At 40.4% G+C, this 144,179-nt stretch overlaps 1 protein-coding gene and 2 pseudogenes across 2 annotated transcripts; 2 read left to right on the top strand and 1 right to left on the bottom strand.

Moving 5' to 3' along the window:
• Positions 1 to 59,670: 59,670 nt before the first annotated feature.
• LOC129474090 (small ribosomal subunit protein uS13-like) lies at positions 59,671 to 60,127 on the top strand (annotated as a pseudogene).
• An 11,216-nt stretch (positions 60,128 to 71,343) lies between these two features.
• Positions 71,344 to 140,614, bottom strand: GPCPD1 (glycerophosphocholine phosphodiesterase 1). 2 transcript variants are annotated; one of them, XM_055265075.2, is made up of 21 exons: positions 140,217 to 140,429; positions 139,023 to 139,625; positions 133,703 to 133,779; positions 127,702 to 127,798; positions 122,315 to 122,399; positions 114,825 to 114,900; positions 112,916 to 112,957; positions 108,477 to 108,600; positions 106,844 to 107,075; positions 103,665 to 103,827; positions 103,259 to 103,391; positions 101,573 to 101,627; positions 97,759 to 97,851; positions 95,148 to 95,225; positions 94,397 to 94,436; positions 91,075 to 91,136; positions 87,506 to 87,571; positions 85,980 to 86,116; positions 84,726 to 84,861; positions 83,991 to 84,151; positions 71,344 to 74,734 (listed from the first exon to the last, which is right to left on the bottom strand). In XM_055265075.2, the coding sequence occupies exons 3-21, from the start codon at positions 133,749 to 133,751 to the stop codon at positions 74,545 to 74,547; spliced, it is 2,019 nt and encodes a 672-aa protein (XP_055121050.1). In that variant the 5' UTR covers positions 133,752 to 133,779; positions 139,023 to 139,625; positions 140,217 to 140,429; the 3' UTR covers positions 71,344 to 74,544. The 2 variants fall into 2 exon arrangements, with proteins under 2 accessions (XP_055121050.1, XP_055121049.1); XM_055265074.2 differs by lacking the exon at positions 139,023 to 139,625 and having other exon boundaries at positions 140,217 to 140,614.
• LOC129474898 (eukaryotic translation initiation factor 4E-like) lies at positions 75,445 to 76,338 on the top strand (annotated as a pseudogene).
• Positions 140,615 to 144,179: the final 3,565 nt, after the last annotated feature.

The raw sequence follows: 144,179 nt of genomic DNA, 5'->3' as shown, positions 1-144,179 counted from the left end.
AATGCTTGTGATTTTTGAACAGTGATTTTGTATCCTGAGACTTTGCTGAAGTTGCTTATCAGCTTAAGGAGATTTTGGGCTGAGACGATGGGGTTTTCTAGATATACCATCATGTCATCTGCAAACAGACAATGTGATTTCTTCTTTTCCTAAGTGAATACCCTTTATTTCCTTCTCCTGCCTGATTGCCCTGGCCAGAACTTCCAACACTATGTCGAATAGGAGTGGTGAGCGAGAGCATCCCTGTCTTCAAAAAATCAATGAATACAGGAGCTGGATTTTTGAAAAGATCAACAAAATTGATGGACCGCTAGCAAGACTAATAAAGAAGAAAAGAGGGAAGAATCAAATAGATGCAATAAAAAATGATAAAGGGGATATCACCACTGATCCCACAGAAATGCAAACTACCATCAGAGAATACTATAAACACCTCTACGCAAATAAACTAGAAAATCTAGAAGAAACGGATAAATTCCTGGACACATATACCCTCCCAAGACTAAACCAGGAAGAAGTTGAATCTCTGAATAGATCAATAACAGGCTCTGAAATTGAAGCAATAATTAATAGCTTACCAACAAAAAAAAGTCCAGGACCTAATGGATTCACAGCAGAATTCTACCAGAGGTACATGGAGGAGGTGGTACCATTCCTTCTGAAACTATTCCTATCAATAGAAAAAGAGGGAATCCTCCCTAACTCACTTTATGAGGCCAGCATCATCCTGATACCAAAGCCTGACAGAGACACAACCAAAAAAGAGAATTTCAGACCAATATCCCTGATGAAGATTGATGCAAAAATCGTCAATAAAATACTGGCAAACTGAATCCAGCAGCACATCAAAAAGCTTATACACCATGATCAAGTGGGCTTCATCCCTGGGATGCAAGGCTGGTTCAACATACACAAATCAATAAATGTAATCCAGCATATAAACAGAACCAACGACAAAAACCATATGATTATCTCAGTAGATGCAGAAAAGGCCTTTGACAAAATTCAACAGCCCTTCATGCTAAAAACTCTCAATAAATTAGGTATTGATGGGACGTATATCAAAATAATAAGAGCTATCTATGACAAACCCACAGCCAATATCATACTGAATGGGCAAAAACTGGAAGCATTCCCTTTGAAAATCTCAGTTACCTTTTTTCTGGATATGTGTGTGAGGAAATAGTACCCACAAACTACCCTTTTAGTAAAATGCCAAATACAGTAAATATTAATACCTACAGTCCTCATGTTGTGCATCAGATCCCTCAACTTGTTAATTCTACATATCTGCAACTTTGCATCCTCTGAATTCTCTGTCTCCATTTTCTCTCCTCACCCCCAGCCCCTGGTAACCACTGTTTTATACCCTGTCTCTGTGTATTTAACTTTCTGTTGTTTTTGTTCTGAGAAGCTTTGTTGGGACTTTCAGCTAGGAAATAATATGTTCTGAGTCTTGGGTATCTCAAATGATAGCAGGTAGGAAGTTTTACTTGTCTGGAGAGCAGAGTGCCGGTGCATAATTTTATGCAGAAGAGGGAATAAAGAGAATTCTCTAATTAAAGTTTGAATCAGAAATATGGTTCATAGTTTTATGTGCAACAATCTCTAAGGCTTCTTGGAAAGGAACTAGCTGCCTGATTTTTTTTCATTTGAATCCACTAATACATGAAGAGGATGATTCTCCCATACCAATCCCAAGAATGGTATCTGTAGAATCCAAAGTTGAAATCCTATTATCCTAGAACTTTTTTCAGAAAACTTTAACATGTGTTGAAATGTCATGCTGCTCATATATTTGATAGCAATGAGGAATTTACTTATTATATACTTTAGCTTTTTAGCCCTTTCCCTGCCCACCAGAAATGTTTCTTTTGAATCTGATTTGGTCCTCAGAGTTTAAGAATGTTAAGGCATGTATAGGGGTTTCTTTTTTCTTTTTTGTCAAGCTATTGTATATTTTTACTTGACGTGTTTGAATATGTAGTTACCTGTTTGACTATTTGTTTGGACTCTCATGCCAGAAAACAAATTATAGTGAATTTTACATGTACGGAGTCTTCATTAATCTGTATAAACTGACAAGGTTAGAATATCAAAGTCAACACTGTAAGAAATAAAGGGATCTTTTATCTGCTCTATCTCCTTGCAAATAAAAGAACAATAAATTTTGTACTATTATGAAATAGATGAGCTTGAAAATTTTTCAAGTGCCTTGTATAAAATGGCACTTTGAATTCAAGGTATAAACTACAACAAAACACTTTCGAGATCTAGTTTGATTGCAGAGTGCATGCTTACTCATTTATATATTCTCTGCAATTTCTGATTCAAGATATTTCACAATTCTAAAGGAAAACCAAAATAGGATAATTACAAAACAAAAGTAATTGAGGAAGATAATTGAGCAACTTATTCTCAACAACTAGCTTTTTAACAAACAGAAAAATGCACTAAAAATACTGCCTAGTTGTTTAAAGTAGGCTGAAATCTGACTGTATGCCCTAAGTGAGTGTCCTAAAGAAAAAAATACCTTTGAGGTAGCACAGTGATTAAATTTAAAAGATTTATTGTTTAACCTCAGGAAGACTTTCAGTAACTTTTTATAAAATGTATACATTTAATGGAAGACATGCTATGCTTCTTATAAGAATTTGTTCCAAGTCACTGTGTATAATTAATGGCTTGTCTACATATTTTTTCAATAAAACTGTTCGTGCAGAATTTTAAGTAGGCACTTTCAATACCAGAATGAATGTATCTTTGTGAAGATGCCATTTATGTAGCATAACATCCAAAGCATAATGAGGAGATTTTGATACACTGCAGATTTAGAACTGAGTTGGAAAACAAAACTTCAAGATACTGTCTTGTCAGCACAAAGCAAATAAATTCAACACTGTAAGTTGAGATTTAAATTCACAAACTTATCAGCAACAAAATCAAAGTAATTTTATTATAAGTTTTTTGACACCAGATTATATGGGGTGGAGTATTTACTTTCTAATTAAGCAGTAGATACATATAAACCTGAAGTGAGAGTTTTGCCTTTTAATTGGATACTTTGTTAAGCAAAGAATGGTTGAAGCAGCAGTGGAGAATTATCTTTTTTTATCTCTTTTTGCTGTTCTTACAAGGACAGTTTCTAGAATTGTTTTCAAAACAATAGAATAGAAAATTTCACGTACTTAATTTTTGTTAATGTACTTTGCCAAAATTAGCAAACTATGAAAGGAAAGTTTGCCTTTTCAATATATATGTAAGTGGCAAGTAAAAGTTTTTCTGAAATCACATGATCTGATAGAAATAACAGGGGATGGAAAAGAGTTCTGAAGGTGTTCAGGAAATGCTAGCCCTGAGTGGATTGCTTTGGTGCACTGATTACATCGAACTGAAAATACTTGAAAAACAACAAATGCGGGACATGCTTTCTCTGCACTCCCTTTACCTTCCTAAAGAGAAACCCCCCAAAAGGAACTTTCAATACCAGAATGAATGTATCTTTGTGAAGATACCATTTATCTACCATAACATCCAAAGCATAATGAGGAGATTTTGATACACTGCAGATTTGGAACTGAATTGGAAAATAAAGCTTCAAGATACTGTCTTATCGGCACAAAGACATTCATCTCCTTCCTAGGAGTGTCATCAGCCAGGGAAAATTGACTCCTCGTATCACAGGAGAGAAGACTAAGTGTCCAAACCACACCAAGACAGACTGTCACAAACTGTCATCTATTCTGCTAAGGGTCTGGTCATCTTTCCCAAAAGTCATTTCCCCTCCCCTACGTTTCCTACATTCTCCCTCCTGCCTTCCCTATAAGCTCCTAAATCTCACTGGGGTTTTTTCTTGGTGGCGTTTGGTTTGTTTTGTTTTGTTTTGTTTTTGCATCCACTTTTCTTACCTGTGATTTCCCTATGTGTGTAATAAATGTGTACACCTTTTCTTCTTTTGACATGCCTGTTATCCATTTATTTCATACACTCAGTTCTCATACCTTCAGAGGGTAGAGGGAAAGTTCTGCCAGTCCTACAGTTCCAAAAGAAAATAGCTAGGAATTGGAAATGCAAAAGTCATATGAACTTTGAGACAAAGTTAGCTTCTTATACGATATGTTCAGAAAGAAGAGGGGTGTTGCAGACCAAGGGATATTGCCCTGGTCTTAGCTTCTAAGTTTCTCTGAGAAGAAGCAGTTACTACTACAGCAGTTAAACACCTGACTCCCAAATTATAAAAGCCTAAGTGTTGAGATTAAATCATTAGTTATCACCTGTGAATCATAAAGTCTGAACTCTTCAAATTGCAAACACACATAGAAAGGGGATTCTTATACAGGGATCCATGAGTGGAACTGCAAAGTTTTGTCAAAATCTGTATATATGTTTTCTTTTTAAGGGTCATAGATTTCAATATATGTTAAAAGATATCTGGAGCTAGTAAAGATTAATAATCATTTTCAGTTTTGTGCTGAAGCTGGCTTAGCCTGGCCTGTACCAGCTTTTGAGAGCTTATTATTAAATTTTCAAAAATGTTGTGAACTGATTATCAAATTGCTGGTAGCTTGAAATTGGCCAGGGTGGGAGTATTTAAAACATGGAAATGGGCAAATTGTACAAATCATGGCTTTTCTCCCTCCAACACACCCCCTCCCGCCCCAGCACACCACTGGTTAATCTCTGTTTTCAGGAGAGAAAAAGATGTTTCATATGAATAAAGGTAAATTATGCACTGGTTTGTTTTATACTTTTCCACCTCTTCAGCTTAATTGTGTTTTAATAATGTATAATTGAATACATTAACATTTAGATGTTAGGAAACTAATAGCAAATGTTCATTATTTCTCTTGAGTAGAGGAATACAAATTTTGCACCTGTTGTTGTATAGAATGATTTTTAAAATCTCATTCAATCCCCCAGAAATTTAAGATTTTTTTTCAAGAATTTCTATATAAAATTTTTACTTATAAGCAGATAGCTCACAAAAAGTATGGGTTTTCTTTGGATTATAAATAAACTATTCCACTCACCAAGCTGCTGAGACATTTTACTTTCTGCTATTTTGAAATGAAAACAAAACACAAGAATGTGAAGATGAAGCAAGTGAAAATTAAAAGGGTACAGACTTTAGAAGTATCATAAGCTAAAAATAATATCAAACAAATCTGTAAAGGAACTAAAAGCCCAGGCAGATATAACACAGTAAATTATGAAAAGCTAAAAAAAAAAGAGGAGGTGACAAACAATAAAGTGAAACTCTCTGATAAAGCCAAAAATATTTGAATGGCAGTCAACAAAATAGAAGAAAAAAATGACACTCATAACAAGGCAGAGCTATGGAAATGCATCCCCGGGGGCAGTACAATAGAGTTGTGAATTAGTGGAGGCAGATCACCAACACTGGGCAACTAAAGCCAGCTAACATAATTCAAAGGATTGAGAAATTCTGTAGCTGAAGATAAAAAGTCTGAAATGCATTATGGTATAGTCAAATGAGTGTCATTTCTAATATACACACTTAGTTTTCAAGAGTTGATAATATGAAGTAAAAATTTAGTATGCAAAGTTCAAATTTTCCATTTGTCGACCAATTCATTTTTATTAAATATTTTCCAGCAATTAAACTAAAGGGGTACCAGGACAGAGTAGGCATTCTGAGCTTTCACTTTACAAAAGCTACACATAAATCTAGATACATTTTAAGGGTATAAACAAAGTCAGAGGCTGTGTGACAGTTCAATAAACAATTGGAGAAAATTTTTCTTTAAGAATAGATTACATACATATTGACCTCTTTGAGATCCTTATTCTGAGATTCAGTTCAGAATCTGAGGTTTTGCTTTGTTTTGTTTTGAGACGGAGTCTCTCTTTGTCACCAGGCTGGAGTACGGTGGCACAATCCGAGCTCACTGCAACCTCCGCCTCCCAGGTCCAAGCAATTCTCCTGCCTCAGCCTCCTGAGTAGCTGGGACTACGGGCACGTGCCACCACGCCCAGCTAATTTTTGTATGTTTCTTTAGTAGAGATGGGGTTTCACCGTGTTGGCCAGGATGGTCCCGATCTGTTGACCTTGTGATTTGCCTGCCTCGGCCTCCCAAAGTGCTGGGATTACAGGCGTGAGCCACTGCGCCCAGCCCAGAATCTAGGTTTTAACCAGATTTGCCATTATAAGATGAAATGAAACCAAAACCACCAGTCAATATCTGTAGCAGTGTTATTGTTGGGGAGCGTGCATGTTTGTTTGAGCTTATCTATATATACAGAGCTGTTTAGCTTAATATTTAAATTGAAAATTTTTAGTATTTTCAGAATGTTTTAGATACTTTGATGAATAAATTTTGTGTCAAACTTAAAAAAACTTATAGGTTATATATTTCTGAACACATTGGCAGATGTAAATGACAAAGTTATATTCACACAATCATCAGTTTTTCTTGCACAGAACTGACATTTTGTCAAGAAGTTAAAATATTTGAAATGTATTTTCTATGTCCTCATCTTTCCCTTTTTGAGACTTTTTTTTTTCCCTGGGTTGGTTATAAAATGTTCCCTAACTTCAGGCATCTGATTAAGTTTTGGGTTTTCTCCCTTCCTCCCAACTCATATTGATTGGTAATGATCTGATAGAAGACAATTGCCAAAGATCAATGAAATACATTTTAAATTAAACTTCTTCAAGATAATATTCATATTAATCCTTCTTTAATTGCTGAATGAGGAATAATTGTTCATTGACACTTAAAACCCTAAAACGTAATCAGCTCACTGGTGTGGATGAATGGATATTTGTCCAGATGAGAATGCTTATGGTCTACTTCAAGTGGTTCATAGTAGTAAAAATGGCCTTTTCTTCCATCAGAAGCTTCATCCTGGATCTTTTCATCCTTGTTTTTCTACTAGCTCTCCTTCTCCAAATACACTGACTTGGAACCCCAGTTTCAGTGGTGGACTGCATGGATTTGATTCTAAGCTATGCTGTAATGAGAAAGTAGCTCTAACCCTGTAATATAGAAATCATCATCAGACAATATACAGACAGGGGCCAGTTAGTTCACGATAATAATAGGTGAAAAGGAAGAGCATGTGGATATAGACATGGGAAAGTGAGTTTAAATTGTTTCAGGAGTCTGTGGAAGTTGTCTTTGGGTGATGCAATGTTCTCAGGGAAGCACAACCAAAAAGAGAATGAGGATTTCTGGGGAAGTGTTAGGGATTAGAGACAGGATAAGATACAAAACTAAGTAAATTAGAGGGTGAATAGATTGGAACATATGTAGTATGACTGATTGATAGGCGGCACTGAGATTCTCAGTTTCAAGTGGGATATTTTTCAAATTGCTCCATATAGCTAGTTGCTCAAATATATGTGAGGATTTGGTGTAAATTTGGATCTAACCAGGGTTATTTTCCTGGTTAGATTCAGCAAAGTGAAAGAGAAACAAGGAAGTTGAAGTTTCCTGGGAATGGTTGGCCATGGAATTTAGGCAGGAGAACAGGCAATAGAGTAGACATCAAGGAGGTAAGGGTCATTGTGAATATGATAAAATAATAGTTTGGAGGTCTCAGAGAGATTGAAAAATTTTATGTCAGTATAGGAAAGGGAATGATTAAAGGAGGAGCTCAGAGAATGGGATGAATGAAATTGTGACTACAGAGAAGTTGCTATTATAAGTAATGACAATGCTTCACTCAGTCCTTCTGGAAGTGTGGTCCCTGTGCTAGCAGCATCAGCATCACCTGGGAACTTACTAGAACTGCAAATTCTCAGGTTACACCCCCAGATCTACCAAATCTGAAATTCCAATAGCAGGTCTCAGCAATCTCTTATTTTAACACAACTGTAGGCAATTTTGAGGCACACAGTAGTTAGCACAACTGGTCTAGGGTATGTCCTATTTGGTCTTCCTCCCCAGTTCACTGTACAGAGCCCCTAAAACTTGAAATTTCCTGATAGAGATGAGAGGACCATCCTTTACTAGTCATAAGTCCCTTTTAGCCATACCTGAGTTTATGGTATTGACATGACATGAGTGGTGGCTGGAGACCCGTAGAGCTTCAGGGTGGGTGCTGGACACCAGAAAGATGAAGGCCTAACTAGATGGTTGAAACTGTCGGTCCTCTTTGTGCCCCTTTCCACCATACCTGGCCCTATGTGTCTCTTCTATTTGACTGTTCCTGATTTGTATCCGACAGTAACTGTAAGCAAAGTGCTTTCTTGGGTTCTGTGAGCCGTCTTAGCAAATTATAGAACCTGGGGAAGGAATCCATGGAAGTCCTAATTTATAGCCAGTTGGTCAGGAGTATGGGAGGCCCACAACTCGTCTCTAACGGTGGGGGGGGGCAGTCTTGTGGGCCTGAACCCTGAACTTGTGGGATCTGATGCTATCTCCAGATAGACAGGCTCAGGATTGAATTGAATTGTAGGACACCAGTTGGTGTCCTGAGAGTTGAAGAATTGATTGGGGTGAGACTAAATCCACAAATTTGATCTCAGAAGTTTGAGTAGAAGCAATTCTATTGGAAAACATTGTCATTAGATCAAAAGTCTTCATAGAACCGAGAGATCAAGATGACAAAGGGTCATCTGTGATGACACATTGTTGACATAAACTAGAATTGAGACAAGAGTATGTCAAAGAGAGTTACATTGAGCCAGGGATAAAAATAGTCAATCAATTGATTGATTAGAATTTAGTAAATGCTATTTTTTAAAAAAATAATCTTTACTTAGTTAATGGAGATACTTAATTATCTCCATTTTGACTTTAAATTTGTAACTAGAAAATTGCTATTTTATCTATTTCTCATAAATGGAAATTGAAAAACAATAGCAAAATGCTTCGACAGAAAATCTGCCCTTTTTATTCCCAAGAGGAAGAATGGCCAACTACCTTAAGCACAAAGTTAGAAAAACTTTCATAATTTTTTTTTTTTTTTTTTATAGCTTTGAACAAGTTGAATTGTTAACTAGACTGCCCAGGGAATCGAGCCATCTAATCTCCTTACTATTTAGATAAGATCTTTGTTGTTGAAAATCTTAATATTTTTTAACAATCTTGTTTTCAGAGACTGATATTAATGATTTGTGAAACTCATTAAATGCAGTTGTGCATCTGATTTGAAAATCATGAGGGAGATTTTTGGTCAGATATGCATAGCAAATCTATGTCACTAGACATATATCCCTACTACCCATGTCACAACCTTTATGTCTACTCTTGAATTGAGCTTTTGCTACATGTTTTATTTTTGAGGTTTAAGAATCATTCATTTATCTGATGGAAAATTGTGTTTCTCTTCTTAGAATAGAGCCCAATTTATCTTTTCTATCTTTCATGGAGACATGAAAGGATGTGAATTTGGAATCAGACAAACCTGAGTTCCACCACGCTCTCTTCTTCTTGCAAGCCATGAAATCCACAGTGGGTTAGTGGACATTACAAAGCCTCTGGTCCCACCTTCTTAAGATGGAAAAGATAATACTAATTGAAAGAATGAATGTGATAATGAGAAGAAATGGTATCAATAAAGTTTCTGGAACACAGTAAGTTCTAACAAATGCTAGTTCTTTTCTTTCATTTTTCAAAATCTAAATAGAAGCCAGTTGGTAATTCCAAGATAGTAGTATGAAGACAAAAAGTTTGTTAATTGACCTTCAACCACTGAGACCTTACCTTATAGGAAGCAAAATGAACAAATATTTTCTCCCTTCTAAAACTGTGCACCTTCTGAGACAGAGAGACAGTGTTCCAATCAAGACAGTGACAGTATTCTGTGCACACATAGGAAGGGAAGAAGAATAAGAGTGAACCTTTAAAAAGACAATTTTAGGTTGTGTTTTATTATCAGGCACTCTATTTTTATTGCCAGTAACATCTTTTAGAACTTACGGCATACAAAATAGATCTTAAACGGACTCAGTGCTGAGAAATTTTTATAAGGGTGCTTCATTGTCTTCTGTGGTAAATCTAGGGACCAAGAAAATAGCTTTGATAATTCACTTATTACATTCTTTCCTAACTCAACTATTTACATTTTAAACTTTGTCAATATGCTATGCTTTTGCATTAATAATTCTCATGTGTCTCATTTGTGAATACATGAAAACTAGTTGTACAATAAGGAAAATGTAATTTTGAAACATCTTCAAAAACAGTTGCATAATTTAACAAATGTTTATAAATTTTCATCCTCACCCTAAAAGCATAGATATCCTAAATGTGATTGAAGGTAAAATGATTTCTTTCAAGAACTGGATTTCTCACTATGAGTTATTTTATCTCCAAACAAACTGTAGTAGTGTTATACAGTGGTTAAAAAATCACTTAAAGTGAGAATAAAGATACAGCTTACTAACTCTTCATTTTGTGGATGAGACCTGAAAAATTAGACCTTTCTTCTAGAGACAAGTTGGGGTTAGTTGTGTATATAGTGTGAATAGTGTCCATATTTTACTCTCATTATTTAAACAGAAACACGCAATTTGCACTTCAAAAACCTATTACAAATTAGCTGTGTCATTTGTAAGTGTCAAAATTACCTCATTAATGATCACATAGGCTTTTGGTTCATTGTAATGAGATGTTCCTATCAACCAAAGTTGAAAGACAAAGAGTTTGGAGTCTTTAATTCTTGGTAAAATCAGTAGTTGTATTTAGGGCTATATTTGCAAAATACTATTTCTACTCAAGCATATTTTTATTTACAAGGTACTTCACAAGTGTTGACCACAGAGATGTTTCTACCTAGCAGAAGTCATTATAGTTACATATAGCTGTCTAGGAATATCTTAAACATGGGGATTAAAATAACTTTCAAGAACAAGAAGAAATGTTATACCAGGCATTTTTGTACCTAGTGCTCTATTTCGGTGCGATATTTGTGGCAATTAAAAAACATAAATGGCTTGGATATATAGCTAAGGTATCAAAGGAAAAATATGCAAAGGCATGATTATTTTATAAATATGCCACATATGTGAATTGAGGTACAAAACCTCCAAGTTTAAAATTGTCTTTGTTTGTTTGTTTGTTTTGAGACGCAGTGTCACTGTAGCCCAGGTTGGAAGTGGCACGATCTCTGCTCACTGCCGGCTCCACCTCCCGGGTTCACCCCATTCTCCTGCCTCAGCCTCCCAAGTAGCTGGAACTACAGGCGCCGCCACCACGCCTGGCTAATTTTTTGTATTTTTAGTGGAGACGGGGTTTCACCGTGTTAGCCAGGATGGTCTCGATCTCCTGACCTCGTGATCTGCCCACCTGGGCCTCCCAAAGTGCTGGGATTACGGGCGTGAGCCACCGCGCCCACCCTAAAATTGTCTTTTTAAAAAAGAAATCAAAACAGACAAGTGGGCAATGAGTTATGGATACTATTATAGGGTACCCCGATAACCTAGTAACAAGAAGACTTTTGGTGCCGAAAATTCCAATTAACCACATGCCTCCATTAAGGCCATGGTCACTGCCAATTTTTACTGGGAAAGGCTGGAGCTAGAGTTATATGGAATTCCATATGTATCTAAACCATAGATTTATCAATTATCACTTAAACACAACTTGGAGGACACTCTCCAGAATTTTAGGGCTTGGCCTTATTCTGGAGAAACATACACTGGAATAGGCAGTTGGATTTTAAATTCAATCTTAAATCTCTTGAAAATGATGCATTTTTTTCTGAGAGATGAGAAATTGTTCAACTCTCTTGGCTTATTTTAGATTTGATATTATACAGCTCGAACACCATGGAGATTTACTAATCTAAATGAACACATACCAAATTAGTCTTTGCTCCAGTCTTAAAATCTGAGATTAATTCTGGCAGCTGAAGAAATTTTCCAGGGTTAGGAGTATGCTTCAATGCTGGTGACCAGTACTACTTTCTGGTAAACTATAGATGACATGTGCCCTTTCACTGCCTAAACTCACTTTGTAGAACACCGTTAAATGAAAATAATTACCAGCCCTTTGGGAGGCTACGACGGGCAGATCATTGGAGGTCAGGAGTTTGAGACCAGCCTGGCCAACACGATGAAACCCCATCTCTACTGAAAATACAAAAACTTATCCAGGCATGGTGGGATGCACCTGTAACCCCACCTACTTGGGAGGCTGAGGCAGGAGAATCGCCTGAACCCAGGATGTGAAGGTTGCAGTGAACAGAGATGTTGCCATTGCACTCCAGCCCTGGGCAACAGAGCAAGACTTCATCTCAAAAAAAAGGAAAAAAAAAGAGAGAGAGAAGAAAATTATCAGTGTTCAGTGACTCTTTTTCATGCTGATAAACTATTACACAGAAAAAGAAATGTATCCATTATGGACAATTAAAAGGGCTATACAACCTCTCTCATTGTATGATTCTGGTTTTCTTTCTTTTTCTTTTCTTTTTTCTTTTTTTTTTAAGACAGGATCTCACTGTGTCACCCAGGCTGGAGTGCAGTGGCACTATCTTGGCTCACTGCAACCTCAGCCTCCTGGGTTCGACCGATTCTCCTGCCTTAGCCTCCTGAGTAGCTAGGACTAAAGGCATTCACCACCACACCCAGCTAATTTGTGTATTTTTTTATTACAGATGGGGTTTTGCCATGTTGCCCAGGCTGGTCTCGAACTCCTGACCTCAAATGATCCTCCCGCCTCAGCCTCCCAAAGTGCTGGCATTACAGGCATAAGCCACCATGCTCGGCCTGATTCTGTTTTTTAACACAATTCTAATTACTTCTCTTTTAATTTTTCAAAGTCATAGGTTTTTAATCTGGGAAACCTTTGAGAAAGCATCCAGATACATTTATAAATAGAAAAATAAATTCAGATACATAGAATTAAGTTTATGATTAACTAGTGGGTGGCAACTGAAAAATTTCTAAGTTCCATAAACTGAAGTGAAAGGATCACTTTCCTGAAAATATTACAAGGCTTGATAATTACCTGGATTGTACTAAAACACACACAATCTAGTATATTCTATAGCAGCAATTCATAAAGACAGTTTCACTTACCATGTAGAATTTATACCTACACTGAATTCAAGGAATGCATTACTGGTTATTGGAGTAGGACAATAAACTCCCAGCAGAACTTATTTGCATGAATGCCTATTAAACTATTACCGATGTAGAAATTAAACAATATATTCAGCTATTCAGCCCCAGATGTGTGAGAGACAGAGAAAAACTTCAAAAGAGTTCAGCTACCAAATCCCTTCCTCAATAGCTCTTTGAGTCTCAAGACAGCTTCAACCACACACAGCCTCAGAGTCTTATGGTCCAAACAACATTCGACTGCAGCTCTAAAGTAAGCAAACATTTGAAAAGAAACAATCAAAGATCTATGCGTGTAGTTACGGTCAAGGAGGTCCACCTGCTGGTGGGTGACCATGGCAAGGATAGGGACTAAGCCAAATGACGGCTTTACCAAAACGGAAACAAGAGAAGCCATCGGTAGCAGAGTCCAGGTTATAACAGGAGCCCAGGCACTTGATGTGGGAACCCTACTTGTCTCATTCAGCAGCTAGAGCTTTAACGTCCTATGAGGCAGAGCTAATGCCCTTCATTATTATTCATATTTTGTAATTGACTGCATAGTTTAGAACTATGCCTTGAATTTAATATCTATCTGTTAAATAAGTGAATTAATAATGATGAAAATCTGTCCACAGGTTATGTGTAGTACTGAAGAGCGACTTCAGCTATTGAAGTGTCTATCAGAATTCTTACTCTCTAAAAAGCCTCTGGTTAATTACTGACATAGGTTGCTGACAATTTCACTCTCACAACGTAGGGGAAGCAGGAATATTATCTGGCCTCTTGGCTCCTCTTCCTTTGCCTTCCACAGCTCTCTCTGCTGGTTCACAGAGGCACACTTTGGTGGCTCTCAGTTCATTTTGCAATTCTGCTAGAATCTCGTTCCATCCTCAATTGTAACCAGCTTGTTCTCCACCCAACGCTTATTTATGGAGGGACAGATAGCAAGAAGAAATCGCACTCTGGAATACAAAGTGGGAAGACACACCCCTTGGCCAGAATGCCTGCCTCCTATGTTCATGATGGATATTTCTAATTGATCTCGGCACTCTTTTCCATTGAGCCCACGTCACAAATTGGCCTTGAGTTCGGGAGAGGACTCTAGAATGGGAAAGGTGTACCCAAAACTTCCCTATCAAGCCTAAAAAGCTAAACATTCAATTCAACATCCCTTGTTTCTCCAGCTCAGAGTGCCTGATGGTGTGGGAAGCCCCTACTCATAAAAATTCATAGTTGAAGATTGTTGGTAATTTTGCCCAACCTCCTTCTTTCTTTCCCTAGTTACACCTCAAGGCAACCTCCTGGCAGGCCAGCCTTAAGCCCAGCAGTCCAACCATGCATCTAAGCTGAGTTCTCATCAGAGCCAACTTCAATTATAAACAACTGAGATGATGCCAGAGGCCAGAATCCCTGAGAACCCAATTGCTGTCATCACCGTGGCTAAAACAAGGCGCTTGGCGTCTAGAAAAGCTGATCTGTAGGAAATTTCCAATAGAGTTCAATTTTTTCTAAGTTTAAAGTATACCATATCATCAAGGTCAGACACTCGAGATAAAACTAGGCTTGCATTTAAATAGAATAAAAATAGTTGAAGAATAGTAAGAGTGGTGACTACTTTTACACAGGAATGTTTTAAATAAATTGTTTTTTTCTTGTGCCTTTTAAATTTTGTGATTTGTCAATGTGATGCTGACATATTTTTAATGAAGCATGCCTTGTAAAATGACAAGTGAATGAAAAACACACAGTAATATTTACATCAACAAAACTAGAAGAAGACTGTATGTCCCAAGAGGCTCCATCATCCACCCAGTGGCCACTTGACCAAATTAAGATCCAAATACCAAAAAGAAAAGTAAATAAAATTTGTGTTGTATGCCTTACAAGACCAAACCTATAAAATGAGGGGAAACTCCACAATTACTTGTAATTTGCTCTGTGGAGTTGTAACAGATGGATTATAAAGATGATTCCATGATAAACATAGAAATGTGGTTACTACCTTCTGTGCTTTCTTGGTTCATATTTTTATTTTTTTCTTTATAAACAGATAATTCATTCTTATTTATGGCAATGCAAAATTTTCAGATGTATTGAATATGTCATAGTTTTTTTCTATTGTAGGCGTCTCTAAAAAAGGTAGAGAAAACAAACAGAGCAAAGTCTGGTGTGGAAAGGAGAGAGAAATAAAGCTTGTAAAGGAATGAAAATTAGAGCTTTTTGGAGACAAAAATCCTTAGAAGATACGAAAGCTAGTTACTGAATTAGATGAAGGTTCTTTTTCAGTTTTTCCCACTTGTTCATCTCTTAGGCACTTATTCACAGCAGAAAAGAAAGGGTTAAAAAGAAAATATCTCGGTGTGGTGAGACTGTAACTTCATGAAGGCATCACTGAAGACTCACCTTTCCCAACATCACTCAGCGTGGTATTACACATGTGTGTAATGTAAAGGAATGTGAATACGCATTCTTGGATGGGTGACCAAATCGTGATTCCAGAATATAATCAGAAGCTGATTCATTATCCTCTCGAGATTCCATAATCTTTGCATCAGGAATTAAAATTCAGAAGACGGTGAATGTATCTAATCTTTTGAAAGTTAAAAATTAACAGGAGCCTTTCATACAGATAAATTTGCTTTGCCTCATGATCGGCACTAAAGAGCATCATAGATTTAAACCATATTTACACAGTTAAAACAACACAGCCAAATATGAAATATGTTATGTAACATTGTACAAGATGCTTTCAAACATGCAAACTGACCTTTAAAACAATTTTTCATAAAATAACATTTTTAGGTAAGAGAAAAGACATGTGGTTAGGGCAAAATATTTCTGTTTAAATTACAAAATCCTGAATGATGAATCACAGGATGGAAAAAAATTATATTGTACCTGGAATTTGAAGTCTTCAAATTTATTTAGATATATTTATCTGTATGTATTAATAGAGACATATTTAACTGATTATAAGTTAGAACATTTATATTTTGAAGATGTCAATTTTTAAAAAAATTATTAATATTTACAGGATTTCTGCAGAGATTTTAATTTTAAACTCATATTTTTCACTAATGTGATGAGTATTTATGTCCTATTTCATTAAAGAGACACTTCAAGATTCTTTTAGAGTGAATTTTTAAAAATTAAGTATCACAAATACTTCTGAAGTACTACCTTAAAAAAAAAACAACACTTTCCTGGCTTTTCATATAGTTAAACATTTTCATAATGACTAAAAATATATAAATAAATTAACAACCATAATTAAATTAGAATTCTACTTTTTATATCAGATGAAATACTATATAAAATGTCCAGAAAATCTAGTGTTAATGAGGCTGTGCAGCCTGGACATTTGATGTCCCATCTATGGGAATGTGAATTAACCCAACCATTCTGAATAATTATTGGCTCCGTGTGTTAACAGGCTAGAGTCCTAAAACAAGGATCTTAATTCTAAAATAAATTCCTATTCTAAGAATATGCCAAGGATTGATAATCAGGGAAGTGTCAAAGTTATAGAGAAGAACTTTCACCCTAGCATTATATTTGTAATCATCCATATAAACCAGATAGTGTTGAATGAAACTACAGAAAACTAAAGAGCCTAGCGAATATGTTTCTCTTTGTGTACAACTGTAAATGCACACATCTATCCATGTAAAGTTTTACATCTCAGGAGGATAGGTACCAACATGTTATCATGCTGTATCTATAAGATACGAAATTTTACTTTCCTACAATTTCATACATACACACACACTCTCTCTCACACACACACGCACACACAGAGGATATATGTACACACAAATATATATATAAACATACATATTTATATAGATACACACACACATACATATACACAGATGGTCACCAACTTATAATGGTTCAATTTATGATTTTTTTAACTTTATGATGAAGCAAAAGTGATAGCTTTGAATAGAATATAACTATTCTGCTTTTCAACTCAACAAATTACATAAAATATCCAATACTTTATTATAAAGTGGGTTTTGTATTCAATGATTTTGCCCAACTGTCAGCTGATGTAAGTGTTCTGAGCACATTAAAGGTATGCCAGGCTAAGTTGTGATGTTCAGTATGTTAGGCATATTGAATACATTTTAACTACAGTATTTTAAATTTATGATCATCTTATCAAGACAACCCCATTGTACATTGAAAAGCATTTCTATTGCATTAAGCATGTTATATAATTTTTTTATTGAAATTACTGGCAACTTTTGAATAAATGAAGTAATATGCTTTGCTATTGGTTAAAATGCTTTTGGCCGGGGCAGTGGCTCACGCCTGTAATCCTAGCACTTTGGGAGGCCAAGGAGGGTGCATCACTTGAGGTCAAGAGTTTGAGACCAGCCTGGCAAACATGGTGAAACTCCATCTCTACTAAAAATACAAAAATAATCCGAGTGTGGTGGCATGTGTCAGTAATCCCAGCTACTTGGGAGGCTGAGGTGGGAGAATTGCTTGAATCAGGCAAGCAGAGGTTGCAGTGAGCCAAGATCATGCCATTGCACTCCAGCCTGGGCAACAGAGTAAGATTCTGTCAAAAAAAAAAAAGAAAGAAAAGAAAAAAAAGTTTTTAGCTTCGAGTAACAGAATAGTCAACTAATTGTAGAAAAAAACAAGGAGCAATTTTTACCAAATCACACAACAAGTAGATGGTATCAATGATTAGTTAATTCAACATGATCCGCGTCTTTGTGATTCTCTTATCTTTCTACCTGTTTTCAAGATGGCTATGGCATTCCCAGCCTTACAGCTTAATGGGACAAAATCCAATGGCAGGAAAGAATAAGTGAGGGCATTTTGGAACTTTAAGGATTGGAAAACAGGGATGCCAAATGTCCAGTAACATGGGATAACCGCTCCTAATCAAGGATTGCTATATGTCCTGAATGACTTTCTAACGTAATGAAGGTGAATAACCTGCTTCGTTTAATTACACAAACCGAAATGTAACTGCCTAAGTGCCAAGTACTTTTGCATGGTTTTAATGTGCCATGAATTTTGCAGGAATGAAACTACTATGTACATGAGAAAAGATGGTAGAATTTCTCGTTTAGATACTCATTTCAGAGTCTCAATAGGAAAAAGAGAACACACTCAAACTAAGATAATTTAACATGGGTTTATTTCCAAAGAGACTACTTATGAAAACGTCAGGGGAGAAGGGTGAAGGAATCACAGAGATCACACCCCACAATAACTCTGAGTTAGTAGCAGCGGGCAGATTTCCGGGGAGTAAACTGCCCTGATCACACAAGGAAACACTGATTTTCTTATGAAAAAGAGAAGTCAAAGAGACCCAGCAGAGAGGGAGTTTAGGCAATAATCCCCAATCCCATTTCCTCCTTCCCTTTAATCTCATGAACATGCATAGAAGGCAATGAGCAAGGGAACCTATTGAGATATTCAATATGGACCATTCCACTTGGACAAAAGCCAGTAAATAGGGGAATATAACAGGGGATAAGGATCAAGCAGAAAGTATCTATCACATTTACCAGTGCAGATCAATCATGTCAACAATAGAAACGGCAGTTTTGGCATTTGGTTATTCAATGAAACTGTATTTGTAGCTTTTTATTTACAATGTTTCAAGGTATGGGTGAAGATATGAAAATTTCATTATGTTCTATTGTATTTGATATGTAAATGTTCTGGCACAATTATATACATTTTGGATTATATATTGACAGTAAATTATTTCTCCTTTGTTAGCTGCAGCATAACATTAATATTTTCAACAACTTGAATGCATACATTGTGTTCTCACTAATAGTTTAGAATAGTAAAGGGGTCTTTGAAGAATTTCTTATGAAGTAGAGGCATTGGGTCAGACAGAGCTGAAAACCGTTGGCTTAGATTAATCACTATTTATCCTAGGGCTGAAGAGGGCCAATTGAAGACACAAATGTCCAATCCCTCTATGACCTGGGAGTTCTGTGAACCACAGAAATAGAGACTGGTTCTTAAGGAGGTAATAAGTGTGCCTTCTATGGTTCATAATTATATGCATTGTCTTAACAATCGAATACTTAAAAGTTAATGCCCTCATAATATGCAAAATTTTTAATAAGTCCCTGTGTTCAAGTAGTTGGCAATCAAATTGGTGAAGTATGGTCTTTTGAAGAGCATTAAACAGCAGAGAATGTAAGAAATTTGTCTTTATAATAGTGTGGGCCTTCTGTGTTTCCTAAGGGCACATTCATATGATCTCATAACTGAGCAGAGAGAAGCCTAAAGGATAGTTTATGGCTTCATTTGTTTGTTTTTGCCAATTAACATACATTTCTGGATTAAAAGTCAACTATCTTTTTCTTGGGAGTCGACTATAGGAGAAGATAGCAAAGAGGCAAGGAAAGTTATAGCAGCTCGACAGCGTTACCCTGGAAATATCCGTATTGTGCGCCGCTATGGCCTACCTTTATCAGTCAGATAACAATGTCCAAGAGGCAAGCTTGGCACCATTGCTCTTAGTGAATCTCTGCTGCCAGCCTTTTATCCTAATGCTCTCAAAAGACCCATTTAATGGACCTTCCTGAAACTGTGCTCTGGATCAATATGAGGCTCATTGATACGGCATTTTTGGAATTCACCATTTGCTTATTTATTAAACCTGGGATAGTTGCCCGACTTCAATCTGAAATCCTCTCCATGACTTTCAAAATTACCAACATTGGTTCCAACATCATTCCTAGAGGACATTTCAGTGGAGTATATTCATCTGACATTTGACTGTATTTATAACAGTAAGAATCTATGATGATTCCTCCCAAAATAATCCCACAATGACCCAATTTGGGTCACCTTTGAGGGTCTTATCCTTAATATCAGAGATCTGTTCTATACATTTGAGTCTTAGAAACAATTACTAGCTTCTCTCTGAATTTAACTGAAGTTCTTTACTTTTCTTCAGCCTATTACCCAAATTACATAATGTATTGAAGGCTAAAAACTGTCCAAATTTCTGACTACATTTAGTTAAAAATGGGAATATGACTTTTTCTAACTTGGCAAAGATTATGTTTTTTTCATGAAGAAATATAGGCATATTTAAACACTCAGGATCTGAGAGTTTGAAATACATGAAACTTAGCAAGTGGTCTTTAAGTAGTTTTCGTTCCTAAATTATAGTACATACCACTGAATGCTACAGAAGAAAAGACAATGATTACTCATAACCATTGCCTTCATGATATCCTTCCAAAGGAAACCAAGTGTCCCTGTGCTTGGACTCACACAGCAGGAATGTTTACCTTGCTTTGATGTCACTAACAAACACTTGGGCCTAGTCATTGAATTCTAATGCATTTAAGCCATCTTGAGGGTAGAGCCCCAGAGAAAAGTACAAATGGAAAATTCATTGATTTTTGATTTTGCTTTCCTATGGATTAAATTTAACACTTTCTTATAAATCTCTTCCTTTGCAGATCATATGTGATAAATAGTTATCCAACTTTCTAGACGTCCACCCAGAGCTACTTCCATATGAAGAGGTGGAAACGGATTCTGTGCATGACACTGGTTAGGCTCGGGCACTGTTTTTTTTAAAGGAGATTTTTTAAAATTTGTTTGTTATCCTTGTACACATAGCCATAATATTGTGTTGCTGACTGCCCTCTGGGAACGAAGTCATACCAATCACAAATACATTGCCTAAAGCGGGAGGCTTGTTACTCTGCTGTGAATTCCATCTCCTCTTATGTTTTAAAGATGCTACAAACTTGAGACATGACTATGTAGATGACATTCCCAGAAAATCCCCAAATAACAATGAGATTTCAAATACCAGGATTATGAAACAGTGAGAGATATAAAGAAATAAAGAAAAGCACAGTATATGTGTAGAAGGCATTAAAACATACATTTTATAATTATGAAAGCATATAAGGAACAAGTTTTATTCTAAATAGCAATTAAATCAGAACAACCATACAGGGAATAAACGTGAATATGAAACCATTGTACCGACAATCACAGAGCCCTTTTTCTGCTGCGTGATGGAATTTAGTGTTTACTAAGGAAGAAAAAAATGCAAGATATCTTAAATTTGGTACCTTCCAACAAATTTAAGAAATGTGTACACTCTCGAGGAGGCTTAAGAAGTCTCTGACTAAAACACTGGAAAAGAAAAGCAGTGAAAAGCAAAATAACTATTACTCAACAATAAAAACATTTATTACTATTATACTAATATAAACACACTGTTAAGCATCAACATTTCAGTTACTCACTGAGCCCAAAGTCACTTTTCATGAACCATTCACAACACTGATAACCTATTGAAAAATGATTGAAAACAAAAAAGCTCATTGCTTTCCAAGTCCTTTTAAAGCCTTCTCATGTGTCATTTCATATAATCCTTATAACGAATCTAAGAGGTATATACTGACTTTATCTCTGCACAGAAAAGAAAACTGAGTCATATTCAGAATAAGTTGCAAAGTTCCCCAGATAATCAGTGTCATAGGTGAAATCTGATGTCACAGTGTAGTCGAGTGTAATTTAGGGAAGCAGTACAAATGATGGTTGAAAGCACAGGCTCTGGGGTAAGCAGCCTGAAGTCAAAATCTAGTTCATACCCTTAGTGGCTGTGTGATCTTGGGAAATTTCCCTTAATTCTCTGTGTCTTGGTTTTATCGTTTCATCCATTTTTGCCTCTCATATAAGCTGGTGAGCATCACACTAGTTTATGCTTCTAGGACACTTAAAACTACCTGGCTCTTGATACATTTTAACCATTTTGTATCATTTTCTTCAGCTTGAGTATTTCATGGCCAGATGGAAATCAATGTCAATATGAAAAAATGTTCATAATTCAACAGGAATACAAAACTTTATAAACAACTTTGTTTTCCTGGCAAGTATATTTGGAAGCTATGTTCAATTGAGAAGGGGAAGGGAAAGCCTCTAAGGGCATCGATTAATCAATGACCGGAAGCTGATGAGACTTGTCTGGAATTTTCTGGAGACTCTGAGACTTAAAATTGTGACAAAGATAAGGAGATGAATTGAGTAGTGTGGAAGAGACATTTTCTGAAGTCAGCAGAGAAAGGACAGACAAATATGGTAAGGGGAAAATGGTATTAAGTAATAATATCTATGAAGTGCTTTCGAAAGTATGACACATGTAAATTGTGTTAAATGTAAACTATCATGATTATATCATTACTGTCTGACGGATACAACTATTCCCACTTCAGTTAGCCACATAAGATCAATTTTCCTATACCTTAGAGAATACCAGTAACCTCCAGTTCAGAGACAGCATAAATATCTATCCACAGCTGAGCAGACACATACAGCTAGCTACCAGATGAAATGGGCTTTATCTTCAAATACTATTGTTTTCCATTTTTTAGTTGTGGCAAAATACACTCAACAATTTGCATCTTAACCACTGTTAAGTATACAATTCAGTGTTATTAAATATATTCACAATGTTGTGCAAGCGTCACCACCACCCATCTCCATAATTCTTTTTGTCTTGTAAAATTGAAATCCTGTACCCATTAAACAGTGACTCCCCATTCCCCGCCCTCCCAGGGCAACTACAGCTTTACTTTCTGTCTTGATGAATCATACAATATCAAATGCAATTTTTAAGATATTTAAAATCTTTTGTCTGGAAGCAAAGTGGAAGTTAACATCAATGGCTATGCCTTCAGTGAGTTCTCAGACCACATTACAATGTAGTTACCTATTTATCTTTTATTACATTCTAGAACTATTCTTTCTTCCTGACACAAAAATATCTTCTTTGTAGATTATGGCATTTACCTCTATCTCCACACCTTTTTGCATCTCTCAGCCACAGATCATCAGCCTCTTGCTTAGTCTTCCATTTAATGACAATTTCTGTTTAGTATACAACAGCCCTTCTCACTGCAATGCAATTTCTTCACTCTGAAAAGCTCTGACTCTGGCTACTGGTCTCTGTTATGTACTCATTCCTAGAGCCATGTCTTCAAATAGTTCTCAGAACTTCTTCACATCTAAAAATCTAGGATTGTTTTATTGCTCTCTGACTATATTCTTCTGGTATTTCAAGTATCCTGTATAACGTCTTCATCTGCCCTTGCTTTTCTTCTACATCAAGATATCAAGTTCATGGACTTCCCAATTCATCATTTTAAAAATTTATTTCAAGCCTTTATGAGTCACTACAATATACATATGTTCTCAGGAATTATGGCCCTACAATTTATATGTGGGAACAGTTCCTGTGTCAGGCATTATGGACATAAGAGTAAATAAATTCTAGCCCCTGCCTACAAGCAGCTAATTCCCAGCCTAAGACAGACTGCAAGCAACTAATACGCAGAGTGGTGAGTCTAAGGAAACTGATCAGGATGTACCTAATTCAAGCTGGGAATATCAGCAGAAAAACATTTTGAAAGTCATGAGACATGAGCTGTGCCTAAAAGAATAAAAAATATAGAGAGAAATAAGAAGAAATAAATTAGGGAATGAGATGAGTACAATAGTAGAAAAAGGAAATCTCTTTAGGTCAAGGGAGCTTAGAGACGAAACAGGGTGGGAGAGTACAGAGGGAGGCTCATAACCTCAGTGTGGTTGGAGAAAACAGGCTGAAAGGAGAAACGGGAGAGAGTTACAAAGGGAATCAAATGTGTTAGTAGTGGAGGGAAAAGCAAATATTGAATACGACCCACAGATCTTGGATAACCCAGTGTTTGGTAGTAACTTACATGAAAGGTTTTGACAAAATAGCGGGATAGATGGAGAAAATAATAACTAAGTGTTATATTTCCTCAGTAGAAACAAACAAACAAAAAACGTGTAATCACAGCCTGATCTTTTAACTGGCCTCCACTTATCTTGCTGCCTGGATTGGCATACATATTCCGCTGCCTGAAAACTGCCCAACACGTTTGAAAGGTTGTTTCTCACTATTACACCCAGGCATTCCTGCTTCACCAGCTGAGTTGTAAGGGGCCTCCAGGAGGCCTAGATTGTTCTCCTTATCATATACATTATTTTCATTTATCGATTTGCCCAGAACATCTAATGAAATATTATGGACACCAATAACATGAATACAAACATAGCTATAGACACTAAAAAGTAAATTGACGTCTTTTGAAAGGCTGTCATGTCATAGATGCTAAATTTGGAATATGTGCTTCTAATAAATAAATAGCTTGCTTTAATCATTCTGGTTTATGAATATAATATAGGGGAGCAGCTTTGATTTTGCCCTTATTCTTAAAAAACAATTAGCCAGGCATGGTGGCAGCACCTGTAGTCCCAGCTACTCAGGAGACTGAGGCAGGAGAATGGTGTGAATCCGGGAGGTGGAGCTTGCAGTGAGCCAAAATCATGCCACTGCACTCCAGCCTGGGCGACAGTGTGAGACTCCATCTCAAAAAAAAAAAAAAAAAAAATGATTATACAAGGAGTAAATGATGATTTAGCATAAAACACAGTTCATAGGACTCAAACTTTGTTATTTTATGGGATTATACTAACCTGTTAATATTCAAAATTTACCATTTCAAAAGAAGAAATATTGGTCTGGGAAAATTGCCATTGCTTATACAGAAGAATGGAGGAATTTTTTTGAGCACAACAATTCTAATGATATTCCTCATCACTGGTTCCAAAACCAAGCCCAAGGAAGGCCTGCATAGGGATAACGTGTAGAACACGCAAAAGAAATACACATCACCAGCTCCTCAACCCAGAGCTCCAAGGGAATGGCCAAGGAAGCTGTATTGTCCTAAGAAATTTGAGATTGTTTTGACTTACATTAAATCCTGCTCAATCATATGTATGTACACAGACACACACACACACACACACACACACACACACAGACGGTGTCGTCAGTGAAGCTTCTAACAATGCATCTTGACTGGATAGATTCGACAATTAAAATGACTGGAAGAAAATAGGGCTTCATAAGTGGCACTTACTATTCACATAACACATTAAAAGGACATCTCCTAAATTAAATCTTGTCTATGATAAAAGGGCAGACAATCATGACCCAAGGCTAATTTATAACCGCAGAAATGTTCAAGACAGACCAATGCTTGCTATGTTTAGGAACTGACAAGAAAGTACAGGTCTTTATAATCTACCATTTTGCCTCATTTGATACCAGGTGACCTTCATAATGCAGGCAATAGAGAATTGCAAGATTTGTCGGAGATTTCAGGTCTTTGGAAAGCTATGCCCTTTCACAAGAACAGCCGTGGAAACAGGAAGAAAGTCAATTCCCACTTAAGGCAATCAGAATTTACAAATATTCCTTCATTCATTGAAATTTCAATAGGCCCTTCAATGTTATCTTTAATTAATTCTTTTGTTACAATCATGCATCACATAACATTTTGGTCAAGGATGGTGCACACATATGACAGTGGTGCAATAAAATCATAACACTGTATTTTTACTGTACCTCTTCTATGTTTAGACATGTATAGATACACTTACTGTATAGATATAAGTAAGCATATAGATATACTTACCTGTTGTGTTACAATTGCCTACAGTATTCAGTGCAGTAACATGCTGCACAGGTTTGTAGCTTAGGAGGAATAGGCTATACCATATAGCCTAGGTATGTAATCAGCTATAGCATCTAGGTTTGTGTAAGTAAACTCTGTGATGTTCATCAATAATAAAATTGTCCAGCAATGCATTTCTCAGACATACCCCTGTCATTAAGTGACACATGACTATATTAGTTAACACTGTGGCAACTTCATGGGAAATGCACTCTGCAGCTCCATCATAAATAGAAACCGTTTATGTCAAAAAACACATAAAAGCATAGTTGCAAGATTACAATTCCTTCCAGATATTTCATTTAGTATCTCCACAGATCACTAACTGCCTGAATAGCATTCTTGAATCTCCACTGCCCCACATTTGATTTCAGGTCATTCCATCAATTGTCAAAGACGCATCCAACATTAACTTTCCAATACTGGTTTGCATTGTGTCAACATTGTCATCCTGGGCCACAACAACACAAAAGGCTAACTCGGTGAGGTAACATAGACACTGATCAGTGAGATTTTGCTGACGGGTGGTACCATTTTTTACCAAGATCAAGGGTATTCATACCTTCAGGCATATAGATAACATTGAAAAGGGCAGGTTCATAGATAAAAAGGCGATGAGGAAGGGTTATTGCAGGATACATGAGCTACGGTGTCTCCTGTTTAACCTGAGTCTGAAGAGATTCAAAGTGCAGGTGCCATGCATGCCTCTTCAATAGTTCTATGTCGATTGATTTTCTGGGCTACACTTCCCAGCATTCAAATTGCTAAATGCATATAAACGACAACTGAATATTTATAACCTGGATTTGTGCTTTTGAGTGACCTTATCTACAGTTATGTGCTTCAGTGATCTAACTTGGGGTTGACTCCAAACTTTGATAAAGTAAAGACTCTGCTTATTCCTTGAGTATTGCTGCACTGACAACTGATTTAGTGAATGCCACTGTGAAAATGATAAACCTCTTGGTGAATATATTTAGACATGTCTTGTAACCTGTGCACATCTTAACCAGGGATGTTACTTGATCTTTCTATGGACAGGAGTGTGTGGAGATAGAACAACATATAGGATTCTAATTGTTGCCTGTGAGACTAATAGAAAATTCAAGCTAGTGAAGTATGTTTATGCATGGCACACTTCTCACCAGCAATTTTAGGAAGTTCTACCCACAGCCCATATGTCTTTTGATATATGGGTTACCTTGGAGAGAGAAAAAGCAACTCTGAACACAGGCACGAAATCCTTTAGAATTTTATCTAGAGTTGGACTTGTCCCAAAGCTTTTGTATAAACTTGCTTGATGAGCAACTGTTGTCCACTGGTACCTTCACTGTACAATCCACACACAACCAAACTTCACAACTGGAGTCCTAAATTTGCACTTTGTTTGGTAAAGTTGAATGAAAAATGGTCTTTTAAGCTTATGCTCTCTTATGAGAGCTGTTATTAGATTAATTTTACTCCAAGATATGCCAGTTAGGAAATAACTTCCAATATAATTTCACCAGCCCCCTGTGGGTGGACTAATTAGTCATACATCACACTTACTCTGGTGGTGAAATGCCTCAAAAGAAGGTCTGCAGAGTGTTGCTCTACCTAGAAGGACATGAATAAAGAGACATAAAAATCATTCATTAAGAAGGAAGAAGACTTTCCTTGCCTAGATTTTCACTTGTAGGATCCAATTAATTTTATCACTTAATATTTTGTCCTGGTGGGCATTCATTTTACAAATTTGTAACATCAGTAGAAATGGAAACTTTCAGAAATCAAACTGTAAATGTTCTGTAGTCGTTGACAGAAAGAGCTATTTGGAGCTGTGCTTTTGCCAACTAGACACTCTGAGAAAATCTGTGAAAGGATATTTTCAGGAAGTCATTGAACCCCCTAAAAATCAAGTTTATTGTTCTTACCATAAATATAAATAATTTATTATCAATCACTTTCAATATTCTAATAAGTAACCTTTATTGTTCATTTCATTGGCATGATCTACGTAGACACATGATTTATCTTCTTTTGCAATAAATTCAGAAAATTTGTTGCCTGGAAAAGCCATGTTTTAAAATTACCACCTGTTTGATGATTTTCTTATAAAAACATTTCCACTTAAGTACCTATCTCTATGTGTCCTTTATTTTCCCTTCCATTCTAGCTCTACCCCTTGTCTCCTTTGTGTGTCTCAGGATAAGTGCCCTATAACATTATGTATTTCTGGAAACCCTTCGACACAAAGTTATTACATGTAAAAAAAAAAAGTATGTTTTAGCAAACTCTTTGTTCACAGATTATCTTTGCCTACTTGCCTATTAGACAATTTTTGTAGGCTCCATATGCTATTAATTTATATTCACTTTTAGAAGAATTTTCATCAAAACAAAAGTCTTAGGTAAATTGATTATCTGCTATTTGTACTTCTGTGTATATATATACACAGAGCCACATACATATATGTAACTCCAGAGGCCTGCCTGGAATAACTGTCCTGAACAAGAGCAAGAAAAAGCTGGTCAAATTTCAAACAACAAGTTGAACTGGGGAGCTCACATCTTTGCATAAAATAGACACTAGCGGCCTTTAAAAATTAAACATTTCTACTGTTTTAAAAAATTATAGCCATCATAGTATGAGGAAAAAATGTAATAATCCTTTTTAATTCTTGCCATTTTATTAACCACAGAGTCCTTATGCCCTAACTTCATTGGTATCCCTTTGAGATTAAACAGAACACTTAATTTAAAATTCTGATAAATAAATAATTGCACCATTTACTTGAGGCACTCTTTCACCTTTCAAGAACTATTTTGAGAATTCATTAGCTAAATATTGCTATAATGCAGGCTAGTAATAAATGGAAATAATGAGTTCATTGTAAAGTTTAAACTCATGATGGTATGATCTGGAATTTTTGTTAGCCTAGAATACATAATTAGCTCTAGAGGTGAAATGAAAGACAAAATCACTTCACATATTAGTAAAAAACAAATAATGTAACTTTATAAGCTACTGTTATCCTTTTGCTCTTGAGAACCAATGACATCTCTAATTAGAGAACATTATGGAAAGGTTAAAGATGAGAATACGTGCAGTCTGTCTACAGGAAACCTCAACTGCTCAGGTTAATGAAATGTCTGCAGAAGTCATATTAATTAGCAGGTTCACAGGAAACTAACATTTATTGTATAAATTCCATGGTAAAATGTATTAGGGCTCCAGGCACACAACTGTGCGCCATCTACGTGACCACACAGTGCCTACTTCTTTCCGTCTTTATTCATTTCTCTCCTGATGGTCTGTATGTTATTGTTACATAGTTCTAAAAATCTTCCAAGAGGCAGAAATTTCATTTAATGATATAGCTTTAAAAATAAAGAAAGACAGTAGAAACTTTCTATTTTTTTGTAAAGCAGAATTGTTGAATTTTCAAAGTTTCATTTATGTAATGTCACAAGGTGACAAACGTATTTCTTTAATTCCCTCTTGTTGTTATTTTTGTGTAACATCAACCAAAGCCATTTCTCTCATTTGACGGTGAAAACTGCTCATCAAAATCCAGTTTAAGCTGAGAAACAAAGAACTAAATTTTGCATGAGAGATTATACACTGCATAATTATAAAACAGGACCAGAAACAATGGTGGATTGGCAATTTTAAAAAAGGTGAACGCAGGTTATCATCAAATCATTTGTTACCAACACACCAATTCCACCTCTAGGCCAGAAAATTAGCCACTTCCCACAGGAAAACAAGAATTGAAGACAAAGTTCACCAGTGAAAGTTGGTTATTTTTTTTTCCATCCTTGCATCAACTAAAATGATATCTATAGTTCCTCTTAACACTTTTCTTACTTTCAAATATGTGGGCATGCTTAATTAGCTGAGGCCATGTTTCATACGCACATCTGGCTACAAGGGAAACTGGGAATTTGAGCCCCAATCCTAATGTTTGTAGAGTATTTAGAAATTTGAGAATTCCCTCCAAATACAGAGTTTTTTAAAACACTGTTAGACAAAAAGTTTGAATTACAAAATGTGGTAGTAGCTCATGTCTAACTCAAATGCAGGGAAAAAAAACCATAAACTCTAAAAAAAAATAAATACACCTTTGATGGTAATAAGAAACAGAAAATAGGCAGAAATAGTAGAATATTTGACCACTGATGAAGTTTTTAACCATTGAATAAAGAAAAATTGCAATGATTTAAATTTGCATCAATGCAGCTTCACACCTGATGACACTCCCTGGTCTGTGCAAAATTGCATGTCTACGAGTAAAGCAGTGAGTTTTACTAGCTTGAGGAATAAGAGCACAGAGTTCCAGGCTGACAGAAAAGAACTGGGAAATTTGAGTGACATGGGAGGAAATCTCACGCAAGTGAAAGTCACAGAGGAGAATGTCACAGAGTAAAAATCTAAAATCAGCACTTAAACTTCATTCAGATATATGACGGCTGCTACATTTCACATTGATAAAAAGAGACTCCATAGAATCCATCAGAAAACAACAGCTAAATTGCTAGTACAGAGCAGATATTTCAACCATTGCATATAGCTCAGGAGTAAAAGTTTGGTGTTTGACTACACAAAGAAGACTAATATTAGAAAAGAGTCGCTCTTCAAAGGAAAATAAAAGAACCTATCTCTACAAAATATCATCCACATAATCTAACATATAATTTAACCTGTCTAGACATAGAACCAGGAAAATATGACACATAAGAAAAAAAGTAAACAATGGATTAAGACATTGAAATGGCCCACACGCTGGGATTAGAAGATAAGAAATTTAAAATAAGCTATTGTAAGCATATTCAAGGATTTAAGGAATAGACGGTCATAAGAGTGAATATATGGAGAATCTCAACAGAGCAGTAAAAACGATAAAGAAATAATGGGACAAATTTTAGAACTGAGGGACAGAATATCTTATATAAAAATGACATTGTATGCACATACCAGTAAATTAAAGATGGCAGAAAAAACTATCAGTGCACTTAAAAACAGATCAAGAACAATTTCCCAATACAGTTAAGAATACAGAGGAAGGAAAATAATAAAAATAGGGCCAGTCTAGAACTAATATAATTGGAGTCCTAGAAAGAGTAGAGCAGGAGAAAATGAGACAGAAAAAGCTATTTGAAAAAGTAAAGACCAAAAGTTTTCCTAATTGTCAGCATATATCAACTTACAGGTTTAAGAAACTCAAAGAACAGAATAAAAATAAAGAACCAGATGCAGACATACCATAGTCAAACCACTGGGCAAAAAAAGAGTAAATCTTGAAAGTAGCTACAGGGAGGGAGAAAAATAATGTACATACATGGAAACAAATAGACAGATGACCTGTCATCAGAAATGACAGTTTAAAAAGCAATGAAACCACATCTTCAAAATAAAAAAAAAACCTGTCAACTCCAAATTCTATAACTAGAAAAAGTAATTCTTGAGAAAATAAAGATTTATTCAGATAAAAGAAAGCTTCGAACATTTGTCATTAGCAGACCTAAATACAAGAAATGCAAACGGAAATTTTTCAGGCTAAAGAAAGATAACAACAGATGGAAATTCTGAACTACAGGAAGCAAGGAGAACCTCTAGGAATGGCAAGTGCATCAACATGAAAAACTGAGGCTTTTTTCTTTTAGTTTTATAACAAACAACTGATGGTTTAAATAAAAAATTAAGTGTACTGTTGATAATGTATGTAAACTATTCTAAATTAATAGCTCTGACAGGAGACTAAACGCAACAATTTTGCTGCAACATTTCTTTATGTTACATGAAAACGTTGACTGTTAACAGTAAGTGGACTGCGATAAGCCCAGGGTGCTGATTATAATCCCTAGAGAACCACCACATCATATGAAGACATTCTTCTAAAATGCCAATAAAGGAATTAAAATGGAACGCCGAATACTGTTCAGTTAATATAAAAAGGCATGAAAGAAAGAACAGACGAGCAAAAAATGATGGAACAAATAGAACATAAGAGCAAAAGAGGCCGGGCACGGTGGCTCAGGCCTGTAATCCCAGCACTTTGGGAGGCCGAGGCGGGCCGATCACGAGGTCAGGAGATCGAGACCATCCTGGATAACACGGTGAAACCCCGTCTCCACTAAAAATGCAAAAATTAGACGGGCGTGGTGGCGGGCGCCTGTAGTCCAAGCTTCTCGGAGAGGCTAAGGCAGGAGAATGGCATGAACCCGGAAGGCGGAGTCTGCAGTGAGCCAAGATCGCGCCCCTGCACTCCAGCCTGGGCGACAGAGCGAGACTCCGTCTAAAAAAAAACAAAAAACAAAAAAAAAAGAAAAATAGAAGGCTTAAATCCAACCTTATCAATAATTATTTCAAATGTAATTTGAATACTCCAAATAAAACACAGATTGTCCATCGGTATATTCTGTTGTATGAATATACCACATTATTCATCTGCCAATAGACATTAATAAAAGTACCTATAAGAGATGCATGCCAAATATTATGGTATAGATAAGCTGAGAGTAAAATAATTTCCAAGTATACCATGGAAACAACAAGCACAAGAAATCTTATATGGCTATATTAATAGAAGAAAAAGTAGACCTCCAAACAAGCAATATTACAACAGAAAGCTATTTCATAATGATCAAATGTCAAGTACTTATGAAGACATAATGCTGTATTGCTAACTGATAGAATAACTAAAGAAAGTTAAGATAAAATAATTTTGACAACAGCTTGACCTAATCAATATTGACCAAGACGATAGAATATATGTTCTATTATGCTACATCTGAAACATTTATCAATAGACTATACACCACAAAATATCCCTCAAGAAGTTTCAAAACACTGTAATCATAGAAAGTATGCTTTCTGACCATAATGAAAATGAGTTAAAATGGGTAAAAACAAGCTACCCAGGAAAGTCTACACTACTGGAAGATTTAAATACACCTTAAAATGCCCTTTAGCTCAAGGAAGAAATCATAAGTAACACCTTAAAATACATTGAACTGAATACAAATAAAAATATACTATATCAAAATATGTGGGATAAAGCAGACCCAGAGTAAAGTTTTTGTATAAATGCTTATTCTAAAAAAGAGAAGTTCAAAACAAGTGAACTAATTTTCTACCTTAAAAAGAAAATCTAAAACGAGAGCAAATTAAGTCCAAAACAAGTAGAAGAAAGGAAATAAAACACAAATTAGAAATCAATGAGACAGAAAACAGACACAGGAGAAAATTAATATGGCCAAAAGTTAGTTCTGTGAGAAAGAAAGAAAACGCAAATTATAAATATCAGGGATTAATGAGATTGTACAGTTGTAGACACAAGAGACATTAACAAGATAATGGAATATTGTGAAACATTTTATACCAATTTTCATTACTTGGATGAAAGGGTGAATTCCTTGGAAAAAAAAACTTATAAAAAAATTCACAAGATTAAATGGAACATATGAATTGACATTTATTAAAGTAATTAATTGTCAAATACTTGCACATAAAAACATAAAACTAAAGAAAATAAAAAAATAAGCAAACTCCAGAGCCAAAGAGTTTTGCTGGTGAATTCTTTCAAACATTTAAAAAAAATAAAATGTTTAAATTATTTCAGAAATAAAGAAGGAGGAAATTCCAAACTTGTTTTATGAGTCAGAATTCTGATACCAAAACTACAAAACCCAGGAATGCAAAACTGATTTCAGCTTAAAGAGTTATCACCATTATAATCTGTGATTCTAATGAATTTGGCTATCTTAGATACTTTATATAAGTGGAATCACACAGTTTGTCCTTCTGTGACTGATTTCCTTTACTTAGCATTAATGTCCTCTAGGTTCATCCATGTTGCATATTGCAGGGCTTTCTGTTTTTAAAGCTGAATAATATTCCGTTGCATGAATATACCACATTTTCTTTATCTATTCATCTGCCAATAGACATTTACCTTATTCCCACATTTTGATTTGTGTAAATAATGCTGCAATGAGCCTGAGAATCAGAGAATCATCCCAATTTCAATCCTTTCAGATAAATAACCTGAAGTGAGATTGCCAGATCATATAGTAGTTCTACTTTCTTAATTTTTTTGAGGAGCCGCCGTACTGCTTTCCACAGAGGCTGCACAGTTTTACATTCCCAGGAACACTGTACAAGTGTTCCAATTTCTCCCCATTCTTAACACTCATTATCTTTTTCTTTCAATAAGACCATTCTAACAGGCTTGAGGCAATATCTCTGTGGTTTTGATTTGCATTTCCCTGATGATTAGTGATGCTGAGCATTTTTTTCATGTACCTGTTGGTCATTTGGACATTTCATTTGGAGAAATATCTATTGCTGATTAAAAAAAGAAAAAACTCTCAGCAAGCTAGAAAAAGAAATTTTCTCGAAGTGATGGAAAGCATCCACAACAAAACGTATAAACAATATTATATTTAATGGTGAAAGCGTAAATGTTTAAACCACATAGATTAGGACAAGAAAAGGATGTGTGTGTTCATCACCTCTATTCAACATTGTACTGGTGATTCCAGATTTTGAGTATAAATATTTAGGGGTGGCCTGTGGAGCCAAGATGGCCGAATAGGAACAGCTCCGGTCTCCAGCTCCCAGCCCCAGCGACACAGAAGACGGGTGATTTCTGCATTTCTGCTGCAGGTACCGGTTTCATCTCACTAGGGAGTGCCTAACAGTGGGTTCAGGACAGTCGGTGAAGCGCACTGTGCGCGAGCCCAAGCCGGGCGAGGCATTGCCTCACTCGGGAAGCACAAGGGGTCAGGGAGTTCCCTTTCCTAGTCAAAGAAAGGGGAAACAGACGGCACCTGGAATATCGGGTCACTCCCATCCTAATACTGCGCTTTTCCAGCGGGCCTGGAAAACGGCACACTAGGAGATTGTGTCCCGCACCTGGCTCAGAGGGTCCTACGCCCACGGAGTCTGGCTGATTGCTAGCACAGCAGTCTGAGATCAAGCTGCAAGGTAGCAGCGAGGCTGGGGGAGGGGCGCCCGCCATTGCCCAGGCTTGCTTAGGTAAACAAAGCAGCCAGGAAGCTTGAACTGGGTGGAGACCACCACAGCTCAAGGAGGCCTGCCTGCCTCTGTAGGCTCCACCTCTGGGGGCAGGGCACAGACAAACAAAAACCCAGCAAGAACCTCCACAGACTTAAATGTCCCTGTCTGACTGACAGCTTTGAAGAGAGTAGTGGTTCTCCCAGCACGCAGCTGGAGATCTGAGAACGGACAGACTGCCTCCTAAAGTGGGTCCCTCACCCCTGAGCAGCCTAACTGGGAGGCACCCCCCAGTAGGGACAGACTGACATCTCATTCAATTGGGTACTCCTCTGAGACAAAACTTTCAGAGGAACTATCAGACAGCTGAATTTGTGGTCTCACGAAAATCCGCTGTTCTGCAGCCACCGCTGCTGACACCCAGCCAAACAGGGTCTGGAGTGGACCTCTAGTAAACTCCAACAGACCTGCAGCTGAGGGTCCTGTCTGGTAGAAGGAAAACTAACAAACAGAAAGGACATCCACACCAAAAATCCATCTGTACATCACCATCATCAAAGACAAAAAGTAGATAAAACCACAAAGATGGGGAAAAAACAGACGAAAAAACTGGAAACTCTAAAAAACAGAGCACCTCTCCTCCTCCAAAGGAACGCAGTTCCTCACCAGCAACGGAACAAAGCTGGATGGAGGATGACTTTGACGAGTTGAGAGAAGAAGGCTTCAGACGATCAAACTACTCTGAGCTACGAGAGGAAATTCAAAACAATAGCAAAGAAGTTAAAAACTTTGAAAAAAAATTAGAAGAATGGATAACTAGAATAACCAATGGAGAGAAGGGCTTCAAGGAGCTGATGGAGCTGAAAGCCAAGTTTCGAGAACTACGCGAAGATTGCAGAAGCCTCAGTAGCAGATGCGATCAACTGGAAGAAAGGGTATCGCTGATGGAAGATGAAATGAATGAAATGAAGAGAGAAGGGAAGTTTAGAGAAAAAAGAATAAAAAGAAATGAACAAAGCCTCCAAGAAATTTGGGACTATGTGAAAAGACCAAACCTACGTCTGATTGGTGTACCTGAAAATGATGGGGAGAATGGAACCAAGTTGGAAAACACTCTGCAAGATATTATCCAGGAGAACTTCCCCAATCTAGCAAGGCAGGCCAGCATTCAGATTCAGGAAATACAGAGAACGCCACAAAGATACTCCTCGAGAAGGGCAACTCCAAGACACATAATTGTCAGATTCACCAAAGTTGAAATGAAGGAAAAAATGTTAAGGGCAGCCAGAGAGAAAGGTCGGGTTACCCACAAAGGGAAGCCCATCAGACTAACAGCTGATCTCTCAGCAGAAACTCTACAAGCCAGAAGAGAGTGGGGGCCGATATTCAACATTCTTAAAGAAAAGAATTTTCAACCCAGAATTTCCTATCCCGCCAAACTAAGCTTCATAAGTGAAGGAGAAATAAAATACTTTACAGACAAGCAAACGCTGAGTGATTTTGTCACCACCAGGCCTGCCCTAAAAGAGCTCCTGAAGGAAGCACTAAACATGGAAAGGAACAACTGGTACCAGCCCCTGCAAAAACATGCCAAATTGTAAAGACCATCGAGGCTAGGAAGAAACTATAGCAACTAACGAGCAAAATAACCAACTAACATCATAATGACAGGATCAGATTCACACATAACAATATTCACGTTAAATGTAAATGGGCTAAATGCTCCAATCAAAAGACACAGACTGGCAAACTGGATAAGGAGTCAGGACCCATCAGTGTGCTGTATTCAGGAAACCCATCTCACGTGCAGAGACACACCTAGACTCAAAATAAAGGGATGGAGGAAGATCTATCAAGCAACTGGAAAACAAAAAAAGGCAGGGGTTGCAATCCTAGTCTCTGATAAAATAGACTTTAAACCAACAAAGATCAAAAGAGACAAAGAAGGCCATTACATAATGGTAAAGGGATCAATTCAACAAGAAGAGCTAACTATACTAAATATATATGCACCCAACACAGGAGCACCCAGATTCATAAAGCAAGTCCTCAGTGACCTATAAAGGGACTTAGACTCCCACACAATAATAATGGGAGATTTTAACACCCCACTGTCAGCATTAGACAGATCAACGAGACAGAAAGTTAACAAGGATATCCAGGAATTGAACTCAGCTCTACATAAAGTGGACCTAATAGACATCTACAGAACTCTCCACCCCAAGTCAACAGAATATACATTTTTTTCGGCACCACACCACACCTATTCCAAAATTGACCACATAGTTGGAAGTAAAGCTCTCCTCAGCAAATGTAAAAGAACAGAAATTATAACAAACTGTCTCTCAGACCACAGTGCAATCAAACTAGACCTCAGGATTAAGAAACTCACTCAAAACTGCTCAACTACATGGAAACTGAACAACCTGCTCCTGAATGACTATTGGGTACATAATGAAATGAAGGCAGAAATAAAGATGTTCCTTGAAACCAACGAGAACAAAGACACAACATACCAGAATCTCTGGGACACGTTCAATGCAGTGTGTAGAGGGAAATTTATAGCACTAAATGCCCACAAGAGAAAGCAGGAAAGATCCAAAATTGACACCCTAACATCACAATTAAAAGAACTAGAAAAGCAAGAGCAAACACATTCAAAAGCTAGCAGAAGGCTAGAAATAACTAAAATCAGAGCAGAACTGAAGGAAATAGAGACACAAAAAACCCTTCAAAAAATTAATGAATCCAGGAGCTGGTTTTTTGAAAAGATCAACAAAATTGATGGACCGCTAGCAAGACTAATAAAGAAGAAAAGAGAGAAGAATCAAATAGATGCAATAAAAAACGAAAAAGGGGATATCACCACCGATCCCACAGAAATACAATCTACCATCAGAGAATACTACAAACACCTCTATGCAAATAAACTAGAAAATCTAGAAGAAATGGATAAATTCCTCGACAAATACACCATCCCAAGACTAAACCAGGAAGAAGTTGAATCTCTGAATAGATTAATAACAGGTTCTGAAATTGTGGCAATAATCAATAGCTTACCAACCAAAAAGAGTCCAGGACCTGATGGATTCACAGCTGAATTCTACCAGAGGTACAAGGAGGAACTGGTACCATTCCTTCTGAAACTATTCCAATCGATAGAAAAAGAGGGAATCCTCCCTAACACATTTTATGAAGCCAGCATCATCCTGATACCAAAACCTGGCAGAGACATAACCAAAAAAGAGAATTTCAGACCAATATCCTTGATGAACATTGATGCAAAAATCCTCAATAAAATACTGGCAAACCGAATCCAGCAGCATATCAAAAAGCTTATCCACCATGATCAAGTGGGCTTCATTCCTGGGATGCAAGGCTGGTTCAACATACGCAAATCAATAAATGTAATCCAGCATATAAACAGAACCAAAGACAAAAACCACATGATTATCTCAATAGATGCAGAAAAGGCCTTTGACAAAATTCAACAACCCTTCATGCTAAAAACTCTCAATAAATTAGGTATTGATGGGACGTATCTCAAAATAATAAGAGCTATCTACGACAAACCCACAGCCAATATCATACTGAATGGGCAAAAACTGGAAGCATTCCCTCTGAAAACTGGCACAAGACAGGGATGCCCTCTCTCACCGCTCCTATTCAACATAGTGCTGGAAGTTCTGGCCAGAGCAATCAGGCAGGAGAAGGAAATAAAGGGTATTCAATTAGGAAAAGAGGAAGTCAAATTGTCCCTGTTTGCAGATGACATGATTGTATATCTAGAAAACCCCATTGTCTCAGCCCAAAATCTCCTTAAGCTGATTAGCAACTTCAGCAAAGTCTCAGGATACAAAATTAATGTACAAAAATCACAAGCATTCTTGTACACCAATAACAGACAAACAGAGAGCCAAATCATGAGTGAACTCCCATTCACAATTGCTTCAAAGAGAATAAAATACCTAGGAATCCAACTTACAAGGGATGTGAAGGACCTCTTCAAGGAGAACTACAAACCACTGCTCAATGAAATAAAAGAGGATACAAACAAATGGAAGAACATTCCATGCTCATGGGTTGGAAGAATCAATATCGTGAAAATGGCCATACTGCCCAAGGTAATTTATAGATTCAATGCCATCCCCATCAAGCTACCAATGACTTTCTTCACAGAATTGGAAAAAACTACTTTAAAGTTCATATGGAACCAAAAAAGAGCCCGCATCGCCAAGTCAATCCTAAGCCAAAAGAACAAAGCTGGAGGCATCACGCTACCTGACTTTAAACTATACTACAAGGCTACAGTAACCAAAACAGCATGGTACTGGTACCACAACAGAGACATAGATCAATGGAACAGAACAGAGCCCTCAGAAATGATGCCGCATAGCTACAACTATCTGATCTTTGACAAACCTGACAAAAACAAGAAATGGGGAAAGGATTCCCTATTTAATAAATGGTGCTGGGAAAACTGGCTAGCCATATGTAGAAAGCTGCAACTGGATCCCTTCCTTACACCTTATACAAAAATTAATTCAAGATGGATTAAAGACTTATATGTTAGACCTAAAACCATTAAAATCCTACAAGAAAACCTAGGCAATACCATTCAGGACATAGGCGTGGGCAAGGACTTCATGTCTAAAACACCAAAAGCAATGGCAACAAAAGCCAAAATCGACAAATGGGATCTCATTAAACTAAAGAGCTTCTGCACAGCAAAAGAAACTACCATCAGGTGAACAGGCAACCTACAGAATGGGAGAAAATTTTTGCAACCTACTCATCTGACAAAGGGCTAATATCCAGAATCTACAATGAACTCAAACAAATTTACAAGAAAAAAACAACCCCATCAAAAAGTGGGCAGAGGACATGAACAGACACTTCTCAAAAGAAGACATTTATGCAGCCAAAAAACACATGAAGAAATGCTCATCATCACTGGCCATCAGAGAAACGCAAATCAAAACCACAGTGAGATACCATCTCACACCAGTTAGAATGGCCATCATTAAAAAATCAGGAAACAACAGGTGCTGGAGAGGATGTGGAGAAATAGGAACACTTTTACACTGTTGGTGGGACTGTAAACTAGTTCAACCATTGTGGAAGTCAGTGTGGCGATTCCTCAGGGATCTCGAACTAGAAATACCATTTGACCCAGCCATCCCATTACTGGGTATATACCCAAAGGACTATAAATCATGCTGCTATAAAGACACATGCACACGTATGTTTATTGCGGCACTATTCACAATAGCAAAGAGTTGGAACCAACCCAAATGTCCAACAACGATAGACTGGATTAAGAAAATGTGGCACATATACACCATGGAATATTATGCAGCCATAAAAAATGATGAGTTCGTGTCCTTTGTAGGGACATGGATGAAACTGGAAAACATCATTCTCAGTAAACTATCCCAAGGACAAAAAACCAAACACCGCATGTTCTCACTCATAGGTGGGAATTGAACAATGAGAACTCATGGACACAGGAAGGGGAACATCACACTCCGGGGACTGTTGTGGGGTGGGGGGAGGGGGGAGGGACAGCATTAGGAGATACACCTAATGCTAAATGACGAGTTAATGGGTGCAGGAAATCAACATGGCACATGGATACATAACAAACCTGCACATTGTGCACATGTACCCTAAAACCCTAAAGTATAAAAAAAAAAAAAACACACTGCCTTTTTAAAATGATTTTTAAAAGGCAATGCCTTTTCACAAAAAACAATGAAGCAACAACAAAAATTGAACTGATGTCTCTAGAGGAATAGAAATACTTGTCTAATAGGTCACTTTTTATCAGAATTCAACCCTATTTCTTTTCTTCTTTTAAACATTTACATAATGCCCTATTTGTAGTTCTAACTATTGTCACCATAATTTAATAACCCATTCATGCAAATTGTTAGAACATGTCAAAATTCACCATTTCAATGAAATGAAATTTCCTATTAAACTTTATCTGCTTATTTAGATAACCAATTTACCAGATGCCTATTGTTCACATTTTTATATAGTCTTCAGTAGTTTTATCACTATCTGTAAAAGTGATATAACTTACGTAATGAAATGTGATATAAGTCCATAATCCTTCATCTGTGATTCTCAATTCAAAAAGCCCTAAACAGCAGAAGATTTTCATAATGTGTGACAACAAAACATGACCTAGTGTGAGGCTATGATAGCCTTTCATCAGCCTATTTCATATGAATACATTTTACTGCAGAAATATTCAATTGCTTGGAGATGGGGGTACTGCTGAGGGTGTTATGTAACATATACGCATCTTCCTAAATCTACTAGATCATAAGCACCCCACTCTAAGTTGGACACCTAATTAATGGTTAAAACGATTCCTGCCTTCAATGAATTCGCACTGAAGAAAAAGATAAATATACATTTGAGAAGATTCCACAACAAAACTGTATATGTTCAAGCCACAAAAAGCACTGATTTATCACTTCTGGAACTCTCATTCCTAAAAGACATCTGGATTTTAAAACAGCTCTGATTGGTCTGTCACAGCTGAAGGTAAACACCATCAGCATCGTCAAGTGAATTGAGACAATGCCCATGTGGGAATGTGCTCCTCCGAGGCAGATCGACACAGAGCCCATCAGTGTAAGTACACAAAAGCAAGAAGGTACAGTGGGAGCTCAGTGTCAGGAGGGCTGGGGGTGTGAAAATGGAAAAGGTCAAAGAATAAACCAATTCTGCAGAGTCAGGGAGTGAAGGCTGTGCACTAAGAGCAGAATGAGTACACACCCTTTCTTCAGAGGCTCTTTTCCTGAAAAGCTAAAATTGTGAGGATCCATAGTAAGCGTGGTCACTATTTTTCTATATCCACTCCCTACAACTGCCAGCCACAGAATGGGAACCTCTGAAGACTCTCCAGAAAGACCAAAACTTGGGAGAAACCAGATTTTTCAGCACAGGAGTTGGCACGGCAGAGCTGTCTGCCAAAAATCTGTTCTCTCCCCACCAACCCATCCATCACTGTAATAGATCTGTGGCCAGGCACAAGACCACCCAGCTAGACCCCATTTCCCAGCCTCTACTGTGTTTATGAGGTGGTCAAGTTACTAAGCTCTCTCTGGTGGCAGATAATACACTTTCAGGTGTTATGGCACTTTGGGGAGGTAAGATTTTCAAGTGTTAAGATTTAGACACACCCTCCTCAATATCTTCCCAATTGGAAAGCACAGGGGCCTATCACCCAGCCTCAACCAGGCACGTAAGGATGATACCCTAAAGGATCCCAGATCATTTCCAGGAAACACTCATGAGTCCCAGAATGTCAGTGTGGAGAACTACCCTGCTGTCCTGAACCACTGACCTCAGAACTACCACCTGAAGGAGGAACAAACTTCAATGATTTAAAACTGGGTTTTTATTTACTTTATTACTTTATACTGGGGTTCTTTGATACAGTGACTTACTCTTCATCTAACAATGCTGGCGAGGAAACTATACCATGTACTAGCCATCCTACTCTGCCTGACCAATTTTAAAAGCCCTATCTACAGGGCAAATTCCATCATGGGAAAACCTAAACAAAATTGCTGTTTCTTGCACTCATCTGCATTCTGTGGCCACAGCCTCAAAGAAACAGAAATTCACGCATTCAGCAAACTTTTTTGAGCCCCTACTACTATATAAAAGGTATCATGCCGTACACTAGGGGCATAAAAGTCAGTGGGGTGGCGGGCGGGAAGCCAATGAAATCCTCCCTAGGTCAGGTCCTTTGTACTGCATGCTTTTTTACCCAGAACTTAAGCTCTAGGTCTTTTCTGCCGTCTCCGGTACTATGCAGTACCTTTTGCGTAACAGGTGTTTAATAAATATTTGTAAATGAATGAATTAAAAAAATAATAATAATAAATAAATAAATAAATATTTAGGGGACAACTGTTGTCACTGAAGCCCAAATCTTGGTCATCCTCAGAAAAAAAAAAAAAAGTTGATTAGGTTGTATATAATCTAATTCTACTTGCTTTGGGCTTAATTTTAGAGAAATTCAATTAAGTTGCTTAATTTAAGCAAAAGTTGCTTAAATTAAGCAACTTAGTTGAATTTCTCTAAAATTACAGCTTGTATCAACTCTAGAATTTATTGGGCACCTCCTAGGACATAAACACTGGAATTTGGTGAGAGACATCAGGTAGGAAACAGCCTGGCTCTGACATAAATTCAACACACAGAGGGGGACACATGTTATGAGACTGACCTGCCTTCTCCATCTCATAAAAGGGGTTCTTGTTGCTGGTAACACAGATTAAACTATTTCAATTACATTCAAGATAAAAGGATGAGCAATTGTATGTAAGATGAAAAAATCACCCCTCAGGAAGACAAAAGTCTCACAAAAGGATAATTAAACAAGCCAACACTTTGAAATTTAGGCAGAGATCGCGCTTTCTGGTGAACTAAAGTAGCAAGAACAAAGTAGAGGCTCCAATTCTAGGAAAAAGGGGCCCTAATAAGGTTTACGATCCAGAAACTCAAGAAATCCAGACAGAAGGATGCAGTCTCTGCATTCAAGGCAGTAGCAATACCTGGATTACTAAGCCAATCCCCAAAGCAGGAACTCATAAACACAAATTGGATTGAGGAAGAAGCTTGCCCACCAGAAGATTTAGGTTATTACAAGGTAGAATGTGATAGAGAAAACGAGCATGGGACTGGAAACAAAAGGAGGAAGCCCCATGATTCCACCTAGAATATAACTGTCAGAGATGGTGCAGAAACAAGACTGAAGAGAGAACTCCTTAAACCCCACGTGCCTTACGTCAGGACTGATCCTGGACACAGGCTGGACAGCATAGCCTGCAAGTGCTGAGGGAGGAGGCGTGGGCTCAGCTGTGAGAAGGAGAAGGACATACAGCTGAAAAGCAGATACGGGTCTTGAAATCGCGCAGAGGGTTTGGGCCTTTGTTGCTCTCTGCCAGCAGCTGCCAGTAGTTCTCACACTTTGGCTGGCATCAAAATCACCTGGGGCAGTAGTGGGGAGGGGGAGAGTGTTGTAAAACCACAAGTGACCAGGCAGAAAACACCTGTATGTTTTCCAATTCAGTAAGTACAGAAATCTTAATCGGAACAAGGTGGAGGTCAGACATTGATAGTGCTGTGGACTGCTCCAGGGACATAAGCATGATCTTTAGAGAACTGGCTCTAACCAGTTGAGGGCAACCACGGGACAGAGAGAGGTCCAGACCAACCGTACACAGAGACATCATGCAATTACACTTTAGCAACCTCTCCAAATAACATGTCTCTTAGTGAAACTTGGGAGGTTGAAAATTAAAAACATAAAATCCAGTGACATTTATGTATCCTAGGCACTTACATTTGTCTGGTTCTTCCACCTTGCCTTTGCTTGGTTAGAATTTTGGGTAGATAAGAGGTGGACTTACATGTGCTAGTGTGAGAACTTTGATACACTCATTTAGACATTGACCTACTATCTTGATGTTTGAAAGCTACAACCCAAAGAAATTTCTTTTTACATAAAACAAATTCAGCCCTTGCCTTCCTTATAGATTACATCTTCCACTAGCAGTAATAAAAAAGTAACAATATGCATAAGTCAAAGTATCTTCTTAGATCCTCTGTAGTGTTTTATTATTTAGTTGTGTGAATTAAAGTAACTCTCAAAATTTCAAGGATGCCTGAGAAGCAATTCATTATCAAAGGCTGCCCTCTTCTGACAATGTGTTGTATGTTTTACTGTAAAAGTAATCTTATTTCACCTTATAACCTCTACAATCCAATTCATAACAGCATAAAAAGGAAATAAAACCTTACATAATTTTGAATTTTAGAAAGTACCTTGTTTATATGGCTCCTTAGATAATGAATAGTCAATTTGGTAAATATTCCAGTGAGTTGAAGGCTTGAATCCATCTCACTTAACTAGCTTGATGGATGTATTTCTAAACCTATACAACCCACTCCTCTGCTTCTAAAAAATTAAAGTTAGCTGTAGATTGAGATGTCAGTGACACAGTTTATAGAACATAACTTAGATTGTCATCTACATTACTGTAACTACAAATACCACCCTCAGATTGAAGAATCAGTTTTATCAGTAAACATCTCTAATTGAACTACAAATGCTGTATGTCTTCTGGCTTTTACAAGCTCTTGGTCTAACGCAGGGGTTATATGATGTAAAAATTACAAAACAAGGCCACGCACGGTGGCTCACGCCTGTAATCCCAGCACCTTGGGAGGCCGAGGCGGGTGGATCACAAGGTCAGGAGATCGAGACCATCCTGACTAACACGGTGGAACCCATCTCTACTAAAAATACAAAAATTAGCTGGGTGTGGTGGCGGCGCCTGAAGTCCCAGCTACTCAGAAGGCTGAGGCAGGAGAATCGCTTGAACCCAAGACACGGAGGTTGCAGTGAGCTGAGACTGCACCACTGCACTGCAGCCTGGTGGCAGAACAAGATTCCATCTCAAAAATGAATAAATAAATAAATAAATAAATAAATAAATAAATAAATATAAAATAACAGTGACTATAATGTTTTGTGATGTTAAACTTTGAGAGCTTTTTTTCCTTTCTTTGCCCAAGTCCCTTTCCCAGTTCCAGGAGCAGTCATTCTAAGCTCATTGACGTAAAGGAATAGAAAGAAAAGGTTTGGTGGAAAAAATAATAACCTGCTATCATTTCTGTCTTTTGTTTTTTAAAAGCTTGAGCATTTGGGAGAATTTGGAAAGACTGTGGAGTAAGTGCAAAGAAGGAATTCGCTAACAAAAATTATATAGGGTAAAATGAGTTTTTTCCAGGTTAGAAAATACTCACTCGCTACACTCCTACCTTCCTTTCCCATAGTTAAGAAGAGGAAAAAGCAAAGGCCTCTTGGTAGCAGTGGTGACTTAGGCAGTTTCTTAGAAATATTCTAGAAGGCATAGTCATCTTTTAAAAAAATAGCTACAAGGATATGTCTAAGCAGAAGGGACCATGGGCCAAATTACGAGTAGATTTTTGCATTCCAGATATGGTAAAGAAGAAGCAGGAAGCCGGTGGTCCTAAACAGGCCACACAGAAATGGACAAGGAATAGGCCAGCAGCAGCTTGTGGGGACAAGATGTCAAGCCCCAAATGTTAAACCCACCATCCATCCTCCAAATTCTGGCTCTGTTTAACAAGGCTGTGGTCTGGCACTAGGTGCCACCTCAGTGACTAAAGCATAATTCCCTGTCTCCTGGGAGTGTTGACAGCTGACTCCTGGCAACAACACTCACAGCACAGTAAAGTTCCTTCATCCAAGTTCATGTCCCTTCTCAAGGCATCCCACATCCGAGAACTGCTTGGTACAGAAATATAATGGCCTGGCTTGCTTGCTCCAATTTGAGGTCATTAGGTAAACTCACCAAGATCCCTGTAGAGTGGGCTGCGGCCATGATAGTGATTGCATTCCAGCCAGCTTCCTGCTCTGCCCAATCCTATTGCTTTCACTCTTCGCAGGTGTTGGGAATATCCATTTCAACTTCCTTGCATGCAAATCTCCAACTCCGAGTCAGTTTCCTAGGACACCTGACTGGTGACATCTCTATCACTATCACAGTACTTAGAGGGGAGCATCTTAAAATGATTTAAGGCTAACTGCCCTAAGAGCACAGACAGATGGTGGCTTAAAATAGAATTTAAGTGGGTTTTTAAAAAACATGAAAAAAGTTGACATTGCACGCTCATATGAGCTTATGGATCAAACCACGCATATGATTTCTAAGATCTCTTGTGCAGTATATATTTGCACTGTTTATAAATGACATCCCCTTGAATTGAATTCAGTGCAATTCAAAACAGTAATTTGTGGGAAAAATTAGGTATGCAGATAGCCTAGACTCTACAGAGGCACACATCATTTGGAGAATAATAGTGAACTGGCTGTTCTATGAGGGAAGAAAACAGTGAATATAGACTACTAGTGAACAAAGATATTTTCCCATATATATTCAAATTAAGGTGAATTTCTTTACAGAATTATGCCTTAGAAAAAGTATTTCCCTATATATGAATCCTCACAAGTTTTCCCACGATGAGTACTTTTGTGATTATTTTGAATAACGAAGTAATATTTAAGGAAACTCTCTTGCCCCGAATGTACTTTATGTCAATTGATGACGCATATAGAGATCATCAGAGTGAAGCTACAAGAAAAGGAGGAACATTACTTAGCAAAGACTTAGAGAATTAGTCCTAATAGTGTGAAATCAGAATTTCAAGTGAGGGAATAAATGCAGCTTTTAATGATTACTTAAATGAAGTTTAATTGTAGCAGGATCTACAAGAAATTGGCAACCTTTGGCTCCGGTAACAGAAACTCAGGATATACGCCTTTCAGGGCTTTTGGATTCTGCATCATATTGAGAGAGATTCCTTTAAACAAGCAATAGGAAACTTCCTGTGACTACATAATAAATTCAAAAAGTTCTGTAACTCAGACAATGTAGATAGAAGTGAGGACTTTGGCCTAGACAGCCCTGTTCACTCTAAAGATGGATTAAACAATGAAAAAGATATTGATATCAAAAATTCTATCGGGAATTTGATTAAAGCATTTCATTAAATGTGATAATTTCTTAGTATATTATCTCACATATGCAACTTTCATGTGTAACAAATTAAATACAAGTAAACATTTGACTATATTATCTGCAGCATAATTTACATATCAATTTACATATTCAGTTTTGCTCAGGTGAAAACTTGGATCTTCTCAAGAAGAAAATTTGTGAAATCTTTAATTCCTCATCCCCAGAAATGTAAATAAGTCAATATAAATACTGTAAGTCAATGATTTTTTTCCTAGGAAGACAGTAAAAATTTTACAAAAATGCTTTAGACCCCTTCTCATTGTAAACGTAAAAAACAGAGAAAGGCTCTCTGATGGAAAAAGACAGACCTTAGGGAGGAGGACATTGCAATGGGAACATGCCTGACAAAAGAAACTATGTAGATTCAAATGGTGAAGGAAGACAAGGTCTTTAAAAGAAAAACGATCAACCTGGAAGCATGGGGGAGTAGAAACAAATAAAGGAAAAATGAAGAGGCTTATGTAATTGTTTCGATATAGTTATCTTCAACTATAAAGATCAACAAGGTCGATGTCAGTTGAAGGTTGGGCAGGTGGTTGCTGGATAGATGTCCTCACGGAAGTGTATTTTGTGTAAGGTTGCTATGGCCTTTGTGCAAGGTTGTGGTTTTTGTGGTATTTTGTGATAGTTTGTTATCAGGCCTAGAAGCATGAGAACCCTCTCTTCAAGGCCTTCTCTGAATCTATTTGTCCAGGATTTTCTTTTCCTTTTAAACATTAGTGACAGTTTTGATTCTGATAACTTTTATATCATGATCCCTAATTTCAAAAAAAAATTAAACATGTAATTTGTTAGTGATGTATTTGATAGGCTTGGATTTGTGAGTCACCTCTACTATCTATAGTGGTAGATATATCTGAGCCTGCTTACATCGGACTTCCATCAGATTTTCTCTTCAGTGGAATTGGAAGAGGGGGTTTTGGAGAAGGGGATGAAGGAATTGTGCTGCATCAGGGGTCCCCATCTAACACCACAGGGACTTTTCCTGTGCTCTCGCCAGGCCGTTGTATTAGGCTGATGCAAAAGCAATTTTGGTTTCGTCATTGGAAGTAATGAGACCATCTGACTTACAATGTCTGTGCCATGACCAGCTTCTAATAGCCTCCGAGGACCCCTCTGCCCTGACACATACTGTCCTGGAACCACGTCTGCTTTGTAACTCCTGAGGTAGCTGCCACCATGACTAATGCCTTCTCATCTTTACTCTACATGCAGGTAACAATTATAATTACATCTCTGTGTATTCACAGAACAATTAGTACATCTAGGACTTCTACAAAATTTCCCTAGCTGATTTTGGTGTTCTGGTGTCCTGGCAGCTCTAGCCATGAAGGGATGATGCTTTACGAGCATTTCTGTTGAGTTTTTTGCTTTTCCTCAGAAACTGATTCCAATTTTCCCACATATGTTTGACAATTTGTTTGAACTCATTTATTCTAAACCCATTATATTTTGTCTATTATTTCACAGAGAGGGGGGCAAGGGATAAAAGATTACAAATAGGGTGCATACAGCAGGAGGTGTACAGCCACCCTGGGATATGATTCCAAACATCCACGGAGAGGACAGGCTGCTATTACTCCCAATATCGCAGGGGGTGTACATCCATTCTGTGACATTGTTCTTAATATTCCAAGGCAGAGAGGTTGATATTACTCCCAATATCAGAGAAAGTGTACAAACCCGTGTGATATTGTTCCTACTATCCAGAAGAAGACAAGATGATATTACCCCCCATATCGCAGGAGGTGTACACCCACTCTGTGATATTTTTCGTAATATGCAGGGCGGGAGAGGCAGGGGGGCGAGGCGCCCCCCACGAGGCGGGGACTGAGAGCCAGCACCTCTGCCGCCCTGGCTCTTAGGACCCGCGGTGGACTCACAGCCTGTTTACCATATTGTGAGTAATATCATCTCCCCCTCTGGAAACTGTCAACTATTGCACAGACGGGTGTACACCGGCTTTGTACAGAGGACGTACACCCGTCTGTATTAGAGTAATATCATCCTCTTCCTCCCTGAAGATTAAGAACAGTATCACAAGGGTGTTTCTACTCCCTGTGATAATGGGTGTCACGTCCTCCTCTCCCACGTTGCAATTAGAACGCTAACCTTAACCCTAACCCTTAACCCCAACCCCAACACCAACCCTTAACCCTAACCCTAACCCCTAACCATAACCCCAAACCCAACCCCAAACCTAACCCTAACCCTAACCGCAACCCCAACCCCAAACCTAACCCTACCCTAACCCTAACCCTGCTACCTAAACTTAACCCTAGTCCGTAACCCTAACCCTAACCTCTAACACTAACACCAACCCCTAACCCATAACCCTAACCACTAACCATAAGCCTAACCGAACCCTAACTCTAACCCTAACCCCTAACCCCAACCCCAACACCTACCCCGAACCCCAAAGCCTAACCCTAACCCCTAAACCTAACCCCTAGCCCTAACCCTAAGCCCTAACCCTAACGCTAAACCCTAACCCCTAACACCTAACCATAACCCTAACGCTAACCCAACCCTAACCCCTAACTCTAACCCCTAACCCTAACCCCAACCATAACCCTAACACCAACCCCAACCCCAACCCCAAGCCCAACCCGAACCCCAACCCCAACCCAACCCTAACCCTACCCTAACCCTAACCCTAACCTAACCCTAACCCTAACCACTAACCCCTACCCTAACCCCTAACCCTAACCCTAACCCCAACCCCTAACCCTAACCCCTAACCCTAACCCCTAACCCTAACCCTGACCCAAACCCTAACCCCTAACCCTAACCCCTAACCCAAACCCCAACCCCAACGCTAACCCCTAAGCCCAACCACAACGCCAACCCCAACGTCAACCCTAACCCCTAACCCAACCCTCTAACCCTCTAACCCTAACCCTCTAACCCTCTAACCCTAACCCTAACCCAAACCCCTAACCCTAACCCCTAACCCCTAACCCTAGCCCTAGCCCTAGCCCTAGCCCTAGCCCTAACCCTAACCCTAACCCTAGCCCTAGCCCTAACCCTAGCCCTAACCCCAGCCCTAAACCCAACCCGAAACCCAACCCCAACCTGAACCCCAACCCTAACCCTTAACCCTAACCGTAAACCCCTAACCCTAACCCTACCCTAACCCTATCCTAACCCTACCCTAACCCTAACCCCCAACCCTAACCCCAACCCCAACCCCAACTCTAACCCTAACCCCTGAACCCAAACCCGAACCCGAACCCTAACCCGAAACCAAACCGTAACCCCTAACCCGAACCCGAACCCGAACTCTAACAGTAACCCCCAAACCCTAACACTAACTCTAACCCTACCCTAACCCTAAACCTACCCTAACCCTAACCCTAACCTACCCCTAACCCTAACCACTAACCCCCACCCCACCCCCACCCCTACCCTCACCCTAACCACTAACCCTAACCCTAAAAACAACCCCAACCCTAACCCCTAACCCCTACTCATACCAACCTCTAACCCTAACCCTAACCCCAACCCCTAATCCTAACCCTAACCCCTAACCCTAACCCCTAACCCTAACCCCTAGCCCTAGCCCTAACCCTTAACCCTAACCCTAACCCCTAACCCTAACCCCTAACCCTAACCCCAACCCCAACCCTAACCCTAAAACCCTAACCCTAACCCCCTAACCCTAACACCCTAACCCCAACCCTACCCCCAACCCCAACCCCTAACCCCAACCCCAACCCTACCCCCTAACCCCTAACCCGAACCCGAACCCTAACCCTAACCCAACCCCAACCCCAACCCGAACCCTAACCCTAACCCAACCCCAACCCCAACCCCTAACCCTAACCCCAACCCCAACCCTAACCCCAACCCTAACATTACAAGCATTACAGGTGCTTGTTACATGTGTAATGTGGGTGTCATATTTTGGGTGTGCTGTCTGTATTAGGAGTGCTGCATTTGTGTTTCGAGGCTGCACTGTGGACCTGGCACTGCAGTCCCTTGCCTTCGCTTGGGAAAACCTCCTTGGCCAGGATTCAGAGGGGCTTTTGGTTTCTGAACTTGATTATTCAGGGCTGCAAACGGGAAGGATTTTACTCACCGTCGATGCAGCCTCGAATTGTCCCAAAGCGAGGCAACGCCCTGAACGTCTGTGCTGAGGAGAATGGTGCTCTGCCTTTGCGGTGTACCCCGGGTCTGTGCTGACGAGAACGCAGCTCCACCCTCGTGGTGCTCCTGGCCCGCCCGCCCGGGTCTGTACTGAGAAGAACGCTGCTTCGCCTTCGCAGTACCCCCAGAGTCTCCGCAGAAGAGAACGCAGCTCCGCCCTCGCGATGCCCTCCGGGTCTGTGTTGCGGAGAACGCAGCTCCTCCCTCGCAAAGGCACCGCGCCCGCGCAGGCGCAGAGAGGCGCGGCGCGCCGGCCCTCCGCCAGGGGCGCGGCGCAGGCGCAGAGACGCACGGGGCGCGGCCCCGGTGGGGAGCCGCGGCGCAAGGCAGAGACGCTCAAGGGCGGGTCCCCGGCGGGGCGGGTGCGGTGCAGGCGCAGACATGCACGCCGCCAGGCCGGGGGGTTGAGCGGCCCGGTGCAGGCGCCCGGGTGCACATTCGCACGCCGCCAGGCGGGGGGCGGGGGTGGACGCGGTGCAGGCACAGAGACGCACGTCACCGGGGGCGCTGCGCAGAGACGGGTGGAACCTCAGTAATCTGAAAAGCCGGGCACTACAGGACCTGCTTGCTCACGTTGCTGTGCCACTGCGCCTCCTGCTGGCCCCTAGGGAAACTGCAGCGCCCTCTTGCTTACAGTGGTGGCCAGCGCCCCCTGCTGGCGCCGGGGCACGCAGGGCCCTCTTGCTCACAGTATAGTGGCGGCACGCCGCCTGCTGGCAGCTAGGGACGTTGCAGGGCCCTCTTGCTCACAGTGTAGTGGCAGCGTGCTTGCCTGCTGGCAGCTGTGGACACTACCGGGTCCTCTTGCTCCAAGTGTAGTGGCAGCTGGCTCCCCTGCTGGGCCCTCTTGCTTGCAGTGCAGTGGGGGCACGCCCTCTTCTGGCCTTTGGGGACACTACAGGATCCTCTTGCTCCCAGTGTAGTGGCAGCACGCCCCCTGCTGGCAACCAGGGCACTGCAGGGTCCTCTTGTTCATGTTGTGCCCGTGCGCCACCTGCTGGCAGCTAAGGACACTGCAGGGCCATCTTGCTCACAGTGTAGTCGTCGTATACCCCTGCTGGCAGCTGGGGACACTGCCAGGCCGTCCTGCTGGCAGTGTGGTGGCAGCATGCCACCTGCAGGCAGATGGGGACTATGCAGGGCCCTCTTGCTCCCGGTATGACGGCTGGGGTCCGCTACTAGCCACCTCCTGCACCACTTAAAGTCGGAACGCCAGTTATTAAGCCCCATCAGTTCTGTAAATTCAAACTGAAATGGAGCTATTACTGGGGAGAGCTGATGTCCCAGTTCTTGTCTAACGTGGAAGAAAGATTTTCACCAAGAGGCAGTACAAAGATGGCAGGTAACTTCATTGAAAAGAAATACAGTGTGAAGAGCTTATTGTAGAAAAATATGGAGGAATGGGCTGATTGTGCATGAAAACAGCCTAAGAGTCCAGTGCAGGGAATGTTATTTTGGATTTCTTCACATTCCTGCCTCTGTCGCAAGTCGCCGCCTGTTTTCTTTGTCTGGTTTTCCTGCTACTGCCTTAGGTCCCCGACTTGCCCCACTTAGGCTTGTGGGACTTCCTCACTGTTGGTGCAGGTACATGTGTGGTGATCAATCCGAATCTACTCTGCCACCAGCCTCCCTCCTGCCATCCCAGGCAGGCTGACAGCAGTGACGTTTGTACCTGCTGTGCCTGCCTATCTCTTTTGAATGTCCATCTCTGCCCTAATCTGTACTTATGGTTCCAGTTTTCTCTTAAGAATGTTCCCTTTGGCCTTCTTATGAGCATGTAGCTAGCAATATTCTGACATTTTTATTGCAGAGTGAATGATGATTGGGGCATGTTAGGAGGGGTTCAAGGGTGTTTCTTTCTGCATAGGTACCTCTTCTCCCTCCTACCCACAATTGACAAATACCCATCCACTCCAGCACTAGAGATGCTACTAATGTGTGAATTTTTGGTGGTCCCTTCTGGTGAGCCTTCCCAGACTTTCCCTTTTCCAGGAGCTCCCTCTCCTGTTCATGTCTAGTTATCTGTCTACTCTAACAGAGCCCACTATCCTGTGTCTTTCCCCAAAATAGTGAGGGAATGATTAGTTGGAAACCCTAAGAAATGATATGCATGTAGATTAAAACTTTACAACTTACACAAATAAACACTCAAAATCATCCTTACACTAAAAATGCAAAACTATACAATTTCTAGAAGAAACTACAAGAAACGCCATGTGCCTTTCGGTTTGGTAATGAATTTTAACAAATGACACCAAAGGTTGATATACACATAAGAAATCACAATGTGGATTTCTTAATATTTAAAGTTTATACTCTGGAAGAGACCTTGTTAAGAGAACAAAAAGACAAGCCATATATTGAAGAAAATATTTGCAAAATACAGATCTGAGAATTTGTATTCAAAATATATTAAAAAATTGTTAAAACTAAACAATAAGTTAAACAGCCCAATTAAAAATGCACACAGATCTGAACAGACACCTCACCAAGTAAGATCTACAGATGGCGAGTAAACATACAAAAAGATACTCAACATGCTAGAGAACTGAAAACCACAATGAGATAGCACAGCTGGTCTATATCTCTTAGAACTGCTAAACTCTTTAAAAAATGACAAATTCCTGGAGGAAAAACAGAACTCTTTTCATTGCCGGTGGAACACAGTGTATAAGACCAAAATATGCCACCCCAAAATATAATGTCTCTACTAAAAACACAAAAATTAGCCAGATGTGGTGGTGCACGCCTATAATCCCAGCTACTCCAGAGGCTGAGGCCCAAGAATAACTTGAACCCTGGAGGCCGAGGTTGCAACAAGCCAAGATCCCACCACTGCACTCCAGCCTGAGTGACACAGTGAGACTCCATTTCAAAAAATAAGAAATAAAAGCCCAGGTGCAGAAAAAGGCTGGGCACAGTAGCTCATGCCTGTAATCCTAGCACTTTGGGAGGCCAAGGTAGGCGGATCACCTGAGGTCAAGAATTTGAGATCAGCCCGGCCAAAATGGTGAAACCCTGTCTCTACTAAAAATACAAAAATTTGCCAGGCATAGTGGTGTGTGCCTGTAGTCCCAGCTACTTGAGACGCTGCGGCACAAGAATTGCTTGAACTTGGGAGGAGGAGGTTGCAGTGAGCTGAGCCGAGATCGTGCCACTGCTCTCCAGCCTGGGTGACAGAGCAAGACTCCATCTCAAAAAAAAAAACAAACTAAACTAACCATGCAGCCGAGCACAGTGGCTCATGCCTGTAATCCCAGCACTTTCGGAGGCCAAGGTGGGAGTATTGTTTCAGCACAGGAGTTTGAGACCAGCCTGGGTAACATTGGGAGACCCCCTATCTCTACAAAAACTGTTAAAAATAAGCCAGGTGTGGTGGCCTCCCAGCTACTCTGGAGGCTGAGGTGGGAGGGTCACTTGAACCCAGGAATTAGAGACAACCGTGACCTATGATCATGCCACTGCACTCCAGCCTGGGCAACAAAGCAAGAACCCATCTGAGAAAAAAAAAAAAAAAAAAAAAAGGCTGGGCACGGTGGTTCACACCTACAATCCCAGCACTTTGGGAGGCCAAGGCGGGCGGATCACGAAGTCAGGAGATTGAGACCATCCTGGCTAAGACAGTGAAACCCCATCTCTACTAAAAATACAAAAAATTAGCCGGGTGTGGTGGTGGGTGCCTGTAGTCCCAGCTACTCGGGAGGCTGAGGCAAGAGAATGGTGTGAACCCGGGAGGCAGAGCTTGCAGTGAGCCAAGATCATGCCACTGCACTCCAGCCTGGGTGACAGAGCGAGACTCCATATCCAAAAAAAAAAAAAAAAAAAAAAAAAGCTAAACATGCAACTACCATATGACCTAGTACTTACTGTTCTCGGAATTAGCCAACAGAAATGAGAACTTAGTTCACACGAAAGCCTGTACACAAGTGTGTATAGCCGATTTATGCATAATAGTCCCAAACTGGGACACAACCCCAATGCCCTTCAGTGGGTGAATGTCCAGAGCATCCTGGGGACTGACGCTGCCACACTTACTTGGAATGTGTGTAGCTTTCCAGAGAATGAGTTTAGGTGTGTGTTGAGGGGCTGGGAGCGAGCAGTGCTGGCACACCAGCAGAACTGAGGAGTTCAGTCTAGAGTTGGGTACATCTTGAGCTGAATCTCTAAGGCCTTCAGTCTTCCAGATCTGCTTCCCTCGGAAGCACTTAGGAGACAGGGCCCCCTGCAACAGGACAGCCCCCTGGGCCTGGGAAGGGGCATGTGTTTCCTCCTTAGGCATGGATGTGCCTTGTCCTCGCTTCTCCTACACTTAGAGTTACCTGTGAATAATTTGATGGGTGAAATAACCCATTGTCTGGAACACCATTTTTGGTGTGGATTTATGGGTGCCTATGTACCATGTGTATGTATGTAACATGTGACATGTAACCCTGCTCAAAAAGGTTAGAACTCACCCAGTCAGCTAGCGACTCCAGAATAATCAGACACGTTCCCCCAAGGTACCACAAGATGGCAGCACATACACACAGCATTTCAAGCTCCTGCACACTGAGATGACAATTAATCTGCTAATAATGCCCCTGCCGTCCTGGAAATCCCCACACTTAAAAGGTTATGATGCCTGTTTCTATGATAACGTGTTGCAAACACACGCAGCATTTCTGAGGTAGATGAAGAGATTCAAAGGGTAACAGGAGATTATGTAGTTCAGAATTCACCTTTTTTAAAAAAATTATTTATTTATTTATTTTTAATAGAGACAGGGTCTCACCATGTTGCCCAGGCTAGTCTTGAATTCCTGGGCTTAAGCGATCCTCCCACCTCGGCCTCCCAAAGGGCCGGGATTACAGACGTGAGCCACTGAGTGTGGCCAGAATTCTTCACCTTTTGGTAAAGAGTGTGTATGTTGCACCTGAAGCCAGAAGTCAAAGATACTCGATGAAAGGATTTGTTCAGCACAGATGACCGACGGGTTCACGGCTTGCATGTGTTATAATTGCTGCTGTTGATTTCCTGAAAATTTAGACGACGTTGGGCACGTTATCGATGCCTTACATGCATGGTCGCATTAAACTTTACTGCAGCCATCTGTCATAGTGATCATTATCCTCATTTTACAGATGGGGAAAGAAAAGGTTAGACCTTCAGGAACCTTGGTAATGGCACGCACAGCGAGTAGGGGCAGAGGGAACCTGCTTCCCGGGTGGCCCACGCTTCCCTGGCACGCAAGGCTCCCTCTAGGTGGCGCGCGTGTCTCAGCTTTTACTGCGGAAGTCTCGGTTCTATGATTATGTATCTCCTCAATCCTACACCAGTTGAGACTGACCCTTAGCTTGGAATTAGTAAGAACAGTAATTAGCAATTTATTATCAGTAAAAAGTTCATAAGATGACCGGCCACAGTCTCTTTGCTGCACGTTTCTCATCTCGACAGGACAGCCACAGGGAACCCCGGTCCTCCCACCACCCCAGGCTCAGCAGTTCATGCTTAGCCACCCAGCTCAGGCACAGATGCGACATTCAGCTTAGCAACATTCAGCTTAGGATCGGGTAAACAGGCAGAGCTCGCTCTCTCTCTCTCTTTTTTTTTTTTTTTTTTTTTTTTTTGAGACAGAGTCTCTCTCTTATTGCCCAGGCTGGAGTGTAATGGTGCGATCTCGGCTCACCACAACCTCTACCTCCCGCGTTCAAGCGATTCTCCTGTCTCAGCCTCCCGAGTAGCTGAGATTACAGTTACGCACCACCACGCCTGGCTAATTTTGTATTTTTAGTAGAGATGGGGTTTCTCCATGGTCAGGCTGGTCTCGAACTCCAGACCTCAGGTGGTACGCCAGCCTCGGCCTCCCAAAGTGCTGGGATTACAAGCATGAGCCACTGTTTCTGGCCTTTTTTTCTTTCTTTCTTTCTTTCTTTTCTTAATGTGGAAATTCCAAATCCTATCAGAGCATATTTGGCGTGTGATTTTTTTTTTTTTTTTTTTTTTTTTGAGACAGGGTCTCATTCTGTCGCCCAGGCTGGAGTGCAGTGGCGCAATCATGGATCACTGGAGCGTCAAACTCTTGGGATCAAGCGATCCTTCCACCTCAGCCTCCTGAGTACCTAAGGCTATAGGCAAGCACCACCACACCCCACTCGTTTTTATTTTTTTATTTTTTTATTTTTATTTTTTTTGTAGAGACGGAGTCTCGCTTTGTTGCCCTGACTGGTCTTGAACTTCTGGCCTCAGGTGACCCTCTGGGCCTCCCAAAGCACTGGTTTTACAAGCATGAGCCACCATGCCAGGACTAATATCTCTAATTTTTTTTAATTGTTTTTAAAATAATGAGACCGAGTTTCACCATGTTGCTCAGACTGTTCTCAAACTCCCAGGCTCAAATGATCCATCCACCTTGGCCTCCCAAAGTGCTAGGGTTACAGGTGTGAGCCACTGTGTCCAGCCAGCATCTCTAATTTTTGACAAGCAGACTTTTGGTACGCGATTTACCTAAGTTGTGTAAAGTTATATTCAACGTTATCTCTCTTTTACAAATCAAGAAAACAGGGTATCATTAACTTTCCTAAGTGATATATTTAGGAGAAAAATGAATTTAGCAAAGCGGAGGTCTTTTGTGTCCTTTTACAGATAGTAAAATGGCATCTAGGAGAATGGGAGGTTGAAGGGAACTGTCATAGATTTGGGGCCAACTGAGGCACGACCATGAGGGACCTTAGGCGCTGCTTGCTTTCCCCAGCCAGGTTCAGCTGTGTGGGTGCAGATTCAGACTTGGAGGTGAAATGAAAATAATAAGAGGGATGTGATGGAGCAAGGCAGGGCAAGGGCCTTGAGCACACACAAGGAAGAGATTCCAGCAGCTGACAGTCTCATTACAGCTGGCAGGGCAGTCAGTGAGAGCATGAGATGAGGTGGATCATGGGCAGAGAAGCTGGGATGGATGCACTGGTGGCCTCAGCGCAGGAAAGGTGCCAGAGGGAGTGAACAGTGGAGGGGAATGGGACGCATGCCATTTCCGTTATGGAAAGGGTGTCGCTATTTGACAGGACAGCTCTGGGATATGACCACGGGAGTGAAAGGCTGGGGAGATGACAGGATCACTGGGAGGAAACTGAGAGGCCAATATTTTGGAAATATTATTTACAAAGCTACTGATATAACCAAGGACAGGAAAGTGTTAGAGAAAGTGGCAATGATTCAGAAAGTGAAATCTCCAAGGAAGAATGTTTGTACCCAGGCTTTGGTAGATGAAGGTAACCACAGGGTGTGGGAGAAACAGTTTGTCATGAGAAGGAGGGAGAATGTTCCAGGAAAGCAGCAATGACTGGTAGAAAAGACACTCACCCCACCCACCCCACCCTCAAGCTCACAGATATTCAAAAAGCACAGGGAAGAAAACATTCCCATTTTGAGAGAGCCGTAGGGGAAAGTGTGGTTTCACACAGAGCTGCAAAGTCCAGTGTGGCAGCCACCAACCACATGTGGCTACCGAGCACTTGAAATGTGGCTCCTGTGATGAGGGACTGAATTTTTAATTGAATTTAATTCCAATTAACTAAAAAGTGAGACAGTAGAAAATATTTTTCTGTTAATCACAGCTTTATTGGTTTGGTAGGACTTCATTTCACTTTAACCATGAAGCCAAACTGGCCAGGTGCAGTGGCTCACGCCTGTAATCCCAACACTTTGGGAAGCCAAGGCAGGAGGATCACTTGAGGCCACGAGTTCAAGACCAGCCTGGGCAACATAGCAAGACCCCATATCTTAAAAAAAAAAAAATAGGCCCAGTACGGTGGCTCACACTTGTAATGCCAGCACTTTGGGAGGCCAAGTCAGGCAGATCAGAGTGCAAGACCAGCCTGGCCAACATGGTGAAACCCCATCTCTACTAAAAATACAAAAATTAGCCAGGCACAGTGGCATGTGCCTGTAATCCCAACTACCCAGGAGGCGGAGGTTGTGGTGAGCCAGGATGGCGCCACTGCACTCTAGCCTGGGCTACAGAGTGAGACCCCATCTCAAAAATAAATAAACTAATAATAATAATAAATAATTAGTTGGGCATGGTGGCATGCTTCTGTAGTCCCAGCTACTCAGGAGACTGACGCAGAAGGATCCCTTGAGCCCTGTAGATCGAGGCTACAGTGAGCTATGACCATGCTACTGCACTCTTGCCTTGGTGACAGAGCAGACGCTATCTCTAAAAAAAAAAAAAAAAAAAAAAAAAAAAAAAAAAAAAAAAAAAAAAGAAGGAGTCATTCCCATTCTGTCTTCCACCAGAGACCTACACACCACCACTTGTGCTGCCACCATGTCTCTAGTGATCTCTGAGAAGTCCCAGCATATTTTGTGAGTACTCAACACCAACATTGATGGGTGTCGGAAAATAGCTTTTGCCACCATTGCCATCAAGGGTGTGTGTTGAAGATCTGCTCCTGTGGTGTTGAGGAAAGCTGACATTGACCTCACTGAGAGGCCAGGAGAACTCACTGAGGATAAGGTGGATGTGTGATCACCACTATGCTGAATCCATGCCAGCCCAAGATCCCAGACTGGTTCTCAAACAGACAGAAAGATGTAAAGGATGGAAAATATAGCCAGGACCTGGCCAATGGTCTGATAACAACCTCTGTGAGAACCTGGAGCAACTGAAGAAGATTTGAGCCTATACAGGGCTATGCCACTTCTGGGGCCTTCATGTCCCAGGCCAGCACAGCAAGACCACTGGCCGCTGTGGCCATACCATGGGTGTATCTAAGAAGAAATAAGTTTGGCCGGGCGCGGTGGCTCACGCCTGTAATCCCAGCACTTTGGGAGGTCGAGGCGGGCGGATCACGAGGTCAGGAGATCAAGACCATCCTGGCTAACACGGTGAAACCCCGTCTCTACTAAAAATACAAAAAATTAGCTGGGCGTGGTGGTGGCGCCTGTAGTCCCAGCTACTCGGGAGGCTGAGGCAGGAGAATGGCGTGAACCCTTGAGGCGGAGCTTGCAGTGAGCCGAGATGGCGCCCCTGCACTCCAGCCTGGACAACAGAGCAAGACTCCGTCTCAAAAAAGAAACAAAACAAGTTTGTAGGCCTTGTTTGTTAATAGTTTATATACCTAAACAAAATAAAATAAAAATTAAAAAATTTAAAAAAAGTCAAACTATCATGTGCTCTACACATAAAATACACACCAGATTTTAAAGACAGTATGGAAGAAAAAAGATGTAAAATATCTTTTAACATTTCTATATTTTTTGCATGTTGCAGTGTTTTGGGTTATATAAAATATGTTTTTTGTGTTGGATTTATTGGGCTACATAAAATATATAGTTGAAATTAATTTCACCTGATTCTTTTTACTTATTTTAATAGGGCTACTAGAAAATTTAGCTGGGTGAGGTGGTTCACACCTGTAATCCCAACACTTTGGGAAGCCAAGGTGAGTGGATCGTTTGAGCTCAGGAATTCAAGAGTACCGTGGGCAACATGGCGAGACCTTATTTCTACAAAAAAATACAAAATTAGCTGGGCGTGGTGGCAAGTACCTGTAGTCCCAGCTACTCAGGAGGCTGAAGTGGGAGAATCACCTGAGCCTGGGAAGTTGAGGCTACAGTGAGCTGTGATCGTGTCACTGCCACAAAACAAACAAAAAGAAAATTTAGAATACATCTAGGGTTACAGTATACTTCTATTGGGCAGTGCTGGCCTAGAGAAAGAAGATGAAGGGAATGTGTAGAGAGAAGAGGTGGATGAGGACATTTAGCTGATAATTCACCGAGCAGCACAGAGGGTAGCCTGCACGGGATGGTGAGAGCTGGAAGAAGGGCTCAGAGAGGAAGAAGCACAAATGTATGGGACAAGTGTCTCAGGGCTGAGGGATCTCAGCCTGGGATTTTCGTGGTGCCTGGAATAAGCAGAGATCAGAGTCATAAAGAGGTTAAATCCTGATTTTCTCAGCGGTGACCAAGTTGTGACCAGAAGCAGGGAGGAGGTCCAGTTCTAGCCAGAGGTTCCAATTTATGCTAGAGAAAAGAAATATTTTGAAGGAAGCACCCTACAGGATTTGCTAATGAATCGGAGGTTGGGAATTAAAGTAAAAGAATCAAGGGTGGGCCGGGAGCAGTGGCTCATGCCTGTAATCCCAGCACTTTGGGATGCCGAGGCAGGCAGATCACTTGAGGTCAGGAGTTCGAGGCCAGCCTGGCCAACATGACGAAACCCTGTCTTTACTAAATATACACAAATTAGCCAGGCATGGTGGCACTCGCCTGTAATCCCAGCTACTCGGGAGGCTGAGGCAGGAGAATCGCTGGAATCCAGGAGGCGGAGGTTGCAGTGAGCCAAGATCGTGCCACTGCACTCCAGACTGGGTGACAGAGCGAGACTCTGTCTCAAAAAAAAAAAAAAAAAAAAAAAGAAGCAAAAATGACTAAAGATTTGACCTGAGCAACTGGAAGGATGGAGCACCTGTTATGCGGAAGGCTGCAAGTAGAATGTTTGAGAAAAAGGGGTTGCCCATGAGTTCATACTGGGATATGTTAAGTTTGAGAGACCTGCTAGACCACCTGCTAGATTCAGAGTAGGCAGTTGTCTAATAGGGGTCTGCAGCTCACAGGAGAGATGAGGCTGCAGGTATAAATCTGAGGGTCTATACCACATAGATGGTATTTAAAGCTATGCAACTTGACTTCTGAAATTAAAAGAATTATAGATGAATCCACAGTCATCTCCCTGTCGCTTGCTGAACAACAAAGGTATAACTAACACCCAATTCATTCTTAAGGGTGCATTTTTTTGCAGATGTGTATTCCTATAGATATTTGGCTCAATCTAATATTACAGTCCATGTGTATGCCCTAGATAAATACCAGCTGACAGAGTATAAGAATTCAGAAGCCAGACTGGGGTTTCTACATTTCATAATGTAGAAATCCTACAGCAGCTGCTCATCAAGAGCTTTCTACCCTCTGCTCACAAGTTGCTCTTGCCTCATTGCAGACATTTCCCTACATACCTAGAATTTTGTTTACCATGAACAGAATGTTGGGTAAGAGTCTTTTGAGCTGAGACAGTTACACCCCTGCAGCTGGGGTAAGCTGTTCCTTCTGCATTAGGCCAAAGGGTGAGCAAGCAATTCTCCCACCTAGACCCACAGCATAGAGAACCCTGTACAGAAATTACCCAACAACGCACACTGAAAAAATAAAAAAGGTGGTGGGGGGAAATTGCATCAAATGAATCCTTCTTCCCCTTTGTAGTTCCTTGGTTAGCTAAGAAAACACAAATAAACTCTTCATTATCACCGTTTAACCCTGGACTTGTTCTGCTTTCCACTTCCCTCAGGAAGCCCACACCTCCTGATACAACCCATACCATGGTTGCCTTCCCCTCCTGGATGTCACAGAGGAGGCATTTAAAAATGGCTCCCAGCCGGCATGGTGGCTCATGCTTAGCACATTAGGAGGCCGAGACGGGAAGATTGCTTGAAGTCAGTAGTTCAAGACAAACCTAGGCAACATATGGAGACCCTGTCCCTATTTTTTTAATGTTAAAAAAAATTAATTCAATTAAATAAAAATGGTTCCCAAGTCAAAGAGAATAAAGAACCACAGAACCACAGAAGTTAGGTGTTAGATGGTCATCACTGAATTACTGATTTTACTGATAAGGAAATTGAAACCCAGAGAATTGAACTAACTTGCTCAAGCTCAAAACTGGTTAGGAGCAGATTCAGAACCAGTGTCCTGGAGCTCCCCTACTTTTTTTTTTTTTGTTTTTTTTTGTTTTTTTGCTTTCTCTTTTAACTTTTTGTTATGGAAAATTTCAAACACATGCAAAGGTAGGCAGAATATATACTCATCACTCAGCTACAATTATAACAATTACCAAAAAGTTGCCAGAATCCTTTTATCTATCCTCTCTTTTTTGTACCGGATTGTTTTAAAGCAAATCCAAGATACTTGAACTTCTATTAAATGGGATGGAAACAAATAAAAGACAAAACACTTTTTAAAATCCAAGATAGTATATCATTTCTCTTGTAAATACTTTAGCATGCTTCTCTGATAAGAATATTTTAAAAAGAAAAACACAAGCCATCAAACACTCAATAAAGCTAACACCCAATAAAGCTAACAACAATCCCTTTAATATCACCTACTATCTGTCCATATTTTTTTTTGTTTTGAGACGGAGTCTCGCTCTGTCGCTGTGGCTGCAGTGCCACGGTGCGATCTCGGCTCACTGCAACCTCTGCCTCCCGGGTTCAAGCGATTCTCCTGCCTCAGCCTCCCAAGTAGCTGGGACTACAGGCGCACACCACCATGCCCGGCTAATTTTTTGTATTTTTAGTAGAGATGGGGTTTCACCGTGTTAGCCAGGATGCATATTTATTTATCTGATTATCTCAGGAGTATCTTTTTACAATTGGTTTGTTTGAATCAGGATTGGAAAGGTCCATACATTGCATTTGGTTGTTATATCTCTTAAGTCTCTTTTTTTCCATAGCAATCTTACATCTCTTTTTGTTTTAATGCCATTGGTTTTTTGGAGAGGATGAATCACTTTCTAGAATGTTCTGTGTTCTGAGTTTGGCTTTTTGCTCCCTATGGTGTCATCTGCATCCTATAGTACTCTGTCCCCTGTATTTCCTGTACATTGGAAAGTCAGGTCTAAAGACTTGTTCAGATTCAGCTTTTTAGGGAAGAAGAACTGATAAAAGATATTGTGCTTTTGCTATGGCTACCCATCTGGATGGCTCATTGCTATGTTTGGTGATGCCAGGGCCAAATGCTCAGCAGGTTCAGGTGTTGTGAGCCTGATCTCTTCACCATAAAGTTCCCTGTAAACTTTTCACATTGTGGTTCTAGCATCTCCTGATGATCATTATTTACATTCATTGTTTCATTCATGCCTGCAAGATGATTTTTAAAAAAATTCTATCATTCCTTTTGCTTCTATTATAGAATTCTTCTATAAGGGAAAACTTTTCCTTATCACCGACTTGGTGTTTTTGAAATACAGCTGATGCGGGGCACAGTGGCTCATGCCTGTAATCCCAGTACTTTGGGAGGTCAAGGTGGGTGGATTGCTTTGAGTCCAGGAGTTCGAGATCAGCCTGGGCAACATGTCAAAACCCCATCTCTACAAAAAAATACAAAAGGTAGCCAGGCCTGGTGGTGCATGCCTGTAATCCCAGTTAGTCAGGAGGCTGTGGTGGGAGGATCAACTGAGCCTGTGAAGTCGAGGCTGCAGTGAGCCATGATTGCACCACTGCACTCCAGGTTGGTCAACAGAATGAGCCCCTGAAGAAAGGAAAGAAAGGGAAGAAAGATGAAAGAAAGGAAGGGAAGGGAGAAGGAAGGAAGGAAGGAAAGAAGGGAAGGAAGGGAGACAGAGACAGGAAAGAAGCAAGGGAATTAATACAGAAAGGCAGGATAAATACTTGATTCTGTCCCTTTATTTCTCAATTGTCAAACAACTGACCTATTCCCTGGAAAATTCTAGTGGTGACAAATGCAGGGGTCTTGCTGTTGTTTCATTTTGTAATTTTGTCATTATGATATGTTTCAGTCTACTGTAAACATCTGTTTTGGTGCTAAAACTTGTCCCATCGTAGGTGAGTCGGTTCGGGGTTCCTTTGACTTCATCCTATTAGTGTTTGATACCTTCCTTGCTTTCGACATGATAAGCGGTCCAGTGCTCACCTCATTCGTGCCCTGCCCTAGACCTGTGAAAATCTACTTTCCAGCTGGTCCAGAGTGACTCATGTGCCATTCCACAGCCTCCCTGTTCCTTGGACTTATTTGGGTCACCGTCGCTGGCAAAGAGCGGTGGTCATTAGAAGTTGATTTTATTAGGCTGTGCACAGTGGCTCACACCTGTAATCCCAGCACTTTGGGAGGCTGAGGCAGGTGGATCACGAGGTCAGGAGTTCGAGATCAGCCTGACCAACATGATGAAACCCTGTCTCTACCAAAAAATACAAAAATTAGCCGGGCATGGTGGCATGCGTCTATAATCCCAGCTACTCGGGAGGCTGAGGCAGGAGAACTGCTTGAACTCCAGAGGCGGAGGTTGCAGTGAGCCGAGATCGCGCCATTGCACTCCAACCTGGGCAACAAGAGCAAGAGCAAGACTCCATTTGAAAAAAAAAAAAAACAACTTGGTTTCATTGGCCAAGCATGGTGGCTCACGCCTGTAATCCCAGCACTTTGGGAGGCTGAGGCAGGAGGATGGCTTGAGCCCCCGGCATCAAGGCTGCAGTGAACCATGATCATGCCACTGCAGTCCAGCCTGGGTGACAGAGTGAGATCCTGTCTCAGAGAGAGAGAGAGAGAGAGAGAGAGATTGAGAGACTGACGCTCAAACAGATAGATTCACACAGATGGAGGCAGGATTCCAATGTATTGCATGTTGCAGCTGTTGAGCTTCATGAGGGGGTAACCACGTGCTCACCACTGAGCCTCCAGTGCCTAGCCATGACTTGGTGAAATTCTGTCTAGTAGGTATCTCTGCGTTATATAAAATCATGAGCAATTCCTGTACCCCAAATAGTGCCCCACAGGGAAACTGGGAACTCAACAATACAAGCTGCAGCACTTCCCTGCCCATACTTGACCTAGTCCAGTACAGGATTCACTGCCAGAGTCACAGCAAAGGAGTCACAGCTTCTGCATTTTTGGCATCAGTAGTCACTGGCTTCCTTATTTCCTAATGTTTCCCAAACTTAAAAATAATTAGTTACAAGAGGTATAAACATTTTGGGGACTCCTCTTTGAGCCAGTCATCTCACTAAGACTTGCTAGTGGAGTTGTTGGTCCAGACTCCACACACTTTGGTGACAACCATGAAATGCTTTCAGAGGGGAAGGTGGGTGGCACGCACCTGTAGTCCCAGCTACTTGCGGGGCTGAGGTGGGAGGACTGCCCAACACATGGACATTGGGGAATCTTCCAGGACACACCCACCAATTCCCAGAAGGGACCAGCTGGGAATTTATGCATCTCTGGGATATTTCCTAAGACAACAGAGGCTGAGGCAAGGTGCACAAATTCTGTTTCTCTGGCAGAGCCCTCCACGTGAAACTGCCTTTGCCAAATTACACAGTCAGATAAATCTGACATAGCTCACTTCATCTTTCCTCTAACCTCCAAGCTGTTCTTGGTCATTTCTGGACGTAAGCGAAACTAACTTTGGGAGACGTTTAGTTTATAGTTTAACCTTAGCCTACCATAGCCCTTCCCAAAACTAAATCACCTTTGTAAAACCAATGAAAGGCCGCAAGATTAGGAGAATGAGAAGGGCCTGAATTCTGCTAAGATGTAGGCATAAAGGATAAACAGCCATTGTTCCGGAGGTCACGAGATTTGCAACTTCCCCAATTTCTCTTGTAGATAACATCACTATTGTAGAACCTAAGGTTGGTCTTTTGAGGTGTCTTTTCAGACTTCCACACTACTGACAATTGGCTAACTCCACCCAGCCTCATGACTCATGACTAACCAGTCCTCTGGGACCCCCACCCAGAGGCAAACCATTTTCCATGCCCCTGTGATGGCATCTCCAGCCAATCAGTAGCATTCCCTAGTCCCCTGCCCACCAAACTATCCTTGAAAACCCCTAAACTCAAAGCCTTCACAGGGATCAGTTTGAATAATAACTCCATCTCCTGTGTGGTGGTGGGTCTTGCATCAATTAAACTCTTCACTGCAACGCCGTGGTCTCAGTGAATTGATTTTGTCTGTGCAGGGGGGAGGACAAGCCCATTAGGCAATTACAAAAGCATGCTGGGAGCCTGGGCACCTCTGCCTCCGCTATGCGCATGGCCACTTCCTTCTAACACCAAGCCTGGGATATCCTCATCACATGCATTCCCCAAACCTTGACCCTTTCCTCACAGAACAACCAACCTTGCTGAAAGTCAATGGAGACAGACTGTCATTTCTATCTCAACTAGAGACACTTGTTGACACAAGAAATTATGCTTCTAAAGATCACTTATAGAGTTGGTTTCTAGAAACTTGGAGACCACTTACCCATTGGGTATGTCTGTTGTTGTTGTTGTTTGTTGTTGTCTCACTCTATTGCCTAGGCTGGAGTGCAGTGGCATGACCTTGGCTCACTACTACCTCTGCCTCCCAGGTTCAAGAGATTCTCCTGCCTTAGCCTCTCGAGTAGCTGGGATTACAGGCAAGTGCCACCACCCCTGGCTAATTTTGTATTTTAGTAGAGATGTTGACCAGGCTGGTCTCAAACTCCTGACCTCAAGTCATCCGCCCACCTTGGCCTCCCAAAGTGCTGGGATTACAGGTGTGGGCCACCAGGCCTGGGCTTCATCATGATTTTAATTTGCATTTCGTTAATGGCTAATGATGTTGAATATCTTATCATGTGTTTATTGATATTCTTATATCATCTTTAATATGATATATCCTCATATCTTTTGCTCATTTTTAAACTGAATTTTCATTTTTTTTTCTTGCTTTTTGTTTTATGACAAGGTCTTGCTCTGTCACCCAGGCTGAAGGGCAGTGGCACAATCGCAGCTCACTACAGCCTTGAACTCCTGGGCTCAAGTGATCCTCCCACTCAGCAGTAGTTGGAACTACAGGCATCACTGCACCTGGCTATTAATGTTGAATTTTCAGAGTTCGTTGTCAGAGATTTGTTTTGCAAATATTATCTCTCACTTTGTAAACTTTTTATTTTATTTTATTTTTGAGACAGGGTGTTGCTCTGTTGCCCAGACTGGAGTGCATGGGCACAATCTCGGCTTATTGTAGCCTCAACCTCCAGGGCTGAAGTGATCCTCCCACCTCAGCCTCCTGAGTAGATGGGACTACAGGCGTGTGCCATCACACCTAGCTAATTTTTGTATTTTTTGTACAGATGAGGTTTCACCCCATTGCGCAGGCTGGTCTTGAACTCCTGGACTCAAGCAATCTGCACACCTCAGCCTCCCAAAGTGCTGGGATTACAGGCGTGAGCTACTATGCCTAGCCCTTCTTGTCCTTTTAACAGGTCTTTCACGGAGCAACAGTTTTACATTTTTACAAAGTCCAATTTATTGATTTTTGAATTTTATGAATAGTACTTTTGGTGTCATGTCTCAGAGTTCTTTACCAAGCCTTAGGTCCTGAAGATACTCTCTTTATCTTCTTTTTTTCTGGAGACAGGGTCTTGCTCTATTACCCAGGCTGGAATGCAGTGGCACAATCATGGCTCACTGCAGCCTTAACCACCTGGGTTCAAGCAATCCTTCTGCCTCAGCCTCCAGAGTAGATGGGACCATAGGTGCACGCCATCTTGCTGGGCTAATACTTTAAATTTTTGTAGCGATGAGATCTTGCTGTGTTGCTCAGACTGGTCTTCATCTCAAAGTTCTGGGATTACAAGTGTGAACCACCACACCCAGCCTGTTATCTGCTAAAAGACTTGGGGTTTTATATTTTAATCTATGATCTGAGTTACTTCTTGTATAGGTGTAAAATTTAGGCCAACATTCATTCTCGTGGCATTGGATGTCCCATTGCTCCAGCATTTTTTTTTTTTTTTTTTTTTTTTTTTGAGACAGGGTCTCAGTCTGTTGCCCAGGCTGGAGTGCAATGGCACAATCTTGGCTCACTGCAACCTCCGCCTCCTAGGTTCAAGTGATTCTCATGCCTCAACCTCCTGAGTAGCTGGAATTACAGATGCATGCCACCACTAACTTTTGTATTTTTAGTATAGATAGCATTTTGCCATGTTGGCCAGGCTGGTCTTGAACCCCTGACCTCAAGTGATCCACTCACCTCGGCCTCCCAAAATGCTGGGATTACAGGCGTGAGCCACCACGCCTGGCCGCTCCAGCATCATTTCTTGAAAAGACCATCCTTCTTTCAATCCTTCACTGAATTGCCTTTGCATGTCTGTCAAAAAGCATTTGGCTGTGCTTATGTGGATTTTTCTATTTTGGGCCACTGATCTATGTATCTATCCTTCCACCAGTACCAAAGTTTTGATTCCTATAGTTTTATAAGTTTTAAAATCAGGTAGAGTGATTCCTCCCACTTGCTTCTTGTTCAAAATTGTTTTTAGCTGTTCTAGTTCCTTTGCCTCTCCAAATAAATTTTAGTTTTTTTCACCCAGGCTGGAGTGCAGTGACATGATCTCGGCTCACTGCAACCTCCAACTTCCAGGTTCAAGTGATTCTTCTGCCTCCACCTCTCGAGTAGCTGGGATTACAGGCGCCTGCCATGCCCGGCTAATTTTGTATTTTTAGTAGAGATGGGGTTTCACCGTGTTGGCCAGGCTGGTCTCGAACTCCTGACCTCCGGTGATCTGCCTGCCTCAGCTTCCCAAAGTGCTAGGATTACAGGCATGAGCCACTGCACTCGGCCCCTGCTATGTTCTTAATATAGCAAATTAGTCCAACACTGATCAGACTCTCAAGCGTATTCTTCTGGCATTTGATAAAGTATCAAGTTATTTAAAAATATTTAAAATATTTAAAAGTTATTTAAAAATATTGAGCAACTACCCTAACACACATAACATAAAGCTATACTAATCGCATGGATGACTCCCAGGCACCACACACTGAGACAGAACTTGGGAGGAGGTGGGATGGGAGCAGGTTTGGTAGAAGGAAGGAGGAAGCAAGAGCTTTGTTCAGGTACGTTAAGTGTGAGATGCTTATTAGACCTTCAAGTGGAGATGGGGACACAGCTGGATGTATGAATCCAGAACTTATTTGAGAGATCTGGTCTGCAGAGAGACATATTTAAAACTGTGGGATGCCACCGAACTTTTGCTGAGCTTTTATTGCTTTCTTCCTGTTAAATTAAGTAGCTTGGCTTTGCAAGTAAGCTTCAGAAGTTCACCCATCCTATCCACATTTCTATTTTCATATTTAGGTAAATTTAGTAGAGGACTAGATAAATTATAATATTCCTCTTATTCCTACACTAATATTACTTTCCTCATTACTTTAAAACACTTGCCTTTCATGTCATTTCCCTTCTTAAAAATCATTAACTTTTATCTCCTATACGATGCTAAGCTTCTCTTTGGCATTCATAATATATTCTCCATTGTCAAAATGGCTCCTTCATTCCCCCTGAACACACCATGAATATGACCCTGGCCTCTGACTTTATGCAGACTGCGACCCAAGCTGGTTTCACAACTCCCTTGACCTGCACCTGTATCTGTGAGAGCCTGAGAGCTCTATGAAGTCTCCAACTGTTCCAGCCCATCATCTCCCCTCCTCATCTCCACACACATTTGCATGGTAGTCTTCCTCATATGGTCTCTTGCATTTTAAAAACCTCAAACCTACTTCTCAAATTGTACAAGCCCACTAAGAGGTCATATTGGAATGAGTTTCCAATCATGAATGCCAAAATCATGCAGTATTTCTAATACAGATACTTTGCTTTCTACCCCAAAAATACATGATCCAAAACTAAAATGCAAAGGAATAAATCAATTGTATCCGAATCTCAATTAACGGGACTCCATTATCAACCTAGAGTACCAAGCCAGTAATAATGTGAAAGGCAGAATTTAGTCAGAGGCATAGAGAGCGAGCCGAAGCAGAAAGGGCAATGAGTGTCTGCCAGGACTAATGAGGTGACTTGCCCCAGGCCACACAATTCCTATCCAAGGCAGCGCCCTTTTCACTACCAGTCCACCAACTGCGGGATTTAGGTATGCTGTCCCAGGAAGAGGCAACCAGGCCTGGGGGAAAAACTGTACCTTCTTCTTCCACTTACATGGAATAACTATCCCTGTTATTTCTCCTCAGTCTGCATGGAGCAAAAACTTGGTTTTAGCATAATCCATCAAATACATGACTCCAAGCAACCAGACAGAGAACTCCATGGGTAAACATACAAACACATGCAAACACACATGCACATGTGAGCGCACACATACTCCAGACATTATGGCCACGCATGCCATACAAAACTGTATGTTTATCGTGAAACAATCTGAGTTAGGAAACTAGGATTGTTGCCACCACCATTTATTTATCTAGTTCATAACTAAGGATAGAACACTACAGCAGTGCTAGAGATGCAAAGACGTCCCTGCCCTTAAGGGGCTTACAATCTTACTGGAGAATATAACAGGCACATAAGAAGCTGGACTACAAGGAAGCAAGAGCTAACAAATGCCAGACTTCGGAAGGCAGCATAGTTTGAGAACATGGGATTCAGAGTCACAAAACCCACATCCTAGTCCCAACCCAGTATATCAGTTAACCTCTCTGGGTTTTTTCCCAGCTACAACATTAAATAGTAAGACTGAGAGGCTGTCTGCATGTTTCCATCATGATTCAGATCAAAAGCTGAGATGAGCTTTATGGAGGAGGTGGCACCTGAGCGGGACACTGAAGGAAGGCAAAGGAGGTCTTTCAGACAAGGAAAGCAGTACTGAGGTAGCTGTAGGCTTGGAGTTTGGAGGGAAGACGATAGACAAGTGTCACAAGGAGCAACGGCAGAGAGGTGGGTGGGTGGCAGGAAGTACCACCACACTTCCCACACAGGGGTGAGCGGTGTGCCTCACATTTACATCTGATCATTTACAGTACATAATTCCAGAGAGTAGAAAATACCAGAGGATAATGGTGGCATTTTATCAAACATTTCACTTGATTTCCATAAAGTATAAAATAATTTAACATTATACCTCTACATTTCAAAATTCACATCAATAAACCATCCTAATTGTCAAGATGTGAACCAAAGTTTACATTCTTAGTAAACATAACTAAATCTCTTAATTCAAAAGGACATTTGATACAAATTATATTACTCCAATAATTCCAACATTCATTTTCCACCATGTTCCAAGCACTGTGAAAATAAAAATGACTATGACGAGGTCCCTGCCCTTCAAGAGCCCACAGCCTGGCAGATGAGACAAAGATCAACTCTGCCTACCTAGAATTACTGTGATGCACAGCCTGATCAAGGTACAACCCAAGGAGCACAAAGATGGATTCATCCTTTCTGGAGTTTCCACAAGGGCTCAGGAGAGAGGTCTTGGGTACAAGAAGAAATGAGTTTGGCAGAGAGAAAGTGACTATGGGAGAGGGCTCCCAGGCAGGGGACACACGGGCACAGACAGGAAGTCCAGGGCCAATGACAGGGACAGTGTGGCTGAAGCAGGGTGTAAAAGGCAACAGTTACTGATATGAAGGCCCAGACTTCGCCCTGTGAAAATACGGAGCCACTGCTTGTCATGTTGTAATCACCTACCAACACCGGTTCACAAGGTCAGGAAGAGATAGGACAGCAAGTGAGCAGAAGGTTCTGTCTGTACTGTAGGCAGTGACTGTCTGCTCTCCCCAGCAACTCAACTGCTCAGAAGCCACACTCCCCATGACCTTCTTCCTTCATCCTTTCTTCTGTCTCCTTTTTCTCTTTATGATCTGCTTCCCCTCTGTCCTCGAGTCTTCAAAATGGAGCCAGCATTGGGAAGGCATAGGAGAGGAGCAAAGGAGCAGGACTAGAAACAAACACATATGACTAATTGAGTTACTATAAAGAAATGGCAACCATATTGGACAAAGGTCTGCAGATGAAGGAAACTAATTCTTTTTCAGGAGTTTTCCAAAAGTGCCCAATTCACACCAAAATGTTGGAAAATCTCACACAATGTGGGAAAAGTATACAGAACCCTTGCAGAAGACTCCATTTCCTAAACTATTTCCCATTACTATGAAAGTTACAAATGCAATACCATAAGATTTCAGAGCCTATCTTCACACAAATAAGATCTGACCAAAACTGCATTGTTCAGCTTAAAAAATAATACACAATGTATAATTTCAAGTCTTAGGTTCTCAGCTACTACCAAAATATGTCAATATATGAATAAACTGCCTCGTGAAAAACATGCAGTAAAAGGTAGATGCAAATAAGCCATCCCTTTAGGGTAGACACTATATTAAAATTTCTTGTCACATTATAAAACCATTCTACAAAAGTAACACCTTCTTGAAATTTCATTTTGTAATGAAGAAAATAAATCTGTATCATTTTATTTAACATTCTTTAAGTTACAGTTAACACAATCTGCTTCTAATCCAAGAAATCCTAGTATAATCTGAAACACATGCATATACATTTAGTAAGACCTACATTTCTAAATAAATTACATGCATGATATACGATAAAGAAAACTAATATGAGAATTCAGGACACTTATTTTTCTGCATGGAAATTTAACTACTGTACAACACACATACAAAACAAACTCACAAAGCAACAGTGTGTAATAAGTAGTGAGAGACACACAAAATAAGCATATTTAAAACGCCTACAAACAGCCTTTTTTTTTAGGCAACAAAATGCGTCCAGTCCTTGCCATCTCCTCACACTCACCTAGCACCACAGACGCAAGGACCTAACGGTAAACATGTACAATATCTCATGCTTCACACCTACAGCATGCACTGAATTGAATTTATACGTTGTGATCTATTCTACTACGTATGCAATACATACTTTTTCTTACTAATATTTTATACATTAAATTACCCTGCAGCATTTTGAAATTTTAACATTGATGTAAAACAACTTTTGAAAGATTTATGAAACAAGATTCAAGGTTCACCTTCAGGCTGGTTTGGTTAAGTGGAAAAATGGCAGCAGCCTCAAGGTTCATACTGAATGAAAATGGTGTTGTGTGCATGTCAACCCATGTAAAAAATACCTATATATAAGATGGCACAAATATTTGTGCAGTTGGAATCACCAGTGCAAATGCATGCATTTGAGGTACTTCTTTTTTCCATGGTCAGGTATAATTATGCATAGTCATTTTCCTTACGTGCTAAAGATTTCAGACCTGATCAAATGAAAAGCTGTAAGTGTAAATATGAGCTATTTATATAGTTAATTTCAAAGTGCTATGCTTTTAATGAATATTTGTTTAACATTATAGATTTATATATTCAGTTTAAAATATTTATATTACCAACCAATAAATTTTCTCACTATAAAGAGACTGACTGGCAATTATACCTGGCCAAGTAATTTAAATAGCATACTTGCAAGAACTGTAGTGAAAGAGTTAAATACTTCATTATTGCTTCATTGAACTGAGAAGCCCAAAAGGCATAGGTCAACGATGCTCAGTGACGAAAAATGAATACCCAGAACAGCGGCGCATGCCCCCAAAATGACCTCTGCGCAATAAAAACTAAGCATTCTCTACGTTATCAATGCCATTGGCATCCACATGGATATCAGGCTCCCCGCACAAAGATGAGGGAACAAAGCGGCTAACAGTGGGACACAAACAGCTCTTAAGTTCTGGCAATTCTTGCTTCAGGCGTTCCAATTGCTCCACTTGGAATATATTTGGTTGTTCAGGCATCCAATCATATATCCTATGATGAAACAAATACAAAATACATAAAATACTGTAATTTTATGGTTTACCTAAGACCTGCCTGATTCAACCTTTTCATAAGAATTCATTTACAGAATGCCTGGAACATCCACATCAGAGTTTTTGTTTTGTTTTAAAGATGAAAGTATCCATTCTATTTTTTAAAATTTCTCTTCTTCCCAGTCTTTCCAATAATCCAGAAGAGCAGCACTGCCCTTTTGTATCTCTGATACAATGGAGCTCAACATAAAGCAACTGAATCAGAAAATGAAGTGTCTAAGTTTACTTGTGATCTAGCTTAAAGTATTTGCCCTCCAACTCGCCTTTTTTTTTTTTTTTTTTAACAAATGGAAATCTATAAAAAACTGACTGCTCTGACTTCAAAGTCACTAAAGATCAAGATAAGAAGACTGCTCACCAGCATGGGAACTACTCTAAAGCTGCTCAATAACATCAGACGCATCCAGAGTGGAGAACTCTGAAAGAGCCTCTGGTGACTTGACACTGGCACTGCCCATCAGCAGAGAAAGGATGGCCTCCTGTGCCTGAATGTGACAGCCAGGCAACTATGTAAGGCAGTATCAGAGAATCTTTATGACATCACAGTAGGAAAGAATTTTTTCAACACAATAAAAAATATGGTGACTAATAAATATCTGACTGTATTAAAACAAAGAATTTCTACTAATTAAAGACATATCTAAGAGAATGAAAAATGACCTCTGGGTCAAGGTATCAAGACAGAACTTTAACTTAACTTTAACTTCATTCTCTCCCTATATTCCATTAAAAATAAAACAGAGATTCTTTTTAATAAAATCCATTAGTATGAGAAAAACCCAAGAGACAAAGCTACAACATTTTGAAAGCTGGAAAACAGATGGATAAATAAGAACTAAAAGTTTGTCAGTGAGAGAACTGAAAAGGCTGTCTCACAGGCCAGTGGTAGGAAACACGAAGAGCAGAGTTAAAAGCAGGAGCAGATCGATCTGAGACGGTGACCGTCAAACCAGAAACCACCTAATCCCCCTAAGGAAGGGAAGAAAACAGAATCTAATCAGGAGGTTGCTAACCCAGAACACTACATTAAACATCCTCTACAGAACAGATGGGCACTCTGGTTTTTTTAAAAAAGATAAAAGCAAAACTTGGCAAGCGAACCTGCCACTGATCTCTAAGTTTGATCCTGTTGACTTTTGGGCTCTGTACAACCATATCCAGTTGTCTAGTAATTTAATGCCTGGCTGTGACTACTCACTTTTTAAGGATGGTATTGAGCCCATGTGGGAAGATGAGAAAAACAAATGGGGAGGATGATGGCTAATTTACACTGAACAAACAGCAGACATGAAGGGACCTCAATCACTTTTGGCTAGAGACTCTACCGTGTGCCTTATTGGAGAATCTTTTGATGACTACAGTGATGATGTATGTGGAGCTGTTGTTAATGTTAGAGCTAAAGGTGTTAAGACAGCAGTATGAACTACTGAATGTGAAAACAGAGACGCTGTTACACATATAGGGAGGGTATACGAGGAAAGGTTAGGACTTCCTCCCAAACAAAAAGACTTCTATAAAGAAAAAAAAAATCCAGAAAATTGAAAGGGACAAGAATCAAAAGAAATATTTTTGAAAAAGTTTTCCCGTGTTTAACAACATGTATTGACAGACTAAAGGGGTTACCAAGTGTCCAGCAAAGTGGGCAAAGCCAGACTCACAAGAAAACACATCTCTATAGAATTTCCAAACACTGGTAATAAAGGGAAGACCCTCAAAGTTTCTAAACAGGAAACACAGATTACATGTGAGAACATAATCAAGATGGCTTCACACTCAACGGCAACACTGGAATGGTAAAGATGATGGAGAATGTTTCTAAAATTCTAACGTATTTCTAACAGAGTTCTATACACAGCCATGACATTTCTGGACATATAAGACCTCAAAAACATTTCCTCCTGTGTTCACCTTTCTTAAGAGGATGCTGAAAGATGTGTCCCGTAAAACTCATTGAACCAAGAGAGAAACAGATATGAGCTACAGGAAACAGGAGCTCTAACACAGAGAATGGCAGGACACAGGATGACAGCGGTGCACAATCAACCAATCAGTACTGGAGCAGCCCAGTGGAGAGGCAGATGTGTTGAGGGCTATTACTCCGAGAGAGACACTGTCACTCTAGCAGCTATGTTAACCTAAGAACAGAGTGCCCTCATGAGCCTGAAGTGGCATATTACTTAAATATGGTCTAACCATGTGCTGATTAAGTTTCCACATTACCTGCAGGATTATGATGTTTTGGCCTACTCCTGAGAATTGGTAACAGGCTACAGTGAGTGTAGAACCAGGAAATACAGGATAGCCCACTCCTGCTATACTTCCAATGCCTGACCCACAGGCAGATGTCCTGAGCTAGAGACCCAGCGGGACACACAATCAGTTCAGAAAGTTAAGACTAGCATTTAAGCGCACACACGCAAAGAAGTACACGTATGAACAGGAAGTATCTAAAAGACACTTTGAATTGTTTCAGGTGCATATTTGTAAATATACCTTATCTGTGTACTGGGTTGCCACATAAAATAGGTTGGGTGCAAAAACGTTTGAAAGTCACTGTACTATCAATAATGTTCACAGCAACACTATAAAATAGCAATTACTTGGCAGCAACCTAAATGTTCCTAAATAGCAGTCTAAGCTGTGGTAAAGACAACAATGGAATATTAATACGACCACGAAAAGGAGGAAGGTATAGCTACATGCAACAATATAGGTTAATTTTAAGAACATAATTACAAGTTTTACAAAGTATAATTAAAGCTTGAAACTATACAAAACTACAGCCGGCACAGGAGAATCACTTGAACCCAGGAGCTGGAGGCTAAGGCAGGAGAATCACTTGAACCCAGGAGCTGGAGGCTAAGGCAGGAGAATCACTTGAACCCAGGAGCTGGAGGCTAAGGCAGGAGAATCACTTGAACCCAGGCTGCAGTGAGCCGAGATAGTGCCACTGCACTCCAGCCTGGGTGACAAAGACTCCATCTCAAAAAATAAAAAGAACAGCCTCTTACTCATCATCCTAAGTGCAAATTTCCCAAACAAAATACCAGAAAATGATATGTAGCAGCTGAGTGTTTGATAATTGAAAACACACACTCACACATTCTCACCATACCTCTCTCCAATCCAAAATGCCTCAAAGGCTCCAAGTCACTAATCATTCAAAACCTTCTATATGATGTCTAAATTTGATAATGGAAAAAATAGCATAAGCAGATTATTTAGAAATAGAGGTAACTGCCAGAAGAGCCAGATAATAAAGATTTGAGGGGACAGGGTCTCGGCCAGAGACAAATGGAAGAAAAAGGTAGAAGAAATTATTCGTTTTTTATTATAAGATTTTTCAAACTATTTGAATTTTAAAACTATATACACATACTTTTTTGAATAAAATTTAAAAAAAAAAAACACTTTTTGAGGGTAAAAACCAACTCAACACAACCCACCTTTCCCCTCCTCAGACCCTGTTAGGAATCTAGTGCCTGTCCACCTCTCTGCAACCCTCAACAGAGTCATGCCCTGATTTACGCTCTTGCCTCTGCCTAGAACACAAATCTTGCCAAAGTAAACACAACCTCTCCCCAAATTCCAACTCAATTCTTCCTCTTTAAAGCTCCAAGCCAGGAAGAACTTTCTTAAGCACCTGTTATATCATGTATCTTCCTGTTCTCCATTAAATGTCAACATTTGATTTCAACCAAGTAAAGCCCTTGAGATGAAGGATCTGCATCAAATTTGTATACTCTACAAAACCATAAATGATATAATCTCATAATACACTTCCTTGTTGGAAAATATTTGTAATCATTCCTTGTAATAAAAATACACACATAACCATATACATTCAAAAATTTGCTAAAGCCAGTACTTGTTTCAAATTATTAATTTAAAATTTTAATTAAATTAGTTGGAAACGCTGAAGAGCGCTATGCATCATGCATGCTATTTCATGCAAAATTAACCAAATAGTTTAAAAGGCAGGTAGGTAGGATTTACTTGGACTACAATTTTAAAACCAAACTAATTGAGACAAAATACTGGAAGGAAAACAAGCTTTATTCAGAAAGTAATATAACTTTATGGGAAGAATAGTAATATGAACCAAATCCAAGGAATGTATTGTTTAAAGCAGGCCTAGTGACATTTTATCACTTACTTTTTGTGTAACACTTCTCAAGCACAGGCAATCTTTGTTTTACTGCACGTCATCTTGTTTTTTTAAAATTCTTATAATTTAATTTTATTTTATATGAGATGGGTCTCCTCCCAAAGTGCTGGGATTACAGGCATGAACCACCATGCCCCACCTGTGCTTTTCAGATACTGTGTTTCTTACAAATTGAAGCTTTGTGACCACCCTGCACCCAGCAAGTCTGTTGGTGCCATTTTCCCAACAGCATGTGCTCACTTCATGTCTGTGTCACATTTTGATAATTCCCACAATATTTCAAAGTTCTTCATTATGATTCTGATATGATCTGTGATTAGTAATCTTTGATGTCACTATTGTAATTGTTTTGAGGTGCCACGAATCATACCCATAAATCAGTGTGTTCTGACTGCTCCACTGACCAGCCTCTCCACTATCTTTCTGCCTCTCTTCTGCCCTCCCTATTCCCAGAGACACATCCATATTGAAATCAGGCCAATTAATCTTACAATGGCCCCTAAGAGTTCAGGTGAAAGAAAGAATCTTAAATCTCTCAATTTAAATCAAAAACTAGAAATAATTAAAATTAGTGAGGAAGGTATGTTAAAAACTAAGATAGGCTGAAAGCTGGGCTTCTTGCACCAAACTGTTAACCAAGTTACGAATGCAAAGGAAAAGTCTTTGAAGGAAATTGAAAGTGCTACTACGGTGAACACAACAATGAAAAGAAAGCAAAGCAGCCTTATTGCTGATAAAGAGAAACTTTTAATGGCCTGGATAGAAGATCAAACCAGCCAAAACATTTCCTTAAGCCAAAACCTAATTCAAAGGGCTTAACTCTCTTCAGTTCTATCAAGGCTGAAAGAGGTAAAGAAGCTGCAGAAGAAAAGTTGGAACCCAACAGAGGTTGGTTCATGAAGTTTAAGGAAAAAGAAGCTGTTCCACAACGTAAAAGTGCAAAGTGAAGTATCAAGTGCTGATGGAGAAGCTGCAGTAAGGTATCCAGAAGGTCTTGCTAAGATCACTTAACAAAGTGGCTACAATGAACAACAGATTTTCTTTTCTTTTTTTTTTTTTTTAAGACAGAGTCTCACTCTGTTGCCCAGGCTGCAGTGCAGTGGTGTGATCTCGGCTCACTGCAAGCTCCACCTCCTGGGTTCAGGCCATTCTCCTGTCTCAGCCTCCCGAGTAGCTGGGACTACAGGCGCCTGCCACCACGCCCGGCTAATTTTTTTTTTTTTTTTTTTTTTTTTTTTTGTATTTTTAGTAGAGACGGGGTTTCACTGTATTAGCCAGGATGGTCTCGATCTCCTGACCTCGTGATCTGCCCACCTCGGCCTCCCAAAGTGCTGGGATTACAGGCATAAGCCACCACCCCCTGCCGAAAAACAGATTTTCGTAGACAAAACAGCCTTCTATTGGAAGATGCCATCTAGACCTTTCATAACTTGAGAGATGTCAATGCCTGGCTTCAAAGCTTCAAAAAACAGGCTGCTTCTCTTGTTAGGAGTTAATACAACTGATGATGAGTTTAAGTTGAAGCCAATACTCATTTAACACTCTGAAAATTGTAGGGCCCTTCAGAATTACGCTAAATCTACTCTGTGCTCCAGAAATGCAACGAAGTCTGGATGACAACACATCTGTACACAGCATGGTTTACTGAATATTTTAAGGCCACAGTTGAGACCTGCAGCTCAGGAAGAAAACAGACACTTTTCAAAATATTACTGATCGTTGACAATGCACTCGGTCACCCAAGAGCTCTAACAGAGATTGCTGCTTTCATACCTGTTAACACAAAATCCATTCTGCAGCCCATGGATCAAGGAGTCACTTTGACTTTCAAGTCTTATTACCTTAGAAATACGTTTCAAAGACTGCAGCTGCCACAGACAGTGATTCCTCTGAAGGATCTTGGCAAGGTAAACTGAAAACTTTTTATCATTCCAGATACCATTAAGAACATTTCTGACTCATGGGACAAGATGAAAATAACATTAACAGGCATTTGGAAGAAGTTGACATCAATCCTCATAGATGCAAGAGGGGTTCAAGACTTCGGTGGAAGAAGTCACTGCAGATGTGGTGGAAACAGAAAGAGACCTAGAAATAGAAGTGGAACCTAAAGATGTGACTGAATTGCTGCAATCTCATGATAAAACTTTAACAGATGAGGAGTTGCTTCTTATGGATGAGGAAAGAAAATGGTTTTTTGAGATAAATCCACCCAACAAAGATGCTCTGAACATTGTTTAAATGACAACAAGAGATTCAGAATATTACATAAACTTAATTAATAAAGCAGCAGCAGGGTTTGAGAAGATGGACTCCAACTTAAAGATGTACTACTGTGGGGCGGGGAGTGGTGGCTACCTGTAATCTCAGCACTTTGGGAGGTAAAGACAGGCAGATCACCTGAGGTCAGCAATTCGAGAACAGCCTGGCCAATATGGTGAAACCCTGTCTCTACCAAAAATACAGAAATTAGCTGGATGTGGTTGTGCGTGCCTGTAGTCCCAGCTACTCGGGAGGCTGAGGCAGGAGAACACTTGAACCTGGGAGGCAGAGGTTGCAGTGAGCCGAGATTGTGCCATTGCACTGCAGCCTGGGCGACAGAGCAAGACTCAATCTCAAAAAAAAATAATAAAATAAAAATAAAGATATTTTGGCAGGGCGCAGTGGCTCACACCTGTAATCGCAGCACTTTGGGAGGCCGAGGTGGGTGGATCACTTGGGGTCGAGAGTTCAAGAACCTGGCCAACATGGCGAAACCTCTTCTCTAGTAAAAATACAAAAATTAGCCGGGCATGGTGGCAGGTGCGCGCCTGTAATCCCAGCTACTCAGGAGGCTGAGGCAGAAGAATCGCTTGAACCCAGGAGATGGAGGTTGCAGTGAGCCAAAATCATGCCACTGCACTCCAGCCGGGGTGATAAGAGTGAGACTCTGTCTCAAAAAAGCAAAAACAAATAAAAAAGATGTTTTGCTGTGGGTGAAAAATGCTCTTAAACACCATCACATGCAACAGACAAATATTGTGTAAAAGCAAGAGTCCACTGGTGCAGCAGACTTCATTTGTGTCTTATTTTAAGAAACTGCCACCTCAGCCTTCAGCAACCACCACCCTAATCAGTCAGCAGCCGCCAACATCAAGGCAAGACCCTCCAGCAGCAAAATGACTATGATTTGCTAAAGGCAAATTGTCAGCATTTCTTAGTAACAGCGTATTTTACAATTAAGATACATACTGTGTTTTCTCAGACACAACACTACTGTACACTTGGTAAGCTACAGTGTAGTATAAACATAACTTTTTTTTTAGACAGAGTCTCACTCTGTCACCCAGGCTGGAGTGCAGTAGTGCGATCTCGGCTTACTGCAACCTCCGCCTCCCGGGTTCAAGCGATTCTCCTGCCTCAGCCCCGAGTAGCTGAGATTACAGGCGCGCACCACCACACCCGGCTAATTTTTGTATTTTTAGTAGAGACAGGGTTTCACCATGTTGGTCAGGCTGGTCTCGAACTCCTGACCTCATGATCTGCCCGCCTCAGCCTCCCAAGGTGATGGGATTACAGGTGTGAGCCACTGCGCCCAGCCTAAACATAACATTTATATGCACTCAGAAACCAAAAGATTTGGGACTTGCTTTGCTGTGGTGGTCTGGATCCCAGCCTTCACTATTGCTGAGGTACACCTGTATGAGCAAGTCTGCTAATGCCTCAGCAGAGTAAATGACATCCCTTCTAACCCCAAATGTGTTTATACTAAAGAAATCTTTTTGTCTCTCAGATTAGTGGCTGCCAAAGAAGCTGATGGAAAAAAAAAGATTTGTTCAATAAATTATTTGAATCCCTACTGGGTGCCCCACATTGTTCTAACCTCAATAGCAATGAACAAATCAGGCAAACAGCCTTGCCCTCCTCATGGAGCCTATATTCTCATTTGCATGTGTGCATTAGTGCCAAGGAGGATGGAGGAAAGGGGCTACGGAGAAAAACAAGTAAAATATAACACAGAATATGTGATGTGTCAGATGATGATACATGATATGGAGACAAGTCGGGAAGTGCACTGTGAATAGAGGTTGTTATTTGAAATTGGCTGTTCAAGAAAGTCCTCACTGAGGTGACATTTAAATTGTTACAGAAGTCTTTCTCCAGAGAATGGGAAACAGCAGATGGGGGAGTTCTGTGGAAGGTCAGAGAGGGAAAAAGGGTTGGAAGGTGGTGGGGTGGCAGACTGGCTCATACAGGGCCCTCAGACTTCAGCTTTTCCTTTAGGTGACACAGAAAACCGTGGGAGAGTTTTAAGTAGCAACATGATCAGACATACGCCTTAAAAGCTTCCCTCTGGCTGCCATACTAAGAATAAACAGCCTGACCGTTAAGGGTAGAGGCAGTCACCAGGGGACAGGCTACCTCAACAATCCACATCAAAGATGAGCTGCTTTAGTTGAGTGACAACAGTTAACTTGGTGAGTAGACTGATTCAGGATATATTTTGAAGACAGAACAAAAAGATTTTCTATCTGACTGGATTTGGGGTATGAGATAAAGAACAGAGTCATGGAAGACTAAGAATATGGTCTGAATTGTCACTTAAATCACTGAAATCAGGAAGACTGTAAGAGGAACAGGCGTCAGTGCCTGGAAATAAAAGTCTACAGAGGTCTAGGGAAGGGTCTGAGTTGGAGATACGTAAGTGTGAGAACACAGAAAGTTATGAAAAGCCACAGAATTGGACAAGAGCAATGAAACAGTCAGTATAGACAGAGAAGAGGTCTAAGGGCTGGCAGTCACCCTCACCCCCAGGATGATTTAGTATATATATCTGAGTTAGGGCCCAGTCATTTGAATCCTTAACAAGCTTCCCAAGTGATTCTGCTATCCTTCCAACTTTGAAAAGACTCATAGGCAAATGTTAAGATAACTTCAGGCTGAACTACAGAATTTTAACTTAACTAAGTTTAATTTTATTTATAGTTTCATAAGATGAAATCCATACTTCTAAATTCCATGAAAATTTTTCAAGAAAAACAAATACCTATCATAAATTAGACCATTAACTCCAAGTTCCTTCAATTTCCTTCTGTTTTCAGGATCATTGGTATCATCACCCCAGCAGAATATGACTAGTCCCTTAGCTTTTGCCTCTTGAATATAGGATGGGTTTCTGAGCAAGTCTTCAGTATGTACATTTATCCCCTAGAAGAAGAAAAATTAGTTGTGCATGAAAAAGAAACATTAACTGCAAAGCTAAATGCTCACACTCTAAATCAGTGCTCTCCAAAGTACAGTAGGCAGGAAAAGACAATGTTAAATTTTTTTCTTCCAATTACTTTATGGTATTCTTTTTAACGGACACTTCATACATAAATATATTCATAATATATTACTATATACATAATTTATAAACATACATATTGAATGTGCAGTAAAAAAATGTACTAATGGAATGCTCTATCAAAACAAGCTTACATTCATCTGTAAAATGGGAATAATATTTTTAAAAGGCATACAGTCTAAACATTTTTAGATTATTCATAAAATCTATTCAGAAAGTTAAATTAAAAAATTTAACGTATGCCTATAACAAATTTTGTACTTAATTTAATTGTTTTTCATCCTGAGATCTAATATCCTCGCTTTTAAGCAGAGCCACTTGTTTGCTACAGTTTAGTCAAAACGTTAGCATTAGATGTGTAAAGTAACATGAAATCTTTACTACTCTAAAATAGAAAACAAAAAATTAAAAGGTAAACATTCAAACATAACTTACCAGTAGATTTTCAAACTGTGCAAAGCTCATTGCAATGGGGGTTGTCCGAGATCTGAGGTCCATGAGTTCGGGATAAATCTCAGATTTTCCTTGAGTTAAAAATAGTATGGGATATTTGTTCTGCTTTTGCCGAACCCTGAAAAGAAACAATTTAAAAAATACCTTTCAATGGGGGCTAACTGTAATATTCCTTTTTGAAATTTTAGAAAACACTGAAAGTATAAAGAAAACAAACGAGGCCGGGCATGGTGGCTCACACTTGTAATCCCAACACTTTGGGAGGCCAAGGCAGGCAGAGCACTTGCGGTCATGAGTTCAAGACCAGCCTGCACAACATGGCGAAACCCCGTCTCTACTAAAAATACAAAAATTAGCCAAGTATCATGCACAGGCCTGTAATCCCAGCTACTGAGGAGGCCAGGGCACAAGATCACTTGAACCCTGAAGGCAGAGGTTGCAGTGAGCCGAGATCACACCACTGCACTCCAGCCTGGGCAACAGAACAAGACTCTGCCTCAAATAAATAAATAGATTTTAAAAAAAAAGAAAGAAAACAAAGAAAAATATTCCCATTTCTCAGATAAAACCACCATTAACATGTGTTGCCTTTCAGGCCAGGTACAGTGCAGTGGCTCATGCCTGTAATCCAAACACTTTGGAAAGCCAAGGCAGGAAGGTCACTTGAGCCTAAGAGTTTGACACCAGCCTGTGAAACAGGAAGAGACCCCATTTCTACAAAAAAATACAAAATTAGCCAGTCTTAATGGCATGCACATGCAGTCCCAGCTACTCAAGAGGCCAAGGCAGGAAAACTGCCTGTGCCCAAGAGGTCAGGGCTGCAGTGTCATCTTCGCACCACTGCAGCCTGGGTGACAGAGTGAGATCCTGTCTCAAAAACAATTTTTTTTAAATAAAAGATAAATACAAATTTAAAATTTTTCTATACAAGAGCTAAAATATTCTCAGGTATCAGCAGTGATATATCCCTAGGGAGCTTACAGTATGGAAAGGAGTATATGACCTGACTGTAAAATAAAGGGTGTGAGGCTCTAGGACCTAGTAGGTGTGGACTTCACAGGAGTAGTAGGCACCCTAGCAAGTAGTGAAGAAAGGGCATGAGGACACACACGACCTGACATGATTTCAGGGGACAGATCACGGGGGAAAGCTGGACAACTACCCCACCTCCAGACCGGTGCCTTAAGTCCTAGACACATTCTAAGAGTATAGGAAAAAACACGGAGTATTACTCACATTGTGCAAATATCTGCATCAAATGAAGAAAACACTATTCTCCTCTTCCCAGAATTTTCTAAAACAGTTTTTAAAATTATATCCAAAAACAGATTCATGTCAAAATATGTTGATAAGTTACCATCCCACATTCCATCCTATGTGAAAGAGAAAGCAAAATAAAAGTCACTGCACATCCTAAAATCAGTGCTGGAAACTGTTTTTATTCTGGCAAGCTGCGATGAAAAAACCCCTGACAGCATCTAGTCCAACTATTATTTTATAGATGATGTAACCTGAAAAGATTAAGTGATCTGCCCAAGATCACAAAGCTATTTAGTGATGACACAGGTCATAATTCAGATATAGAGACTCTCATACAAAAAGCAAGTAACGATTAACTATATCATCAATACACTTTTGCATTAATAAAGTTAAAATAAAAGCTAAAACTCTAGAATTTTGCAGTCTGCTATCACTATTTGCATAAATTATAAGACACATCATCTGCTAACAAATTAATAAAATGTCCCTATTAATTATTAATTAACAGTTTAAAAGTCTCATTCTTTGGGTCTTGGGCATATCAAGTAACCAAAAATTAATTAAAATAATTCAATAAATATAGCCAAGACACCAAGCCAGCTCTATTGACATTCAAATGTTAAACGTTTTTAAGTATTAGTCACTGAAATAATTCTAGAAGCTCAGAAAACTAAAAATCACATTATTAGGGAAACCTTAGTTGAGAATTCACTACATTAACAAGGACCAGCTTGTCACAAACAGCATAATTTGAGGGCAATTACAGATTATTCTGACCGAAACAAATTCAAGGGTATTGCTCAACGCCCAATCATGACATCTGAATTAACTACTTTCAACACCCCACACTCTACTACCCCAAGCCCCTTGCAATGCATCCCATCAATCTGCACATATTCTCTCTGATATATTCAATAGTTAGCTAATTGTTTTCCACAACTGAAATGTAAGTCCCAGGAAGACAAGGCCTTATTCTCTTTTGTGGACTACTTGTCCCGAGCACTTGGAAAACGCCTGGTCCATAGCAGCTTTTCAAAAAATATTTGTTGAACAAAAAAATGACTAAATTTGTAAGTGATTTAAAACAACTGCAGAAATTTTTTTTCCTGAGTAATTATTACTAGCTACTGTTAACAACAGAAAGCTGCTTAGAAAATTATTTAAAACATATTCTTATATGGGAAATAAGTAAGTAAAAACTAAATCCAAGAGAAGTGACTGTCCACTTTATAAGTATCTCCCCAAAACCATCATATTGTTCACACAAGACACATGTAAATTGAAATTTCTACAATATTCATCATTAACTTGAAATACTCACATACTAGCATGAATGCAAGTTATGTTTTATTTAAAGGGTCCAATAAGCATTGTGCTTGATGGAGGAAGCCACAGTGAGATTTCAATTTAGCTTATTCCATTAAAATACAAAGATAAGAATGAAAGAATTTTTTAGAAAGGGCATAGAGAGTACAGAATGTGCTGCATAGAGAATTACTTACCCTTTGTTGGCAGATCCATTTTATTTCAATGTTAAACCCTACATCTTCTGGCAAAGACTCTAAAACCTATGGTTTTGTTTGTTGGTGGTAAATTTTGTTTTTGATGAGATGGATAGCAGAATAAGAAAACAAAAAACAGAATTATTACTAAAAATAATAAGAATTTATCATTAGTAGCAATAAAATGCTTTGTGCATAATGCACAAACATATTTTGTCATACTCAAAGTGACAACCTGGTAGATGATTATGTTAAATAAGGTCAAAAGAAATTAAGCAGCAAAAGCAGGAGTCTCAGGCACCGTCTGTGATAACTGACCAACACAAAGATGGTCCTTAACCTCAAATCCTTTTCGCCATTACTAGTAAACATCCAAAGTGAACTCTAACACAATAGGCAACATCATGAATTCAAGACATTTGTCATGTATTCTACATTGCGTTTGGGGATGTCAATCTACTTGCCTCAAATCTATGAAAAACCATGATTTTTAGATTGTTTTGAAGGTGATGATGCTAAACAAATACCAGAACTTCCTGAAAGATGTATCCCCAAATGAAAAGATTATGCTGCAGCTCATAAATCACAAAAGTTATAATTTATATAAATGACAAATGCTATCAGTGTATCTAAACTAAATTATCTAGACACTTTGCCATCAGATTATTTTGGCAGTTGTAACTAGAAAATGACATTGAAAATATGAAACTTGGTTAGTAACCTCCAAAGAACGGACTTGTTCAGTCTTAAACAAACATGAAGCCCAGACATGTACATAAATATGCTCAGGGCAAAATGAATTTAATAGAGATTATGTTTTATTATTATTATTTTTGAGGCATAGTCTCACTCTGTAACCCAGGCTGGAGCACAGTGGCACAATCTCGGTTCACTGCAACCTCCACTTCCGGGGTTCAAGCAATTCTCCTGCCTCAGGGCCCGAGTAGCTGGGATTACAGGTGCCTGCCACCACACCTGGCTAATTTTTTGTATTTTAGTAGAGATGGGTTTCACCACGTTGACTAGGCCGGTCTGAAACTCCTGACCTCAGGAAATCCACCTGCCTTGGCCTCCTGAAGTGCTGGGATTACAGGCGTGAGCCACTGTGCCTGGCATATTATTTTAGATACTTCAAAATTTTAGGTGTCAAAGAACATGTGTAGCATATATGGTACTGAATTTTTTAACAGCAAATAAATGCATACAAACAGAATAATACAGTGGTAAGAACATAGCCCAGGAGTCTGGCGACCTGGCGTCTAGCTCTGGGTCTACTCTTAACCAGCTGCATGTAAGTACAGCATCTAAAACAGTTTGTATTCAATTTTGTGTGGGACTTTTTTTATTTTCTCCTATATCTAAAGACTTATTTAACACATCTGTCATATTTTTGCTGGACTAATGCAAAATGAGAAAGACTAGGACAATATATTAGTGTTGAGATTGCTAAAAGCCGAATTTGCCAGAAAAGTGTCTATATAATGAGATTTATATTTGGTATTATTTGGGCATTAAAATTTCTTTTTTTTTTTTTTTTTTTGAGACGGAATCTCGCTCTGTCATCCAGGCTGGAGTGCAGTGGCGCGATCTCGGATCACTGCAAGCTCCGCCTCCCGAGTTCACGCCATTCTCCTGCCTCAGCCTCCCGAGTAGCTGGGACTACGGGCACCCGCCACCACGCCTGGCTAATGTTTTGTATTTTTAGTAGAGACGGGGTTTCACATGTTAGCCAGGATGATCTCGATCCCCTGACCTCGTGATCCACCTGCCTTGGCCTCCCAAAGTGCTAGGATTACAAGCGTAAGCCACCACACCTGGCCAAAATTTCTTTGTGATTGAATTATAATGGCAAAGTGAGTAAATGCATTTGTGTGCGTGTTTTAACTTATTTGACTAAAAGGTTGTCAAACCTGTATTAAAATTTAAAATTTTTGTCCTGGGAATCATGAGATTTCTAAACAACAAATGATTTTAGAAAATTGAATTAGAAGAAATTATCTTATTTAGATGGGCTTCATAAGTACCTTAAAAGTTATACAAATTATATTTTATTTATTTATTTATTTTTGAGACAGGATCTCTCTCTGTTGCCCAGGCTGGAGTGCAGTGGCACAATCACAGCTCACTGCAGCCTCAACCTCCTGGGCTTAAACCGTCTGCCTGCCCTGGCCTCCCAAAGTGCTGGGATTACAGGAATGAGCCACCATGACTGGCCAAAAATGATGTTTTAAATGCACTAGGATAATGTTCATTGTAGGGGCTCTCTTTTATCACCCTTTTTGCAGATGCTAATACTTAATTACAGAATAATCAATACTTAATTTACCTTTAACCACTGAAATTTTAATGATTTAGATTGTTTTATGAACCCCTAAAGAAATACATACCTAAATATTTTAACAAAATCTTCATTACGGTCACTTCTTTCCTTTCTAAATCATATATATATTTACATACACGTTTTAGCAAGTAGCTAATATACTAGATAAAACCCATTAAGCTAATAAGCTCCACTCCCCAAATAAGAATTTCCACATAATAGTAAACTAAAATTACCTATTTTTGCCTAAGAAATCTACTATACCTGACATGAACAGAAAAAGACAATGAGAAAGACCAGAATTTAGAAACTGGAGTTGGCAGAACAAAAGCAGAGTCAGCATCTCCTCGGCATCTGTCTGGGCTTTCCTGATGCTGTCAAGGGTGTTCCTGTATTAAATTGTATCCAGTTTTTAAGTCTTCATGCTTAGTTTTTGTGTGAAGATCTATTTTTTCAGAGTGAATTTCTGAAATTTCAATATCATCTTAAGTAAGAGGGGCACTTATTTTCTTTGGTTGAACTCACTTTCCTCTCAAAACTAAGGAACAGTTTAAAATATTGTTTAAAAAAAAAAAAAACTGCCTCTCCCATCATCACTTTTCTCTCACTCCTATACCTGTGCCCTCTCCTTCCCATTTATAAACAGAAATACATGGATTTGCTACTCTTACCAAATTAACATACTGAGATGGGAATTTTTATTTATTTGAGTAGAAGTTACTCTTGGGGAAAGAAAAAAAGTTGCACAAGCATACCACACAAGAATGTATCTTGTTGGCTGGGTGTGTTGGCTCATGCCTGTATTCTCAACCCTTGGGGAGGCTGAGGCTGGGGGACAGCAGAAGTCCAGGGGCTTGAATTCCCTTCAGACCAGCCTGGGCAACAAGGTGAGACCATCTCTACAAAAAAAAATTAAAAAATTAGCCAGGCATGGTGGTGCACACCTGCAGTCCCAGCTACTTGAGAGACTGAGTGAGGTGGGAGGATCGCCTGAGCCAAGGAAGTTGAGCCTGCAGTGAGCCCTGATCACGCCACTGCACTCAGCCTGGATGACAAAGTGAGATTGTCACACACACACACACACACACACACACACAGTATCTTCTCTAAAAGGCACCAATGATGACAAATTCATATTAACATTATCTTTAACATAGCCTTTTTAGGATCATTTTAAGAAACAAAAGTAAATTATTCATACATAATAAAGTTAATGATAGCCTTGCCTTGGTTTTCCTCAATAACTTACCATCTTAAGAGAAGGAAATGGCTGATTTTCTGAAAAGGAATTTTCCTCCTGGACCACAGATTCTGAAATTTTAAAATACAAAATCTCAGTAAATAAAATACCACTAAGAGCTTTCTTAAATCCTTAGTGCCAAAAAAACAGGGAAAGAAAGAGAGTGTGTGTGGGAGCAAACGCAAGAGCATAAGTAACTCTGAGATCCGTTTTTTAATTTTTTATAGAGGTAGGGTCTCACTCTGTCATCTAGGCTGGAACACAGTGGCATTATCATCGCTCAATGTAGCCTCAAACTCAAGCAGGGTCAAGTATTGATCCTCCAGCCTCAGACTCCCGAGTAGCTATGCCCACAGACATGCACTACCACATCCAGCTCATTTTTAAAATTTTTTTGTAGAAATGAGGTCTACGTTGCTCAGGCTGATCTTGAACTCCTGGCCTCAAGCAATTCTCCCAACTAGGCCTCTAAAACTGCTGGGATTACAGGAGTGAGCCACCATGCCCAGCCCCTATATGCAGTATTTTTAAAGGCTCTTGTATGTATTAAACATCAAAAACCCATTTTCTAAATAAGCAACCTTCATGAAAACCAGTTTGCAACGATTAATAGACACCAGTCAGTAGACCCAAGAGTGATTACTTTCTTATAAAATTTGTACTAAAGTACTACTCTTTAAAAAGTAGTCACAAGCTGTGATTTTGCTATTTCTCCAGAGAATTAAGAGTTGTGTGATTTTGCTAAGACTACTATTTGAAATACTCAGAACAGCTCAGAAATTACAAATTAAGAGAATATATAGCTACTATTGTGCTTTTGTTATCATTATCAATTAATCAATATAGACTAAAAAAAGAATTATTTTCCAAAAGTGGAAAAAATTAAAATATCAAGTTTTTCTTAAAAACACACACAAAAAACCTGTATTACAAATTCAAAGATAAAATCATGTAAAATTTTCCAGTGGAATAAACTAAAGGTAAAATTCATTTTATTACTAAGACTCATAAAATATCTATAAGCCTATATAGTTATGTTTATGCTCTGGGTGGGGATAATCTTTGGTCTTAAGCACTTCACAATCTTTATAAAGATATTAAAACTGTATGGTTATCATAATTACAGATAAACACCTATATCTATAGTACACCTACTATATATACAGCACCATCAGTCTCTGGGAATATAAAAACATTTTCCTACCCCTGAGGGGCTAACATTCTAGTTGAAAAGGCAGGACATAGTTGAAAATAAAGGATTTAAAATGAATACAATAAGCCTCATATGAATGGCATAGCCATTAATTTCTACGGGAGTAGAAAAGTGAACCTTCCTTCCTTCCTTTCTTTTTCTTTCTTTTTCTTTCTTTCTTTCTTTCTTTCTTCTTTTCCCTCTCTGGCCCAGGCTGCAATCTACTCGGCTTGCTGCTGCCCGCGCCGCGGACTGCCTGGGTCTGCCGGCGCGCGCCACCGCTGCCTGCCTTTTCTCCGTTCGCTGCAGGCACGCGTTCGCCATCTTGGCCACGCCGGTCGCCAGCTCCTCACGCCGAGTGCTCTGCCCGCCTCAGCCTCCCGAGGTACTGGGACTACAGACGGAGTCTCGCTCACCCAGTGCCCGGTGTTGCCCAGGCTGGAGTGCGGTGGCGTGGTCTGGCCTCGCGGCAGCCTCCGCCCCACAACCGCCTGCCTTGGCCTACCAGGGTGCTGGGATTGCAGCCCCTGCCCGGCCGCCGCCCCATCTGGGAGGTGGGGAGCGCCTCTGCCCGGCCGCCCCGTCTGGGAAGTGAGGAGCGCCTCTGCCCGGCCACCACCGTCTGGGAAGTGAGGAGCGCCTCTGCCCGGCCTCCCCGTCCGGGAAGAAGTGAGGAGCGCCTCTGCCCGGCCACCACCGTCTGGGAAGTGAGGAGCGCCTCTGCCCGGCCGCCCCGTCCGGGAAGAAGTGAGGAGCGCCTCTGCCCGGCCGCCCCGTCCGGGAAGAAGTGAGGAGCGCCTCTGCCCGGCCGCCCCGTCTGGGAAGTGAGGAGCGCCTCTGCCCGGCCACCACCGTCTGGGAAATGAGGAGCGCCTCTGCCCGGCCGCCCCGTCCGGGAAGAAGTGAGGAGCGCCTCTGCCCGGCCGCCCCGTCCGGGAAGAAGTGAGGAGCGCCTCTGCCCGGCCGCCCCGTCCGGGAAGAAGTGAGGAGCGCCTCTGCCCGGCCGCCCCGTCCGGGAAGAAGTGAGGAGCGCCTCTGCCCGGCCACCCATCGTCTGGGAGGTGAGGAGCGCCTCTGCCCGGCCACCCATCGTCTGGGAAGTGAGGAGCGTCTCTGCCCGGCCGCCCCGTCCGGGAAGAAGTGAGGAGCGCCTCTGCCCGGCCACCCATCGTCTGGGAAGTGAGGAGCGTCTCTGCCCGGCCACCCATCGTCTGGGAGGTGAGGAGCGCCTCTGCCCGGCCACCCATCGTCTGGGAAGTGAGGAGCGCCTCTGCCCGGCCACCTATCGTCTGGGAAGAAGTGAGGAGCGTCTCTGCCTGGCCGCCCCGTCTGGGAAGTGAGGAGCTCCTCTGCCCGGCCGCCCTGTGTCTGGGTAGAAGTGAGGAGCTCCTCTGCCCGGCCGCTCCGTCTGGGAGGTCTACCACGGAGGCCAGAAGCAATGTGGGGGCTGGACGTGGTGGCTCACGCCTGTGGTCCCGGCACTCTGGGGGGCGAGGCGGGTTGATCACTTCGGGCTAGGAGTTCGAGACCAGTCTGGCCAACTTGGCGAAACATGAAGAATACAACAGACAAACCAACCAACCAACTCAGTGACAACAAAACAGGTCTACCCTGGAGTCATACTCTAATTTTTTCTATTTTCTTCCCTTTCTGATCCTTTATCCCACTTTCTTTTTCTTCCTCTTCCTTCTCCCTCTTCTTTGTCAAATAGAGGATTGAGTTATTATCACTGATCCATAAAAAAAAAAAAAAAAAAAGTGAAGTGAAATTATAAAGGGATGTGGTAGGCAGGACAAAGCTTGCCCACGGTCATAACAGGTAAATGAAGAGCTGGTTCAGATTGATCCTGTAGCCAGATCCTATAGTTGATTTACTTTCCACTTTGTAATGGTTAAGAATCTTGGAAAGATTGATAGGTATTAACACTTTGATCATCAAGCTAAGAAAAGCAATGCAATGGTTACTATACACATATATTTAGTAGAAAACAAATGCAAATTAATTTCTGAACTAGAAAATTACATTTAGAAGGCCCAGTATTATACTCATAAAAATGACCAAGTATGTGCTAAAATGATTTTAAAAATCCTACTAATGCTAACTACAAAAGGAAAACAGTGTTTCCATATTGGTACATACCTTTCCGATCCTTAGATTTCAGTGCAGTCACATGAGTGAGCTAGAAAGCAAACAAACAAAATGAAATCAGAAAGGAGGCCTTAGCTTATGAAGAGATGGTTAACAGAACTATATCTTGAAAAACTAGCAAGATAAAAAAGCCTATAAAATGTAGAACTATCAGTTTAATAAGAATAAGCACTAGCCACTATATATATTTTATATGTGCATACACATATTTAAGATAATGATCAAATACTCAATTAGGGAAGAATATAGAAATTCTTCACTAGATAACTGTTAATAGAGAATCATGCACTTATTTAGGTTCCTAATAGAGATAGGAAGAGGTACCATGTAAAATTACATGATACAAAATATTCAAAGGTATTGGAAATTAACATATATTTACCAACTATTGCATAAAAGGCCTATTGTAAAATAATGACCATTATATGAAGAAGGGCTACTGCAGAGCAGAAGCAACCTAAAGATTAAGAATGAGAAGGGCTAGCCACCATGGCCTACAAAAACTCATGGTCTAGTTCGTTCATAAATACAAAAACCAGTGGGGTCCATGGAAATGGTTGGAGAAGACAGCTGGATCAATACAGAACCCTTCTCCCAAACAGAACAGAATTCCAAAGCACACACTCTACACATTAAATGTTAACAGTCATCCCCATGTGCAAAGAGAACATAACCATATAACAAGCAAGTACAACAGTCCTAAAGCTAAGGGATAATTTACATTTTGTGTTATTATTACTACCTTTAACAACTGGAGTTGGTCAAATGTTAATTCTTTTACTGGAATTTCAAATAATTCAACTGGATCAGCATCAAATTTCTAAAAAAAAAAAAAAAAAAAAGAAAGAAAAAGAAAGAAATAAAGAAATAAAGAAAATTAAAAGTGAGCCCTAAATTATTACTGAATGCTTACAGTAGACAGGCCTAGCAACTCTATTTACTCAACAACGAGAATAACTGTTAGTAGCCATACTGAGCCCATGCAGGACAGTCCTTCTAACCTAACACCACCTCCCAGCCCTTATATTCTCGCTTTCGTTTTTATTGCAGTGTAGAATACCTGGAAGGAAAATGCAGCTGGGAGAAAGGTATAGCGCTGAAGACAACTAAGGATAGAACCAGAAATCAGTCATCTCCCCTACTTCCTGTTATGCTGTCTATACATTTTCTTTGATACTTATCCATAGTACATGACTAGAAATCAATATGAAAGTACTATATAAAATTTATTTCTGTAAGTTTCTAATCTTTTCAAAGACTTCTAAACATTTGATTAAAAACAGCAGACACACCAAATGTCATGAAAAAATTGTCTGATTAGCTATAAACCATAATACTTAAGCACTCTGAGCTATCATGTTTCCCCCACAAGAAAATCTGCTGTATTAGGTTTTAATGTCTATCAAATGATCAGTGTCACTCTGTTGAAGGCACTTCTACAGTAAATGAGTCACCAATAAATCATCTGTCCAACAAATATACTAAAATCCATCACATATATATTCATTCATGTACCTTGGTATGAACCTGTACATGCATAAAGTTTTTCTGGAATATACAAGAAACTATTAAGAGTAAGACAGAACAAGGAAAAACAGGAAAGATTTATTTCTCATTTCATAATCTTCTGAAATACTTATATTTTTTCTAATGAACATGAATTGTTTTTATAAGAAAAACACCAGCTTAAACATCAAAATTCAATATAAAAGTTCATTGCTTTCATTTCTCAATTAACTCATTCAAGTTCAACTTCAGATCAATATATAGCCTAGTGAAAATGAGGCATTAGTAATATTTGAACTCTCATTGATTTTCCTAAGTAAATTGTAGCTCGGCTGGGTGCAGTGGCTCACGTCTGTAATCCCGGCACTTTGGGAGGCTGGGGTGGGCGGATCACCTGAGGTCAAGAGTTTGAGACCAGCCTGGCCAACATGGTGAAGCCCCATCTCTACTAAAAAATACAAAAATTAGCTGGGCGTGGTCCAGCTGCTTAGGAGTCTGCAGTCCTAGATAGGAGGCTGAGGCAAGAGAATTGCTTAAACCCAGGAGGTGGAGGTTGAGCCAAGATCAGGCCACTGCACTCCAGCCTAGGCAGCAGAGCGACACTCGGTCTCAAATAAATAAATAAATAAATTGCAGCTAGATCAATGAATCGCAATCTTGGCTAATAAGAGCATTTATCACTTCACTCTTTCTCATTTATCTTTTCATTATGTTCTTCCATGGCTAAAACAACCTGTTCCATGTGTTTGGTCACTCTACTCATGTAATCTGAATAGATGCACCTCCTTCCTTTCGTCCCTTCCTCCCCTCCCCTCCCCTCCCCTTCCCTTCCTTTCTTCCTTCCTTCTCCTAATACCATTTCACAGAAACAAAAGGGTCCTTTCCTATACATCATATATACATCATAATAATCCAACCCCTAGGAACTCTGATTAAAATTCACCAGCAGGTGGTGCCAGGGTCCTTGTCACACTCTTTAATACAACAGACAGTATCTGGTACAGACAGTGATGTTAGCCAACTAGACTAACTTTAAATCAACTCGGTTGGAAATTAATACCCAACACAGTTTTAGAGTCTAAGTCCCCGAGAAATCACTTGGTTACATAGTATACTGATGTTTAGGGACTATATCATTATCATGATTATGTTCACACAAAAACAATTACAGTTTTTTTAAAGCTATATAAGTTTTTAAATCTCATTCTGGATCCCGCCCATTATGCCCTCTTCTCCATTCTTCTGGTCCCTACTCCAATTCAGGCTTACCTTTCCTGTAGCCCACATTGCTGCTCGCCCTGCCTGCAGTCTCTGTCCTCTGAAATTCCTATTTCATCAGCTACCAAAACATTAGTCTTGAACATTTCCCTTTTCAGCTAAAAAGTATTTCCTACCCCCCTAGCTCTTGAGTCTAAACCTCTTCACTGAGTCCCTCCACCATCTAACTCCAAACCTCTTTTTGAATTTTTCACTGTGGCTCACTAGCCTTATTAATTGAAGAAGCTTGAAGCAGAAACAGCTGGAATCCTAGAAAACAAACACTGTGATATCTTCCTCTCTTGCCTCAATATAGTAGCACAGACAGACCGCTACAGAAACCACCTGGAATGTCCCTTTTCTGTAACATAATAAAGTATATTCAGCAATAGAGCCCTAGTAGTCAGTATTCCCATCTCATCACTGCCTCAATATTGCAAAAGCCTGAGAGGGAAGGACTGGCAGTAATTCACCAAGAAAATGAATTAACCAATTCTATTTAATAAGCAATTAAAAATATAAAAAAACTTCCTAGTTTTTAAACCTTTTACTTAACATTAAGAGTTTGAAATGAAGAAATTTCAACGTACCTTCTTCATAGTCAAACAACAGGTAAGATCATGATATACCACGGGCACAAAGTCCTTTGAAAGGTGTACATCAAATTCTACAAAGGCTGCACCCTGACAGAAGGAAGCAAGTATTTGAAAAACATTGCCTGGTACACAGTACATCTCAAACTGCAAGAACATAAGAAATTTTTGTTCACTATAAAATTACGGACCTGTACAAACTTTTTCTAAAATGTATTCTCTTAAACAATGGCTTTTCTCTTTTGCAAAAGCACAGCTGCTTTTTCCTGGCAAAAAAAAAAAAAAAAAAGACAGAATCACTTCAAAACACCCAGAGGCACCGCAGTGGCAGTAAGACAGCCTTCGGGGCTGTCACTTCTGCAACTGCTATTGGCAGAAAAGGAACCTAACAAGAGCCCTGAGCTCAGGGATCCCTCACATTGCTGCCCACTGCCCCTGCAAACCTTAGCTGCACAGCTAACATGAAAGATTTGGTGAGGGAAGGAATAAGCTGCAAAGCGCCTTAGCTCAGCTCCTTAGGGCACCTGAGCAGTCCACTGTACAGCCTTTCTCAGCAAAATGTCAGTACTGAATGAAAGAGGAAGCCATAACTGCTGATGAACAGACAGAGAAAACACAAACAGGAAAAAGATGATGCTCATGTCCGGTTTCCTAACGAAAGCCAAACAAATGAGGAAGACGTGAATTATAGTTAAAGCCAAATTTCTAAAAAGCAGACCCATACAGAAGGAGCAGGACTGAAATTAATTTAAAGAAAAAAAAAAAAAGAAAAAGGCAGATCCACTCACCCCATGAATTAATTCAGTTAAAGTCTGTATGTCATAAACTGACATGCAAATATGTACCTTTTCTGAAAGAAGGCCAGCTGAGATGGAAGCAAGGTTTGAAAATTCTGTAACACTACTTTACTGAAAAGATGGGTGCATTTCTATCCCTTACACTGGCTCTAAGTTGTCAAGGGGTAGAACTCAACTTGGGAATACACATGGATCACAGACTAGAGTCAAAGGAGTTCGAGTCTGGCGAGGAAGCCTACTTCCTTGCAGACTTCTGAAGCGGGAAACTTAGCACCTCTTATTTTAAACAAGACAATACCAAAACCCTTTCTACCAAAGAGGACAAACCCTACCATTCCCAAGTAGTTCTAACTATTAAACATTTTAAGTTGTAGCTTTCTAATTTGTTTGGTTTTAGACAACCATAATCCTTATAGAAAATAATTTTAGTAGAAGGCAAAACTTAATCCCAAAATTCATTGTGAGGTTTAAGTAATAAGCCAATAACAGACCGAAACATCTTCATAGATATGTATTTAACATTATAATAAGCCAATAATAATTAAAATAACACATCTGAAAATGTGATCCCTGTGAGTTATAAAGGATTTCATTAGAATATGGAAGAAAAAGGCTTAATTAAATCCTCTCTCAAAAAGCACATATCTAAAAATTATTGGAGGAGTGCAGTGGCTCACGCCTATAATGCCAGCACTTTGGGAGGCTGAGGCAGTCAGATCACCTGAGGTCAGAAGTTCAAGACCAGCCTGGCCAACATGGTGAAACCACATCTCTACTAAAATTACAAAAATTAGCTGGGCATGGTGGCACACGCCTGTAATCTCAGCTACTCGGGAGGCTGAAACAGAAGAATTGCTTGAACCTAGGAGGTGGAGGTTGCAGTGAGCCGAAATCACACCACTGCACTCCAGCCTGAGTGACAGAACAAAACTCCATCTCAAAAAAAAAAAAAAAAAATTAACAGGGTCATCACACCGGCATGATGGCTCATGCCTGTAATCCTAGCACTTAGGGAGGCCAAGTGAGGGCATCGCTTGAGCCCACAAGTTCGAAACCAGTCTGAGCAACATAGTGAGATCCTGTCTCTACAAAAAATACAACAATTAGCCAGGTGTGATGACACATGCCTGTGGTCCCAGCTACTTGAGAGGCGAAAGCAGGAGGATCACTTGAGCCCACGAGGTTGAGGCTACAGTGAGCTATGATCCTGCCACTGCACTCCAGTCTGGGTGACCAAGCCATCACGTTTATAGCTAATGAAATGATGTTTAGACTAGCTATGACAGTAAAACTGGCTCCAAATTAATTATAAACTATAGCCCAGTAATAGTAATATCATATTTTCAAAAGAAAGATAAAACAATCTACTAATATTTTAAACATTAAAATTATAATCAATTCAAGATGTCATGAATTTTAAAATGCATTATTTTATACACCACTAAGAGGGGGAAATATGCTGCCGATTAAATTATGACTCAAAGCTAAGTTGTAAACCCACTCCAATTTCCGAGAGGTTAAAATATTTTAAAAGTACACCTTAGAATAGATGTTAGTTCATATAAGTCATAAAGCTAAACACTGACTAACCAAGTTTACTTCCCGAACTATTTTTTACAAGGCAAAGTTGAGGGCATATGGAGTACATTGTGGAAAAAGTGGAAATTAAAAAATGAGACGTTCCTCCATTTTTCCCCTAGTTTCACTTTGGAATGTGAGGCGGTCCAGACAAGTACAGAGGAATAGGGGAGAAAAATCTCAGGTTATTGATTAAAAATGTCCAAATTGCAGTTGCTGAAAATACTAACAGCTAAAAAACAGACTCTAATCCTTTATAACTGGATTTTTAAAAAAAGGAATTAAGGAAGACAGTCGTTGGTATGCAGGGGTGGAAACTGATTTTTTTTTTTTTTAAAGAGATAGAGTCTCGTTCTGTCACCCAGGCTGGAGTGCACTGGACATATCATAGCTCACTGTAGCCTCAAACTCCTGGGCTCCAGCAAAGCTCCTGCCTCAGACTCCCAAGCAGGTGGGACTACAGGTACGAGCCACCACACTCAGCTGATACACTTCTTTCAAGTGTTACATAAAATCACCATCAAATCTTTCCTTCTTTTTTTTCTTTTTTGAGACTGAGTCTCACTCTGTCATCCAGGCTGGAAAACGGTGGCATGATCTCAGCTCACAGCAACCTCCACCTCCCAGATTCAAGCAATTCTCCGGCCTCAGTATCCCAAGTAGCTGGGATTACAGGCGCGGGCCACCACGCCAGGTTAATTTTTGTATTTTTAGTACAGGCTGGGTTTCACCATGTTGGCCAGGCTGGTCTTGAACTTCCAACCTCAGGTGACCTGCCCATCTCGGCCTTCCAAAGTGCTGGGATTACAGGCGTGAGCCACCACACCCATCCCATCAAATCTTTCTAAAGGCATTTTTTTCCAAAGTGAGTATCTGAATAAGCACATTATTCAGGTAGTGAAAACCAATGCTTAGTGGGAACTTTTTTTTGTCTCAATTACTCAAAATTTATTATCTCAAAAAAGGATGCTGGTTCGGCACAGTGGCTGATGCCTATAATCCCAGTACTTAGGAAGGCTGAGGCGGGAGGATCGCTTGAGCCCAGGAGTTTGAAACCAGCCTTGGCAACATAGTGAGACCCTGAATCTACAAAAGAAAAAAAAAATTTAAAAATTAGCCAGGCATGGTGGCACATGCCTCTAGTCCCACTACTATGGGGGCTGAGGTTGGAGGACTGCCTGAGCCCAGGAGGTTGAGGCTGCAGTAAGCCATGTTCGCACCACTGCATTCCAGGCCCAGGTGACAGAACAAGACCCTGTCTCAAAAAAAAGAAAAGATGCTTATAGTTCTATTGTCTTCATCCCAATCTTCACCATGGATCTGAATATAAATGCCAAGAGATATTCCCCTTTCTAACTATTAATAAAAACTGGAGGACACTCCCTGATCCATATTTCTCTACCTCAGCAGTCTAAAGTTGTTTAAAGGTTACTTACATGACTAGCAGCATTTCTTAAAGAAGCAATAGTATTTTCTTGAACTTTAGCCAGCCTGAAAAGAAGAAATACAGTTACCATAGACTATAGAGAAGATAAAGAAACAAATGTAATAAACAAGCAAAGTGTACTTTCAACAATGGGAAATAGTACTTATTCTGTATTTTGAGGCCAATTTTGACATCCCCAAAATATGACTATGGCTGTCACTAGGAATTTATTCCTTAAATGCAAGCTCTAACAATGATAGATATTTACAAGCTGAATACTGACATAGCCAACACAACATACACTTACCCTGTACTATGGACTTTTTTCTTGGAGACATGCAAAGTGATCAATAAAAACAATCCTTTTCAATGGCAGAAGAAACAGACACGTAGAAACCTGCTCCTTGCAATACAGCCTCCAAAGGACTTAATACTGACAGACAGTGGGGGAATGAGAAACAACTGACACACATATAGGATAGAAGTATGGAAACTCTATTAGTAAGAACAGAAAGGTGGAAAATGTACTGTTTAAGATGGGGCCTGAGAGGTTAGGTGCGGTGGCTCACGCCTGTAACCCCAGCACTTTGGGAGGCTGAGGCAGGCAGATCACTTGAGCTCAGGAGTTCAAGACTGGCCTGGGCAACAAGGTGAGATCTGGTCTCTACAGAAAAATGCCAAAAAAATAGCTGGGCGTGGTACCACGTGCCTGTGGTTCCAGACACTGGGGAGACTGAGGTGGGACAATGGCTTGAGCTCCGGAAATTGAGGCTGCAGTGAGCCAAGAATGTGCCACTGCACTCCAGCCTGAACGACAGAGACTCTGTCTCAAAAACAAACAAATAAAAAAGGCAGAGGCGGGTGAGGGTGCTTCTTCCTTAAATAGTTTTTTTTTTTATAGACCTTAAAATTAAAAGAAGGGGAAGACAACTATTCCAGGCTATAATCTAATGTCTGTTGAGAAGAGAGAGCATCTTTCGGTTGAGGTCTAAGTTAACTAATATTCCTTGAGTTTAGTCACACTTTTCTTTTTTTTTTTTTTTGAGACGGAGTCTCGCTCTGTCGCCCAGGCTGGAGTGCAGTGGCGCAATCTCGGCTCACTGCAAGCTCTGCCTCCCGGGTTCACGCCATTCTCCTGCCTCAGCCTCTCCGAGTAGCTGGGACTACAGGCGCCCGCCACCACGCCCGGCTAATTTTTTTTGTATTTTTAGTAGAGACGGGGTTTCACTATGGTCTCGATCTCCTGACCTCGTGATCCGCCCTCCTCGGCCTCCCAAAGTGCTGGGATTACAAGCGTGAGCCACTGCGCCCGGCCCTAGTCACACTTTTCTAGACTTGGGATAATGTTGTCCAAACCCTTCCATTTTATAGATGCGCAAACTCAGACTCAGAGAGGGCAACACGTCAAAAGTAAGGACCATGACACAGACACACACACCGATGCTATCAAAGCTTTCTGCATCAAGCTTTCATTCCTGCCTTTCTACTTTTAATGTCTTCCTCCTTATCAATTCAGTAGATATATTAAAAAACTGACCAGAATCTTAAGGTTGGTCTCTAACCCCAATTACCAAATTACATTAAATTCCCTTGGTAAGTAATAAAAACATCATTTGACCTTTGCTGAGAAAACCAGTGTAACTCTACCAAACATGAGCTACACCAAATGCTAATCCTACTCAAATATTCAACTTACTGGGCAGTTGTTGTAGAGTTTCCTGCACCTCGATGGCCAACATCCAATGGTATTCTTGGCTTCCAATACTTGGAAAATGAAGATTTCATGTCACAACTGTATCCTGGTAATGGCTTAATAATTATATAGTCAACTTTCATAGGAAAAAAGAGGGAGGAACAAAAATAAAAATGATTAAAAGGTCCATTATGAGCTGAATTATATTTAAATACCACTCAAGTCAGCTTTATCAGTTTCTATCGAACAGAAAAAAAAAAATCAAGATTCAAAACGTAACAGACATGCTCCTTAAATTGATACTAGAGCAAGTTATTAATTTCATCTTTATCATTATCAAATACTTAATTTGAAACTAATTAAAATTCTAACTTAACCTTGGGTTATTTGGCAGTGTCTTCAACCTTACCTCTCACTTTGCCTATTGTTTTCCTGGAATTTCTGCTCATGATGGGAAGAGTAAGAATTCCAGCACTCTTTCCACTCTCAGCAATGGTGGATGATAAGAGACAAGCTGTACCCACATGTCCAGGAAGGGCATCACCCTGAACTATGTGCTCACTGAGATCTTCCTGAAAAAATGAGATTTAAAATAATCTTAATTTTTAAACTTCTATATTACATACATACATATATATATACACACACACACACATATGTATCTCCTATATATGAAATGTGTATATATATATATATTTTTTTTTTTTTTCATAAAAACTTCAGTATTTTCGGCCGGGGTCAGTGGCTCACGTCTGTAATCCCAGCACTTTGGGATGCCGACGCAGGCGTATCACAAGGTCAGGAGTTTGAGACTAGCCTGGCTAACCTAATGAAACCCCGTTTCTACTAAAAATACAAAAAATTAGCCGGGGATGGTGGTGCATGCCAGTAGTCCCAGCTACTCGGGAGGCTGATGCAGGAGAAATGCTTGAACCCGGGAGGCGGAGGTTGTGGTGAGCCGAGATCGTACCACTGCACTCCAGCCTGGACAACAGAGCAAGACTCCATCTCAAAAAAAAAAAAAAATTCAATATTTTCAATTTAAAGATCAAAAACCTCACTTAAAGTCAACTGAGAATCTCTGGGGTAGAACTGATAAGAAAGAGATACAATCAAATTTATATTCAAGTGACTTGATGGCTTCTCTATGATTAAATACATTTTCTTTGTACATTTTAAAATATATATATTTTTTGAGACAGAGTCTCATTCAGTTTAAATTTAAAGCACTGCTCGAAAATTTCTAATCACTTTTATGTTGTTGTAAGACTAAGATATATTTGTAGTGAATTATTATTATTATTATTTTTTGAGATAGCGTTTCACTCTTGTTGCCCAGGCTGGAATGCAATGGCATGATCTCTGCTCACCGCAACCTCCGCCTCTCAAGTTCAAGCAATTCTCGTGCCTCAGCCTCTCAAGTAGCTGAGATTACAGGCATGCACCACCACGCCCAGCTAATTTTGTATTTTTAATAGAGACGGGGTTTCTCCATATTGGTCAGTCTGGTCTCGAACTCCTGACCTTAGGTGATCCACCCGCCTCAGCCTCCCAAAGTGCTGGGATTACAGGCGTGAGCCACCGTGCCTGGCCCTATTTGTAGTGAATTTTTAACATATTCTCTAAAAATGTGTCTACACAAGTGTCACAAGGGATAGCAACTCTCTAGGAAACCAAATACTATACTCACTTTGAGATTACACTGGATATTTTATCAGCCTAGTCTATGAATAAAACACTATTACAAAAAATGCTAAACAAAGTAAAGGGAAGGTAGGACATTCAAGATATAATTTATTAAAACATAGGTTTATTAAAAGGAAGCAACAAGAAAATGTTCAGGCCAGGAGCAGAGGCTCACACCTGCAATCCCAGCACTTTGAGGGGCCGAGGCAGGAGGATGGCTTGAGCCCAGGAGTTCAAGACCAGCCTGGGCAACAAAGACCCCATCTCAACAAAAAAAAAAAAAAAAAAAAGTTTTTGTTTTTGTTTTTTTTCTGAGACGGAGTCTTGCTCTGTCGCTCAGGCTGGAGTGCAGTGGTGTGATCTTGGCTCATTGCAACCTCCGGCCTCCTGGGTTCAAGCAATTCTCCTGCCTCAGCCTCTCAAGTAGCTGGGATTATAGTCATGCGCCAACACGCCTGGCTAATTTTTGTATTCTTACTCTTGACCTCGTGATCTGCCTGCCTTAGCCTCCCAAAGTACTGGGATTATAAGCATGAGCCACCACACCTGGCCAAAAAAGTTTTTTTTTAATTAGCTGGGTGTGGTGGTACACACCTGTAGTCCCAGCTACTTGACAGGCTGAGGCAGAAGGATCACTTGCGCCCAGGAGACTGAGGCTGCAGTGAGCCATGATCATGTCACTATACTCCAGCCTGCGCAACAGAGCAAGACCCCCTCTCCAGAAAAAAAAAAAAAGAAAAAGGAAAAGAAAAAAGGAAAGAAAAAGAAAGAGGCCGGGCATGGTGGCTCACGCCTGTAATCCCAGCACTCTGGGAGGCCGAGGCAGGCGGATCACGAGGTCAGGAGATCGAGACCATCCTGGCTAACACGGTGAAACCCCATCTCTACTAAAAGTACAAAAAATTAGCCGAGCGAGGTGGCAGGCGCCTGTAGTCCCAGCTACTTTGGAGGCTGAGGCAAGAGAATGGCGTGAACCCCAGGGGGCGGAGCCTGCAGTGAGCTGAGATCACGCCACTGCACTCCAGCCTGTGCAACCCCGAGACTCCGTCTCAAAAAGTAAAAGAAAGAAAGAAGTCATCAAAAATTCATACTTTTATAATACAGTCCCACAGATCTTACTGCTTAAGATTAGATTTTTTAAAATCCATCCTGAATTCTGTTCTCAAGAAACTGGCTGGGGGCTACTGGTGTTCAAGACATATTCCCTACCCTCCAAGATTTAAACTCTAATCTAGTATAAATGGGTGTGGAGGTGGAGCTGGAGGTTAAGGAAACCACTACATATCACTACCGAGCCAGGCCCACAGCAGTAAGGACCTTAGGGGATGTACCAGGTATTATGTGTTGGGGAAATATGAACAGCCAGTGATCTACAAGCACTAGTATCACACGTAGCTCCAGAAAGTTAGCAGCACAGACTGTCAATAACGTGGCACAAGCTTTACAATTTCATTACATATTTACAATATCAAGTTGCAAGTCAGTCCCATCAACAAATCCTAATAAAGTACCTCAATAAATGACAGGCTTCCATCATAGTGAGAACTCAATCACGCTTGTTACAGCGGGATGCCCGCCAAGAGGTACAAAGCCTGCCCTGGTCTCTATTGGCCACTGAAGGTTCCTTTGGATACAATTCATTTACATTTAGATTATTTAGCAGACAGGCATCAAAGACATCTGGTCTTGATTTGAAACATCAATACTGCTGTTCTCTTAATTATATTCTTAATAGTACTTGAAGATGACAACTCTAAGTTTTTTAAGCTTAACTGTACAGAGGAGCACACCTCCAAAAAGTTAGCTTTACACAAATTAGACTAAAATAAAAATCAAAACCAACGTTAAAATAAGCTTGTCCCTGCATTCTTTCTCAATCCCCTCACTGCAGTAACTACTCACTTCAAAAAAATCAAAGATTAGTTCCAGGTTATCTGGTTCCATCGTCTGTATGCTGTACTCTGTCCAACGATCAGGCTGTAAGCCATAACCACACTCCGGCTGTGAATGCCTGCACTTGAACTCATTGTCACTTATTAAGGATATCTCCAAGCTATTGGACATTTTGTGGAGTACAGTGGGAGATACCCTATCATCATCATCTTCCTCCAGGCCTTCTAGGGTCAGCTTCACCCTACGTAATAAAAAAAAAAATAATGAGATGCAAGAAGTGGCAGAAAAGAAAAACTCATACAAATGTTGCCTAAATTCTACATTTTAAAGTGCCCCCAAATATGCTAAATCTTCAAATAACAAAAATAATGTAGTATGCAAAGATTACACATACTACAGGTTAAGGAATTAGGTGTGTTTTATAAAATACTGATGTTATTATCTACAAATATTTTTGCAAAGTATTAAAATGGGATAAATGACCATTATGCCTACTAAGGTTGTTGATTCTTTCATTAAAAATAAATAAATAAATAAATCTAGAGCTGGGCCGGTGGCTCACGCCTGTAATCCCAGAATTTTGGGAAGCTGAGGCGGGAGGATTGCTTGAGCTCAGAAGTCTGAGACCAGTCTAGGCAACATGGTGAAACCCCATCTGCAAAAAATATAAAAATTATCCAGGCATGTGTCATGTGCCTGTAGTCCCAGCTACTCGGGAGGCTGAGGTGAGAGGATCACTTGAGCCTGAGAGGTGGAGGTTGCAGTGAGCCGAGACTGCACCACTGTACTCCAACCTGGGTGACACGGCCAGACCCTCTCTCAAAAGAAAGAATATATATATCATTAAACACATACAATATTCAAAAATTTTCTGTGTGGAAAATTTTTCATTTTCAAGACACAATAAAATTTAGAACACTGAAGAGTATTTCCAAAAAATATTTTCTCTTTATGGCATTCTTATGTAGCAGACAATCATTTCCATTATATCAATTTTTTCTTTATTTTTGGAGACAGAGTCTCGCTCTGCCTGGAATGCAGTGGTGCGATCTCGGCTCACTGCAACTTCCGCCTCCCGGGTTCAAGCGATTGTCCTGCCTCAGCCTCCCAAGCAGCTGGGATTACAGGTGCCGAACAGCATGCCCAGCTAATTTTTGTATTTTTAGTAGAGACGTGGTTTCACCATGTTGGCCAGTCTGGTCTTGAACTCCCGACCTCAGGTGATCTGCCCACCTCGGCCTCCCAAAGTGCTGGGGTTACAGTTGTGAGCCACCGTCCATTGGCCTCGCAAAGTGCTGGGATTACAGGCGTGAGCCACCACACCCGACACATTATATCAATTTTAAAACAAACTATTGCTACACTACGAAAATTTAAATAGAAACTATAAAAATACATAAGCTTAGAAAACCACTTATCTATATAAACAAATGTTTTCTGGTTCTACATGTAGAGATTAAGACTAACTGCAACTGTAGCAATCTGAGCAGGGATAAGAAGTTCACTATTACAAAGCCCTGTAGTTACTAGAATATGTAACATTATCCCAAACTGTACACTTAAAGGCTAAAACCAATTGAGTCTGAAATCTACAGCACTAGTGAAAACAAATGGCCTAAGTAACACATAAACATGGTCATACCTAAATCTAGATTTTTTTAATTTTTTCTTGGTTATTGAGACAGGAGGTTTTTCAGAATAATGCAAACGTAATCTTATTTCAGTCTGACATGTCAGCCATCCAGAATCCAGAGTTTCAACACCATCTGACAGAATAAATATGAAGAACAGTAATTATTATACATGTTTTTTTAAACAACATCATAAGTACCTATATGGATTGATAATTCTAGTTCACATTCACTTTCTTTTTTTTTTAACCTCCAAAGGAAATACATTTTTTAATGAGATCTAATCCATGATTTGTTTCCTAGACCCCTGCCTAAACCGTTGTTCATATGCAACCCAAGGGTGCCAAAGGTAAAAATCTGAAGGAAAAGAATCCTTTCCGCAAGTAAGTATTTTTAGAATAACAATAAAAATAGAATTAACTTTTTTCCTTTCTAAATATGAAAATAGGCCAGGCATGGTGGCTCACGCCTGTAATCCCAGCACTTTGGGAGGCCGAGGCAGGCGGATTACAAAGTCAGGAGATTGAGACCATCCTGGCTAACACGGTGAAACCCCGTTTCTACTAAAAGTACAAAAAAATTAGCCAGGCATGGTGGCAGGTGCCTGTAGTCCCAGCTGCTCAGGAGGCTGAGCCAGGAGAATGGCACGAACCCAGAAGGCAGAGCTTGCAGTAAGCCAAGATCGCGCCACTGCACTCCAGCCTGGGCGGCAGAATGAGACTCCATCTCAGAAAAAAGAAAAGAAAAAGAAAATAATCCCAAAATAATGAATCATTGTGAACAGGCAGATTTAGAATACATATTCCAAAGGCCTTCAGAAAAGATCCTGGTTCTATCAATACCATCTTTGAAAAAAATCTAAAAGGAATCGATTCCTTTTTTTTTTTTTTTTGAGATAGAGTCTTGCTCTGTTGCCCAGGCTAGAGTGCAGTGGCATGATCTCAACTCACTGCAGACTCCACCTCCCAGGTTCAAGTGATTCTCATGCCTCAGCCTCCCAAGTAGCTGGGATTATAGGCGCCCACCATGCCCAGCTGACTTGTATTTTTAGCAGAGACAGGGTGTCACCATGCTGGCCAAGCTGGTCTCAAACTCCTGAACTCCTGATGTCAAGTGATCTGCCTTCCTCAGGCCTCCCAAAGTGCTGGTATTACAGGCATGAGCCACCTCACCCTGCCCACATTCACACTGTAATAATGCATTGAGGTTATATAACACTGGTACTCTTCTCCCCAAAGCAAATATACAGGTAATCTTAAATTCTTCATTAAAATATAACTTTTATATGAAGTAGGGGGAAAAATTAAATGAATATTAATAATTAGCTATGCTGTCACAACACAAATAAATTAAAATATTCATATTCATATTGAATCCATGACTAAAATAATACAAATCTATTTCAGAAAGAGCACACGCTCCAAGATAGCATCTAACCTAGCAATTGTTCTACTAGGGATCACTGTTACACTTCCAAAGCGTCACTTTAGATACTCAGCTGCAACTAGTTATGCCACTAGTGCTGGGGGTCTGAGATATCAGAAGGTAAGAACAGAACTGTGAGTCAATTCCATATTCTCAAATTTATATATTCTGCCATAAATAAACTGCATGATCGTGACAACACTGTTGGCATTAACTTGAAGCTACTCACCTACTTAACATAGGTAATAAAATGTTCATAAATACCAGAGAAGCTGTCAACTGTTTTGGATCTAAGCTTTTTCATCAACAGGGTTAAAATAAATAAATACCAAGAAACTTCTCTCCTTAGAAATTCTCTCCTAACTTAAGAATGCTTAGTAATTGTGGGACTTTAACCTTTTTTTTTTTTTTTTTTTTTTTACAGAAAAGACAAAGTGAGACCATGCATTACAGCTCAAGCAAAACTACTCCATAAAGCACTCCAAAACATGTAGTGTAAATATTACTTATGAAGTACTAAAGACTCTAAAACAACATAAAGCTATTCAAGTACTGTACACTGTTTTCTGATGTAATATAAACAATCCCAAACAAAATCAAGGAAAAGATGTCAAATTCCTATGTAAATACTGCCAGAGCATGTTCATTTCTACCACACAGAAACATACACACCTAATAAAAACCACAACCAAAACATTCCGGCCTGTTCTTTCCTATGCTTAGCAGGAAAGCAAACTGGCTATCAGCAATTTATCTCTGATTCAGAATCAGTACAAACACAATTCCGCCCACCCTCTTTCCACTTTTTGACTCCTACAGTACAGCATCCAAAATGAGGATGCAGGCCGGGCACGGTGGCTTACGCCTGTAATCCCAACACTTTGGGAGGCCAAGGCAGGCAGATCACTTGAGGTCAGGAGTTTGAGACCAGCCTGACCAACATAGCAAGACTAAAAATACAAAAATTAGCCAGGTGTGGTGGCACTCACCTGTAGTCCCAGCTACTCAGCAGGCTGAGGCAGGAGAATTGCTTGAACCCAGCAGGTGGAGGCTGCAGCGAGCGGAGATTGCGCCACTGCATTCCAACCTGGGTGACAGAGCAAGACTCCATCTCAAAAAAAAAAAAAAAAAAAAGAGAGAGAGAATGCAGTTTAGTATAATAGCCCTGATACACTGTAAGAATTCCAGCCAGGTGCGGTGGCTCACACCTGTAATCCCAGCACTTTGGGAGGACGAGGCAGGAGGATCACCTGAGGTCAGGAGTTCAAGACCAGCCTGACCAACATGGAGAAACCCCGTCTCTACTAAAAATACAAAATTAGCTGGGCGTGGTGGTGCATGCCTGTAATCCAAGCCATTCAGGAGGCTGAGGCAGAAGAATCACTTCAACATGGGAGGCGGAGAGTGTGGTGAGCCAAGATTGTGCCATTGCACTCCAGCCTGGGCAACAGGTGCGAAAACTCCATCTCAAAAAAAAAAAAAAAAAAAAAGAATTCCAGTCACCCAGCTGGGCATGGTGGCTCATGCCTGTAATCCTAGCACTTTGGGAGGCTGAGGTGGGTGGATCACTTGAGGTCAGGAGTTTGAGACCAGTCTGGCCAACATGGCAAAACCTCATCTATACTAAAAAAAATGCAAAAATTAGCTGGGCATGGTGGCAGGCGCCTATAATCCCAGCTACTCAGGAGCCTGAGGCAGGAGTATCACTTGAACCTCGGGGTCGGAGGTTGCAGTGAGATGAGATTGCACCACTGCACTCCAGTCTGGGCGGGCCGGGGTAAGAATTCCAGTCACTGAAGAAAATTAGAATTCTCAGGATATAGTATTTACTAAAACAGAAAGTACACAAATAACATTTTCAACATATTCAGAAGTTAAAGCATTTTCTACTCTATCTCAAATTAACTTTTAAACATTCGGCCAGAATTACTAGAACACTTTGGTTAGTCTGAATTTTACTGTATATGCAGACATACAAACACACAAAATACACAAACTTAGCCTAAGTGTAACATTTCACACTTTAGATATTTAGAAACATTAATGTAATTTCAAACATAAAAGAGGTAAAAGGCTATATTAGCAGTTCAGTATACTACGCACTTTTAATTATATTAATATCATATACCTGAAATTGCTAGTCAAATAAAAACCAAAAGGATAACATTTTAAAGTGCAAGAATTATATTAGAGCCGGGCACGGTGGCTCACGCTTGTAATCCCAGCACTTCGGGAGGCCGAGGCGGACGGATCACGAGGTCACGAGATCGGGACCACGATGAAACCCCGTCTCTACTAAAAATACAAAAAAATTAGCCGGGCGTGGTGGCGGGCGCCTGTAGTCCCAGCTACTTGGAGAGGCTGAGGCAGGAGAATGGCGTGAACCCGGGAGGCGGAGCTTGCAGTGAGCCGAGATTGCGCCACTGCACTCCAGCCTGGGCGATAGAGCGAGACTCCGTCTCAAAAAAACAAAACAAAAAAAATTATATTAGAAACTAATTATTTAACAGTAGGGATTTGTTTTTTGGATCCAGCCTCTATTTTCAAAATCATACTACAGTCATGCATTGCTTAACAATGAAGATAAGTTCTGAGAAATGCGTCATTAGACGATTTCATTGCTGTTTATGTAAGTACAGGGAATGTACTTACACAAACCTAGATGGTGTAGCCTATTGCTCCTAGATTCCAGCACTGTATAGCATACTGAATACTACAGGCAACTATATAACACAATGGTAAGCATTTGTGTATCTAAACACATCTACACATAGAAAACATAATGTGCTGTATTATAATGTGTCATACGTTACGACAGCCGTGATGTCACTTGGCGACAGGAATTTTTCAGCTTCATTATAATCGTATGAGACCGCTGCTGCATGTGTGGTCTGTCTTTGACCAAAATATCGTTATGCAGCACATGACTGTATGTTCTATTTTCCTGTGCTATATAATTCCAATGAAATGTAAAGTAACATCTCAATCATTTCAGTAAACATTTAAGTAAGTCAGCCTCACTTACTGTGGATTCCAAATTGTCCATCGTCAATAATAATTTCGCTTTCTAGAATTTAAGGAAAATAGAAAATTTAGTTAAAACTCTTGATGCATACCCAATGAACAACTGAGAAATTACCCACCTTAAATATCATTTATAATATTAAATCTACAGCTTAAAAGCAGCCCAAGGTGAATAAGCATATTTATTGTAGCCCACAATAAAGAATTCCCTTTAAAGGAGGCTAGCAAACAGTAATAGTTCTTACATACTTCGTTGATTGTCCATTATGTTAAAAGGAACAAAAAGAAAACTCTTCAGAAAGGTGCTCTAGAGGCACTGGGATTAACTTCTACACTAACCAATGTATAAGACTCACAGGTTGCTGGACAATGACAACTCCTTCTTGATTTTCAAACCAAAGGTCTTGGCACAATTAAAATGCTTATTCTTATGTAGTGCATATTCTGAACTTGTCTCAAATATAATTCTCCTCATATCCCAACTATTCACTACTGCCAGTTAAAAGCTTTACAAACAGCATGAACTTACCTGTATGTACAGAGCTGTGAGGAACTACCAAAAGAATAAATGCTAGCACATCCCCTTCTCCTAACAGAAATTTCAACTCAATGAGAAAAGCTGTAAAACCCCACCCTTTGAGTAAAATACAATTTATCTTCCTTGCCTACTTCCCTTCCCAGTTTAAACATTAGTCTGAAATACTTGCAAAATGGATGTGACAGTTCCTAATAAAGATTCTCTGGTAAGTTTCACACAGCTTTTAAGTTCAAAAGTTATATTTCTCAAAAGTATACATTCCTTTCTAAAAGACACAAAATCATCCCAGTTCTCATAATAAAATATATTTAACTGCAAGATGCTTTAAAATACAATTTTTTAAAACATTCATACCTAGTAAGTTCCAACCTCAGTATGGGAATATTATAATTTTAAGTATACTCTCATAAAAATCCTGAATACGCTATCAAAAATGTATTAAAACATACAAAAAGAAAATCCAATAAAGAGGATGGAATGAGATACTGTTTAAACAAGATGTGTCCTTACTCCAGGATAAAGCAGAAACTCCCACTGCTTTCTAATTTAAACCAGAAAACTGGCATCCAGTTATCTTTCAATTTTAACTTTACCTAGAAACTAAAAGATACATTTCTCAGCACTGAGTCAATTTATAGATGAATACATGTGGGTAATTTAACGTATGTGAAATGAACTTCAAATTCGATTTTCAATATGGACAAAGAAGTTCAAAAATACTTGTATGAAGAGAAATGCCATATTTAAGCATAAGAAAAGTGAATGTGTTTAAAAGAAAACAACTTTAAAAAAAAAGAAAGAAAGAAAAAAAAAAACAGAAAACAACTTTCTGAGTAGCAATTCTAGCATAGCCAGCAGGGAATTTAAGAAATTTGAATTCATTCATACAAGTTTATTCAAGTATTTACCAGTTTCTTTAAAAAAAAAAAAAGAAGAAAAAAATAGAATAACTTACTCTATTAATATTCAAAGTTAAAAATTTAAGAATCTTTGTTTTGGATTAATTTTTTCTTCAAATGTTTGCTAAGCCTGAGCAAGTAAACAAATAGAGCCATGGATGCTCAGTCAAGAAGAATGGTATCTTATAAACTTCCTAACCATTCCAAACAAAAGTAAATATTTCATAATAAACTAATCTAACCCAAGAAATCAAAAATATCTAGGTAAATATTTCTAATAAAGTTTATTTTAAAAGGCAATTAAAAACTGTTCAGTTTTGAAAGATCCATGAAATGCTCAGTGAAATTTGTAGCACTGACAATGCATTGACCTTAACTTTAGAATAAAAATTTATTAAATCCCACTAAGCCATTGTGCAGCATATTAGTAACTTTATGCATATGCCTCAAACAGATGCAGTTAATGCCCATACCTAAAGGGGTTATTGATCGTGGTTGTAGATGAGTCTCCCACTTGTGAACTATCACTTGACATGGACCACCGATAGTCTGCAATTTAAAAGTTAAACGTCTGCAATAATTTCTTATATCTTATTTTCTACCCATGACTCCATTAGATGTTTGTGGCCTAAATCTTATACTAAATATGAGACCAAAAGATTCATCTTATTATCAATATTATATGCCAAAAGCCCGGAATGTACCAGATCACAAAACAAGATGAAATGCTGGAAGAAAATCAGAGTGAGGCAGTAAACAAAGAAAAATGAGATGAACTGGCACACAGAACTGTCTCAAACCCATTCCTAAATCTGCCTACAATACTCAATTGTTTCAAAGAAATTTTCACTTTTAACTGATATTAATTCTTAAGATAAATATCAAATATGCTTTCTTTGGTATGTCAGCCATCAATGAGGTATTGCTAGATAAAGTATGTACCTCCTGCTCTATGCATTTAGAAAAAGCCTAAACAAGTCTACAATAGTAAAAATAGTAGGAACAAGTACTCAAAAGCAATTAACACAAGCTACTCAAGGAACTAAGAAGCATAATAAAGTTATTTATTACATTTATTTAAGAATACTAAGTGAAAAACAGGAAGATTTCTCATATCATAGGAACCAGTGTTTCTAAAGAACACAGGAAATTCTAGAAGGGACATGTGGCCAGGTAAACTTGAAGAGCAAGTGTGATAAAAGAGGAACTAGGCCAGGCGCGGTGGCTCATGCTTGTAATCCCAGCACTTTGGGAGGCCGAGGCGGGCGGATCACGAGGTCAGGAGATCGAGACCACGGTGAAACCCCGTCTCTACTAAAAATACAAAAAAATTAGCCGGGCGTGGTGGCGGGCGCCTGTAGTCCCAGCTACTCGGAGAGGCTGAGGCAGGAGAATGGCGTGAACCCGGGAGGCGGGGCTTGCAGTGACCCGAGATCGTGCCACTGCACTCCAGCCTGGGCGACAGAGCTAGACTCCGTCTCAAAAAAAAAAAAAAAAAAAAGAGGAACTAATATCCAGTTTCATTCTTATGCCTTAGTTTAAAATCTCATACAGTGTGACAATTCCTCACACTGTTTTCCACTATCAAGTTCCCCTACTAAAAAAGAACATAAAGCTATGTGTTGATAACATATGCGGTAGTGAATAACCATGAAAGATTCCCTGAGTATACCTAAAAAACTAAAATTTAAGTGTTCTAATTTTCCTTTAATTTTTAAAAAGAAACTCACTAGTTATAATTATATGCTGAAATAAAACCCTTAAATACACATTTTGGAAGCACATTTTCAAACTATAATCTTACAAGGTATTTTATTTGTTACATAAATTTAATTAAATACAGAGAAGCAAAAAGAAAATACAAAACTCACCCATATCATACCATTTAGGGATAATCACCATCAAGATTTTCACATATAATCTTTGAGCCCTTTTCTAGGCATTATATTACACATACTCTTTTTTTTTTTTTTGAGACAGGAGTCTCACTCTATCACCCAGGCTGGAGTGCAATGGCACGATCTCGGCTCACTGCACCCTTGCCTCCTGGTTTCAAGCGATTCTCCTGCCTCGGCATCCTGAGTAGCTGGGATTAAAGGCACGTGCCACCACGCCCAGCTAATTTTTGTATTTTTAGTAGAGATGCGGCTTCACCATGTTGGCCAGGCTGGTCTCGAACTCCTAACCTCGTGATCCACCCACCTCAGCCTCCCAGTGTGCTGGGATTACAGGTGTGAGCCACTGTGCCCAGCCTATACGTACTCTTAAAAAGCCTAGACATAAAAGCTTCTCTATTATCTTTAGAAGGCATTAATAATGGATTAAAATATTCTCCTATACTTTCTATAGGATTTTAATACTGATTAAATTTGATAATGTGCCAAACAATAACAAATATGTAACAACTTAGGCACATTATTAAGTATTAAATGCAATAAATAATCCTGTCACTTAAAATAACCAGGCTAAATTCTTTTCTGAAATCCTCAAACTTCTGAAGTTTAAAAACTAAAATAGCACTATATATTTCTTCAAATCATTAATCCTGGGATACTAAATAAAATTCTCTTTTTCTCTAGCTAAACACTTCCCTGCTATAATAGTTCACCTTAATTGGTAGACTGGGTAGATTTTTTAAAAATGTAATGTGAAATTGCTCTTTTAAAAATATAGTGACTTTCATACCCACTATACTAAAAAGAAAATCAAATTAATTCTAGATGATGTTTACTATAACATTTTTCCTGAAATATTTTTTAAATGTGTTTTTTAAATATCAAACTTTCTAAACCTCAAAAGTTGCAAATATAGGACAGGCATGGTGGCTCATGCCTGTAATCCCAGCACTTTGGGTGGCCAAGGCAGGTGGATCACTTGAGGTCAGCAGTTTGAGACAAGCCTGGCCAACATGGTGAAACTCCATCTCTACTAAAAATACAAAAATTAGCTAGGTGTGGTGGCACACATCTGTAGTCCCAGCTACGTATGAGGCTGAGGTACGAGAATTGCTTGACCCTGCGAGGCAGAGGTTGCAGTGAGCCAAGATCACACCACTGCACTTCGGCATGGGCAACAGAGTGAGACTCCTTCTCAAAAAAAGTTGCAAATACATACATAAAAATAGAAACAGCCTGGACACAGTGGCTCATGCCTGTAATCCCAGCACTTTGGGAGGCCGAGGCAGGCAGATCACTTGAGGTCAGGAGTTCGAGACCAACCTGGCCAACATGGTGAAACCCCATCTCTACCAAAAATACAAAAATTAGCCAGACATGGTGGTGTGTGCCTGTAATCCTAGGTACTTGGGAGGCCAAGGCAGGAGAATCCCATGAATCTGGGAGGCGGAGGCTGCAGTGAGCTGAGATCGCGCCACTGCACTCCAGCCTGGGCGATAGAGCGAGACTATGTCTCAAAAAAGAAAAAAAAAAAAAAAAAAGGGTGCTATGAATATAATATTAAATGTCAAAAAGAGATAAAGTCGGCATAGCAGAGAGTTTGTTTTGTTTTAATTCAGATGTCAGGGGAACTTTATAGACTGTTGATAGCAGTATCTTTACTTAATCAGGTAAGAATAGTCCTTTGGATTAAATGTGATAAGGAACATATTTCAGTAGCAATTTTAACAACTCCAGTCTCATCTACCCACTACCCCACTGCATAAAACTACCTAGACTTGAATAGAATTGCATATTTGAGGAACAGTCCAAAAGGCCAGGTAAACAGATGACAGAATTATGTCTATCATCATTCAGACTACAAATGTACATTGGTTGGTAAACTGTTATAATATAGAAAAAAATGAACCTAGTTTTAAAATACACTGAATTTCCAAAATTGTTAAGCCTACTTTATTAAACTTTAGAAGGCAATCTTAAATTTTCAGCTTTACTTCTATAAAAAAAAAAAAATTAACAGGCCGGGCGTGGCGGCTCACACCTGTAATCCCAGCACTTTGGGAGGTCAAAGCGGGTGGACTACCTGAGGTCGGGAGTTAGAGAACAGCCTGACCAACATAGAGAAACCTCGTCTCTACTAAAAATACAAAAATTAGCAGGGCATAGTGGTGCATGCCTGTAATCCCAGCTACTCAGAAGGCTGAGCCAGGAGACTCACTTGAACCCGGGAGGCGGAGGTTGCAATGAGCCATTACACTCCAGCCTGGGCAACAAGAGCGAAACTCCATCTCAAAAAAATAAGTAAAAACTAACAACTGAGCATTGGGAAATTCAAAATCTCAGTGATAACTCCAAAACATGCAATCCTTTCATTTATTTATTTTTTAATCCTGGTCTCCTTGTACATGCAATACTTTCTAATATATTATCTGTAATAGCTTATTCTTTAAGATCTATGAAAAGGAAACAGTTCTGAAAGAAAACATTCTGGAAAAGCCCGCCAAAATTTTAAGCTTTTTGGAGTTAACATGGGAGATAGATCTTTGGAGAAAAAAGTAATGATGTCAATCTAAGACAATATTCCATTAACAGTACTGGTAGAGTTATTTCACAATTTAGCATACATAATGTCACACGACTGTAGAAATGTTTCCGAACATGCATATTAACAAAAACATTTTTAAAAATTTCTTCCCACAAGAATAAGTCTTAATGATTGTTTACTTAAACAGTTACTGACATCACTCAGTTATACCAAGCACTGAGAGAAGTAAATAAGACTATCCAATATGTAGATTGGAAGTTTGTTTTTTAACAAATCACCAAGCAAAATTATTAGCTAGCCATGTAATATCACCGCTTGCATATCACAAATTTTTAAAACTTTTACTGATTGTTTTCCTTCCACGATTTTGAAAACAAACTGAATGTAAAAGGGGGTCTGAGGAATCAAGGCCACGTGCGGTGGCTCCTGCCTATAATCCCAGCACTCTGGGAGGCTGAGGCGGGTGGATCACCTGAGGTCAGGAGTTTGAGATCAGCCTGGCTAACACGGCGAAACCCTGTCTCTACTAAAACAATACAAAAATTAGCCAGGCATGGTGGTTGCATGCCTGTAATCTCAGCTACTTGGAGGCTGAGGCAGAAGAATCACTTGAACCCAGGAGGCAGAGGTTGCAGTGAGCCGAGATCGCGCTACTGCACTCCAGCCTGGGCGACAGAACGAGACTCTGTCTCAAAAAAAAAAAAAAAAAAAAAAAAAAAATCTCTATTTTTAGAACAACCAGTAAAAGAAACAGTCACCTGGGCATGAGTAAAGCAAAGGAAGCCAGGCCAACAGACTCTCTGAGAGTGTTCAAATCTCAAGTTAACACCTGACAGTATTTACTATTCAGAAGGATTTTAGATACTAATAAACTATTGTACAAAATGACAAACTAGACTATTCTGAAAATAAACAATTATCTATCGCAGGTGACTGATTGTCTTGTTAAAGGACTTAAAACTCAAGGGAGATCAAGGTCAAAATAAGACAGTTTGTAATGAATCTAATTATGAGTGAATTTAGCAGCTATGAAAGTTAGAAACATAGATATGTGCTGAAAAATAAAGATGTATTTCTAAAAACTGAAGGAAAAATTTCAAAGGATACAATGAAAAACTGGCTAACACTTCACTATGAGGAAACATCCCTAATTCTACCCACAAGCAAAGAGGGGTGGATACAGAAAAAAAAAATGTTGAAATTACATGTTAATTCAGAAAGTATCTTTGGTGAGGATGTGACATCAGTGGAAGATTCATACCAATGTTTTCATTCCAGGAATACTCACTACTTTTGTGTGCTATGTTCAAATAAGATATTTTGTTTTGTCATCTGTGAAATTATTTTAAAATGTAACACATTAACACCTTATCCTAATTCACAAAGAGAACATGTCGTTGTGAAAAACTGAGAAGAACAATTTCAGGACTCTTCTAAGCTAAAAGGAATATGCCAAAAAAAAGCAATGCATGGGAGAAAAATATGAATGGTAAAATTTCACTTACTCAATAAAATTTTGCAATGAAAGGATCTAAAAACCTATAGTTCAAACCTTTTGTTTTATAGATGAGGAGGCTAAAGCCTAAAGGTCAACTGGCTTGTCCATAATCGCAAAACTTTTAGCTTTGGTTCCAAAACTGCCTGGGTAGATTACCTCCTAAAACTTTCAACACAGTAAAATTAACCTTTCTCCCATTTCAGCTTTTTAATGCTTTCATTATTTGTTTTCCTATCATTCTTTATATTCGTAACATTATGTATTCCAATAATTTACATCATTTCACAATTTAAGATGCCTTGCACATTGCTTCTATTATTTGACAATGTACAACTAGACAAAGTCTCATAATACTTCTATTAAAAATGTTTTATTTAAAAAGCGCCACCAACTTTTTTAAAGTGTCACATTAAGCTGGCATGTGGAGAAAAAAACTGTAGCCATATGCATGGGATTTTATGTAGCTACGTACTCAATTCCATGAAAAACATACTTACCGTGGCAGCCCCTGCATCACACGGTACATGTGTACACGATACAGAGTACCTACTTAAAGAAACACACTCACCAACACATACTGTCAACTTTTGCAAGTATTACAAGGGGAAAAACTTGTTTTTACTGTTAAGCAGACTTCTTGCCAATTTTTTCAAAAGGTATTTTGGACTGATCTGCTGCTTTTGGTAACATTTTCAATGAAGAGGATAAATACTTAGGTTGGCTTAATTTGACCTGTGTTGACAATAGTCTTACTTTAGAAAACTATGCCCAAAGAACTCATTATCATCTTTCTCATCCAAACTCCCCTAAGTAAAATTTAGTTGGTTTCACATATTACAAAGCTAAATTTCACATACCAGGATCCTCAGGTAAGCTTGCCGTATCTATGACCTATGTATCTACACACAATTGCTTAAGTTATACTAAAGAACTTTACCATGATGCATAATCCCATGCCAAGTAAGTTATACTAAAGAACTTTACCATGACGCATAATCCCATGCCAAATAAATGAGATGCCCTTTTCTTAAGTTAAAGTGAAACTATTGTCAAGAAAAGCCAACACAATGATCAACCACAATGTAATTTAAGTTCAATTACTGGGTATTCACAAAATATTCTTGGAATAAGAAACGTAATAGGTGCAAAAGACAGCTAAAGTGGGTTTGTCATTTTTTTTTCTCTTTTCTTTGTATAATGGTGGCTAAGAGCACGAGGTAACAGTGGCTGCTTGCATTTTTCACATGTAACAAAAACACTTAATGACTCCCAAAGGAAATACATTTTTTAACAAGCTAATCCATGATTTGTTTCCTAGACCCCTGCCTAAACCCTTGTTCATATGCAGCCCAAGGGTGTCAAATGTAAAAATCTGAAGGAAAAGAATCCTTTCAGTAAATGAGTATCTTTAGAATAAAAGGAAAATGATTAGCTTTTTTTTCTTTTCTGAATATGAAAACAATCCCAAAATAATGAATTGTGAACAGGCAGATTTAGAATAGCTATGCCAAAGGCCTCCAGAAAAGATAGGGGGGTCTATCAATAACATCTTTGAAAAAATCTAAAAGGAATCAATTAAATTTTGATCAGAGTTAACACAGCCACCAAGAGATGGCTGCTGTGAAATAATTTTTTAATTACTCACTTAAAACAGGCTATATACTTCTCTAAATGTATTTACATCACATAAGGATTAAAAAACAAAACCAAAAGTAACACCTCTGCAAGTGGTTCCTAACTAGTTTACAAAAGTTACCGAAAATGCACACTTACAGAAAACACATTAAAACCAATTTCATAAGAATATTGCAGAACATACTTACTATGTCTTTTTAAAATTCCATGGCAGACATCATCTGCCTCTGAAGTGGCTACTTCCTTGGTTTTGGTAAATTTTATTAATCAAGAGTTCTATTCCTTATTTGACCAAAGCAAATGCATTTTACTTTGAACGTGTTCAAACTTAAGTGAGTTGCTTTTGAAGGAAGTGCTAAAGAAATTGGAAACTAGATAAAGAAAACATACCTTTGGTTCTAAAAAGTACCCTTTGAAGTAGCGATACTGAACTGATACTCCTCTACTGAGTACAATGGTTGCTTTCCACAACATACTGTGAAGAAAGAAAATTAAAAGCAGCAGCATCAATATCAAACTACAGTGCATAAAGACTTAATTCACAAAACCCCTCAAATAAAATGTATGATCAATATTACTTATTTATTCCTACACAAAATTTTACAGGCCTACTCTGTAGCAGGCAACGGGAACACAGGGGTATATATTGCAGAAAGAGCCTCGTCTTCAAAGAGCTTCCTTTGCTGTATGGGTAGACAGAAAAATAACCAAAGAAGATAGATACAAGGAAGTTCTGGAGGAGGCTTTTAAAAGGGAGGAAGGACTGTCTGAGCTGAGGTCTAAATGATGAGAAGGAACCAGCCATATAGAGCCAGGATAAGTTTCCAAACAGAAAATTCAAGTCGTACAAAAGTGGAAGCCAGAGTCAGAATCTTCTCTGACTTCCCACTTAGCGAGGGATGTTACATGGCTGATAAGAGACTTTGGGTCATAGCTTTTGTGTCACAAATGAGAGATAAACATGAGTTACACTCCTGTTCTTGACTATCCCTTATTCTAAGCTGTCCTACCCAGTCTCTGGCTATTCCTTAGACAAGCAGTCAGAACCTGTATCTTGTTTCAGGCCAATGTCTTTCTCTGAACTATGTTATTCTAACAGAAACTAAAGATTTGACTCAACAGCTGCCTTAAGGTCAAGAATTCACTACAATTCATTACTGTAACTGAGTTTTAGCTTCAAATAATAAACTAGTGCTATCCAAAGCATGGTCCCAGACCATCATTAGTAGCTGGGAGCTTCTTAGAAATGCAAATTCTCAGGCCCCACTCAGACTTATTGAATTAGGAACTCTGGGGGTGGGGGCCCACTAACCTGTATTTTAACAAGCCTCCAGGTAACTTTTTTTTTTTGAGACGGAGTCTCGCTCTGTCATCCAGGCTGGAGTGCAGTGGCGCGATCTTGGCTCACTGCAAGCTCCGCCTCCTGGGTTCATGCTATTCTCCTACCTCAGCCTCCCCAGTAGCTGGGACTACAGGCACCCGCCACCACACCTGGCTAACTTTGTTTTTTTATTTTTAGTAGAGACGGGTTTCACCGCATTAGCCAGGATGGTTTCGATCTCCTGACCTCATGATCCACCTGCCTCAGCCTCCCAAAGTGCTGGGATTACAGGCATGAGCCACCGGGCCTGGCCACCTCCAGGTAACTTTTATCAACACCTTGAGAACCCCTGTCATAGACCATTAACCAAACGTTAATACAGCATGAGTAGTTTAGCCCTACCTGGCTCTGCTAAGACAGGTTTTAGGGCATTGTCCTCACTCTGATACAAGTTTACCTCCTAAAATAAATACAGATGTAGCTCATTGTATTGCACTTTATTATACATCACAGATACTGTGTTTTTTACAAATTGAAGGTCTGTGGCAAACCTGAGTCGAACAAGTCTATCAGTGCCATTTTCCCAACAACATGTGCTTACTTCGTGTCTATGTCACAGTTTGGCAAATCTCATAATGTTTCAAACTTTTTTGTTATTAGTATATCTGTTATGGTAATTGCATGCTACAGAAAAATATTTCATGAAAGGAACAGTTAATCAATGTAGTAAACTTCACTGTCTTATTTTAAGAAATTGACACTGTCCTTCAACCTTCAGCAACCACGACTCTGATCAGTTAGCAGCCATCAACATTGAGACAAAACTCTCCACCAGCAAAAAGATTGCAATTCACTAAAGGCTCAAATGATCATATCATTTCTTAGCAATAAAGTGTTTTTTAATTAAGGTATGTACATTTTTAAAAATCACTGCTTTAAACCAACATGGAACATGTATATATATGTAACAAACCTGCACGTTCTGCACATGTACCCTAGAACTTAAAGTATAATAATAAAAAATAAATAAATAATAAATAAATACAAATCACTGCTTTAAAGCAAGAATAGCAAATGCTGGCAGGCGTGGTGGCTCATGCCTGTAATCCCAACACTTTGGGAGGCTGAGATGGGCAGATCACGAGGTCAGAAGTTCAAAACCAGCCTGACCAACATTATGAAACCACATCTCTACTAAAAATATAAAAATTAGCCAGGCGAGGTGGCACGTGCCTGTAATCCCAGCTACTCAGGAGGCTGAGGCAGAAGAATTGCTTGAACCCGGGAGGCTGAGGTTGCAGTGAGCCCAGATCGCGCCACTGTACTCCAGCCTGGGCAACAGAGTGAGACTCCATCTCAAAACAAAAACAAAAACAAAAAAAAGAATAGCAAATGCTTGACACATGTTCCCCAATTTTCCCCAATAAGCCTCAGAATCCTTTTCAACAGAGGTTTCTAGGTGAACTCTTCCAATTAAGAATAGAAAGTTGCCATTTCTGCTAATCCAAAAAGAAAAAAAAGGGGGGGGGCAAATTCCCAGTACTACCTCATCTACAAAACAGCCAGTTGGAGCATGTGAAACTAGCCCCAGATGTGCAGAGTAGAATTACTAATAAGCTTTGAAAAATGTGCTGCAGCCTCTCTCTCAGCCATTATTTCTCAATCTCCAGGAGCAGAATCTAGGTATGTGTAATTTTTTTCAAGTCCTCCCAAGTGAGTCTAATGCGATCCCTGGTAAAGAACCACTAAATGAAAACAAGAGATTTTTTTTTTTTTTTGTAGAGATGGGTTTTCACTATGTAACCCAGTGAGTCTTTTCACTTCACTTGTCTAAGCAAATGTGGCAAATTTAAGAATGAACCAGAACCCAGGCATAGTGGCTTATACCCAGCATGCTGGGAGGCCGAGGCGGGAGGGCAGCTTGAGCCCAGGAGTTCACCAACAGCCTGGGTCTCAACACAGTGAAACCTCATCTCTATAAAAAAATTTTAATTAGCGGGGCATGATGGTGTACACCTCGCTACTCGAGAGGCTGAGGCAGGAAGATCACTGGAGCCCAGGAGTTTGAGGTTAGAGTGAACTGAAATCGCGTCATTGCACTCCAGCCTGTGTGACAGAATGAGACCCTTTCTAAAAAAATTCAAAAAAAGAATCAGAACTATTTGGTGAATTAACGACAAAATAATCTGATGAAATTAAATCAAAACCAGGAAAGACGGGTAGTCGTACGGCGGTTTAGTGCAGCTGCCTAATTCTGAATTGCCCATATATCCTTTCCCAAAATACCATAAAATCTACAAGGAGGGCAAATGAAACCACAAGTGACCCACATCTTCAGCAGTATTAGGAAAACAATACCATGACCTTCAAGTTATCTCTAAGTAGAAAAAAATTCCAGGAGAGCTCTAGCTGCCATGAGCCTGTGGGTAGAGAGAGCTGGTAAGAGAAAGCTTAAGACGCTCCCTGAAAGAGAGGGGCACAGCAGACTTAGAGGTAGAGCACATTAGATTCCAAAGAAACAGAATTCTAAAACTCACGAATATTGTCTAAAGGCACACGGATTCCTGTGTCATGTACTCCCTTCTCCCTGTGAAACACTGTTTATCTGCACCTGTGAATCAGTTCTATTTCATCGCACACGCACAACATATGAACAACTGGTCCTCCTAAAATTGTTAAGTGTCTTATCCTGTTCACATCTTTTTGACCAAGTTGGCTGAAACTGACTTAGGACAGGCAGGGGTGTGTTTTAGAGACAAGTTCAGAAAGATAAGAGGTTTTACTTCAGACCAGAGTGGCTGATCTGAAAATCGAAGAAAAAATAGCCACTTGAAGGAAATACTAGTCTGTGAAAGACTAGTAAAGAATATATACTATTAAAATAATACTATTTACCAACAGAACTCTTATAAGGAGAGTTGAGAATTGGCTGAGAAAATGTGTCATACTAGTGACAAACTAGTGACAAAAAGGCAGTTCTGTGTTTTTGAATTTCCTTCCCCTGGCTTACATTACTGTTACTGTTTGACTGTCCTTTGCTTTCCCACCAGTGCTCCTCAAACTGTTTGCTGTGATGACCAGCAGTTTTTGTTTGCTTTACTCAACCTGTCTGGTGACCAATATTCTGATCTACATACCCAGTTCAATGAGATGTGTCCACAGTGACATGCATGGAGTCAAACTGCTATACACATTTCTAAATGCTTGCTCTCAATTTTTGTATTTCTCACATCATGGATTTTTTTTTAAAGTCTTTTGGACTGGTACTGGTGCAGAGGCCACATTTTAAGTCATGCTGCTCTACAGGAAAATAGAGCCTTAGCAATCACCTAATCTGGCACTGGATATACTTGTATGCTATTTAGGAAAACCTGTAACACTTCCAACTATCCACAGTGGGGTAAGTGCCACCTCTGCTGACATCCACTCATCTATGCTAACCCCTTTATTGTGTAGATGAGTTAACTAAGGCCTACAGACATCAGCCGCCCGAGCTCATACTTAACTGCAGAAGAGTGGCTGACATCCAGATTTACCTTTCTCTATCCACTGGGCCCATACTAAGTTTACTGATGGATTCAATGCCACTAGTGAATACATTTCTTTATATTAGCTAAGATATCTAAGTATGTGTTCCACTCTCTGCTCCTTTTAACACCACACACTTCAAGGAAATACTTTTATAGGCAAATACAAAAATTAGATCTCTTATCAAGAATATGTACTGACAATTAAAAAAAGAAATCAGAAAAAATGAAAAAGAAGAAAAGAATATATACTGACCAGACAAACGTTAATGCCTTAAAATGTTTCTTTAAATAAGAAAGCAAGGTGGGAGGATCTCAAGTCCAGGAATTTGAGATCAGCCTGGGCAACATAGCCAGACACCACCTTTGTGCCGAAAAAAAACCCAAACAAACAAACAAACAAAAATTAATGTCATCTCCACACCAAAAACAAAAAACAAAAAAACAACCACAATTAACTAGGCATGGTGATGGGTGCCTATAGTCACAGCTACTCAGGAGGCTGAGGCGCAAGGATAGCTTCAGCCCAGGAGTTCAAGGCTGCTTTGAGCTGGGATCACACCACTGTACTCCAGCCTGGGTAACAGAGTGAGACCCTGGCTAACTAATTATGGTGGTAAGTACCTAAAGAACCAGTCAATAATTAAAAGTATATTCAATAGCCCTATATTCAATTATCCTGAGCTGTAAAAATAAAAAATACATTGAAAAAAAAAAGAAAGTGGTTAAGAGGCGGGGATTAACGGTAACAGAGGAACCTGTTTTTCCCACACAAATTTTTTAAAATTATTTCACTCATAAAACTATGCAACGTGATAACGTTGATAAAAATTATAACTGTAAGAAAAAATACCAAGATACCTTAAAAGCCCCTAACATCATAAGGTTAATGTCACAGTTATTCTGTAACCTCACATTTCCATACTCACCTTTCACCTGTGTCATTCTCTGGAAGAAGAGCCACAGCATTTTGAGGATTCCATTTTCCCAAAGCATCACAGCTTCCACATATTGCAAAAACTTCTCCTACAGAAACAGAACAATCAGTCATAGAGAAACAGAACAATCAGTCACAGTGGGATAAGTAGGGAAGTTTGCATTAGTTCAACCAGATATGCTGCCTCCTTTAGCAGAGATGAAAGAGCCTCACCAGATATAGGTTTGGGCCCAGTTACCTACCACTCACTAACATCTGCCTATTAACTCGACTCACCTTTCTAGAACCAAAGCCAGAGAAAAGGGGGAAGGCATACGGATGAAGTTTTCTTCATCTGTTCAACTACTCATTGAGCCAGTAACAAGCACCCAAGAATACAAATGGGATAAAACCACAGTCTCTGCTTTCAAGACAGCTTCCAATTTTAACAGGCAAACACTAAATGCCTATCAGTACTCTAAAGGGTAATTAATCAATATTTTCTAGAAAGTCAAACAGTAGCTATTAATAAATTTCGCATCAAGAACATTATTAAGGCCAGGCATGGTGGCTCACACCTGTAATCCCAGCACTCTGGGAAGCTGAGGTGGGCGTGTGGGGGCAGGTGCCTGTAATCCCAGCTACTCAGGAGGCTGAGGCAGGAGAATTCACTTGAACCCAGGAGGCAGAGGTTGCAGTGAGCCGAAATCACACCACTACACTCCAGCCTGGGCAACAGAGCAAGACTCTATCTCAAAAACAACAAAAACAAAACTATCAATGAGACAGCAGAAATGTAATTAAAAACCCATGAAAACAAAGACTTCTATAGTTGGAAAATCTAGTACTTCTTGTTTTTTGGAGACGGAGTTTTGCTCTGTTGCCCAGGCTGGAATGCAGTGGCATGATCTGGGCTCACTGCAACCTCCACCTCCCGGGTTCAAGCAATTCTCCTGCCTCAGCCTCCCTAGTAGCTGGGATTACAAGTGCGCACCATCACGACCGGCTAATTTTTGTATTTTTAATAAAGATGGGGTCACCATGTTGGCTAGGTTGGTCTTGAACGCCTGACCTCAGGTGATCTGCCTGCTTGGCCTCCCAAAGTGCTGGGATTACAGGCATGAGCCACCGTGCCCAGCCAAAATCTAGTACTTCTTAACTAAGGTAATGACTATCATTTCTTTTGAACACTTATCAATAGACTTTAAAAGCCAACATACAGCTACCACCTCTTCTTGCTACCACCTCTTCTTGCTAAATTTTATATATTTAGCAGAACACACTTGGATAAAAGTACATAGAAGTCTCTGACTTAAATATCAACACATTCTGAATACAATTAAAATTCATAAAGGAAAAGATAATGAACTGAGTCCAACTGCCAATTTGGCTCAAGACAGACTCCTCCACATTCTGAGAACAGCTGGGATTCCAAGCTTGAGGCACTGCTCTAGTAAGATTAGAATTGTACTCAGCTTTAGCCACCTGCATGAGCATTTTATTAGCTTGGACTGTCTAAAAATTAACTAAAATTCCAAGTGTGACAGTCATTCAGATTTCAGGGCTCTAAATACATGTGAGCCGGGCACAGCGGCCCATGCCTGTAATCCCAGCACTGTGGGAGGCCAAGGCAGGGAGATCACTTGAGGCCAGGAGTTCCAGAACAGATTGGCCAACATAGCAAAACCCTGTCTCTACTAAAAATACAAAAAGGCCAGGTGTGATTGGCTCATGCCTGTAATCCCAGCACTTTGGGGGACTGAGGTGGGCGGATCACTTGAGGTCAGGAGTTCAAGACCAGCCTGGCCAACATGGTGAAACCTCGTCTCTACTGAAAATAAAAAATTAGCTGGGTGCAGGCCGGGTGCGGTGGCTCATGCCTATAATCCCAGCACTTTGGGAGGCCAAGGCGGGCAGATCACTAGGTCAGGAGTTCAAGACCAGCCTGGCCAACATTGTGAAACCCCATCTCCACTAAAAATACAAAAATTAGCTGGGCATGGTAGCAGGCACCTGTAATCCTAGCTACTCAGGAGGCTGAGGCAGGAGAATCAATTGAACCCAGGAGGCTGAGGCTGCAGTGAGCCAAGATCACACCAGTGCACTCCAGCCTGGGCGACAGAGCGAGACTCTTGAAAACAAAAAAAAATTAGCCGGGTACAGTGGCGAGCACCTGTAATCGCAGCTACTCACGAGGATGAGGCAGGAGAATCGCTTGAACCTGGCAGGTGGAGGGTGCAGTGAGCCAAGATCATGCCACTGCACTTCAGCCTGGGTGACAGGGCAAGACTCTGTCTCGAAAAAATATTTTTGTAAATAAATAGATAAAAACACAAAGTTAGCTGAGCATGGAGGCGCAAGCCTGTAATTCCAGCTACTCGGGAGGCTGAGGAATGAGAATCACTTGAACCTGGGGGAGGTAGAGGTTGCAGTGAGCCAAGATAGCACCACCGCGCTCCAGCCTGGGCAACATAGTGAGACCCTGACCCTGTCTGTACAAAAAAAAATTTTTTTAAGAATAATTTTAAAATTAGCCAGGCATTGTGTTGTGCACCTACAGTCCCAGCTCCTCATGAGGCTGAGTCAGGAGGATCACCAGAGTCCAGGAGTTTGAGGAGCTATGACTCCACCACTGCACTCCAACCTGGGCAATAGAGGGAGACCCTGTTATCTTTTTTTTTTTTTTTGAGATGGAGTCTCGCTCCATCGCCCAGGCTGGAGTACAGTGACGCAATCTCAGCTCCCTGCAACTTCCACCTCCAGGGTTCAAGCAATTCTCCTGTCTCAGCCTCCCGAGTAGCTGGGACTACAGGCATGCGCCATCATGCCTGGCTAATTTTTGTATTTTTAGTAGAGACGGAGTTTCACCTTGTTGGTCCGGTTGGTCTCAAACTCCTGACCTCAGGTGATCCACCCACCTGGGCCTCCCAAAGTGCTGGGATTATAGGCATGAGCCACCACGCCCGGCCAACCCTGTCTCTTAACAAAAAAAAGAAAAACAAAAAAAAACTTCTTCATGGACTCGTTATTTCTCATCCCCCACATAAAACAGCAGGCTACTTTTTGCTATGAAAAGAACAAACTCCAATTGGAAAAAGTAAAATGGGGAATCAATGGTTCACTTTCCTCTTATAGGTGCTCCTGCATTTTACCAATTCCCCCTGCAATGTTACTTTCTCTTTCTGCTGATACCAGGGGAATATGGCTGCTGAAAATGAGGAAATTTTTCACTAAAACAAACAGACCTTTCTTTAATTGCCTCTCATTTATAAAAGATTATGAAGACTTGGCTGGGTGCGGTGGCTCACGCCTATAATCCCAGCACTTTGGGAGGCCGAGGCGGGTGGATCACAAGGTCAGGAGATCGAGACCATCCTGGCTAACACAGTGAAACCCCGTCTCTACTAAAAATACAAAAAATTAGCCAGGTGTAGTGGCGGGCACCTGTAGTCCCAGCTACTTGGGAGGCTGAGGCAGGAAAATGGCATGAACCCGGGAGGCGGAGCTTGCAGCAAGCCTAGATCGTGCCACTGCACTCCAGCCTGGGCAACAGAGCAAGACTCCGTCTCAAAAAAAAAAAGATTATGAAGACTTGAATGCTCACTAAAGGAATCTGCAAACAGCCCCTCCGCATACTCTGTTTCCTCTCCCGGTTGTACTTGCTTCCCCCAAGGTCAGCCGTCTCTGCACTACCATTCTCGCTACATTTAGCAGAGGATCCTTCCTCCTGTGCAGTGCGGAAATCAAGGTGATGGGGGAATTGAGGTGGGGTCTTCCCCAATATCCCCTTGCTGTCCCTCAGCCTCCTCTTTGGCACATACAGAGTCATCTATATCCACATCCACCATTATCTCCTTCCCTCTAATCCCTGACAATAAGCATCCCCCTGACCCCAATCTAGCTGACTGACACTTCTGTGGCCAGTTCTGCGGTCAGTCCATTTGCCTGACATGGCCAGCTCCTTCTAGCTTTAACTGCCTGCCTACAACTCCCCAGAAGGAGAAAATTCCATCTTCTCTCCACGGAAGTGGCCACACACTAAACCAGAGGTGAGTACTTGGCTCAAGGGAGCTAACCCATCAGCTGACTAGCAATCTTCAATCTGCTGAATTCTGCCCAGGGGTAGAACTATACCAGATCATCTTGGCTAAGAATTTGAACTTAGACTCACACACACTCTGCCAATTGCTGTGATGAATGCTAGAATAAAGAAGCTAGATGTAGTGTGAGTCATTCACTCATTCTTTGAATATAGATATACTATGCCCCTGCTCCGATCCAGGCACTCTGCTAGGTGCAGGAATTCAGCATAAAAAAGACAAGGTCACATTTTGACCAGGCATGGTCTGTAATCTCACACCTGTAATCTCAGCACTTTGGAGGACCAAGGTAGGCTGATGACCTGACGTCAGGAGTTTGAGACTGGCCTGGCCAACATGGCAAAACCCCATCTCTACAAAAAATACAAAAATTAGCCAGGTGTGGTGTCAGGCGTCTGTAATCCCAGCTACTCAGGAGCCCAAAACAGGAGAATTGCTTGAACTCGAGGAGCAGAGGTTGCAGTGAGCCAAGATCACGTCATTGCACTCCAGCCTGGGCAACAGAATGAGACTCCACCTCAAAAAAAAAAAAAAAAAAAAAGGGCTGGGCACGGTGGCTCCTACCTGTAATCCAGCACTTTGGGAGGCCAAGAGGCAGGTGGATCATGAGGTCAGAAGTTCGAGACCAAACTGGACAAGATAGTGAAACCCTGTCTCTCCTAAAAATACAAAAATTAGCCAGGCACAGTGACGGACACCTGTAATCCCAGCTACTGGGGAGGCTGAGGCAGGAGAATTGCTTAAACCCAGGAGGCGGAAGTTGCAGTGAGTCAGGATCGCGCCACTGCACTCTAGCCTGGGCGACAGAGCAAGACTCCGTCTCAAAAAAAAAAAAAAAAAAGTAACGTTTTCAACAGAGTTTACAATCTGTCACTCAAATAATTCTATAAAATCTCCAAGAGGTGCTATAAAATAGAGCCAGAACCTAGTGGAATCTGGAGGCTGGCAGTGGAGACAGGGGAGAGAACAGAAGGAACAGGGGGAGTATGAGAGTGGGCAAAGATCTAGGCAGAGGAAACAGCATTGAGAAAGTCCTAAAAGAGGAAGAAAGGAGGAAGGAATGCAGCACATTTAAGGAACTGAAAGGCCAGTATAGCCAGAGTGCATAAAACCGAGAAGTACCTCAGTTTTATGAGAGCCCAGGTGTGATACGGCTTTGACATGCTATCTTACACTAAAATTATGTCACAGCACTTTAACGGACAGCAAAAAATACAATGAAGCTAAAAACATATTCACACATAGGAACAAGGTTATCCCAGCCAATTGTTTCACCAACTTATTCTTTCTTTTTTTTCTTTTTTTTTTTTTTTTTTGAGACAGAGTCTGGCTCTGTCACCCAGGGTGGAGTGCAATGGCACGATCTCAGGTCACTGCAACCTCCACCTCCTGGGTTCAAGCAATTCTCCTGCTTCAGCCTCCCAAGTAGCTGGGATTACAGGCACATGCCACCACATCTGGATAATTTTTGTATTTTTAGTAGAGATGGGGTTTTACCATGTTGGCCAGGCTGGTCTTGAGCTCCTGACCTCAAGTGATCTACCCGCCTCAGCCTCCCAAAGTGCTGAGATTACACGCATGAGCCACTGTGCCCGGCCTACCAACTTCTTGCACTAGCAAAGTTTCCTTCATTTTCATACTGCCTAGAAACCACAGCCCAACCATCTCTGCCCTGTGCAAAATTAGGTATAAATTCATAGCTTTCTTGGGAAAACATGAGAACAAGACAGTGTTTGAGGAGGTTTTTGGTGTGTTTACTATGCTCCAAGCACACTTCTGCTATCAGGCAAGACCTATAGATATTTTCATCTAAAAAATCAGGCCCACTCTAATAGCAACTCCATATTTAAGGTAATCCAGATAAGAAACATGCTAATTCAATTTTAATGTTTTAAAGTAAAACTTTTACAATACCTGGTAAAAGAGTTCCTCTTATTTCAAAGGCAACCTGAGAAGGTGTCATTCTGATGGATTTATTTTATGATGTCGTGCTAGAAAAAAAAAGAAAAGTAACTTATAGTACAAAAATATATGCCTTAGATAGCCATCATCAAGAAACAACTTCAACCAAGAGCTATTTATATTTTTAAAAGCAATATTTAATGTCTTTGCAGTTTTATGGTGGGATTGGTTTCGTTTTTGTTTTTTAAAGTAACTTTAGTGCGGGTGGGGGGGGGGGAGAAACAAGTGAAAAAGCAAAAAATAAACCAGGCACAGTGCCTCATGCCTGTAATACAAACACTTAAGGAGGCTGAGGCAGGAGGATGACTTGAGCCCAGGAATTTGAGACCAATCTGCGCAATATAGTGAGGCTTCATGTCTACACACACACACACACACACACACACACACACATGCTGGGCATGGGGAGCATGCCTGTAGTTCCAGCTACAGATTGAGATTGAGCTGGGAGGATCACTTCAGCATAGGATGTTGAGGCTGTAGCGAGCTGTGACTGTGCCACTGTACTCTAGCCTGAGCGATAGATCAAGACCGTCTCAAAAAAACAAAACACAAAGTCTCAATAAAGTTCTTTTTAAAAAAGCAAAACATGAAAATTAATCTCAATTATGAGCAAAAAAAGATTAACTTCAGAGTCCTTATATATACAGTGACTCAATTACTTGGGAAGTATCTAGCAAGTTTGAAGCCTAGTGCTACAAAGCTATTCTTTAAGAATGTATGTTCAAAAAGAAAACAAAACAAGACAGAATGCATGCCCGAAATACACATTGTAAAACAAAGTATCCAAACTTGTTATTTTTTAAGTCGTCAAGATTCTTTTGCTACATACTTTCTCTTTTGATAAGCAGCTGTTCTGAATTCAACCTATCTTTCCTGACCAGGGTAACACTGTGGTAGAGAAGAAAAACAACTAGAGAGAAAAAAGCTTGACTTAATGAATTTCTACTTTAACAAAAAGGAAACAACCAAAGTATCACCCACTAAAACAAACTACTTGTTATGTTCTGGAACAAGTTTGAGAATCTGCTTCTAAGACACAACGTAACTTATCATTAAAAGAAAAAGAAAAGAAGGAGTCCAGGCAAGTGGCTCACACCTGTAATCGCAGCACTTTGGGAGGCCCAGGTGGGCAGATCACTTGAGGTCAGGAGTTCAAGACCAGCCTGACCAACATGGAGAAACCCCCTCTCTACTGAAAACACAAAATTAGCCGGGCGTGGTGGTGCATGCCTGTAATCTCAGCTATTCAGGAGGCCAAGGCAGGAGAATTGCCTGAATCTGGGAGGTGGAGGTTGAGGTGAGCCCCCCCACCTGCCTCCCCCCCAAAAAAAAGAAAAGAAAAAATTTTCTCACAAATAACTTTTCAGATTTTCTCTTTATTAACCCTAGGACCATCCTTACTCAGGTTCTACAGGCTCAAATTTACAGCCTCAACTCTACCTACAACCTATCATCAAACCCCGATGATTCTATCTAATTGACCTTATATCCGTTTTGTCAATTAGGATTCTTCCTCACATCCCTGGCTTGGAATCACTTTATTATAGAAATCTGAACTCCACAGTAAAAGGAATTTAAGGAGATTAAAAAAAGAATAAGAAAGAAGTCTAAACTCCAAGCCTTTGAAGTTCTTTTCCACTTATCCACATTTTGTCTAGCTAATTTTTTCATTTCTTCCCTGTCAGTCAAAGGAATCTGTTTCCCATCCACTAACTTAAGTACCTAAAGGAATATAAAAAATAGATTAATACACACATGTATATATAATATACTTTGAGATACTTACATAATTTAAATGAAGAACATACTCCATCCAGACACACCATATTCTACATAACTTCTCCAACACGCCCCAAAAAAACCTTTGCCCCCCCACCCCACCAATGTTCCTATAAGAATTCCAATCACATCTTTATTCTGCATAATGTACATTACTCTACCAGCTTAAATTTCATTTGCATTTATATATTACCTTATGAAACAATTCTAAAGTACCTTTCATAGCTACCTTACATAGTCATTTTTCTAGTTCTGCTTTGCACCCTTCCCCTCCCCCTGAGTCATTTAATGAACACTGCTACACACAATTAACCACACTTCCCAGTCAAGGTAGATAGATCTATACCAGCAGTTCTCACCAAAGGCAATTCTACCCTCCAGGGGATTATTTGGTAATGTCAGGAGGCATTTTTGGTTGTCACAACTGGGAGTGGCACTCCTAGCATCTAGCGGGTAAAGGCCAAGGAGTGCTGCTGAACACCATACAATACACAGAACAGCCCTCCACAAATAATTAATTGTCCAGCTCCAAACATCAACAGGGCTCAGGTTGAGATGAGGGTCAAGAGTCCAGGCTCCGTGTTTGCTATAAACTATGTATCATCACATTTACATCAATTATAAAATGTAACACTGAATACATATGTATATATATACGTATATATATGTATACACGTATATATATACATATATACACATATATATATTTATAAATGTACATTGTCAAATATTCATCTCACAGAGCGCAAGACCACCAATGTGGAGTCATGTCATATTCAGATATGAAATTCCCTATTTGGCAACTCTACCATTTTGGTTAGAATATCCAATACTACACTAGTGAAAACCTTCCCTTTGGCCAGGCACGGTGGCTCATGCCTGTAATCCCAGCACTTCAGGAAGCTGAGGCGGGTGGATCACCTGAGGTCAGGAGTTCAAGACCAGTCTGGCCAACATGGTGAAACTTTGTCTCTACTGAAAATACAAAAATTGGCTGGGCATGGTGGTGGGCACCCATAATCCCAGCTACCAAGGAGGTTGAGGCGTGAGAATTGCTTGAACCTGGGAGGCAGAGGTTGCAGTGAGCAAAGATAGTGCCACTGCACTCCAACCTGGGCAACACAGCGAGACTCTATCTCAAAAAAGACAGAAAAAAGGCCGGATGTGGTGACTCATGCCTGTAATCCCAGCACTTTGGGAGGCCGAGGTGGGCAGATCATGAGGTCAGGAATTCCAGACCACCCTGGCCAACATAGGGAAACCCCATCTCTACTAAAACTACAAAAATTATCTGGGCATGGTGGCACGTGCCTATAGTCCCAGCTACTTGGGAAGCTGAGGCAGGAGAATCACTTGAACCCAGGAGGCGGAGGTTGTGGTGAGCCGAGATCACGCCACTGCACTACAGCCTGAGCAACACAGGGAGATTCCATCTCAAAAAAGAAAAAGAAAAAAAAAAGCCTTCCCTTCATCAAAATAATTTCTAAAATAAATAATTTATTATTCTACTTTCTGCATCTAAGAGTAAACATGGCGGCCAGGTGTGGTGGCTCATGCCTGTAATCCGAGCACTTTGGGAGGCATGAGAATCACTTGAACCCAGAAGGCAGAGGTTGCAGTGAGCTGAGATTGTGCCACTGCACTCCTGCCTGGGTGACAGAGTGAGACTCTGTCTCAAATAAAATAAAAAAAAAAGCCTGACATTTAAGTTACTGAATTAATTTTAAGAGAGCAAATACTCCATCACCCATCAAAAGGGCTGAATGACCACTTCAGTCTTAACCTATAAGGTGCCCTTTCATTTGGTGTTTACTGCTGCGGTTCTCAACTAAGGACAACCTCATATACATGATTAAGTAGTTTGTATTTTGCTATTTGTTGACTAACTTTAAATAACTATTTTAATCAACTTAAGGGAAATCAGATATTATTCCTATGTACTAAAATCAACAGCTAGTATAAAATTATCTCTAGATTTCTACTGCATTAAGGCAAACGGAAAACTTAAGTAAATATAATAAAAGGGAAATGAACTGATTATAGAAATTGAGTCTTTTATTCTCAAAGATGTTTAGAAGAGTGACTACAGTAACTTAGCGGTAAACAGCTGCAGTAAATGTACTATACAAAGCTATATACACAAGCACAAAAACACCTCCCAGAAAACCTCTCCAGAAGTCAACAAAGCATCATCTTCCACTTGATTTACCAAAGTCAAGCAATCTGGTTTGATTTCCACCCTGAGCGCCCCCTCTCCCCAAATTTGATACCATACCAAATAAAGGCCTCGGAAGCTGTTCTAAATGCAATTTACTTGATTATGGACAGAGGCCAAAAGTCTGGTGCAGTGTTGAAGTATACAATTTTGGCATCCAGTTACCACCAAAACAGCAGTGACCAAGTAAAAAAACGACTGTGTTGTGAAACAAAAAAGGTATGCACCCACCCATACACCTTCTTCTAAACAAGGAAGAAAAAAAAAATCACAACTTGGAAAGGGAAGGTCCGTTCTGGATATACATAAAAACAAGAGTAAGATGAAAAATGTTAGTCATTGTATGCACATGAGCTGACCAGATAATTTAACCAACTCGCCTATTACCTCACATACAGACTACACTTCCTGAGATAGGCTTTTGCTTTTTGGTTTTTGAAAACATAACATCTATTTTGTACTTTTTGAAGAGAAACACTCAACAGCATTCTCATCTGAGATTCTGGGTAGTATTTAAACAACCATTTTTAAAAGACTCAAGCAATTGGCAAAATACAACATGGTAATTAATCCACATTTTTAAAAATTTCAGAGTTCACACTACCTGCCAAAATAAATTTTACTCTATTCTTTTCCTCAAATAAACTTTCCCGACACGTGACACTACTGATTTACCAGGCTGGGAAACAAAAGGGATATGAAGTAAACCAAGGTACAGGGACATTTACTTTAGAGCTAAATTGAAGTCAGATATTTTTAGCTAAAAGTGTTTTTCTGGCTACAAGGAACATATCTGTTTTCTTTCGAATTTTTTCAAGGAAAAAAGCTGTTTCCAGTTCTTCTTGCCCTTTCCCAGGCCTTGGCAGCGTTGACCCTCCTAACTAGCTAAATAAAGTAATACATGAAGTGCCTAACTTTCCCTGAGTTAATTTTTGCTCATCTTGGTGAAGGATCATTACGACCCTTGCTACATTTCTGACAAGTTGTGACTGTCATTCTGATTCCCATATACTTGAAGCCAATATCTTAATCAAACATGTTAAGACATTAATGGATCTTTATTTAAAAAGTGTTTCTGGAATAGGTTTCACTACGCCAAGTTAATTCCTTGATCAACTTTCTAAACAATGCAGTAACATTTTCCCAAATGTTTTCCATTCACTTTACCGTGATATTATTCACTTGCGTATGTTTCATACCTTTTTTCCTGTTTTAACTCGTACATAAAGATTCGATTCATCAACGTACTTTATGTACGTATCAAATATTACTCACTTTGCTACGATGAGTTTTCTTTTGTGGTCATTATTTCTCAGAGTCCAGCTTTCCCACGTCGTTATTTTGCAGATTTAAATTTTGTCTAGAATAATGGTTTTCTCTAGCTCTTGGTTCTTCCTGTTCGTAAATCAGGAATGGATTGCACCATGTGCAGTTTTGCTTGTTTGCTTGGTGTTATTTGTATCCACGACATTAGGAATTTTGAAAAAAAAAAAAGACTGATACCTTGTATTTATTTCTTAGTTAAGTCACAACTAGTCAGAAACGTAGCAAGGGGAAGCATGACGGGGTAGAGTAGTGGGTGAGAGCTGTGCAGAAATGGGAGGAGGCGACAGAAGAGTATGAAGAAAAAACATCGGGTCCAAACATCCTGCTCGGTTCCATCAGTTCCTCTCTGCAGGTCTACATCAGACTAACAGCTGCCTTAAGGTGGAAGAATCCTCTACAATTCATGCCCGATTTCTTTTCCAGCCGGCCAGTGGAGTCTGGGGAGAGGGCTGACGAGGACACCGAAGTGGTTGAGGCTCTCTCTCCTACCTCAGCAAGGCAGTCTGAAGAGCTTTGGGAAAAGTAGAGCTTTGGAGAGAAGGGGCAGCAGACCTAAAAAATTGTATCGAGGGCACTCATGACTATTCCTGGAATCTTTTCCTAGGAAAGGCACTTTAGTTTCTTGGAATAACTGAATTATACAAGCAAGCCCTAGACTACGTGTCCAGGCAATTTCAGAAAATAAGCAGTTGTCAAAACACGATGAGTAACTTAGGGACAGAGAGCGGCGGTGAGCCAGGGGGCCGCCGTGGGGCAGGGGATGTCCCCAGAGGACCGCACCTGCATTTTCGGTGTCTTTGTTCCCCGACTCAGTACTCTGCATATCTGCGGTGGTCCCATGCCCCAAGCACCCTGCTACGCCTCAAACGCTCCACGTATTTTTCAGAAGGGTACTAAGCCCCAGGCAGCCCAGCGGAAGCGCGGCAGTGAACAATGAAAGTCGAAGAGTGCGTCCCAGCCACCGACTTAGCGCAGCGAACGCCCGGCCGCCGTTCCCCTGCGGGCAGTGGCCGGCCCGGCCCGAGGACCCCGCCCGCGCCTCGGCCCCAGCGCCCCCCGCCCCGCCGCGTCCCGGGGAGCCCTGACAGCTCAGCCCGCCACGTGGGCGGCCGCCCGGACCCCGCACCCGGCTCGCCGCCTCACCTGCCGGGTTCGCTAGTCCGCAGGTCCACGTTGCCGCCGCCCCGCCCGAGAGCGAGGACCGCGGGCAGAGGGGCACCCGCCGTCCGTGCCTCGCCAGTGCTCCCCCAGGCGGCCTGCCGCAGCGTCGAGCGGCAGGAAGCAGCTACGCTCAAACCGGTTTCAGCTGCTCCAGACCAAACTGCCAGGCCACCCCGTGGGGCGGGGCCGGAGGGCGGAGGGGCGGGCCCTGACGTCACGCCCGGCGCCGTCCCAGCCAATCGGCAGCCGCGCGCGGGGGGTGCGGGCCCGCGCGTTCTTGGAAAGGGCTGACGTCCGCGGCCGAGGGCTGCCGGGCATCCCCCGTGTCCCCGCTGCCCTTCTCAGCCGACCCCGGCGCCCGCACCTTGGAGAACTGCCCTGGGGTCATAGGTGTGTACTGTGGTCCATCAAAGCCGCCTTAGAAATAACCCACGTGGGCCGGGCGCGGTGGCTCACGCCTGTAATCCCAGCACTTTGGGAGGCCGAGGCGGGCGGATCGCCTAAGATCAGAGTTCGAGACCACCCTGTCTCTACTAAAAAATATAAAATTAGCCGGGCGTGGTGGCGCGCGCCTGTAATCCCAGCTATTCGGGAGGCTGAGACAAGGAGAATCGCTTGAACCCGGGAGGCAAGGTTGCAGTGAGCCAAGATCGCACCATTGCACTCCAGCCTGGACGAGAGCAAAACTCCGTCTCAAAAACAAACAAACAAACAAAACCGACTATGGAGCCTGGAGCTACAATTCAGAGTTGTATTTTTTCCCCCCATTTGAAAACGGGGGAAATTACCAGTACTAATGTTTTCTAGAAACTTTCCTTCGTTGTAAAACAACAATCACACTTGGATCAAATCATTAGTTGAAAACTATTAAGTCGGCCGGGCGCAGTGGCTCACGCTTGTAATCCCAGCACTTTGGGAGGCCGAAGCGGGCGGATCACGAGGTCAGGAGATCGAGACCACGGTGAAACCCCGTCTCTACTAAAAATACAAAAAATTAGCCGGGCGTGGTGGCGGGCGCCTGTAGTCCCAGCTACTCGGAGAGGCTGAGGCAGGAGAATGGCGTGAACCCGGGAGGCGGAGCTTGCAGTGAGCCGAGATTGCGCCACTGCACTCCAGCCTGGGTGACAGAGCGAGACTCCGTCTCAAAAAAAAAAAAAAAAAAAAAGAAAACTATTAAGTCACCAAAGCTGGATGAGAGTTTATACCCTTGCTACGCAAAGTATGGTCGACAAGCCAGTAGCACCTGCCAGAACTCGGAATTGCACACTCCCAGAACCATCCCAGACCTACCCTATCAAATCTGCCTCTAGCAACATCCCCAGGTTAACAAGTATGCAAATTAAGTTTGAAGGAACTGTTTTGAAAGCTGACTCTCCCTGCCAGAGTTGTAGTTTATTTTCTAAAAAATGAGCCGTATCAAAAAAAAATTTTTTTTTTCCTCTCCTTTGGTGGTCTCCAGAAAGTTAATCAGCATTTGCCACTTGAAGTTCTCTTACGAAACTTTGCAACTTGCCGGGCGCGGTGGCTCACGCCTATAATCCCAACACTTTGGGAGGCCGAGGCGGGCGGATCAGGAGGTCAAGAGATGAAGACCATCCTGGCCAACATGGTGAAACCCCGTCTCTACTAAAAATACAACATTTAGCCAGGCATGGTGGCGCACGCCTGTAGTCCCAGCTACTTGGGAGGCTGAGGCAGGAGAATTGCTTGAACCTGGGAGGTGGAGGTTACAGTGAGCTGAGATAGCGCCATTGCACTCCAGCATGGCAACAGAGTGAGACTCCGTCTCAAAAGAAAACAAAAAACAAACAAACAAAAACTTTGCAACTCACCTAACTTACACTGTTACTTTACCAGTATCAAAGTTACCCTCTGGTTAGTGTCCAGTATAAAATTATATTAGCAGCTTTTACTTAAATCAAGTGAGATATTGAAAAGTAAAAAGAGGCCTGGTGCGGTGGCTCACGCCAGTAATCCCAGCACTTTGGGACCCCGAGGCGGGCAGATCACCTGAGGTCAGGAGTTTGAGACCAGCCTGGGCATCATGGCGAAACCCCGTTTCTGCTAAAAATACAAAAATTAGTCGGATGTGGTCACGCGCCTGTAATTCCAGCTACTCAGGAGATGGAGGAACTAGAATAACTTAAGCCTGGGAGGTGGAGGTTGCTGTGAGCCGAGATTGCACCACTGCTCTCCCACTTCGGTGACAGCTAGACTCTCACAAAAACAACAAAACAAAACAAAAAACCGACTAAAAAGAACCACCTTTCGGGAGATGTTGAAGTTCTCTTACAACAAGACGTAGAGAAATAGCTCGAGTTGCACTAAAATGTGTTGGGATTAGATGAGCTCTAGCTTTAGGCAGAATTTCTGTTTTTATAAATCGGATTGTACTCTACCACATTTGATATTTAGCTTGGATTCAATCCCAGAAATTTTCTGACAATGTCATCCATTCAGTTAAATAATTAAGTGCCTGCTTTATAGTAGGCTCAGGATGCAATAGTTTTTTGATAGTACTCGTTTTAATCCCAGATTTCTTAAAGAATTAAAATTCCTTCTGGTTTTGTGCCATTACCCATTAAACTCTGCTGTCTTACATTTCCTACGTAGTTTGGAGTGAATTTCCTCTGTTAGTCATACTTCAGTGATGAATTTTTTCATAAGAGTTTGCTTCCTTAAAATGTTTATAGATCTTTATTTTTCTTTTTTTTCCTTTTTTTTTTTTGGAAATGGAGTTTTTGTTCTTGTTTTTGAGACAGAGTTTAGCTCTTGTTGCCCAGGCTGGAGTGCAATGGCGTTATCTCAGCTCACCACAACCTCCACCTCCCAGGTTCAAGCGACTCTCCTGCCTCAGCCTCCCGAGTAGCTGGGATTACAGGCGCCTGCCACCATGCCTGGCTAATTTTTTATTTTTGGTAGAGATGGAGTTTCAGCATGTTGGCCAGGCTGGTCTCGAACTCCTGATATCAGGTGATCCACCCACCTCGGCTTCCCAAAGTCCTGGGAGTACAGGCATGAGCCACCACACCCAGCCAGATCTTTATTTTTCTATAACCACTATTTAGTCAAGCTATTTGCCTAGTGTTTATAGTTCCAGTTAATAGACCTAATCCATGCTCCTTCCGTAAATCCTTTCGAAATGACAGAAGAATTATACATATTCAAAGGATGCCATCGATGGCCAGAGACTGAGAAATGTCTAGAACAGGGGTTCTTTTGGCTCCCCTGGGTCACATTGGAAGAAGAAGAATTGTCTTGGGCCACACATAAAATACACTAACACTAGATAGCTGATGACCTTTTTAAAAATTGCAAAAAATTTTTATAAAGTTTTAAGAAAGTTTACAAATTTGTGTTGGGCTGCATTCAAAGCCATACTGGGCCACATGTAGCCCCTGGGCCATGGGTTGGACAAGCTTGCTCTAAAAGATATGGAACAAGCCAGTAGCATTAGAAAACTGGCAGAGAGGCTGGGCATGGTGGCTCACACCTGTAATCCCAAAACTTTGGGAGGTCAAGGAGGCCGGATCATAAGGTCAGGAGATTGAGACCATCCTGGCTAGCATGGTGAAATCATGTCTCTACTAAAAATACAAAACATTAACCGGGCGTGGTGGCACACGCCTGTAGTCCCAGCTACTCGGGAGGCTGAGTCGGGAGAATCACTTGAACCCAGAAGACAGAGGTTGCAGTGAGCCGAGATCATGCCACTGCACTCCAGCCTGGGTGACAAAGCCAGACTCCATCTCAAAATAAATAAATAAGAAGACTGGCAGAGAAACCTATACCCATCCAAGAGAAGAAGGAATTCCTCCTACAGATGCCGTTTTACACAGCCTTGCTTAGAAACCCTTTGATAATGCAATGTATTTTAGATTACTCCATAATCGCACTGTTCTGATTGGGATACTGAAGTAGAATATAGATAATTAGAATATAGGT

This window comes from Symphalangus syndactylus, chromosome 24 (genome assembly GCF_028878055.3).
Source record: "Symphalangus syndactylus isolate Jambi chromosome 24, NHGRI_mSymSyn1-v2.1_pri, whole genome shotgun sequence".
NCBI lineage: Eukaryota > Metazoa > Chordata > Mammalia > Primates > Hylobatidae > Symphalangus > Symphalangus syndactylus.
The sequence above is the reverse complement of the archived record's forward strand: the minus strand, read 5'-3'. Positions and strand labels throughout refer to the sequence as shown.

Bases quoted from the DNA above. Each gene is read 5' to 3' on its own strand.
- GPCPD1 (XM_055265074.2), bottom strand. From the start codon at position 133,751: ATGACACCTTCTCAGGTTGCCTTTGAAATAAGAGGAACTCTTTTACCA. The intron at 95,226-97,758 runs GTACGTTGAAAT...TTTTTTTTTTAG, and splicing joins GTTGTTTGACTATGAAGAAG to AAATTTGATGCTGATCCAGT. The intron at 94,437-95,147 runs GTAGTAATAATA...TTTGCTTTCTAG, and splicing joins ACCAACTCCAGTTGTTAAAG to CTCACTCATGTGACTGCACT.